General features: G+C 55.2%; 2 protein-coding genes, 1 long non-coding RNA gene and 1 other non-coding gene across 12 annotated transcripts; 1 reads left to right on the forward strand and 3 right to left on the reverse strand.

The window, feature by feature from the left end:
* Positions 1-399: 399 nt before the first annotated feature.
* LOC138847769 (uncharacterized) lies at positions 400-3325 on the reverse strand. The gene is made up of 2 exons (XR_016223245.1): positions 3178-3325; positions 400-798 (listed from the first exon to the last, which is right to left on the reverse strand). It is a non-coding gene; the product is annotated as an uncharacterized LOC138847769 (transcript).
* A 133-nt stretch (positions 3326-3458) lies between these two features.
* On the forward strand, positions 3459-92490 carry ARHGEF18 (Rho/Rac guanine nucleotide exchange factor 18). 8 transcript variants are annotated; one of them, XM_089316258.1, is made up of 29 exons: positions 3459-3697; positions 19133-19254; positions 27123-27382; positions 28005-28155; positions 30787-30901; positions 32683-32806; positions 33077-33121; positions 34039-34116; positions 35626-35728; positions 35870-36011; positions 76984-77107; positions 78073-78185; positions 78320-78460; positions 79115-79365; positions 80047-80172; positions 82198-82315; positions 83204-83452; positions 84861-84937; positions 85463-85641; positions 86234-86325; positions 86645-86830; positions 87385-87522; positions 87775-87899; positions 88401-88505; positions 88601-88648; positions 88750-89220; positions 89698-90016; positions 90596-90721; positions 90811-92490. In XM_089316258.1, the coding sequence occupies exons 2-29, from the start codon at positions 19240-19242 to the stop codon at positions 90969-90971; spliced, it is 4182 nt and encodes a 1393-aa protein (XP_089172384.1). In that variant the 5' UTR covers positions 3459-3697; positions 19133-19239; the 3' UTR covers positions 90972-92490. The 8 variants fall into 8 exon arrangements, with proteins under 8 accessions (XP_089172384.1, XP_089172385.1, XP_089172386.1 ...); XM_089316259.1 differs by having other exon boundaries at positions 88449-88505; XM_089316260.1 differs by having other exon boundaries at positions 32749-32806.
* LOC149121452 (uncharacterized) lies at positions 8744-9885 on the reverse strand. 2 transcript variants are annotated; one of them, XR_016223244.1, is made up of 3 exons: positions 9757-9885; positions 9568-9657; positions 8744-8958 (listed from the first exon to the last, which is right to left on the reverse strand). It is a non-coding gene; the product is annotated as an uncharacterized LOC149121452 (long non-coding RNA). The 2 variants fall into 2 exon arrangements; XR_016223243.1 differs by lacking the exon at positions 9757-9885 and having other exon boundaries at positions 9568-9729.
* A 790-nt stretch (positions 92491-93280) lies between the features above and the next one.
* Positions 93281-102259, reverse strand: PEX11G (peroxisomal biogenesis factor 11 gamma). The gene is made up of 5 exons (XM_002722010.6): positions 102132-102259; positions 100398-100586; positions 98502-98680; positions 94210-94269; positions 93281-93846 (listed from the first exon to the last, which is right to left on the reverse strand). Exons 1-5 carry the CDS (start codon positions 102189-102191, stop codon positions 93612-93614), a joined length of 723 nt encoding a protein of 240 aa, XP_002722056.3. The 5' UTR covers positions 102192-102259; the 3' UTR covers positions 93281-93611.
* Between the last annotated feature and the right edge of the window lie 5846 nt (positions 102260-108105).

A 108105-nucleotide genomic window follows, 5' to 3' on the forward strand; every position in this document is an offset into this window, starting at 1 on the left:
TGTGGCATAGCAGGTTAAGCCACCACTCGCGACACTGGCATTCCATGCTGGAAGCCAGGTTCAAGTCCTGGCTGCTCCACTTCCGATCCAGCTCCCTGCTGATGGACCTGGGAAAGCAGCAGAGGATGGCTCAAGTGCTTGGACCCCTACACCCATGTGGGAGACCCGGATGGAGTTCCTGGCTCCTGGCTTCAGCTTGACTTAGTCCTGGACATTTGGCCATCTGGGGAGTAAACTAGCAGATGGAAGATCTCTCTCTCTCTCTCTTCTCTCTTCTTCTTCTTCTTCTTCTTCTTCTTCTTCTTCTTCTTCTTCTCCTTCTCCTTCTCCTTCTCCTTCTCCTTCTCCTTCTCCTTCTCCTTCTCCTTCTCCTTCTCCTTCTCCTTCTCCTTCTTCTTCTTCTTCTTCTTCTTCTTCTTCTTCTTCATCTTTATTGTAAAAAGGCTCAACATGGCTTTGTTTGCACCTCTGCAAGCAGCCACAGGGCGTGCATCTCCGTGTCCCTTCCGTGCGGCCACGTGGAGGTGTGCGCTCATGCAGGAACTCATGCTGTGGTTGTGTCTCCTCGGGGCCCCTGTCTAAAGCTGTGCCTCAAGCTTCATGTTTCTAGGGGTCATGGTCCCACGGTGTTCCAGCATGTGCATCTGTGTGCAGTGGGACTCAACGGCGAGTGTCCACTGTGTGCAGTGGGAGCAGCGAGTGTCCACTGAGCAGTTCTCAGGTGCCGGTGCCCATGGCACAGACGCTCTCCCTGGGGCGGGTGTTCAGTCATCGAGACACTGCTTAGGATGCCCACAACTTGAGAGAGAGAGAGAGAGAGAGAGAGAGAGAGGGAGAGAGAGAGAGATCTTCCATCTGCTGGTTCACTCCCCAAACGGCCACAATGACTGGAACTGGGCCAGGCTGAAGTCAAGAGCCAGGAGCTCCATCCAGGTCTCCCATGTGGGTGCAGAGACCCAACACCTAGGCCATCTTCCACTGCTTTCCCAGGTGCATTGGCAGGGAACTGGATCGGAAGTGGAGCAGCCAGAACTTGGTGTTCCATATATAGGAAGCCAACATTACAGGCAGCAGCTTAACCCACTACAGGACAACATGACTTTCCATCCAGCTCCCTGCTAATTGCCCCCTGGGAGGCAGCAGGGATGGCCCAAGTCCTTGGGTCCCTGCCACCTACATGGGAGATCTGCATGTAGTTACTGGCTCCTGGTTTTGGCCTGGCCAGGCCCCGGCCATTGTTGGTATTTGAGGAGTGAACCAGCAGATGGGAGATCTCTCTTGTCTGTTTCTCTGCCTTTCATATAAAATGGAAATAAATGGGGGGAAAAATGTTAAATGCTGTTACCTCTGGGTTTTAGTGAAATTGATCAATAAAATAAATACACTTCATGCCAATTTCCTGCTGCCAGTGTGATGTCACTGCACACAGAGGTGGGGCAAGGCGTGTATGCTTCCAGCACTGCCTTGGCGTAAGGAATCTCAGCTCCCAGGAGGAAAACATGAGACAACACCTAGGAAGTAGTGGGCATTTTTATTGTGGTAAAAGAAATGACATAACATTTACTACTGTGACCGTTTTCAAGTTCCTTGGCGGGCTCTCTCTCCCTCATCTCTCAAGTATCTTTTTAAAAAGATTTATTTATTTATTTAGATGGCAGAGTTACAGAGAGGCAGAGGCAGAGAGAGAGAGAGAGAGAGAGAGAGGCCTTCCATCTGCTGGCTCACTCCTCAGAAGGCTGCAACAGCTGGAGCTGCGCTGATCCACAGCCAGGAGCCAGGAGCTTCTTCCGGGTCTCCCACGTGGGTGCAGGGGCCCAAGCACTTGGGCCACCTTGCACTGCTTTCCCAGGCCATAGCAGAGAGCTGGATTGGAAGTAGAGCAGCCGGGGCTCCAACTGGCACCCATATGGGATGCTGGCACTGCAGGTGGTAGCTTTATTGCCTACGTCACAGCACTGGCCCATCAAGTTTTATATATATATAATATATTGTGTATATATATTAATTATATATAATGTATTTATTTTGAAAGAGTTATAGAGAAAGAGGGAGAGAGATCTTCCATCTGCTGGTTCACTTCCCAGATGGCCAAAATGGCCAGCACTAGGCCAGGCTGAAGCCAGGAGCCAGAAGCTTCATCCGGGTCTCCCATATGGGTGGAGCACCCAATGGGTGTCTCTGGACACCCATATCCCTTATCAAGCACTTGAGCCATTTTCTGCTGCTTTCCCAGGCCACCAGCAGGGAGCTGGATTGGAAGAGGAGCAGCTGGGACATGAGCCCAAGCCCCATACGGGATGCTAGCATTGCTGTCAACAGCTTTACCTGCTGCACCACAATGCCAGACCCAGATTAATCATTAAAAAGAAAAAAAGCCATATCAGGGCCGGATATGGTGGTACAGTGAGGTAAGCCACCACTTGCAACACCAGAATCCCACATTGCCATGCTGGTTGGAGTCCTGCTACTCCACTGCTGATCTAGCTTCCTGCTGATGCACCCGGAAGGCAGTGGAGGATGGCCCAAGTGCTTGGGCCCCTGGCACCTGTGTGGAAGACCAGGCTGGAATTCCAGACCCCCAGTTTCAGCCTGGCCCAGCCCCAGCCGCTGAGGCCAATTGGGTCATGAACCAGCGGATGGAAGACCTCTCTCTCTCTGTCTCATCTCTCTAATTAATTAATCATGTTTTTTTTCTTTTTTTTAAGCCACATCTGAGCATTTCCTCCCAACCCACACTCAGTGAGTTGCTCTCAAGCAGCTGAGCCCCTTACGTGGGAAGACAGAAATCAGCGTGAGAGTGAGGCCTGAGGAAGGCAAAGCCCCCTGTGGAAGGAGGTGCAGCAACCTGGGGCGCAGCCAAAGCCTACACGGCCAAGTCCTGCACGTGCCATGGCAACTAAGCAGGTGAGCCCAGCTTCCCCACCAAGGAAGGCACCCAGAGGAATCCGCTACATCATCTGAGAACACCGGGGAATTCCACTTGCTCCACACTCAGCAGAGCCTTTGTCCCAGAGAAGTGGCCGAGGGGACCAGAAGTGGCAGGAAGATCTGGGCCCCATTCCCTTACAAGCCCTGGTCTGGATACAGAGTACGTTCCCAGCTCCCACTCCCTGTGCTGAGCCATCAGCCTGGCCCCACGGGTGAATCCTCTCCACCAAACCTTGCAGCCTTGCTTACCCCAGCCTGAGCATGGACTGCAGTCTCATCTCAGATCCATCTGGAGAGGCGCCGGGCCCCGTTACACTTCGCAGCCTTGCTAACCGCTCCTGTCCGTCTTGCACCAGGTACTGCCCATCTGAGAGGCCATGGGCAGTGTGAACACACACCTGCCCCATGCTCCCTGTGTGCACTCACGGGCCAGCCAGTGCAAACTCACATGCGCGTTCCCTGCACCCATGGCTTCCACAGGAAGCTGTCCTCACCCCCACCCCCGGCTCCCCGCCCCACTGCCTCAGCACACCTGCAGGCCCAGACACCAGGGAGGGGTGGGGGGACAGCTCTTTCCGCCCTCTGTGCGCCTCCCGGGGCCTGCATGGTGGCACAGGCCGGCGGGCGGTTGAGGAAGAGGAAGCTGGGGGAAGAGCTGGGTCACCCTGTGGTTACGCCACGCTCTGGCCGGCCATTGCGCCCCTGAAACCACGGCCGTGCGGCCTGGGGGCTGCAGGATTCCCCAGCACGGAGATCCAGGCTCCATCTGGTGAGTCACCAAACTGGGTGTGAAGGGACACAGAGACTGGGGGACCAGGGGCAGCAGATGGACTGACGGGGCACAGCGACTGTCCACCCTGCCATCAGCCTGCTCTGTGGTCACGAGAGGTCACCCAGGGGCTGGGGTCTGTGAAAAGCCGAGTGACAGAAATCTTCCATCGGCTGGTTTTTTGTTGTTGTTGTTGTTGTTGTTGTTGTTGTTTTGACAAGCAGAGTGGACAGTGAGAGAGAGACAGAGAGAAAGGTCTTCCTTTTGTCGTTGGTTCAGCCTCCAATGGCCGCCGCGGCCGGCGCGCTGCGCCGATGGCAGGAGCCAGGTGCTTCTCTTGGTCTCCCATGGGGTGCAGGGCCCAAGCACTTGGGCCATCCTCCACTGCACTCCCTGGCCACAGCAGAGAGCTGGCCTGGAAGAGGGGCTACCGGGACAGAATCCGGCGCCCCGACCGGGACTAGAACCCGGTGTGCCGGCGCCGCTAGGCGGAGGATTAGCCTAGTGAGCCGCGGCACCGGCGGTTTGCTCTTTAAATGCCTGCAACAGCCAGAGCTGGGTCAGGCTGAGGCAGGAGCCAGGGGCTCAGTGTGGGTGTCCCTTGTGAGTGGAGGGGGGCCCAAGCACTTGAGCCATCACCCGCTGCCCCCCAAGTGTGCTGTAGCAGGGAGCTGGCCTCAGCAGCCAGAGCTGGGACTTGAACCCAAGCCTCTTGATGTGGGACAAAGGCAGCCCGAGCACTCTGTGCCAATGCCACCGCCCACCCTTCCCTTCTTAAAGTGCTGACTTGGGAGGGTCTCCCACTCCCAGCCCTTCCTAAAGGGGATGCTGGGGGGTGGGGGTGGGAGATCCAGCTTGCACACTAAAGCTGCTATGGCTGATGGGAAAAGGCTCCCCCTCATTCTTGGACGAACCCCTCCCCCCACTGCTGCCATGGGAGGACCCAACCCCCTCCCCTGGGGGGGGAACGCCCACACCCAGCTGCTGGCCTAGGGGTGGGGCGAGGAGGGGAGGGGGCTGTGGTTTGTGTGAGGCACACCCGTGTCGGCAGCTTCCTGCCAGCCCAGTGTCATGTGTTCCTTACACGAGCTCCAGAGGCTCCGGGGTCTGAGAGGGCGGCCCCAGAGCCAGGAGGGGGAGAGTTTGGAGCACAGGTGGTCAGAATCAAGCAGGGCAGAGCAGGGGAGTGGGCTGGGGATGGGCTCCGAAGGCAGGGTAGCCAGGGAGGTCGAGGGGTCATCCCTGCCATCACCACCGCCTTGCACTGTGAGTGCCTCTGGGAGGGCTTCCTAGCAGAGGTGAGCTCTGTGACTTCTTCAGTCTCAGCAGCAAACACCTGGGAGTGTGTGGTAGGGTCTCCCCCAGCCCGTGACACTGCAACATGTGTGCCTGGGCTCAGTACCGTGTTAGTGTGATGTTGTTGTGTGGGACAGATGTGGGTATCAGTCCCGGCTCGCTCGCCCCCGCGTGGCTGTGGGCAGAGACTTTGCTTTCCTCAAAGAGTCGTCTGGAGACCTCATACCTGAGCCCTTAGCGCAGGGCTGGGCACAAAAGAGGAGCTGGGAACAGCCCCTCCCGACCCCGTCCCTGTCTGAGGCTTGCTTCTGAAGCACTCCCCTCCCACACACCAGCCTGTGGTTCTGAGTGACCAAAGACGGATGCGTGATAGATCCCGATCTTCCTGGGTTCTGTGTGTTTGAGAGACAGAGACACAGAAGCATAGAGCTCCCATCTGCTGGTTCACTCCCCACATGCCCACTGTGGCCAGAGCAGGGCTCTGATCCAACCCAGGAGCCCAGAACTCAGTCCAGATCTCCCAGGTGGGTGGCAGGGACCCAAGCACTTGCGCCTTCATTGCTGCCTTGCGGGTCTGCATCGGCAGGAAGCAGGAGCCGGAGCCGGAGCTGGAGCAGGGAATTGAACCTGGGCTCCCTGATTTGGGACCCAGGTGTCTTAACTGAATCTTAATGGCTGCACCAAATACACACCCAGCTCCCAGTGTTTGGGGAAGTACTGTAGCCTCGCCTCAGCCACTGTTTTGGCTTTTTGTGGGTTCAGCTACCCGTGACCAGCCGCAGTCTGAAAACATTATATACTATGAAAAAGTGTGTGTGTGTGTGTGTGTGAGAGAGAGAGAGAGAGAAAGACAGAGAGACAGAGAGAGACAGAGACAGAGAGAGAGACAGAGACAGAGGAGGGAGGGAACTTCACATAACTTTTATTACAGTTAACTGTTACAATTGTTTCTTTTAGCTATTGTTGCTAACTCCCTACTGTGCCTAATTTAAAAATTAACCTTTTATAATAGAAAAAGAATAGTGGCCGGCGCCGCGGCTCACTAGGCTAATCCTCCGCCTAGCGGCGCCGGCATACCGGGTTCTAGTCCCGGTCGGGGCGCCAGATTCTGTCCCGGTTGCCCCTCTTCCAGGCCAGCTCTCTGCTGTGGCCAGGGAGTGCAGTGGAGGATGGCCCAAGTACTTGGGCCCTGCACCCCATGGGAGACCAGGAAAAGCACCTGGCTCCTGGCTCCTGCCATTGGATCAGCGCGGTGCGCTGGCCGCAGTGCACCAGCCGCGGCGGCCATTGGAGGGTGAACCAATGGCAAAGGAAGACCTTTCTCTCTGTCTCTCTCTCTCACTGTCCACTCTGCCTGTCAAAAAAAAAAAAAAAAAAAAAGAATAGTATGTACAGGGTGCAGGAACCCAACCCTTAGGCCATCATTGTTGCCTCCCAGGAAGCTGGAATGAGGAGCTGGAGCCAGGGACAGAACCCGGGCACTCTGAGAGGGGACGCAGGCTCCCTCGGGTGTGTGCCTGTGAGGGGAAGACGTGGGGTCATCTGTTTATGCCGTGAGAGCTAGAGTCACGAGCAAGGACCAGAGGGAGTCAATAGGGCCAGTGGAGGGGGCAAGAAGTGGCCAAGGACACTGTGGGGACACAGAGCTGAAAGGCAGGCGGCAGCAGGAAGATGGGTCCTGCCAGGGAGAGACGCTGGGAAGGACCGAGGAGGAGCCCATGGTACCAGGAAGGGGACGCTGGAAGGCCCCCAGGAGTGGACCCCAGAGGGAGATCCAAGGGGAGCAGGCTAGGGGTCACGCATAGAGCCAGGCTAGAGATGGCTCCTGGGGGGCGGAGCAGAGACAAGGTGGGCCAGGAGGTGAGGAGGGGGCATCCTGGGCCCTCTTGCCTGCGAGGCAAAGCAAGGTGGATCTGGGCCACATATGGAGGGGGCCCTGAAGGAACAGAGCCAGGAACTTTTCTTTTCTTTTTTAAAGATTTTATGTATTTATTTATTTAAGAGGCCAAGTCGTAGAGAGAGGAAGAGACAGAAGGTCTTCCATATGCTGGGTCACTCTCCAAATGGCCACAACAGCTGGAGTTGGGCCAGGCTGAAGCCTGGAGCCAGGAACTTCTCCTGGGTCTCCCATATGGGTGGCAGGGTCCCAAGCACTTGGACTATCTTCCACTGCTTTCCCAGGCACATTATCAGGGAGCTGGATGAGAAGAGGAGCAGCCAGTGTCCATATGGGTTGCTGGCGCCGCAGGCAGAGGCTTAGCCTAGTATACCACAGCACCGGCTCCCAGAAATTTTTATTTTCAACTTAATATATTGTGTAGTTTAAAAAAATATTTATTGATTGATTTGAAAGGCAGAGTTACAGAGAGGAAGTGGGGGGGGGGGTCTTTCATTTGCTGGTTCACTCCCCAGATGGCTGCAATGGCCAAAGCTGACCCAATCTGAAGTCAGGAGCCAGGATCTTCTTCCTGGTCTCCTATGCAGGTGCAGGGGCCCAAGCACTTGGGTCACCTTCTACTGCTTTCCCAGGCCATAGCAGAGAGCTGGATTGGAAGTGGAGCAGCCAGGACTTGAACTGGCACCCATAAGGAATGCTGGCACTACAGGCAGTGGCTTTACCCACTATGCCACAGCGCCAGCCCCATTTATGTATTATTTTTGAGATTATATTTTTAAATTTATATCATAGCCAACGTCTTAGTGCTCCACTGAATAATGAGTTCAGCAAATAAAAAGCAGTGAGAACACAGCCCAGCAGGGCAATCATCAGATGAAAAATGTTTAACCTTGTTCATGCACATGTTAACATACTCACAGAGTCATTAAACTGCAGGGTATGCTCCCCCGCCGATGGTGTTTAGCAAGGATTAAAACAGAGCCTGACAAGCACACGTCTGCACCCAGCACTTCCTCTTTTGCTGGTCTGCAGCTGCAGAGTTTTCACACGCAAGAGTGAAGACGCAAGGCCTGGCATCTACCACCAGGGGCAGCACAGCACAGGCCTGTGCGGGCTCTCACACATAGCACACACAGCACATGCACACACACCATACATGCCACACTACATAGGGAGCACATGCACACCACACACATCATACATACCAGACTGCACACAGAGCACACAGCACACACATGCCACATGCATCATACATCACAATACACACCATACATGCCACAATATATACAGAGCACACACATGCCAGTACATCATACACCCCACATACCATACACACATTACACACCATACACACCACGGCACAGCATACACATTTACACATAGCACATACAGTACACTCATACATCCTACATACTACACATACCATACCACACCATACATACATCATATGCATACCATATACACAGCACATCCCATGCCATACCCCACATATAGCACCCACAGGCCCCAGCACACACATGAGCTACACATACCACACTACACTGTGCACACAAATCAAACACACCACACACATGCTATATACTTGGACATACACATCATACATACCCCAGACACAGCATATATACCATACACATAGCACATGGACATCACACACACATGTCATATACATACCACAGCACACAGGTGGACATACACAAAGATGAAGACACAAGCATGTAGACTCACAGAAACCCAGACACAGACATCACAACTCCAAGATTTCAGAAAAAGGTGTTGCTTGTGGATCCAACCCCATGAATAACAATGCGCATTTCATACACACAGTCACAGAGACTGCTTTTTAATTTAAAAAAAAAAAAAACTACTCATTTATTTGAGAGGCAGAGTTACAGACAGACAGAGGGAGAGACAGAGAGATCTTCCATCCACTGGTTCACTCCCCAGATGGCTGCAACAGCCAAAACTGGGCCGATCTGAAGCCAGGAGCTTGTTCTGGGTCTCCCATGTGGGTGCAGGGGCCCAAGGACTCAAGCCATCTTCCACTGCTTTCCCAGGCCATAGCAGAGAGCTGGATCAGAAAAGGAGCAGTTAGGACAGGAACCGGCACTCAGGTGGGATGCTGGCACGGCGGGAGGAGGCTTATTAGTCTACTATACCACAGTGCCGGCCCCACAGAGATTCTCAGATAGCTGGCCTCAGACATGCCAACACTCACAAGTCACACTCAAACACACACTCAGACACCCCAAAACACACTCTTCACCCTGACACAGCCTGCACTGTCAGACACACACATGGATGATGACACCCACACATGGATGATGGTGCACACAGTGATGACACACGCCAACGATCTCGTGCCCATACACACAGGCGCGCGCACACAAACTCCCCTCAACTCCCTGGTTGCTTTATTTTCCCTGGGAACGTCCGATCCAGCCAGGGCAGGGGCAGCCTTAGGACCTGGTTATGGCCTCCCCCGAGCCCAGAACCGCTGAGCCCCTCGCCCTTCAGCCCGAAACCCCAGGAGCCCATGAACTGAAGCCTCTGGCGGACCCTGGAGGCAGCCTCCGCCACTGCTGCTGGCAGCCCCGGGCTGGCAGGGATCCCCAGCCGGCTCCTGCCTCCCCAGCCTCCCCAGCCCGCGCCGCTGCCGCCGCCGCCGCCGCGCACTCACGGTCTCGCGCGCACGCGGGGGTCCCATGGCTGACTCTGCACTCCACCACTCCTGGCCGGCCTTCTCCAAGCTCTGGCTGCGACGGTGGGCCTTTAAGAGAGGTAAGGGGAAGCTGCGACTGGCTGGCCCCCTCCTCCGCGCCCGGCTTCCCTGGCCCGCCCGCCATCCCCTCCCACCCCCCACCCCGACCTCCGCGCGCCCTTCCTGTCCTAGGCGCAGACCGCCTGGACTCCCCAGGAGCCGCTTCGGGCATCCTGTCTCCTTCTCTGGTCAGGCGCGGCTCCTCCCAGGCCCAGCCATGAAGTTGTCTAGTGTGGAGGACTTCCTAGGGGCACCCTGGTGACGCCCCCTGGGGTCTCTCCAGGACCAGGCTCGGGGTGGTGCATACAGGGGTGACATTCAGGGGCCGAATGGGTGGTTCGGTGTTCACCTACCCAGGGTTCCAGTGCCTCAGTTTACTTCTACGGGGGACCACAGAGTCCCTTTATCCCCTAGGGTCTCAGTGCACTGGGCTTACAAAGAGACATCTTTGCAAAGAAGAGAGGGTCAACCCTTGGAGAGAATTAGATGGTGTCTGGGACCCCAGCGGATGGAGCCAGGGACAGCTAGGGGAGAGTGAAAGGAGTTGGCCTCCTGCGTGTCCCTCACACCCCCTGCCCTCCTGTCCGAGCCCCACCTGGTCGGGCCAGCTGCACTGCTCGGCTTCGGCAAATACTGGCACCATCGGTTTTCGAGGTAGCAAGGAGTTTCCCCGAAGGAGGGGGCTGGTGGGAAAGTTCTTTAGCTCATCGTTTCCACAGACTCCTGGCAGACTTGCTGGGGTCAGGAAGCAGGCAGGAGAACCAGGGAACCCAAGGCTGGGGTTGGGAACAGAGAGGGCGGCTGGGAAATGGGGCCGCAATAGAAAAGATGACTGACATGCAGAGTACAGCCACTGCCCGTGGTTGAGCCCTTGCAGAGTTGAGCTCAGAGAGGCTGAGTGACTTGCCCCATGTCACACAGCAGGTGCAGCACCAGAGGAGCCCGGATTTGAAGCCAGTCATGTGTGAGGCCGCCTTTGGGATGTGTTCTGAATGGGGTCCCCGGGGAGGGATTTCCAGTCCATCTGTGGATGGCGATCCTGGGGAGTCCTCCTGAAGGCTCTGCTCTCCTCCTGGCCGCCCAGCCCACCCTGCCTCCCACACAGGTCGATGATGTAATTTATAGGCCAGCAGGTGGGGGAATGAGCTCCGAGAACCTCGGCGACTTTTACACCCTTTTATGGCTGGTGCTCGGGGGATGGAGGAGGAGGAGGCTGCCTGGGACCTGAACTCAGGCCGATGGCGGCTGCTTGGATGGAGGTGGGAGCAGGGAGCACCTCCCCCTGCCACAGCTTAGCTCTCCTGGGAGAGGGTCTCCCTCGCAGCATCTCTCCTGTCTCTAGCTCTGGGCTGAATGGGTATTTTGTGTCCTTCTTAAGCTCTGTCGTTTGCTGTCAGGGCCCCGAGTCAGACTTCCTGAAGCAATGCTGGGGTTCAGCATGGTGGGGGGCGGGGCGGGCAAGTCTCGGGAGAGAAGGACGGAGACCAGTGCTGAGTTTCCCTGAGGTAGGATCCTCTCCCTGCCTCTTGCCCTCATCTGTTCCAGCTACCCATTCTGGCCATGCTCTTTCATTCATTTCCCCATTTATAATAAGTGCACACGGAATGAGTGAGTTCCGGGTCGCACTTCGGTTCCCTTCCTGCTAGACTTCTGTGCCACCATTCTGCCCCCCTACCTTCTACATCTTTACCCATCATCCCCTCAGAATGCAATCTCCTGAATGGGGTGCATCACAGCACCTGGACACGGTCGTGTCATTTACCTGCCGACTATCCACCCATTCATCCAGACAACCGGACACTAACCCATTCATCCATCCACTCACCTATACACATATGCATACATACACTCGTCTACCCACCCATCCATTCATTCACCACCCACCTATTCATCCACGTATCCAAACACCCATCCATCTACTCAGTTATCCATATATACGTACACGCATTCACCCATCCATCCATCCATCTGCCCATCACCTACCTACCCACTCCTCCATCCATCCATTCACTTATACATACATACATCCACTCACCCATCCATCCATCCGTTCATCCATCCATCCACCAATCCATATATCCATACACACATTCATCCACCCAGTCAACCACTCATCTACCCACTCACTGATCCTTCTTTCCTTCCTCCCATCCATCCAACTATCCATCCTTTCATCACCAAACTTAGGAGCACTGACTATACCCAGCCTAAATCAGCACATGACAACCAAAAGGTTGTGAACCCTCGTTTTGAATTCAGAAATATCTGAGTTCAAATCTGTGCTCTTCCTTGTAACATACTGATCTTGGTTAAAAAAAAAAAAAGAAAAATAGCACACCTGTGTAAGCCTCAGCATTCCCTCTATAAGATGAGAACTCATAGGGTTGCTGTGAAGATAAGAAGTCCAGGATGGGTTTAGCGTAGGCTAGGCATATAGGAAGTGGCCACTGTGTATATGATTTTACTACTTAGAACTTGTGTGTATAAAAGTGGATCATAGGCCGGTGCTGCAACTCAATAGGCTAATCCTCCGCCTGCGGCGCCGGCACACCGGGTTCTAGTCCCGGTTGGGGCGCCAGATTCTGTCCCGGTTGCTGCTCTTCCAGTCCAGCTCTCTGCTGTGGCCCAGGAGTGCAGTGGAGGATGGCCCAAGTCCTTGGGCCCTGCACCTGCATGGGAGACCAGGAGAAGCACCTGGCTCCTGGCTTCGGATCAGCGTGGTGCACCAGCTGCAGCACGCCAGCTGTAGCGGCCATTGGAGGGTGAACCAACGGGAAAAGGAAGACCTTTCTCTCTGTCTCTCTCTCTCTCACTGTCCACTCTACCTGTCAAAAAAAAAAGTGGATCATATACTGTCCTTGCCCTCACAGACCTCATACTCTGGAGCAGGGATCAGCAAATCTTTCTGTAAATGAATAGGCAATAAATCCCTTCAGTTTTATAGGCCATGTGGTCTCTGATGCAGCTTCTGCATCTGACACTGTAGTGCAAAAGCAGTCATGGATGATATGCACATGAATGGGTATGGCTGTGTGACTATAAGATTTTATCTACAAAATCAGGCAGTGAGCTGGATTTGGTCCATAGCCTACAGAGCCCTGATTTGAGGAATGGCAAGTCAAGTACTGCATGGGTAGAGTGAGGAGATATCCAAAGTCCTCTGGCTAAAACTATCCACATGGGATCCAACAGAGCCCTTGGTTGCAAGGGTAAGGAGGGAAATGGGACCATTACAGAAATAGGCAGGATAGTGGTGAGTCTGGGACTCATGTGTGAGAGAAGGAGTTGAGAGGGTTGACTGAAAAGGTCTCTGTATCAAGCCAAAGGAACTGCAGTCTATGGTGGGCTGCAGTAGAAGGGGAGTGACCATCAGAGTATTGTGTCCAATTCCAGAACAGAAGATGGACCAGAGAGGAGAGATTGGAGACTGAGGGTCAGTGGCAACTGTAGTCTATAGTCTATAGTACAAGGGTTGAAGCTCAGCCCATGATACAAGGTGAGGATTCATCCTGTGACACTGGGATCGGGGCTCAGACTGACATGAGGATTGAGGCTCAGTGTATGATATAAGATCTGGATTTGTCCTGTGACACCAGGATTGGAGCTCAGTCTATGACACAAATGTTGGGGCTCAGCCTATTACACAAGATCAGGACTCAGCCTGTAACACTGGGATCAGGGCTCAGTCTGTGACACCAAGAATTGAAGTTGTGTAGGGAGAGCTATAATGGGAAAGGGACTGATATTAAGACAGTGGCAGAGTAAAGAAGGGATGGAATAGAGAAATGTCATAGAGGCGAAACCAGCAGGACTTGGTGTCCTGAGGGGAGAGGAAGAGCTGAGGCTAGCTCCAGGTGTCTGGTCTGCTCACTGGGAACACAGGATGGCTGCACCCGTATGGGGATACAGGAGAGGAAGGGAAATTGAGGTCGGGACAGCTTGGTATTGGGGTGTGTGAGCCACTATTGGGTAGTGATGACAAAATCTGGAGCTCAGAGAAGAGAACCTGCCACCAAAATCAGAGCTCAGTGTGTGACCCCAGGATCAGGGCTCAGCCTGGGACCAGGTTGAGGCTTCAGTTTGTGATCGGACTTGGGGTTCAGTTTATGGCACTAGGATAGGGGCTTGGGATATGACACCAACAACCAGGCTCAACCTGTGAGAGCGGAATGAGGCTCAGCTATGGCAGCAAGATCAGGGCTCAGGATATACCACAAGGATCAGAGCTTAGATCATGGCTTCGGGATGAGGTTCAGTCAGTGACACTGGGGTCAGGGCCCAACCTATTATAGTAGGATGAGACTCAGTATATGAAACCAGGAGGAAGCTCAGTTTATGATGCAAAAACTGAGGCTCAATCTGTGAAACAGTGTCAGAGTTGACATCATCATCAGGTCAAGTTCAATCTGCTCCCGGGTCAGAATCTTCCACATAAAAGCTGAACTCATCCCTGCTCTTTTGCCTTTAGCTTTTGGACCCTGGCCCTTCAGGGTTCATAGATACAGGGCGTGGGATTCTGCCTTTGGCCTCTCCAGGCTGTAAGAGTTCTGCCCGCTGAGGCAGACAGACCCTGGAGGCTCACCTCCAGCCTCTACTTGACCGGCAGACGGCAATGGCCCTTTCTTCCTGAGCTCCCATAAGCCTCCAGGACACATCCCCACATCTGGCTTTTCTCCTCCTTCACAGCCTGTGTGTTTATTTCCCACATTTCTCTGAGTCATAGATGCTGCCCTGACTTCAGGGCAGGGGATGGGGAGATGCAAAGCTCCACAAGGGCAGAGTCCTCGCCACAGGCCAGGGAAGGCGGCCAGGAAAACGGCCATGGCAGAAACCATGGCATTGTTTATCCATTCACTGTTGATGCAAGGTTAGCCTCCGAATGCATTTGCCTTGAACTGAGCGGAGCTGAAACCTCAGACCCCTTGTGCACCTGCCCCAACCAGTGCTCTAGCAACTTCTTTGTAACCACTTTATTGAGAAGTAATTCATGCACCATACAATTTACCCATTTTCAAATAAAGATTTGTCTATTTATTTACAAGTTAGAGTTACACAGAGAGAGAGAGAGAGAGAGTGCTCTTTCATCTGCTGGTTCACTCCCTCAAATGACTGCAATGGCCGGAGCTAGACTGAGCTGAAACCAGGAACCTGGAAATCCATCGGGGTCTCCCATGTGTGTTCAGGGTCACAAGCACTTGGGCCATCTTTTGCTGCTTTCCCAGGTGCATTAGCAAGGAGCTGGATTGGAAGCGGAGCAACTGGAACTTGACCAGCACCCATATGGGCCGGCAGAGGCTTAACCTGCTGCTCCACACGCCAGCCCTCAAATTACCGATGTGAAGTATATAATTCAGTGGATTCTGGGTGTATGCGCAGCATTGTACAACCATGATTGCATCCACTTTAGAACATTTTCCTCAAACAGAAGCTTGCATCCTTTATTTCTCAACTCATAATCCTCCAGTCCTCCCCCTAAGCCAGCCTTGGACAACGACAGGGACATTTCGTGTACATGGAGTTCTTGACTGTGTGTTCTTTGGTGACTGGTTGCCTTGACATAATGTAATGTTTTCAAGGGTTATCTCTGCTGAATTATGTGCCAGCACTTCATTCCATTTCGTGGCTGAATAGTATTCCATTATGTAGATAGACCACATTGTGTTTAGCCATCACATCCATGAAAAGACATTTAGATTATTTCTACCTTTTGGCTGTTGGAAAAAAAAATACTTCTTCTTTTTTATAAAGTTTATTTATTTATTTAAAAGGCAGAGTTACAGAGAGAGAGAGAGAGAGATCTTCCATTCTCTTGTTCACTCCCCAAATGGCCAAAATGGTCAAGGCAGAGCCAGGCTGACACCAAGAGCCAGGAGCTCCATCTGGGTCTCCCACATGGATAACAGGGACTCAAGCACTTAGGCCATCTTCTGCTGCTTTCTTAGATGCATTAGCAGGGAGCTGGGTTGGAAGCAGAGCAGCCAGGATTCAAACAAGTGCCCATATGGGATGCTGGCATCACAGGCTGTGGCTTAGTCCACTGCATCACACAGTGGGCCCCAGGGATAATACGGCTATACACAGGCATATACATGTTTCTGGACAGATGGATGTTTTCCATTCTCCAGGGTAACAACCTATGAGTGAAATTCCTGGGTCACATGCTAACCCTAAAATTGATTTTCTGAGGAACTGCCCTTCTATTTATCAATCTCCTTGGGATTTTTTGATACACATGCAGGTGCACATGTAACTCATTTCATTCATGTATTTATAAAATGGTTTAATTTCTGCCGTGGCTCTTGGTATGGCCTGATGCTCTTGGTATGTGCCAAGGACCCCAGAAATTTCGCATTCATAATTGTTTTTAAAGATTTATTTATTTATTACAGAGAGAATTACAGAGAGAGGGAAAGACAGAGACAGAGAGACAGAGAGACAGAGATCTTCCATCTGCTGTTAACTCCCTAGCTGGCTGCAATGGCCAGCGTTGGGCCAGGAACTGCTTCCAAGTCTCCCACATGGGTGGCAGAGGCTCAAACACTTGGGCTATCTTCTGCTGTTTTTTCCCAGGCCATTAGCAGGGAGCTGGACCAGAAGTGGAGCAGCCAGGATATGAACCAATGCCAATATGGGATGCCAGCATCACAGGTGTTGGCTTTACCTGCTGAACCATGACACCAGCCCCAAATTCATAATTTTTTATTCTTTTGCTTAAAGAAGGCTGCTCAAGTTGGAAAAGATCAGACTCCCAAGACTTGATAAGCATTTTTGTTCACACAGCTGAAAGCAGGGTGACAGTGAGGTGGCTGCAGACAGCCCCATCTCTGCCCACCGCTCCCTGTGCCTCCGTATTAGGATGCAGAGTGGCGTCTTCACCTTCTCTTCCCCTCTGCTAGCAGCAGGAGTTAAAGACAGGGCCCCCAGCCACACACTTTGCAGGGGGAACTCTGGGGTATTGTTGACAATCACCCTGGCTTTTATAAAAGGACTTTCCCCCTACAAACTGGGGCATTGAGCCTCAGGGAAGCCGAGCTGTGGAGTGAACAGAGACTAACCTGACACTAAGGTGTCTGCCGTGCCACTCCCAGTCCCCATCTCTGTCCCACCTCGGGAAGTTACTGCTTTCCCAGTGAACATGATGATCAGTCCTCACGTGTGTCCCCCTCAATGGTCTATTCCCTCTCTTCTACCTTCACCCACCCTTCCAGCCTCACCTCCAGGCATTCTCCATCCATCCATGCATCCTTCTGTCCATCTACCCAGCCATCCACTCTTCCTCACATTCATAAGCCCTACCATCCATCCATCCATTTCTCCATCACCCGTCCACTCTCCCATTCACCTGTCCATCCTCCCTTCTACCCATCCATCCAACCTACATACATCTTTCCATCTATCCACCCATCCATCCACTCTACCATATATACAGTCTTCCTTATGTATTCTCTATCCCTCCATCCATCCATCCATGTATCCATCATTCATCCACTCCTCTGTTCCCCCATCCATCCATCCATCCATCCACTCTTCCTTATGTACACTCTACCCTATGTATGCTCTAACCTTCCATCCCTCCATCCATGTATCCATCATTCATCCACTCTTCCATCCCCCATCCTTCCATCCATCCATCCACTCAGCAGTACCTGCGGTATGTTTGGGAAGGTGGTATTAGAGGGGAAATAAGGAGAATCTAGATAACAAGGCAATGGGATGTACACTCAGGAGAGGCACAAGATCTTTGGAAGTTGGGGGTTGGACAGGGGTTTTTTGGGGGAGAAAGGTATAATCTTCATGCAAGTTCATGTGAGGGTATGAATGGGAAAGTTCACAGGCAGCAAGAACAAGATACAGCAGGCAGATCCTTGAGGCATCAGTAACTGGGCCAAGAGATTCAACTTTTTTCCTGTAAGTGGTGAGGAGCCTGCCTAGAAAATTGAATAAGCAGGGGTGGACATGATCCAGCCACAGTGCAGGGAGCTCCAGAAGAGAGAAAGCCACTCTTCCAGCAACAGAGGGCTCAGCCCAAGCCCTAGCGTTAAGCCAGGGCACCCTGTTGACCTAGAGGACAAGGAAAGCACCAAGAATGGCCAAGCACCAGGACCAGTGCTTGACGTACAATCCTTACCAAGCCCCTGAAGAGTGGACATTGTCATACCCGCCTCCCATTTCTCAGAGAGACACTTTTCCTGGATTTGTGCAATTGTTAGTGGCAGGTCCTGGTTGGCCCCAGAGCCCCGAGTTTCTCCTCTCTTTCCGTCCCACCCAGAATTAACTCGGAGTTAATTGGAGGGAGAGAGGAGGGCTTGAGGAGAAGGGGACAACCTGAAGTTCCACCCTCAGAGACTCTTCTTCAAATGTGGGCATCTGATCTGTGAACCCCTTAGCACCACCCCCAAATAAAGGCTTTCTGATAGGCATAACAAATGGATTTCAGCTCATGATCAGCTGGAGACAGCTGCTGGAAATGTATGCGGGGATGATTCTGAATGGCTCAGCAGGAAGGAGTTTCATTGTTGATTGCAAATGTCTGCTACAGGCTCAGGTTGGAAAAGAAGTAGCATGGATGTTGGCTGAAAAGTTGCATGTGGACCGCTGTTACGGCATGTCAGTCTAAGCCACTGCTTGCAGTGCCAGCATCCCATATAAGCACCGATTCAAGAGCTGGCTGCTCAACTTCTGATCCAGCTCCCTACTAATGCACCTGGGAAAGCAGCAAAAAATGGTCCAAGTGCTTGGAACCATGCCACCCATATGGAAGACCCAGATGGAATTCCAGGCTCCTGACTTCATCCTGGCCCAGCCCCAGCCATTGCAGCCACTTGGGGAGTGAACCAGGGATGGAAAATCTCAATCTCTGTTTCTGCCTCCTTCTCTGTCTCTCCCCCCAACTTGTGTGTGTGTGTGTGTGTCCTTCTCTATATATAATTCTGCCTTTCAAATTAGTACATACATCTTTAAAAAAGAAACTTCTTGGAGCTAGCACCCAAGCATCTTGGTACCTGCATCCCATATGAGACTGGTTCACGTCCCAGGTGCTCTGCTTCCTATCACGCTCCCTGCTAATGCACCTGGGAAAGCAGCAGGTGACAGTCCAAGTGCTTGGATCCCTGTACCCATGCAGGAGACCCAGATGGCATTCCTGGATCCTGGCTTCAGCCTGGCCCAGATCCTGCCATTGCAGCCACTTAGGGAGTGAACCAGTGATGGAAGATTCCTCTCTTTCACTCTCTCTCTCTCTCTCTCTCTCTCCCCATACCTCCCTCCCCCCTTCTCCCCTTCTTTCCATAACTCTGCCTTTCAAATAAATAATTTTTTTAAAAAAGAAAGATCATTAAAAGATCTTTGCTAAGACCTCAGTCCCTTCCCCACCACCATCACCCCCATTTACAGATGAGAAAACTGAGACCCAGAGCAAGCAGCAGCAGATGCAGGCATTGGGTGCCAGCTTAGCCCTGACTCCTGGGCTCTGCTTTCTCCACAGGCTCAGAGCCCAAGCCATGCGCCCCATCCTATGACTCAGGAGCCTCGGCCCCGGCCACGAAGAGCAGCAGTGGACCCTGGAAGTCTGGCCCGCACTTCTTCTCCACCATGGAGGACGAGCAGGCAGGTGTCCGGCTGCTGAGATGGGCAGGGGCTGATGACAACAGTGTTTAGCCCAGGCATGTTGCCAAGCCTTTACATACATCATTTTCTCAGTGAGCTCTCGTCAGAGCTGGGCAAGCAGTTACAAACTGGTTTTACAGATGAAGACACTGGCGTTCTTTCTGGAACAGACAGAGGGAGGGAAGGCAGGTGGGTGGGTAACAGGGTGGATGGATGGGTAGAAGAAGTGGAGGGAAGAAGGAGGGAGGGAGGGAGAGAGATGGATAGATGGATGCATGGAAGGAAGATAGGTAGATGGATGGATAGAAGGGAGGGAGGGCGGGCAGGCGGAGGGCAGGGAGGCAGGAAAAGCAAATGCAACTTAGAAAGGCATTCTGCCCTAGTTCAGCTCCCTTGGCAGCTAAGCAAGAAGCCCGACCTCATCTGACTGCACAGCTGCATCCTTGCCCTCTGCCCTGGTTACCCGTTCTCCAAGCGTTTGACTTGGGAAGCCGGGCCCCTGGAAGAAAGGCCCTCAGTGGTGCAGGTCCATGATGGACCTCATGTCAGGCCCTGGGCTGGTTCTGGGGCTCCTCCTGTCCGACTTCAGGTTCCAGGGAAGGGCATGCTGGGGTGGAGAGCAGGACATTGCCTGGCCAGCTCCTCATTCCTCCAGGAAGCCCTCCTGGAGTGAGCTGCAGGCTCGGTTGTCCCCCAGCCTGCTGCCTGGAATCTTCCATCACACTTGATTCTAACAGCTAGGTTATTAGTTACTATAAATCAACTCCATGCAGTCAGGGGATCCCTATTACTCCATCTAGGGCTGTCAGAGACCTGTGAAGAGGCAGGTCCCTGACTCTGGAAATGCAAGATGTCTCCATGCACTGACCAAGGGCATGCCACGGGCAGGACCCCATGCCCACACTGCCCAGTGTGGACCGTGTCACCCACACAGTGGCTCTGCAAGGGAGCAGCAGTACCCCCATTTTAGAGAAGAAAAGACTGAGACTCAGAGTGTAGCCAAGGTCACATTCAACTCGTACAAACCACAGCTCAGATGAAAACCTAGACTGAGGTCTTCCTACCTGACTGTTGTTCAAGACCATCTTCCCTTTATCTTTAGATAGATAGATAGATAGATAGATAGATAGATTTGAAAAGCAGAGTTACAGAGAGAGGGAAGAGAGAGAGAGAGGGAGAGAGGGAGAGAGGGAGAGAGGGAGAGAGGGAGAGAGGGAGAGAGAATGAGATCTTCCATCTGCTGGTTCACTCCCCAAATGGCTGCAACAGCCAGGGCTGGGCCAGGGTGAAGCCAGGAGCCTGGAACTCCAGCCGGGTCTCCCACAAGGATCCAAGCACTTGGGCCATCTTCTTCTGCATTCACAGGTCATTAGCAGGGAGCTGGATTAAAGTGGAGTAGCCAAGACTTGAACCGGTGCCCATGTGGGATGCTGGCACCACAGGCGGGGGCTTTACCCATTCCACACATTGGCTGTCCCTATCCAAAATGCTTGAGACTAGAAAGAATTGTTTTTCTTTTTTTTAGAGTGTGGAATATTTGCACACCCATAATGAGACATCTTGGGGATGGGACCCAAGTCTAAACACAAGACTCAAATGTCTCACGCACGTCCTACACACATAGCTTGAAGGTACTTTTACACACTATTTTCAGTGCACCTGCGTTTTGACCTTGACCCACACCCATGATTCCAAGTGTGGAATTTTCCACTTGAGGGTGTCACACTGGGGCTTGAAAACTTTTCAGAGCATATCAGACTTGGGGTTTTACAGTGGGGGATGCTCAGCCCATATCTGCTTGCTCTTTTGTTTGCTGGTGTTTGCTGTTGTTGTTTACATGACAGCATGGAACCAGAGAAACAATTTGCCCCAAGTTGCTTTGATGTGCTATTTCTTTTAAGAGTGAGCAAGATGAACAACTATTTACATTTTTAAAAGTAAAAGTGTACTCTCGGACTATATAAAAAGCATACATGCCAAGCACCCGTCTGAACAGTGGGGACTCCTGGGATGTTTTGACTCCGGGTTTGACTTTGGAAGGAGGGGGAGCAGCCATCCCTCACGGCTCCCACAGGCCTGGGAGACGGAGCCTGGATTTACTGTATCCTCTGTGGGGTGCCAGGGCTGGTGCATTAGTGTTTCATCGGATGCTTGGAAAGGCCCCTGTTGGGCTGGCTCCCATCTTTTCTAACCCAAGAAATAAATGTTGGGGGAAAGGTGCAAGCTCGCAGGACAAGGTGCCCTGCTCCACCCCCTCATCTTCAGCATCCTTGCTGGTGCCGAGCCTGGGACAGCCTGTGCCCCACATGTCCCCCCTCTTCCTCCCCCGCCCCGGCTCTGGCCTGGCTCTCACCTCTGCCTCGGATGAGGGAGGCCCGGCCCAAGCCAAGAGCCTGCCCTGATGTGTTTATATTTAGCAAAGGATAAAAACCAGAGGCATGAGGAAACAGCAGAAGAGACAGGAGCCAGCAGGAGGCTGTCCAGACACCGGGGATAGGAACGGACCCATCCCCTGGGCTGGGGGAAGGCGAGAACCAAAAGGAGGCTGCCGTGGAAGCCACAAGGAGGCCAGGCCACGCTGAGGCAGCAGGAGCTGGAGTAAGAAGGGGACAGAGAAGTGGGGTGCTTGTGTTGAGAGGGCAGAGGAAGGAAGAGGAGTCAGTGTGGCTGGGAGGGAACCCAGGACAGTGGCCCCAAAGGAGAGGATCAAGAAAGAAGGGGGTGCTAGAAACCAATATGGTGGATGCTAAACAAGTGTGGGGTGGGAAGAGGCAGCCGTGCAAACTCCCACTTCTGGGTGGAGGCCCAGGACAGGAGGGGGAAGGGGCCCCAATGGATATTTGGCTAATTCACAACAGCAGAAAGGTAGAAGCCTCAGGGTATCCATCAACAGACCAGTGGGTAAATGTAACGTAGTGCATCCATGCAATGGAATGGTACTTAGCCTAAAAAGGGAGGGGATTCTGACACCTGCTGCAAGGTGGAGGGCCCTTGGGGACATCAGGGACACAGAAGGACAAACCCTGCAGGATCCCACTCCTAGCAAGGTCCCCATAGCCATCAGAACCACAGAGATAGGATGCAGTGTTGGGGTGGGAGTGCTAGGGGCTGGGGAGGGAGTGTTTCCTGGGGACAGAGCTTCGGTCTGGGCAGAGAAGGCTTTGGAGACGGACAGTGGTGAACTGAGTGCTTAAAAATGGTTCAAGCTGCATATTTTGTGTTCTGTGGCCGTGATGGAAGGAAGAGACAGGGAGAGGCCAGTCCTGTGACGAGATCACATGAGTGAGGGCAGGAGAAAGAGGAAGCCCCAGAGAAGCCCCTGTGCCTGGCAGCCCCTCCTCACCCATCCACATCCCCGTGCATGGCCCCCACCCACTTCTGGCCACACACAACCTGAGCTGGCCCAGGGCCTGGCTTTGCTTTGCAGGTTTTCTCTGCTTCACATTAGAAGCTTCCCTGAAAATCCCCCAAGCGAAAGGTTTTGGGGACTGTAACAAACATCCTCGAGGCTGCAGAACTACATAAAGAGAGGCTTGCATGGCTCTTGGTTCTGGGGGTTCCAGGTGAAGGCATAGTCCTGGGGCAGCACGGGGTGGCACATGGCAGGAATCAGGGAGCACACACATGTGTATGTGTGTGTGCACGTACACTTGTGTATATGCGCACTATGTGTGTATGTGTGTGTCTATATGTGTATCTGTATTGTGCATGTGTATGATTGTGTGTTTATGCACATGTATTCATGTATGTATGTGTACATGTATGTGTGCATATGTGTGTGGTTGCACGTGTGTGGTGTATATGTATCATGTGTATATGTATGCACGTGTGTATTGTGCATGTGTATTGCATGTGAGTATGCTGTATATGTGTGTGCATGTGTATATTGTGTGCTTGCGTGCATGTATGTGTATTGTACATATGTATTACATGTGTGTTTGTGCACGTGTGTGCATATGCATTGTGTGTGCATTATATATATTGTGTGTTGCATGTATGTATGTGTGTGTATGTGGTTTCTGTGTGTGCATGTATATATGTGCATGTCTCTGCATGTGTGAATAAGTATGTGTGTATGCATGCATGCTTGAGTTTATCTGTGTATGAATGCATGTGTGTATGCATATGTATTATGTGTGCACATATGGGTGTGTGTACATGTATGTTTGTGTGCATCTGTGTGTGCATTTTGTGTTTGTGCATGTGAGTGTTCACCTGTCTCATATCTCTTCTTAGAAAACCACCGAATTCAATCACAAAGGCTCTACTTTGACGTTTGTGATGCCCCTATCACCTCCCACCTCTTTTATTTATTTGAAAGGTCTCTCTCTCTCTGTAACTCTGCTTCTCAAGTAAATAAATAAAATATTTCTTTTTAAAAAAGATTTTAATAAATAAAATCTTTCTTTTTAAAAAATATTTTATTTATTTACTTGAGAGGCAGAGTTACAGACAGTGAGAGGGAGAGACAGAGAGAGAGGTCTTCCTTCAGTTGGTTCACTCCCCAGATGGCCGCAAGGCTGGAGCTGCGCTGATCTGAAGCCAGGAGCCTGGAGCTTCCTCTGGGTCTCCCACGCGGGTGCAGGGGCTCAAGCACTTGAGTCATCTTCCACTGCTATCCCAGGCCACAGCAGAGAGCTGGATTGGAGGAGGAGCAGCCAGGACTAGAACCAGTGCCCATTTCGGTTGCCGGCACCACAGGCAGAGGATTAACCTACTGCGCCATGACGCCGGCCCCAAATAAATAAAACTTAAAAAAAAAAAAACACACACACACAAGGCCCCCCTAGGGACAGGTGTTTGGTTAGATGCTGCTGGGACACCTGTGTCCCAGTGGGGAGTGCCTGGGTTTGTGTCCAGTTTCCCACTGCTGCACACCCTGGGAGGCAGCAGGTGATGGCCCAAATAGTTTGGTCCCTCCCACTGACAAAGGATTCCTGGACTGAGTTCCCACTTCCATCGGCCCCATCTGTTGCAGGCATTTGGGGAATGAACCAGTGGATGAGAAATCTCTCTCTCCTACTTTTCAAATAAATAAAATAAATAGCTTCTTGGGGAGAGAGAGAGAGAGAGAGAGAGAGAGAGAGAGATATCTTCCATCTGCTTATTCATTCCCCCAAAAAGTTGCAATGGGCGGGTGGGGCCAGACCGAAGCCAGGAACTTCATCCTGGTCTCCCACAGGGGTGCAGGGGCCCAGGTGCTTGGGTTATCACCTGCTGCTTTCTCAGATGCATTAGCAGGGAGCTGGATCAGAAGTGGAGCAGCTCCCAGTGCTCCAATATGGGATGCTGGTGTCACAGATGGTGGCTTAACCCACAGCACCACAGCACCAGCCCTGGCAGTGCCTCCATGCAAGCTTCCTGCAGAATTCAGGAGACAGGGGACAGGTCCCCTTAGGGTTAGAGTCTGTCCTGGGGCCTCACAAGGAGCAATGGGGGAGGCCCCCCCATCCAGCAAGTCCTGCCTGGGAAGAATCCTAACAAAGCGGGGGGAGGAGCAGCTCCTGTCATGCAGATCCCGTGGGCTCAGGGGAGCCAGGAAGGCAGTCTTGAGGGCACAACAAAGGTGGGTTTTGAAGAGTGCATAGTTCTCCAGCTAGGCTCTGGGTGGGCTGGGTGGGAGAACCGATTTTTCATGGAACAAAGTCTGGAAAGAATAGCAAATAGGGGCCGGTGCTGCGGCTCAACAGGCTAATCCTCCACCTAGTGGCACCGGCACACCGGGTTCTAGTCCCAGTCGGGGCGCCGGATTCTTTCCTGGTTGCCCCTCTTCCAGGCCAGCTCTCTGCTGTAGCCCGGGTGTGCAGTGGAGGATGGCCCAAGTCCTTGGGCCCTGCACCCCAAGGGAGACCAGGAGAAGCACCTGGCTCCTGCCTTCGGATCAGCGTGGTGTGCCAGCCGTGGCGGCCACTGGAGGGTGAACCAACGGCAAAAGGAAGACCTTTGTCTCTCTCTCTCTCTCACTATCCACTCTGCCTGTCAAAAAAAAAAAAAAAAAGAATAGCAAATAGGGTGAGGAGGAGTGGGTGACAGAAGTGACGGGCAGGAGATGCCCAGCAGAAAGAATCAATGAGAGAAGTGAGAACAGTAGAGAAAGCGCCCAGAGCGTGGGACAGAACAGAACTGGGTAGGAGTGTGGCCTCCGCGCACCGAGGCTCCAAACCGGGAAAGTGGGGCGACAGTGCCCTCTGGTGGATGAAGGAGACCGTGGCGTGTTGGTGCTCGGCTTTGCAGCCCGGGTCTGCGCCAGCGCGTCTTAGACCGCAAGCCTTGGCGTGTCTCGGGCTGGGCCTGAGCTGCCAACTGCTGGGTAAGGAAAGGTGTTATTAAAGGTGATTGACAAAGTCAGGTATTCCAGGTTCCACCCTGGCAGGAGGCAGCGGGAACAGGAGGGCAGGATCCAATATAGATTCAGCATCCCTCACCCAAAAGTCCAAGAATGCGTCAAAAACCGAGACGTTCTGATTACCAATAAGATGCCAGTTGAAAGTCCCATACCTGACCTTGTGGGGTGAAATATGAAAACGCAGGTGCACTAGAACCAGGGTCTAAGGTGTGTGTGCCAGGTGCACAAGTGTGCTTCAAACAATTGATGGAAAATGCAATGAATAGAGAAGTTTGTTTTGGTGCAAAAAGATTTGAAATCCAGGCATAGCTTTTGCATAATGCACATTTTCCAGGAACTTTTGTAAGTTCCTGGATGCATGGATTTCATATGCATATGCATGGATTTCATATGCATGGATTTCAAAAATGTTTTGCACCAAAATAAGCTTGTCTTTTAATTCCCTTTTCCATAAGCCTTTTGGGAAAAAAAAATAAAAGGTTATATAGGAGATTACATTGTATGAGTGAATCAAATGATCACATTTGTATACATTATATACACATATCACATTGTATGTATGTATATTATATACATGTATCAAATCATCACATAATTATTATGTGTCAATTGGAAGGCGTTTGGATAACAAGTACCAAAACAGATCTACTAACAAGTTTTCCTGTTCCATAGCAGAGTTGGGTAACTGTAGTTCACAATACTGTGTTGTACTGGGTGAAACACTCAAGGGAATTAGTAGCCTGCAAACATAAAGACAAGACAAGAAAATGGAAATGCTAAGTGCCTGATCTGATCATTATGTGCTGTGCACTATATCCCATAAAAATGTACAAGTATTACACATTAATCAAAAAAGTTTAAACAAGAAATGATGCATGAGATAAAAATATAGTTAAATTTTCATTAAAGGAAAACAAAGAATGTTTCATTCTGCAAAAATAAATAAATAAAATTAAAATAAGCTGATCGGGAGCACATATGTGGCCTAGCAGTAAGACACCCATATCCCATATCAGAGTACCCAGGTTCAAGTCCCCCTGCCGCTCCTGACTCCAGCTTCCTGCTAATGCAGACACTGGGAGGCAGCCAGCGATGGTTCAAGAAATTGGCTTCCTAGCACATGTATGGGAGACCTGGATTGTGGTCCTCATGGTCCTCGTTCCCAGCTCCAGTCCTGGGCCCACCCCCAGCTGTTGCAGGCATTTGGGAAGTGTCTGCTCTCCCCTCCCTCCCTCTGAATAGACACATCTTTGAAATGATTAGCTGCTGAGCCCCCATGGCAGAGGTGATTATGCTAACTGCCTAAGAGGATCAGACAGAGACTCAGCCAGGCAGGTGCTTGGCCAAGGCTAGGAAGACGTGGAAACCCAGGCTTCTGACCCCTTTGGGAATAGAGCACCCAGCCCATATTGGAGGGAAGGGAGCTAGGTAGCACGCGCAGATTGGGGACTGGGTGCCTTGTGGCCAGGAGACCCCAATCCCTGCTGCCCCTCAGTCAATGCCACCTTCTTCTGCCCTATAGGAGGATGGCTTTCCAAATCGGCTGGGTGAGAGTGCAGAGGACCTCAGCCTGGACTTGGAGGCTCTCCAGGGAAGTGTGTATCTCCAGGACCTGGGCCTGGAGGCCCCCTCGCACAGCCAGCCTGGGGGGGCTCAGGGCAACAGCCCCCCCAGCGAAGAAACAGGAGGAGACTCGCCCTTCACCAGCTCAGTGGAGGCCCAGGGCCTGCTCAAGAGGCGCAGCTGGGAGAGGTCGCGGAGCTGTTCTGAGAACTGGCAGAGGTCAGCCCCTCAGCCCTTCCCACCTTCCACGATGCGTCCCCAGGACAGAGCCAGGGCCCAGGCCACGCTGTCTCACTGCTCCTGCATTTTCTAGCTCTCAGATCACTGGGTGGGGGGGTGTCATAGCCAGCTCCAAACATCCTCTTCTAACACGCATGAGCACAGAGTGCAAATGCCCAGATCCACGTGCATGCTGCTAGCGTGTGCGTGCACAAGCCCAGACTGTAGATGGCACTCACAAGAGCCCACATGTACAACACCCCTGTGCACACTGAATGACACGCCATGCCTAACAGCTTGCATGCACAAAGCCACAGGTGCACTTGGGACCAAAACACAGGTGTGTGCTGGGCTCCATACCCCTCACCCTCTGGCAGCTTCACAAATAGCTGGAGGCAGTAACTTTGGCTACCCCAGCCACCCTTGTCCTTCTAAGTCAACCCAAGTGGAAATTCAGCCCATGCAAAAATGGCAGATCGGCTACCCCAATGCAGCTGCCACAGTTTAATCAGGTTCCCCTCTAGACTCTGTTCTGTGGCCTGTCCATCCCTCCACATCCTGGAGGGATTCAGATGGGTGACAAGTCCCAGTGAAACTTCACTTCTCTCCCTCCTCTCCCCAGGCTCAGCTTTGACGCCTCGGCTGTGGACAAAGGGCCCTGTCTCCCTCGGACACTGGCTAGCTTCGCCCTGAACCTGTCTGGAGAGGGGCTGAAGACTTGGACCCAAGGGTGTCTGCCCGGCGGCAGGACCCCAGCAGAACAGTCACGCAAGGTGGGTGTAACCAGCAGCTGCCCCTGAGAACAGCTCACCTCCGGGCCAGAAGCCAGTGCTGGGGGTGGGAGAAGAGCCTCACCCCTACCTGGCAGGACTCACATGTCATGGTGGGGAGGAGGGAGGGTTCCATGATGTGGGAGTTGGGGGGGGGGACCTTTCTTCTGCCAAGATAGTGAGAACATCATTTGCAGGCTGTACAAAAGTGCCAGCTTAAAACCGAGCCTCCTGGCCGGCGCCATGGCTCAACAGGCTAATCCTCCACCCAGCAGCGCCGGCACACCGGGTTCTAGTCCCGGTCGGGGCACCGGATTCTTTCCCGGTTACCCCTCTTCCAGGCCAGCTCTCTGCTGTGGCCCGGGAAGGCAGTGGAGGATGGCCCAAGTGCTTGGGCCCTGCACCCCATGGGAAACCAGGAGAAGCACCTGGCTCCTGCCTTCGGATCAGCGTGGTGCGCCAGCCACAGCGCACCAGCCATGGCGGCCATTGGAGGGTGAACCAACGGGAAAAGGAAGACCTTTCTCTCTGTCTCTCTCTCTCTCTCTCTCTCACTGTCCACTCTGCCTGTCAAAAAAAAAAAAAAAAAAAAAAAAAAAACACCGAGCCTCCTGTACATGCACTGGATTTTAAGTCCCACCTACAGCTGCTGGCCTTGGCAGGGCTGGGTCGGATGACTTTGCGAGCCTTACCCGGCCACAGGATGGACACTCCTCACCCTGGCCGCTGGACCGCATGACCGGCCCCTCGCCGAGCCCTGCGATTCCACCTGCATGGTCAGGCCTTTGCCACTAATAGCACGATGCCACAGACTGGGTGGGTGGCAGAGAGACGAGGCTTACCTGGGCTCACGGTTCTGCACATCCAAGGTCAAGGGGGTCTATATCTGGGGATGGCCTTCTTGTTGGAAGAATCCTGAAGGTGTACATGGCACTGTACATGGCAGCACATGTGTGTGTGCGTGCACCGAGTGTGTGTGTGATCTGTATGTGCACTGAGTGTCGCTATGTATGTGTGTGTCTGCACTGAGTCTGTGCCTTTCTGTGTGTGTCCATGTGTGTATATGTGAGTCTGTGTATCTGTTGTATGTGGATGTGTGTCTGTGTGCCTGTGTGTGAGTAGTGTGTGTCTGTGTGTGTCCATGAGTGTGTGTGTCCATGTGTCTGTGTGTGTATCTGTGTGTTTATGCACTGAGTCTGTGTGTGAGTCTATATGTGTATGTCTCTGTGTGTGCATGTCTGTATGCCTGTGTGTGTGTCTATGCACTGAGTCTGTGTGCCTGTGCCTTTCTGTGTATGTCCATGTGTGTGTCTGTGTGTGTGAATCTGTGTGTCTGTTGTGTGTTTGTCTGTATGTGTGCATGTCTGTGTGCCTGTGTGTGAGTCTGTGTGTGTCTGTGTGTCCATGTGTGCCTGTATGTGTCTGTGTGTTTATGCACTGCGTCTGTGTGTGAGTCTATGTGTGTGTGCCTGTGTGTGTGTCTGTGTGTTTATGCACTGAGTCTGTGTGTGTGTGTCTGTGTGTGTGTGTCTGCCCATCTTCTGGTCCCCCCTCCTCTCACAGAGCCAGCAGGACTCCATCCTGATGACCTTGTCTGACCCTGCTCACCTCCCAGAGGTCCCCCCACACACACTCACCATGGTCACGTGAAGCCTCCACCCTCTCAGTAATAGCACGTGGGGACTGAACTCCAGCACGAAAGCAGGCGTGTGGCACAGCAGTTAAGATGCTTCCCAGGATGCCCAATCTGGTATCCGAGTGCCTGGGTTGAAGTCCCGACTCTGCTTCCAATTCCAGCTTCCTGTGAATGTAGACCCTGGGAAGCAGCTGGTGATGGCTGCCGTACTTGGAACCCTGCAATCCACATGGTTGAGTTTCCAGCTCCTGGCTTTGGTCTGGCCCAGCCTCAGTTATTGCCAGCATTCGGGGAATGAACTAGAAGGTGGAAGATCTCTCTCTTTCTCCATCTCTGCTTTCTCTGCCTTTCGTTCTTTCTTTTTTTTAAGATTTATTTATTTATTTATTTATTTATTTATTTATTTATTTGAAAGGCAGATTTACAGAGAGGCAGAGAGAGAGAGAAAGGACTTCTGTCTGCTGGTTCACTCCCCAAATAGCTGCAACACTAGAGCTGCGCAGATCCAAAGCCAGGAGCCAGGAGGTTCCTCCAGGTCTCCCACATGGGTGCAGGGGCCCAAGGACTTGGGCCATCTTCTGCTGCTTTCCCAGGCCACAGAAGAGAGCTGGATCAGAAATGGAGCAGCTGGGACTTGAACCAGCGTCCATATGAGGCTGCAGGCTGCGGCTCTACCCAATACACCACAGCACCAGCCCCACACCTTTCAAATAAAACAAAAACAAAAATATCTTTTTCAATTAAAAAAAAAAAAAAGCCCTCCAGCGTGAGCTTCAGAGGGGACAAAACCTACTCAAGGGGCCGGTGTTGTAGTGCAGAGGGATAAGCCGGCACCTGTGATGCTGGCCTTCCACATGTGCCCCGTGGCTGGGGGAAGTACGTGCATCCCCAGGTTCTGTGGAAGTGACCCTGGCCACGGCTGGGGAGCCGGGCCTGGCAGGGCTGCTCCTGCAGTCCAGGCCACCTTCTGGGCTCACAGAAATGCTTGTTTCCCACAGGGGTGTGAAAGCCCTGAGAAAAGAGGGCGGTCACGGTCTGTGCCCACATCCTGTGATGAGATCAGCTCCCTGAACATTGCTCCGGGTCTGGGCAGAGATGCTCCGCCTGTGCAAGGTGACCTGGTCGCGGTGGGGGTGGGGTGGGGCGGGGTGGGTCTTAAGAGGAGGCTCCCCCCAGGTGAAGCCTCCACTGGGACCCAGAGAAGGGAAAGGAGCTGATGGAAGACTCGGGGTCCCTTCGGTGGGAATGGGGCCCCTGTAGCATCTGCCCTGACCCCTGGACTGCCTCTCTCTCTCTGTCTCTCTCTCTCTGTCTTTACCTCCCTCTCTGTCTCTGAATCTCTTCTTGCCTTGGGCAGTTTTCGTTACTATAGCAAAATTCCTGAGGCTAACTTGGCAAATAAAAGAGCTTGACTTTGAGCTGGTGGCTGTGGAGGAGCAGGGTGTAGGTGAGGACATTCTTGGGGACACAGTTCCAAGGCCACCCAGGATGCCTTTATCTATGGGATGCATCCCCCACTTGACAAACTGGCCAGAATTCAGGCGCCGTGGCTCACTTGGTTAATCCTCTGCCTGCGGCACCGGCTTCCCATATGGGTGTCGGGTACAAGTCCCAGTTGCTCCTCTTCCAGTCCAGCTCTCTGCTGTGGCCCAGGAGGGCAGTGGAGCTTGGGTCCTTGCACCCGCATGGAAGACCAGGAAGAAGCACCTGGCTCCTGGCTTCAGACTGGCGCAGCGCCGGCCGTAGTGGCCATTTGGGGAGTGAACCAACGGGAAGGAAGACCTTTCTCTCTGTCTCTCTGTCTCTCTCTCACCGTCTGTAACTCTACCAGTCCAAAAAAAAAAAAAAAAAAAAAAAAACCTGGTCAGGATTCAGTTGTGGGGGCTGCACCCCAGAGACCCCAGCCCACCTCCTCATTTCCCAATGGCCCCACCTCTGAACACCATAGTCAATGACGTCTTTGCTTTCTCAGTGCCACGGACCTAAGCCTTTGGGGATGAAGTTCCTGCAGGGGCTCAGGGACTACTCCCAGCACTGGGGAATAGAGAGACACTTGGTGCAGTGGTTAAAATGCTTGGAGGGGCCAGCACTGCCTTGGCAAATAAAGCTGCCTCCATCCCATATGGGCACCGGTTCAAGTCCCAGCTGCTCCACTCGCCATCAGCTCCCTGCTGGTGCACCTGGGAAAGCAGCAGCAGATGGCCCGGGTGTTTGGGCCCCTGCACCCATGTGAGAGACCCAGAAGGAGCTCCTGGCTCCTGGCTTCAGCCTGGCCAAGCCCTAGCTGTTGCAGCCACTTGGGGAGAGAACCAGTGGATGAAAGATTCTCTCTTTCTCTGTAACTGTGCCTTTCAAAAACATAAAAATGAATCATTTTTTAAAGAAAGACACTTGGGACACATACGCTGGTGCCTGGAGTCGAGACCTGGCTGTGCTCCCCATACCAGGTCCCTGCTGATGCACACCCTGGGAGGCAGCAGTGAGGCCTCAACTGCCTGGGTCCCTGTCTTCCTCGTGGGAGACCCGGATGGAGTTCCAGGCTCCTGGCTTTGGCCTGGCTCAGCCCCCAATATTGCAGGAATTTAGGGACTGAACTGGCAGATGGGAGATCTCTGTCTCTCTGCCTTTCAAATAAATACACCAAGAACTCGACTGGCCTCACCAGTGTCAGTCAAACGTCTCTCATCTAAGATCTACCCTTTCCTGATGCACCTCTGGGCTTCTGTGGTCTCCTCTGGGGGCGGGGATAATGCGTGGATCTCCTTAGGGCCACTTGGAGCTTCCTAAGCTGTCATGTGTAAAGTGCTTAGTAGATTCTGAGCACTCACAAGAGGCTGAGGATACCTCCACCCTGGCTCTCTGCTCCCTTCCTGTCTCTTCTCCCTGGATGGCAGCCAGGTGGGCAGGTGCAGGGCTGGTCTCCTCACACCTGTGCACCCTGGGGTGCGGGCTGCTTCCAGGCCTAGAGCCGCCAGTGCTGGAGTGTGTGGAAAAGGACCATGTGGAGCCGGATCGCGTGTAAGTGTCTGCCCTGCATTGGGGAAGGGACTCCCGGGGTGGGGGTGGGGGTGCTGGCTGAGAGAGGGAGGGCGGGGAATAGGAGGCATGGGTAGTGTGAGTGGCTGTGCCCGGCCACCACCCCTGTCAATCTCCCATACTCACCATCCCTCTCCTGGGGGAGGGACCAGAGGCGATCTCAACACAGCAGGCTGGGGCCCATCTTGGGGGATGCCTCTGTGATCCAGAGTGGATCTGGAGCCGCTTTGACCCCTCCCTAACTTCCCACAGGTTGATGGTCCAGCAAGTGCTTCATGAACTTCGCCAGTATCATGGGTAGGTGGGCAGGGGTCAGGTGTAGGGGCAGGTATAGGGGAAGACAGAAATGGAAGACAGGTACAAGAGCTGACAGGTAGGGAGGACAGATGTTGGGGATAGGCCTAAGAGTGGCCAGATGGGCCAGTATTCTGGTGCACTAGGTTAAGCTACCACCTGTGATGCTAGCACCCAATATGGGCAGTGGTTCAAGCCCCGTCTGCTCCACTTCAGAAAGCAGAGGAAGATGGCTTGGGCCCCCGTCACCCATGCGGGAGACCCAGATGGAGTTCCAGGCTCCTGGCTTCAGCCTGGCCCAGCCCTAGCCATTGCAGCCATCTGGGGAGTGAACCAGCAGATGGAAGATCTCTTTGTCTCTTCCTTTCTCTGTAGCTCTGCCTTTCAAGTAAATAAATAAATCTTTTTTAAAAGAAAAAAAGAGTGGACAGAAATGGGGGATAGGTACAAGAGTGGACAGACAGGGGAGACAGGTGAAGAAGAGGAGTATAGGAGACAGGTCGAGGAGAAGTGTGGCAGACAGGCGTGGAGATGTAATGGGACACAGAGACGTAGAGAAGACAGAGCTGTGGGTGGGAACTGGGAACAGCAGAGCTGGAGAGGAACAAGCCACTGCAGCCCCTTGGCACCGCTGCAAACGACATTAGGTGCATTTGCCTAAGATCCTGCAGCTTGATAGATTATCTGCCTGCCTGCTGCACTGGCATTCTCCCGCCAAGACGTGTCACTGCCATCTGCCAGAAACCCACCCCCTGCCGACACCGTGTCTGTGGACAGGTCTACAATGGCATGGCCCAGCGGGCTCTCAGACATGGCACCTGGCATACACCAGCACACTGAAGCTCTGAGGGGTGGGAGAGGAGGAAGCTGGCGAGGGAGACCCTTGACCCACCCGTCTGTTCCCTCTGTTTCTCCTGCAGGGCCCGGCAGAGGGCTCACATGTCTGCCAGCCCTGGGGGAGCCCACTCCAGCCTCACCTGGTTTGAGTTCCTGTCTGAGTGAGTACACAGAGCTGCTGCAGGTGGGGCCAGCGCTGGGTTGGAACAAGCACTTACCAATAGCCTTCTCTATAGGACACCATGTGCTGTGGACAGGAGCTGAGGTCCCCCACCAGGGAAATGGCCAGGACTGCTGGGGAGTCAGGGAAGGGAGGACATCCTGGGAGGGCAGAGGAAGACTTCCTGGAGGAGGTGACAACCCTGAGCTGGGTTCTGAAGGAAGAGCAGGAGTTTGCCATACAAGGGCTCTTCAAAAATTCCTGGAGGAGTAGGCACTTAGCCTGGTGGTTAAGGCACCCGCATCTTACATCAGTGTCTGGGTTCGATTCCTAGCTCTGGCTCCTGCCCCCAGCTTGCCATCAATGCAGATCCTGAGAGGCAGCAGGGATGGCTCAAGTGGTGGGGTTCCTGTCACCCATGTAGGAGACCTGGGCTGAGTCCCTGGTTCCTGGATTCAGCCACCATAGGCATTTGGGGAATGAACCAGTGGATGAGATCTCTGTGTGTGTGTGCATCTGCCTCTGTCTTGCAAATAAATAAAATAATTTTTTAACTTCTAAAAAATAAGTAAATTTTGGTACAAAATAAATTGAAATTGTATCACCAAGCAGCAAAAATTCTTGTGAAATGCATATTACAAAAATCTATGATTTCAAAGTTTTTTGGCACCAAAATAATTTTTTTATTTTCTAAAAAGATTTATCCATTTATTTATTTGAAAGGGATAGTAGCAACAGAAAGAGAGGAAGAGGAGGGAGGGAGGGGGAGAGAGAGAGAGAGAATGAGACCCTTTCATCTGCTGGTGTACTCCCCTCCCCAAATGGCCACAACATCCAGGAGTCAGGAACTCCATCTGGGTCTCCATGTGGGTGCAGGTACTAGAGCCATCATTGCCCTCCCAGGTGCATTAGCAGGGAGCTGGATCAGAAGCAGAGCAGCCAGAACTCGAACTGGTACTCCCATATGGGATGCTGGCTCTGCAGGTGGCAGCTTCACCTGCTGCACCACAACACTGGCCCCTAAACATATCTTTTGATTCTATTTTTCCATGAACATTTTGAAGTACCTGGTAAGTATTAAATAGAGTGTTGCAGGGGAAGGGGTGTTGGCCGTCTGGGGGTGGGGGAAGGACTTGGCTGTGCCGTGAGGATGGAGCATGCATGGGGAGGTGCAGGATACAAGAAGAATGGGCAGGATTGAAAGGTCAGCCAGGTATGGGGCAGGGGAGCCTGGGTGTGAAGGAGAAGGAGGAATCAGAAGTAGCCAGAGTGAGGATGTCCAAGCTAGGTCCATCGAGGGACCTCCAGACCGAGAGACCACCTGTAAAGCGCATCCCTGGGGGCTTCTGGATGTTTGTTGAGTGAAGGAGTGAAGGAGAGGAGGAGGAAGAGAGGGAGTCGGGGGCCATGCAAGGGGTAAGCAGAACTGGGAGTCCTCAGGGAGACAGGCTCAAGGAGCATGTCACAGGGCTGTCTCAGAAGGGCCTGTGTCCCCCTGCCCCCCACCCAGGAGTGAGGATGGCTCCAGCAAGAACGAGAAGAGCGACAAGAGCACCAGGGTGAAGCGTAGGCTGAGCTCCCTCCGCAGCCGAGTCACCAGGCAGAAGGAGAAGGTGAGGGCCAGGGTGGGGCAGGGCGTGGCGGGGAAGCTCTCTCTTTCTCTCCCACCCCCCCCCCCAAGCCAGGATGCACCGGGCATGAAGGGGCAGCCCCTGCAGAGGACATGCTAACACCCACCTCTGTCCCCCGCACAGGGAAAGAGCCCGATGCATTTGAAGGACAAGGCCCCGGACGGCCGGGAGAGGCGGGAGTGCATCAGTGGGCACCAGCTGGTGCAAGGGACCTTCCTGGGCCACTCGAGCTGCCCGCTGTGCGGCAAACCCTTCCTGAGTGCCGGTGAGTCAGCTGGGCGGCCAATGCCCGCCTCTGGATGGCAGGGGTTTTCCTTCTGCTCATGCCACTGGCTCCTCTGCTGTGTTGGTCTTCGTTTCACTTCAGCCTTCCCTGGCAAGGGCAGACCTCAGTGGCTCCGAGGGAATAGGAGCTCTGGGGTTATCTCGCGATTTGGCAAAACTCCTTTTAGCATCATAGCATTGGCCCTGGCAAGAAGTCCTGAGAAGTACTAATCAGGGATCTCGCTCCATATTCCCCAGCCTTGGTTTGTCTGATGTTTTCTCATAGCCTCACGGAGGTTGTGTCGGGGACTTTGGGACCTTGTTCCATCGTGTCAGGAGCACAGGCTAGCTGCCTGATGTCCCTGGCGATGTTGACCTTAATCACCGGGTTAAGGTGACGTCTCTCAGGTCTAGTTTTCCTTTTTCTTTCTTTATTCTCTGGAAGCTAATCCTGACATCCAGCCCACCCTCAGGGTGGCAGGAATTAAACTCTGGTGTTGGAGACATCATTTGATTTTTAGGACAAATCTTGGAAATGGGGGAAGATTTGAGTTTGTGTCAAAGAAACAATGTGCAGCTCTTAGCAAGGTGCCTGGTAGGAATGAAGAATGGTATCTTGTATCCTCCTCTTCCTCCTCCTCCTCTTCCTCATCATGTGATGTTCTGGTTGTCTAAAGGCTTTTGGCCAGGTGGAGGCAGTGCCCGCATTTAAATCACAGAACATAGCCTTGTGCTCTGACCCACCCCCCCCAGCTGTGTCAGAAGGCGCACAGCACCAGAGCACCTGTGTGTCACTCCCAGCAGGCTGAGAATGGGCGCCAACTCAGTATCACTCTCCCAGAGACCTGCCTGCCACCCTGGGTATTCAAAGCTGGACATTACTATCTGTCAGGTAGAGGGAATGACCTTGTGCTAGGTTAACTGGAATGGACAATGAGTCATATACTGCAGGTAATCAGGGGAGGTGTGTCCCTAGGGCAAAGCTGTGGTGCCTTCCCAGGGGCCAGCCTAGTGACCAAACACCATTGCTGATGGTCCTGCTCCTGATGTTGACCTTCATGGTCTGAGCCCACCCATCCTTCCATCCTCTCTCCCATGGCTCAGCCACCCGAGACGACTCCAGCCCCCACCCCTGAACCCTTGTGCCTGTCCACGCACACATACCACCTGTGCTTGGCTCATTCAGCACTGCTCCTGGAAGCCCCCACTGCCACCTGACTCTTACCCTTTCATACAAAGCACAGGTGCACCACCCACAGAACACCTGAGTGTCCCGTAGGCCAGTCGCTCTCAGCCGAGGGCCTGGAGAGCAACTGGATCAAACATCATCAGGACTAGAGGGAGCTTCTGGCATCTAATGGTAGAGGCCAGAGATCTAGTTCAATGATCCTCTAATGCACTGGGTTCCCCCACCCCAGCCCCAGTCCCGCCAAACGCCACCGCAGAGAATTATCCAGCCCCAATTGTTGAGAGTGCCAAGTCTGGGAAACCCTGTGTCCCCTTAGCTCTTAGAGGGACCCAGACCCTCACTCAGGACTCTAAGTGCAGAATGGGTGGATGAGCCTAAAAAAGCTGAGGGACTGTCTTCCTTCCTGGCAGCCTCCTTAATGGGGAGAAGTGAGCTAATTTGAAGATTTCTAGAACTAATGCAGCTTAGAAGTGAGGCTAGGGATGCCCTCCCACTTAAAATCAATAGTTTCTGATTGCCTTCGGCAGGAAATCCAGAAGCCATAGCAATTCAGAGAAGGGATGCTGTGTTTTCTGATTTATTTATTTGAGACAATGAGAGAGTACTCCTATCTACTGGTTCACTCCCCCCAAATGTCCACAATGTCCAGGATTGGGCTGGCGCTCAAACCAGGAGCTGAGAACTCCATCAGGGACTCCCATATGGGTGGCAGGGACCCAAGGACTTGAGCCACCACTGCTGCCTCCCAGGGTGTGCATTGGCGGGAGGCTGGAGTCAGGAGTGGAGCTGGGTGTTGAACGCAGGCACTCTGATTAGGAAGAGGTGTCTTAGCCACCAGGCTACACACTCACCCCACAGTGAAGAAGCATTTACCCACCATGAAGCCACTGACAGTAGCTGTGTCAGGGCTTCTGGCTTCTACTGGGATAGGGCATCTGCTGGGCAAGGGGCTTCAAAAAAGTTCATGGAAAATGTGTTATAAAAAACTAGGCATGGGCCGGCGCCGCAGCTGAATAGGCTAATCCTCCGCCTGTGGCGCCAGCACACTGGGTTCTAGTCCCGGTCAGGGCGCCGGATTCTGTCCCGGTTGCCCCTCTTCCAGGCCAGCTCTCTGCTGTGGCCCCGGAGTGCAGTGGAGGATGGCCCAAGTCCTTGGGCCCTGCACCTGCATGGGAGACCAGGAGAAGCACCTGGCTCCTGGCTTTGGATCAACGCGGTGCGCTGGCCACAGCACGCCAGCCGCAGCGGCCATTGGAGGGTGAACCAATGGTAAAGGAAGACCTTTCTCTCTGTCTCTCTCTCTCTCTCTCTCACTGTCCACTCTGAAAAAAAAAAAAAAAAAAAAAAAAAACCTAGCCATGGATTTTAGAAGTTTTACATCAAGATACAACTTATCTTTTAATTCCATTTCCATGTGCTTGTGTTTGCAGAACCCCCAGTTCCTTAAGCAGGTGTCTTCTCTTGACCATGACTATCAGACTTAAAGTGTGGGCTGGGTAGTTGGGGACTCTGTGCCCCAGCTTCAGGACCGAGGGCTCTCAAAAACCAAGTGTGTTTTGAAGCGACTTGAGTTTGGGGAGCTCTTCCTGGCCTGGTTGGCCAACCTGGACCTTTGGTGACAGCTCCATTCCTGGCTACCACCCCACTCTCCCACCTGCAGGGGACTGTGACTGGATAAACAACCCCAGGGCTGGGATGCCTGCTGGCTTCTGAAAGGGTGCTGGCTCTGGAGAAGGTACCTGGCCTGTCTGGAGGTATTTAACAGCAAGAGGGAGAGAGTGGCATGTGTTTCAGACTCTGAACACCTGCTGGAGGTATCTGACAGCATTTATACTGAGAGTATCAGATGGTCTTCAGAATGTCTCTGGGTGACTGAAAACCTGTTTGAGAGTTATCTGGTAGCACTTGCCTGGGTGTCTGGAATGGGTTGGGGTTATTGGTGGCATCTTCCTGGGTAAATGGTGTGTATTGGGGTATCTGGTGGCACCGGCCTGGGCATCTGGCATGTGTTGGGGTTATTGGTGGCACCTGCCTGGGTGTCTGGCATGTGTTGGGAGTATTTGCTGGTACTCGTGTTGGGGCCCCTAAGACCACCTGTCAGGTGTGGGATTTATTTTTCCCCAGATCAGCTTTTTGTTGAAACGCTGCCACTTCTTCCTCACAACAACCCCTCTCCTCTGATTTTCTGCCGCCGGGGGTGCCCTGGTAGGTACCCCCACCCTTCCACGTCCGCAGGCACCCGCTGATTCCCCCAAGAATCCCACTATCACTCCCCGCCCATCTACCCCTGGGACTCGCTCCCCAGCCGTGCTAATCTTCCAAGCCCCCTTAGACCCCACAAAGTGCACCCCCAACCCACTGATCCCCCTCTAGGGTCTCTCCAACCCCTCTATCCCCGTAGGACCTCCGAGCCCTGCTGATAAACAAAATGCAACCCAACCCCGCAGACCCACCCCTCAGGGGCCGCCGCCCTCCTCCTCCCCACAAGGACCCTCCTCCCGCCTCGGTCACCCCGCCCCGCACCCGCACTTCGCGGCTCAGCCCGTCAGAGAAGCTCCGCCTCGAAGCCACGCCCCCTGGGGGGACCCAACCCCCTGGGACCGCCTCCGGGGCGGGGCCGCGCACGCGCCCTTCCCCACGCGGGGGCCGCTTGCTTCCGGCTCGGCGCTGTGGGCGTCTGTGGATCCGGGAGGCCGGGCGGAGGCGGCGGCCAGCAGCGGCTGAGGAGTGAACGGAGAGCGGCCTGCGGGGGACTGGGCTGAGGTGAGGGCGGCGGGGCAGTCCCGGAGGGAGCTAAGCCAGGGAAGGAGGTCTGGGTTCCTCCCTGAGGTCGCCGAGGGGGGCGGGACTGCCGGGGCCTCCCGGCGGGCCCTGGACGATTCCCTCCGGCAGGTGCACCCGGCTGCGGCCCAGGCTGCCCGAATCGTGCCTGGGGGCTCCGGGTGGCGCGTGCAGGGTGCGGAGGTGCCGGCGACGCCCGCAGGCCCTGTCCGGGCCAGGGCCGGCCCTGGCCTGGGGCGTCGCACCCTCCCTTCCCCCAGGCCCCGGCCTCACCGCTCCTTCAGGGGTGCGGGGAGACCCTCATCGCGAGCCCTCACACCCCGGAGCGGTGTCCTCCCTACCAGGGGTCGCGTGGGTGCAGAAGCCCTGCGCGGCTGGGGTGCCTTGGGTCTGTCCGGCTCTTTCCAGCTGCTTTGCGGTCTCGGGACCTAGCAGGTGCAGCGCAGCCTTCCAGGGCCCTGCCCAGGTCCTTGCTGCGTGCTGGGTCGTAGCTTGCCTTCTGCTCACCTTTTACCTGTTGCTGCTGTGTCGGAAAAGTGGCTGGCGGAAAAGCTGAAAAGTTTCTTCGAGTTTTACTGCGGAAGCAAAGAGAAAAAGGCAACTTTTTTCTGGCCTTGTGTTCGGGAGAAGAAACTGCAGCCAGTAGCTTTGAAAGGTCCTTTCTGTTTCGCCGAGGTGTGGCCAGCCCGGTGGCTAAGGGCGATTTGGGGATGATTTTTGCAGGTGTCTTCTGGTGAATAATTAATCCCTCAGCTAACAGGAGAAGTGTGGAGAGCTCAGGTGTGATTGTCAAATCAGATCTGGGTTCTGGTCCTAGTTCCAGTCCATACCTGGTTGGCCGTAGCTCTCCTCATCTTTGAAATGGAAACAAAGATTGTTGGGGGGGGGGGGGCGGGGAGGTGCAGGGGTCTGAGAGGTAGTATGTACAGGCACAGGAGGAATGGTCAATACGTGTTATATAACCTGAGCGTATGTACACGTGTGCTCCTGGGCCTTGTGTTTTTAAGTCGCCATTCAAAGAAATAAGGAGCCCAGGAAATCTGAGCATCTCGGTTGTTGTTTGGACTGGGCTGTTTGCTGTTTCTGTGGGTCCACAAGCCATTGGTGTTGGGGGGGGGGGGCGGGGGCGGGGATGAAGATGTTCATTCCAGAGCAAATAAGAGCAAACAGCTGGAAGGCATAAAACATCTCATTATTTTTTTTTTTCTTAACTAGAGCTGGTATTTTCACCCAGCTCTGAGTGTATGCTCTTAACCAACACATAGTATTTTTTTTTAATTTATTTATTTGAAAGGCAGTTACTGAGAGGCAGAGGCAGAGAGAGAGAGAGAGAGAGAGAGAGGTCTTCCATCCACTGGTTCACTCCCCAGATGGCCGCAACGGCTGGAGCTGTGCTGATCTGAAGCCAGGAGCCAGAAGCTTCCTCTGGGTCTCCCACATGGGTGCAGGGGTCCAAGCACTTGGGCCATCCTCCACTGCTTTCCCAGGCCAGAGCAGAGAGCTGGATCAGAAGTGGAGCAGCAGGGATCCCTATGGGATGCCAGCACTGCAGCTGGTGGCCTTACCCGCTGACACCATAGCCCCGGCCCCACATTTCATTCTTGTGTATGTAATTTGTTCTGATTTTGTAGAGCATATTTCATTTTCTAAAGCGCATATGTTTGAGAACTAGAAAAAGCAATTCTTGTCTTTCTCTTTTTTCCCCCCTTAAATTGACCTGACAATGCCCCCACTTTGAAAGTTGAAGTGGCGCATACCTTGTTGTTGGCATAGCTGGGGTGTAATTTTCATTCTTGTCACACAGCAGCAATTAAGGAGGCAGCCGTTGCCCTTCGGTGTCACCAGCCCCGGGGACGAGGGCTGCGTTCCTGCTGCACCTCCCTGGGTGTTTACCCACTGCATGTTTAGCATAGTTCCAATCCGTGTCAAGGTCTCCTTCATTCTCACATCCTGGGCCACCTTTCCACTTCTCCTGACCCGTTCTGTGACTTTCGAAACATTGTCACCTCCAGCCAGCTTCAGTAACTTGAAGCCCAAAGGCCTTTATAAAGTCCCATCCATCCTGGCTCTTTTGTTATTTGTTGGGTAAACTTCACTCCCCCCACTCCAACCACCCCCCTCCAAAATGATCGAGAGCTTCTGTGTTTTGAAAACCCTCTCTTCAGGTGCAAAACACTCTGGAGCTGCCTGTAGGAATTTTCTGGAGGAGGAATGTGGCTGCAGGTGGGGGAGGGGGAAAATAGTTACCATAAAGTCCTCCCTGAGGTCCCAGGAAATCCGTCCCTGCAACTGGGCTCACTTTTTGTCCTCTGGATTAAGCTGTGTGTAAACTGATTCAGTCTCATGCTGTGCCTACTTCTGTCTGTAGATAGATTCATGGTTTCCATTGATATAAAATTGTAAATTGTAGCCGATTGTATTCAAAGTAGCAAGTACATGGACTTGTGATCCTTAAAAAAAAAAGGCATTCTAAAGGTTTCGTTGTGCAAGAGTATACCTTGAACACACTGTGGAAAGTTACATTTTAAACTCCTGTCACTTTTTTTTTTTTAATGCAACAGCTTTATTGAGATATAACTCAAATACCCTGAAATATACCCTTTTAGTGTATTTCAGAGTTAGGCAACTAGTGCACCAGTATCTAATTCCACCGTGTCATCCCTTTTTTGTTTTAAAGATTTAATTAATTAATTAATTAAAAGGCAGAGTGATGGAGAGTGGGAGAGGGAGAGAGAAAGAGAAAAAAAAAAAAAAGATCTTCCATCTGCAGGTTCACTCTCCAATTGGCTCCTACCACTGGGTCCACCATGTGGGTGGCAGGGACCCAAGATCATCATCTGCTATCTTCCCAGGCACATGAGAAGGGAGCTGGATAGGAAGTGGAGCAGCCAGGACTTGAACTGGTGCTCCAAGATAGAATGCCGGCTTAAACTTTCTCCCCACCACACACACACACACACACACACACCCGGCAATGCTGGCCCTGTCATTCCTATGGGTGGGTTTGGGAGCAAGGACAAATGTCAAAGGAGGGAGGCGGGTCCAAGCAAGGAGCCCGTGTGTCGCAGGTGGGATGGAGGGAAGGGGACCCGGGCAAATTACCCTCCAGCAGGAATCCAGCATAACCCTGCATACAGGGCATCTGGGTCTGCACTGTGAGGGGGGACTCTAATTTGCTGAAGTTCATTGATGAGTGCAGCTGAATTTAGGAAGAGTAGTAGACGGTGAGTCCCCCACAGCAGGAGTCTGTTGGTAAAATGGTGCCATCTTATCTGTGGCACCATCTATGCCCCGTACACTGTCTTAGGCTCTGGCCCCCATTGCCACCTTGCACAGGAAGCTTTGGTCCTAAGCCCAATGGCCCAACCACAGGTGTTAGCTCCACCCTCACCCGAATGGGATTTGCTGCTTCTGCTTCCCTGCCCCCCGCAAAGGTATAACAGGACCTGCTTCTCACACATGTGCTCTCTCTCTCTCCATCTCTGTCTTCGCCCCTTCCCTCTGGCCCGTTGGATTTCCCCCGTCAATAAACCCTTTCCCTTAACTCCGGTGTTTCTGATGGCCTTACAGAGTCAGCCTGCTCAGCAGTCCCGTGACTGGAGGCAAGATAAAGCAAGGAGTGTGAGTGTCCTTGGGTGTCCAGGGCAGCGAAGGAGCCAGCTGTGCTGCTGAAGCGGTTAGGGGATGGGGACTGAGTGATGGTGTGGGTCCCTGTGACCCTCTGTGATGTTCACCTGGGCTCTCCTGATGAGGATTTTAAGAGAGATGGAAGGGACCGGTGATAGGGCGCAGCAGGTAAAGCCACCGCCTGTGGTGACATTGGCATCCCATATGGGCACCAGTTTGGGTCCCAGCTGCTCCACTTCTGATCCAGCTCCCTGCTAATGCACCTGGGAAAGCAGCAGAAGGTGGCCCAAGGACTACACGCATATGGGAGACCCGAATGAAGCTCCTGGCTCCTGGCTTCAGCCTGGCCCAGCCCTGGCCATTGCAGCCATTTGAGGGATGAACCAGTGGATGGAAGATCTCTCTCCTTCCCTCCTTCTCTCCTTCCTTCCCTCTCTCCCCCTCTCTCTGTAACTCTGCCTTTCAAGTAAATGAATAAATCTTAAAAAGAAAACAATGATGGGAAGATGGGAACCTGGGACCCTTGTGTGCTGTTGGTAAGGAGAGCGAGTGGTCGTGGCTGCTTTGGGAAATGTCTGGCAGTTGCTCAGAAGCGTAAACTTAGCGTTAACACCAGACCCAGCTCTTCCACTCTGAGATATCTGCCTAAGAAAAATGAAAACACAGGACTACTCAGAAACTTGTACAGGTGCTCCCTGGCATAGGGTAGAGTTATGTTCTAATAAGCCCTTCCAGAGTTGAGAATACTATAAAGTCAGTAATGCATTACTCTGGCTGGCCTAATGCCCACAGCGGTGGTTTCTGCCGAGTGCATTTTGCCAGTGCACTGTGGTAAAGTCAGACCGTTGTGAGTCGTGACCATCTCTACACAAGTGTTCACAGCAGCAAGGTTTGCAGTTGCCACAAAGTGGAGATGGCACAGTGGGCCAAGCCACTGCCTGCAATGCCAGCATCTCACATTGGCACACCAGTTCGAGTTCCGGCTATTCCGCTTCCAATCCAGCATCCTGCTAATGCCACTGGGAAGGCAGCAGAAGGTGGCCCAAGTACTTGGGTCCCTGGTACCCATGTGGGACATCAGGATGGAGTTCCAGGCTCCTGGCTTCTGCCTAGCCTAGCTCAGCCCTGACTGTTACAGCATTTAGGGAGTGAACCAGTGGATGATCTCTTTCTGTATCTCTCTCTCTTTGCCCATCTTTCTTTCTCTATCACTCTGCCTTTCAAATAAATATTTTCTATCAGCTGATGAATAGGTTTTAAAAGTGCAGTGCACTCATAGAATAGACTATTATTCAGCCATAAAAAGGAATGGAATTCTGATGCATGGATGAAACATGAAAGAATTGTGCTTAGTGAAAGAAGCCAACCTCAAAAAGCCATGTGTTACGCTGTTCTGTTTGTGTGCAAGGTCCAGAATCAGCAAATCCACAGAATAAGAAAGAGAGCCATGGTTGCTAGGGCAATGCAGGGTGACAACCGAGGGGTGTGGGTTTTCTTTTCGGGATGACGAAAACATGGTGCTTTTGGTTGCACAACTCTGCATGTTCTGAGCGGGGAGAAACGTAGGATAAGAAAGCAAAGCACAGTGGAAGTGGCTATGGGCATGGAACAGGAACTCAAGGCACGGTTGGGGCTGAGTGGGCAGGAGGCTGAAAAGCAAAGCAAAGAGAAGGGTAGAGGAAGCACCAGGCTGTGCTTGTCACCGTGAGGTGTGGGGCTGGATTACTGACACTGACATGTTGTCGTTTTCCTCTGTGCCAAACAATGCGCCAAGCGCCAAGGACAAAGATCACCAATTTAGATGCTGCCATCTGGGGGAAGTGAGAGTGCCTCCTTGCCCTCTGTGTGATGAGCACTGAGGCAGGGGTGTGGGTGACAGCCTCGTGGGCACAGTCCAGGTGAGGTGACACCTGATGGGTGGGGGGAGCCTTAGCCAGTGCTGGCAGTGGGGGGAACAGCGTGTGCCAAGGCACGGAGTCAGGAAGCACCACAGTGTTCCTGTGGTGGCACCAGAAGCAGAAACTTTTTTAGGCTGGGCTGTTACCACAGAGTTCTTTGTGGTGATTTCCATCCATCAGGAGTGGCCTGGGTCTAGATAGAGACCGCATGGAGATGGAGAACAGGAATCAGATCTACCTCAGGGTACAGGTGGCTGGACCTAGGTGATGGTGTGGGAGAGGGGTCTCCTCCAGGGGCCTCAGGGCACATGGGAGGAGATCCTGCCGTGGGCCGCCCCATGGGCTTTATCATGCACTGGGGAGGTGAGAAGCTGCGTCCCCCCAACACACTCCACCCCAAGATCTATCTGGTTTTTGTTGTTGTTGTGTTGTTGTTTGTTTTTTTGATTTATGTATTTATTTGAAGGACAGAGTTAGAGGAAAATATGAAGGGGCTTTTCCATCCACTGGTTCAGACCCCAGATAGCCACAATGGCCACAGATGCACCAGGCTGAAGTCCGGAGCCTGGGACTCGATCTGGGTCTTCCACATGAGTGGCAGGGGCCCAAGCACTTTGGTCATCTGCTGCTGCTTTCTCAGGAATATTAGCAGGGAGCTGGATCAGAAGTGAAGTGAAGCAGCCAGGACTTGAACTGGTGCTTATATGGGATGCCAACATCACAGGCAGCAGCTTAACACACTGCGCCCCAACAGTGACCCCACCAAGGTTTTCCTTTCCTTTTCCTTTTCCTCTCTTCTCTTTCTCTTCTCTTTCTCTCTTTCTTTCTTATTTATTTATTTCAGAGGGAGGGAGGGAGAGACAGAGACTGGTCTTCCATCCTCTGGTTCACTCACCAAAAGGTCACCACAGTCAGGTGCTGGGCCAGGCTGGAGCCAGGAGCTTCTTCCGGGTTTCCCAGGTGGGTACAGGGGCCCTAGCACCTGGATCGTCCTCTGCTGCTTTTCCAGGTGCAGTAGCAAGGGAGCTGGATGGGAAGTGGAGCAGCCGTGACTTGAACTGGCACCCATATGGGATGCCGGCATCGCAGGTGGCAGCTTTACCCACAAGGTCTTCCAATTTGGCTCCAGTCAGGGACCCCAAAGTTGTGCTTCGAGGTGGAGAGGGTAGGGCAGAAGGCAAGTGATGATATTGATGCCCTGGTCTGCTGGAGGGCGACAGGCAGCATAGGATGGAGTGGGGCTGGATGACACGCAGTCCATCTGACACAAAAACCAAAGTGAAGCCAGCAGCGCTATGGGGGCTGCACTTGTGCAGCCAGAGGCAGTAGCCTCCAGTGGTGTCCATGTCCTTGTAGGTCTTCTGGCTGCTCTGTTCACTCTGTGCAGGCTTCAGCGAGTTCTGCAGGGGGAGTGGGGGGATATGTGGGTCCCTTCTCTGTTCCGAAATGTGCAGCAGGCCTCGTCAACTACGTTGCTCCTGCAGAAACCTGGTGACCATCCTGGTAGGCAGGATAACAAACTCCTCCCCAAGACGTCCACACCCTGCCCTGAGAGCCGTGAACACCTCACATCACATGTAGACAGCAACTGGGCACGTGTGACTAAGCCAAGGTCTCGAGATGGAGAGGGTGCTGGATATTCCAGGGGCCATTTTCGTCACGGGGTCTTTGTAAGAGGAGCAGGAGGGTCAGAGTCAGGGAGAGACTGGGAGAGGCTGTGGTGCTCACTCTGCAGGGGGAGGGAGGGGCCAGGCGCCTCTAGAAGCTGGCAAAGGCAGGACCAGATTCTCCCTTGGAGCCCCCACCAGGGAGCAGCCCTGCCCACAGCTGGGTTTCAGACCTCTGACCTCCACCACTGTAGGATAAAGAAACAGGTGTTGTTTTCAGCCAGGGCTTGTGGCTGTTTCTCCAGCAGCCATGGGAAGCTAACAAGCTTGATTTTCTTTGATCCATGAACATTCAAATTTCCCAGCTGACTTGGGAGCCCCCCTGCAGCCCCTCTCACCTTCCCCTCCAGCCTTTCCTTCTTCCTGGAGGGCTCTTCAGACCCAGGGGGTTTCCTGTACCACCACCCCGGCAAGCACGCTCCCTGCCCCCTCTCTGACCCAATCCTTGGCCCCTTCTCCTCCCCTGTGACCTGGGTCCCAGGAGCAGGAGAGTGGGGCTCGCAGGAACTCAGGTGGGCTTATATGGTGTGGGAGATGCTCCCAAAACTGTCTTATCCTCGGTCTCATCATCTATAAGATGGAAACTGTCGCTCCCCCTCTTCATGGAGGAACGACACAGGACCCTGCGCTGTTCTTTCGTCTGCTCGGCCCTCCCCAGGTTTGCTGCTGGTTCTTCCTGGGTTGGCTGCCGTCCCTTCCACCTCCGTGGAAGGGCGGTTCCCCCTGGCCACTTTCCCCACTTCCGCAGGGGAGCGGCACACCGCCGGCCGGCTCTCTCGGGGGCTGCACAGGTGTTCCCCTTAGATGTTCCCTGGTGCATGCCGTCTCTCTCCTCCTTTATAGTCCTCCCCCGCCAATCCCAACTCGGCTGCCCACACGCCGAGCACGCTGCTCTCCTCCAATCAGGAGCAAGTCCTACAGTTTATTGGCTGAACTGGAGGCAGCTGTGTAGAAGCTGTTTTCTTCTTTCCCAGCGCCATATTGTGGGAGAGCAGATGCATAGAACAAGTCTCAATTCCAGTAACTTAGTCTAGTCCGAGTTGCTCCCCACAGAAACACTCCAGGCCAGCGCCGTGGCACAGTAGGTTAACCCGCCAGCAGCGGTGCCAGCATCCCATATGGACGCCGGTTCTAGTCCCAGCTGCTCCTCTTCCAGTCCAGCTCTCTGCTGTGGCCTGGGAAAGCAGTAGAAGATGGCCCAAGTCCTTGAGCCCCTGCACCCACATAGGAGACCTGGAAGAAGCCCCTGGCTCCTGGCTTCAGATTGGCACCCATCTGGCTGTTGTGGCCATCTGGAGAGTGAACCAATGGATGGAAGACCTTTCTGTCTCTCCTTCTTACTGTCTATAACTCTACCTCTCAAATAAATAAATACAAATCTTTAAAAAAAAAAAGTTGGAAACACTCAGCACTCTGCTCTCCATGGAGTTGTTACTCATGGCGCTATGCACAGTGTTAGGGTGTTTGTCCCTTCATTCGTTCATTCCGTGGATTACAGCCAGCACCTGCTGTATGAGACAGGACGACAGTGGACACAGCTCAGCCTTTTCTTTTTTTTTTTTTTTTTTTTTTTTTTTTTTGACAGGCAGAGTGGACAGTGAGAGAGAGAGACAGAGAGAGAAAGGTCTTCCTTTTGCCGCTGGTTCACCCTCCAATGGCCGCCGCTGCAGCCGGCGCACCGCGCTGATCCTGGCAGGAGCCAGGAGCCAGGTGCTTTTTCCTGGTCTCCCATGGGGTGCAGGGCCCAAGCACCTGGGCCATCCTCCACTGCACTCCCTGGCCATAGCAGAGAGCTGGCCTGGAAGAGGGGCAACCGGGACAGAATCCGGCGCCCCAACCGGGACTAGAACCCGGTGTGCCGGCGCCGCAAGGTGGAGGATTAGCCTATTGAGCCACGGCGCCGGCTAGCTCAGCCTTTTCTTAAAGCTTGCTTTTAAAAATGTCTTTGTGAAAAACGAAATGCGTGACATTGTAACAGTGGGTTGACCTGTATGGGCACCTGTTGCAGTCCTGTCAGCTCTGCTTCCGATCCAGCTCCCTGCTAATGGCATGGGTAAGGCAGCCAAAGATGGCCCAAGTCCTTGGGCCCCTGCCACCTACACGGGAGACCCGGAAGAAGGTCCTGGCTTCTGGACTGAGTCCTTGAGTCCTGGCCGTTGTGGCCATTTGGGGAATGAACCAGTGCATGAAAGCATGCTGTCTCTCTCTGGCTGCCCTTCATAGTCTTTTAAAAATTGGGTTATCGCCAGCGCCGCGGCTCACTAGGCTAATCCTCTGCCTAGCAGTGCCGGCACACCGGGTTCTAGTCCCGGTCGGGGCAGCGGATTCTGTCCCGGTTGCCCCTCTTCCAGGCCAGCTCTCTGCTGTGGCCCGGGAAGGCAGTGGAGGATGGCCCAAGTGCTTGGGCCCTGCACCCCATGGGAGACCAGGAGAAGCACCTGGCTCCTGCCTTCGGATCAGCGCAGTGCGCCGGCTGCAGCGCACCAGCCATGGCAGCCATTGGAGGGTGAACCAACGGCAAAGGAAGACCTTTCTCTCTGTCTCTCTCTCTCTCACTGTCCACTCTGACTGTAAAAAAAAAAAAAAAAAAAAAAAAAAAAAAAAAAATTGGGTTATCATAATTCCAGTGTATAAAATTTCCCCTTATACAGCTCAGTAGTCATACATTTACAGTGTGGTGTGACTCTCACCACTGACCCCAGGGTGTTTTCATCACCCAGAGAGGAATTGCCTCCCTCCATCCTCCCTGAAAGTCACAGCTCTGCTCTCTCTGCGCTCGTTCGCTCGCTCTCTCCCTCTCTCTCTTGGCCTTCCTTGTCTGTGGAACCCAACAACACATGGGGCGTTACTTGGCTTAACAGCTTCAGGGTCCATCCACGTTGTCAGCTAAACTTAGCTATCTCAGTCCTGGGATAGTGTGGACATTGCAGTAGCAGTGCCGGGACAGCTGCCCGAGGGAGTGTCCTTTTCTGCTTGGTTGGCCTGACCTCTGATTGTTGTTGGTTTCCCCTGCCTGTCTCTGTGGAGACGGTGAGTTAGCTCCTGGCTTGAAGGACTTCTCAGCCTGGGTCCGCCACTGTCAGTACTGACCAAACTGGACAACTGAAGAACGGTTACAGTGAAATCCAAGAGTTACATTCATTTTATTTATTTGAGAGGCACAAAGCTGGTGACAGAGCAAGCGTGTGTGTGAGTTCCTGTCTGCTGGTTTACTCCCCAGTCAAACCCAGGAGCCAGGAGCTCCATCCAGGTCTCCCACGTGTGTGGCAGAGACCCAAGTACTTGACCATCATCTGCTGCCTCTCAGGGTGCACCTTACCAGGGAACTGGACTCAGAAGCGGAGCTGGGACTTGAACCCAGAAACATGACACATCCCAAGTGGGGTCTTAACACTGCACCAGGCACCTGCCCCCAATACCCTCATCCTTTATTTCTGTGTTCCACGAACTTTTGGAAGTCACCTCGTGTCAACAGGCATCTGATGTCACAGCCCCCGTGTGTTCAAGTGCTGCCTTCATCCAGTGCAAGCGTTTTGTGCCAACCTGCTACCCCAGCACCTGGCCTACGCTCTGACATTGGGAGAATTGGCGTTGTTAAAATGTATTCAAGCTCACAGGCTGCAGTTCTTAAAGGAATGCTAATGATGTCTTTGCAAGGTCTTAGAATTTCCCTGAGGTAGGGGCTGGTCACTCACTTTCATTAATGGGTAGAGCCTGCATTCTTGGGATGATGGCAACTTGAGATGCTCAGAAACCTGCCTCTTCGCTATCTGTGTGCTGTGGGCATGGCTATTTCAGGACTTGAATTTGGTACTTCTGCTTGTCAGGGACAGCAGTGGTAGTCCCCAGCCTGGTAGCCTCTCTTCGGTTGTTGGGAACGATCCCCTCCCTCCCAGGGCAAACCAGTTAGATGCGGTAGACCAGCATCAGCAAATCTGTTCTGTAGAGAACCAGATGATGACTATTTTAGGCTCTTCAGACCACATAGCCCCTGCTGAAGCCACACCATGAGCCAGTGCGGCCACAACTCATAGCAGCCACAGAGTGCTCAGTAAACCTGTGGTTATGGTTGTGGCTGTGTTTCAATAAAACTTTATTTGCAGAAACAGATGGCTGGCCCTTGGCCTATAGCAGATTTTTTTTCTTTTTTTTTTTTAAGATTTATTTGTTTATTTGAAAGTCAGAGTTACACAGAGAGAGGAGAGGCAGAGAGAGAGAGGGAGAGAGAGAGAGAGAGAGAGAGAGAGAGAGAGAGGTCTTCCATCTGATGCTTCACTCCCCAGTTGGCCACAATGGCCTGAGCTGCAATGATCCGTAGTCAGGACCAGGAGCTTCCTCTGGGTCTTCCCACAGGGATGCAGGGGCCCAAGGACTTGGGCCATCTTCCACCGCTTTCCCAGGCCATAGCAGAGAGCTAGATCGGAAGTGGAGCAGCCGGGACTCGAACCGGTGCCCATATGGATGCCAGCACTGCAGGTGGTAGCCATACCCGCTATGCCACAGCACCGCCCATCTTTTTCTCATTTTTTTTAAGATTTGTTTATTTATTTGAAAGAGTGAGAGTGAGAGAGAGAGAAAAGCAGAGGTCTTCCATCTGCTGATTCACTCCCCAAATAGCTGCAACAGCCAGGACTGGGCCAGGCCAAAGCCAGGAGCCAGGAGCTTCCTTTGGGTCTCCCATGTGACTGCAGGGGCCCAAGGACTTGGGCCATCTTCTGCTGCTTTCCCAGGTGCATTAGCAGGGAGCTGGATCAGAAATGGAGCAGCCGGGTCTTGAACGGGCACCCATAGGCAGTGGCTTAACTGGCTATGCCAAGCTCCAGCCCCAGACTCCTAGTTTTTAAAATTCTGTGTCTAAGACCAGAGCTGTCTGACTTTGGCAAGGAGCACAGCTTAGGAGGCAGGAAGCCCTCACCTGGCTCATGGCCTCTGCGGATGCCTCTCCCCGAGGGGTACCTGTTCATGCTGTGGAGCGGGCACAGTGATCTCTTGTTTGCAGATCAACCTGGACCTCAGGCTCCCCCAGGTTTTAGAACAGTGAGACCTCCAGTTGTTCCAGTCCTTCCTCCAGGCCCACGCTGGGCCTGACGTCAGCGTGGAAGCCCCATGGAGAGCCCTTTCCCTGGCTCCTCTACCCTGACCCCATTCCAGTTGTCTTTTTCTAGAAGCATAGTGCCCTTGAATCCTTGCCCAACCCATTGAAGGCAAACAGGTTTAGTCTGGCCTTCTGCGGCTCTGCCCTGCTCCTGGCCCCCCCATTCCCGCCTGCCCCGGACAGAACGGAGCCTGCCGGCCTCCTGACCACCGCCTTTCCTCTCTGTTTCCACCTGAAAGTTGTCTTTACACAATCATCACCACCACCCTCAAGTCAGTGGGGTTCTCTGGGCCATTTCTGATGTGTGGCAGCTCCACCTGAACGAACCTTTTTGAAATCAGTTGTTTTCATTAAAATGTCTTTCAGCCACGTCATTTCAATCTCTGCACAGTCCATGGAACTGACATAATTGTTTAAAAGAGGAAAGCTGCAGCCGCCCATCCTGGGAATGCCCCAGGGGTGGTGGGGATGGGTGGAACGGTTCTGCTGGGACCCCTGACGGTTCAGCATCTGAACGCACCAGAAAAATATGAGGATCCTTCAAGAAGTTCGTGGGGGGGGGGGGGGGTGGTGGAATGAAATGTTTAATTTGGTGTGGAAAAAAATTTTTTTTTTAAGATTTGTTTATTTATTTGAAAGGCAGAGACAGAGAGAGAGGTCTTCCATCCACTGGTTCACTCCCCAAATGGCCAGAGCTGGGCTGAGCCGAAGCCAGGAGCAAGGTGCTTCTTCCGTGTCTCCCTTGTAGGTACAGGGGCCCAAGGACTTGGGCCATCTTCTACTGCTTTCCCAGGCCACAGCATGGAGCTGGATTGGAAGTGGAGCAACCAGGACTCAAACTGGTGGCTATATAGGATGCCGGCACTGCAGGGGGTGGCTTTACCTGCTATGCCACAGTGCTAACCCCTGGTGTGAAAAATTTTGAAACCCATGCATAGTTTTATTTTTGTTTCTTTTCATAATGTACATTTTCCATGAGCTTTTTGAAGCCTCATATACATAAGTTTCTATTTTTATTTATTTATTTATTTATTTTTTGCGGCACTAAAGCAGACATCTTTTGTTCCATTTCTCCATGAGCTTATCCTGCAGCCCCCTGGCACTTGCATCTGGAATACCCATAAATCTCTTGGCAGGTCCCTGTGTCCTGAGTGCTTCCCAAAGCCAGTGTGAGCTCAGGGCAGAAGGGAGCAGGTGTCTGGGACAAGCCCAGGCAGTGCAAGGCACCTGCATCTCATTCTTGGTGTTCCTGCACATTCTTATCTTATGTTTTCTCAGAAATGTTACAAATGAAGTCACACAGCATGGCTCTCCCTGGGCCCACCATCCCCTTCTCCAGCCTCAAGGCTGTAGTTCCAGCCCCCTTCAGCCTCTGTCATTTCTCCTGATGTGTCATCTCCTTACTGCTGGTTCTTTTTTTTTTTTTTTTTCTTTTTTAGATTTATTTACAGAGAGGCAAAGGCACAGAAAGGGAGGTCTCCCATCCACTGGTTCACTCCTCAGATGGCTGCAATGGCCAGAGTTGTGCCGATCTAAAGCCAGGAGCCAGGAGCTGCTTCTGGGTCTTCCATGCAGGTGCAGGGGCCCAGGCACTTGGGCCATCTTCTGTTGCTTTCCCAGGCCACAGCAGAGAGCTGGATTGGAAGTGGAGCAGCCAGGACTTGAACCGGTGCCCACATGGGATGCTGGCATTGCAGGCAGCGGTCTCGCCCACTATGCTGGCCCTACTACTGGTTCTTTTTTTTTTTTTTTAAGATTTATTTTATTTATTTGAAAGAGTTACAGAGAGAGGTAGAGACACAGAGAGAGAGGTCTTCTATCCACTGGTTCACTCCCCAGATGGCCACAAGGGCTGGAGCTGCGCCGATCCAAAGCCAGGAGCCAGGAGCTTAATCCCCTGCACCCCCGCGCCAGCCCCCCCCCCCTTACCTGCGCTGGGATTGCCTGGGAGTTGTGATGAGGAGAGGCAGGGACTTCTGGGCACTTGCATACCCAGACGAGAGTGTGTTGGAATCAATCGCTTGAGGAAGTTGCTGGGGTCCTATCACACGGGATGATTCTCGGTGGAAAAGCACGGAAAGAAACTCCAAGGAGTCCTCCTCTGTTTGCCTCTGTTCTGGGGACTTGAGATCCACGGGAGGAAACCTGAATCCAAGAGAGACCAGGAGCAGCAGGTCTGAGGTTCAGGTCTCCCGCAGGGTTAAGTCGCCTCTCCTTGTTTTAACCGTTTCTTTCTTTTAAGATTTATTTTTATCTATTTGAAAGACAGAGTTACAGAGAGGTAGAGACTGAGAGAGAGGTCTTCCATCCACTGGTTCACTCCCCAGATGGCCACAACGGCCAGAGCTGCGCCGATCCAAAGCCAGGAGCTTCTTCCAGGTCTCCCACGTGGGTGCAGGGGCCCCAGGACTTGGCCCATCTTCCACTGCTTTCCCAAGCCATAGCAGAGAGCTGGATCGGAAGAGGAGCAGCTGGGACTAGAACCGGTGCCCATATGGGATGCCGGTGCTTCAGGCCAGGGATTTAACCCACTGCGCTGCAGTGCCGGCCCCTTCAACCATTTGAACATACAGCTGAGCAGCATGAAGCAGGTTCCCATGGCTGTGCAGCCACCACTGCCGAGTGTCTCCGGAACTTTCTCCGCTTCCCAAACTGAAACTGCCCTCGTGAAACACTCGCTCGCTCCCCACCCCCATTCTGCTTCTGTCTCTGGGGCTCTGCCAACTCCAGGGACCTCCTGTGAGTAGAGGCACAGGTACTTGTGTTTTTGTGTGGGACTTGCGTCGCTCGCAGCCCACGCCTGTTGAAGCAGGTGTCGGAACCTCCTTCCTTTTTAAGGCTGAGTCACAGTCCGCTGGAAGGGTGGACCACGCTGTGTTGACCCGCTCGTCTGCTGATGGGCTGTTTCCACCTCGCGGCTGCCCTGAGTCACGCCGCCGTGGTCCTGGGTGCGCTCCTGTCTGTGAGTCCCGGCCTCCTTTCTTACAGGTGCACACCCAGAGGTAGAAGGCTGGGTCGAGGGCTTGCCAGGTCCTGTTCATGGCCACTGCCCCATGTTTCCTTCCCACCAGCATGCACGGAGCCTCTGGTTCCACCACACCCTAACCAGCGCTCCTGAGAATGGCACCATCCTGGCGGCTGTGACACGTTTTGTCATTTGCACTTGGTCATGTGTTTCCCTGATGACCTTGATGTTGAGCTCCTTCTCATGTCCCTGTTGGCCGCATGCATGTCCTCTCAGGAGACATGCCTGTTCAGAGCCTTTGCCCATTTTTTCATCCGAGTCGTCGTGTTTTATTGTTGAGTCGTAAGCGTTCTCTACACTGGTAGCATCTGACACTATAGGGTCTTGCAAGAACCTAAAAGTGAATCACGGGTGCCCGTGACCTTTGACATCTAGCCATGTCCACCAGGTGGCTGGGATCTGAGAGGTGCAGTCCCAGGCTTGGGAAGGAAGCAAGGAATTGTCAAGGTTCAGTCTTTAAGCCCAGCCGTGGTCACCCTGAAAAGTGAGTGAGGGTCACAGGCAGGAGCCCAGGACTCAGCAGCCTCCAGTGAGGCCCCGCCCCACTTTCCCAGGGACAGGAGGAGATGTGCAGAGAGACCGTGCAATGCCCCCAGTCCAGCTTCCGGCTGATGCACACCCTGGGAGGCAGCAGTGAAGGCTCTAGTGCTTGGGTCCCTGCCACCCACGTGGGAGGCCTGGATGGAGCTCCTGGCTCCTGGTTTTGGACTTTGGGCATCTGGAGAATGAACCAGCAGATGGGAGATCTGTGTGTGTGTCTGTCTGTCTCAGATAAGATTAGACGGATAGACAGTTCTGAGCTAATGACCCCTCAGCCAGGCCCCTAACCAGGTAGATGGAAGTTCCCAGAGCTACTCATCAGTGGGCTGCCCTCAGGTGCCGCCCTGGGCACCTGTTTAACGTGTCATTTGTGAAGGTAAAGACGCAAGAAGATTTCCTATCACAGCTGCAGGTGACAGACTTGAGCAGAGGGGCGGAGGGACCCAGAGTCTGACCCAGAGTGACCCAGAAGGATCCAGAGTCACCAGCCGCCAGCACTGTGCCTCAGGGACAGGATCAGGCACTTGGGTCTGAGTCAGGGTTTCCCAGCCCAGACACTCGGCCTCTGGGGCCAGGTCATTGGTGGTGGGGGAGAGGGTGCTGAGCAGTGTCTCCAGACGCGGCCAGAGTCGCCCTTCCCCCACCACCACCACCCCGGTTGAGAGCCACTGCTCTTAAAGAAGCAACCACATAGATACAGGACCAGATGGCAGCCTATGGGAAAACGACACAGGGGTTTCATTGATAAAAAAGCTCATGTGTGCGCGAGCCTTTGACTGTGTGGCCAGGGCCCTGAGGAAGTGAATTCTGGGTCCTGTCCCATTTTATACCTGACCCCCAGCCCTGTAGCTCCTCCCTGGTCCTGCAGCTCACTCCCACCCTCTGATGCCTGAATTCCCTGGCTTAGGTCTCCCTCCTGGGTCCTGCATTTCCTGAGTCTGCCTCCCCACCCCTGCCCAACTCACCTCTGCCCTCCCCCATCCCTCCGCTTCTCCCCAGCATCGCTGCCCTGGTCCCCCAGTGTCCTCCTCTGTTGTCCCCCTGCATCCGGTCTGTTCCTCGCACTGCAGCCTTTGCAGAAGCAAACTCTGTCTGCCACTCAGTCTCCTTTCTGTGGCTCCAAGTTGAGGGAGAAGATAATGAGCTCCAAGGGCCCCTGAGGCCCACGACGGAACCTCCCCAGCCAGGTACTCCGTTCACCCTGTACTTTCGGTTTCTCCTCTGAGGGCCCCCAGACCCGAAAGCCCCTGGGTTTCCCTGGCCTCCCTGCCCTTCAGCAAACACTTAGCATGCACCCACCATGCACCCACTGTGCTCCAGGCCCCTCACCGGCAGCGATGCCCCCAGAACACCCCTGTGAGTAAACATAAGCACAGTGCAGCCCCAGTGCTGGTGGGCTCCGGGTAGAACTTCTGTAGCCCCCACATCCACGCTTGTGCTGCATTCATGGTCATTAACGCACGTGCAGAGGGATGGACCACGGGCAGGGCGTGCACCCTGGGACGCACACGGATGCTCTGCCCTCACGTTCAGCTCTCGTTCTGGAAGCAGGAGCCCTCCCCAGGTGTGTTGGCTGCCACCACCCTGTCTTTTTTCTTTGACTTTTGTGCTTTTTGTTGGTGATCTGATGTTGGCTGCAACCCCCAGGTGTAGCGCTGAAGTGCCCACTGATGCAAGAAGGCTGCGATGAGCTCAGGGGAAGATAGGAAAGTTTGTGGGAAAATGGAGTGAAAGGATAGGTTTATTTTAGCTTAAAACAATTTTTTTAATCCAGTGTTTCCCATAATACAAATTTTCTATGAACTTCTTGAAGATCCCTCATCTGTATAGAATTCAAAATTTTTGCACCAAAGTGTATCTTTTAATTCCCTCTTGTCACGGTTTTATTGATCTGAAAGGCTAAGAAACAGAGATAGACATCTTCCACCCTTTGGTTCACTCCCCAGATGCCTGCACCAGCCAGACCTGGGCCAGTGCCCAGATGCGGGCCAGGAACTCAATCCGGGTCCCCAACAGGGGTGGCAGGAGCCCATGTACTTGAACCACTGCTGCCGCCTCCCAGGATGTATGTCAGCAGGGAGCTGGAATCAGAAGCAGAGGAACCAGGACTCTAACCAGGCATTCTGAGAAGGGATGCAAGTGTCCAAAGCAGCGTCCCAACCATTGCACCCAACGCCCACCCCATCCGTGAAGTTTTCAAAGCCCCCTGTATACAGCAGTGGTCCCGTCATGTTTTAGCTCCTTGTGACATCGTGGCTTAGTTTGTGTGAGCTCAGCCTGTGACGTCCCCACAGGGATAAAGTCACCTAGCCACATCTTCCCCAGAATGCACCCCGTGCTTTTGGGACTCCTGGCTGTGTCACCTGCCTGGGTTCTTGACGGTGTCTGCTGGGTACTCTTTTTTATTTTATGGCATTTAGAAATGGGAAAACTGAGGCCAGTGCTGTGGCACAGTGGGTTAAAGACCTGGCCTGCAGTGCTGGCATCTTATATGAGCCGTGGCTCAAGTCCTGGTTGCTCCACGTCCAATCCAGCTCCTTGCTAATGAGCCTGGGAAAGCAGCAGAGGAGGGCCCAAGTGCTTGGGTCCCTGCACCGATATGTGAAGAAGCTCTTGGCTTCAGATTGGCTCAGCTCCGGCCACTGCAGCCATTTAGGGAGTGAACCAGCAGGTGGAAGACCTTTCTCTCTCTCTGTCTCTACCTCTTTTCTGTAACTCTTTCAAATTAAAAAAAAAAAATCCTTTTTAAAAGAAATGGGAAAGCTACTCAGTCTTTACCAAGACAGCTGCTACATTGAGTCCCAGAGGCCATGGTTGACCAATCCCCACTGTGGGCACAGGGAGCCCCCGCAGGGCCTGAACAGGGGAGGACATACCCACCTTGGTTGTTCACAGCCTCGCTCCAGTGGCTGTAGAGGGAGTGAGCTGTCACATCCACACCTGGTGCTGGTGTTTGCCCTGTACCAGGCGCTGTTCTAGAATGTTCCCTGTCATAGCTGCCTTCTGAAGAGCGTGCTGCTGTTACCACTCCCCCGTTCTACAGATGAGGAAGTGGAGCAGTGGTTGGGTCACTCGCTTGCAATCTTGGCGGTGGGCTCTCTGGCTCCAGTGCCCATTGCCAACACACTGCCCTGAGCTGCCCTCTGCCAGGACACGGATGGAGTCCTTGGTGTGGACTCAAGGTGGGCAGAGGGAGGGGAGGATGCAAGGATGGCACTGGCATCGTCCGCTTGTAATTCCACCTGTGCAGATTTGAGTCTGCCTTCCCTGAGACACCTCAGATTCTGGATTGTGGCATAGTTGCATATTTGTCATGAATATTTCAGGGCTGGGATGCATGCAGAGCTAAACACAGAATTTATCTGTCAGGCTCACAGCCTGAGGTCATTTAGTGCACCTGTGTTCTGACTGTAGCCCATTGTGTGAGGTCACGTGTGGAGTTCTCTGCCTGTAGGCGCCCAGGGTGTTTTGGATGTTGTAGCATTTGGGATCTGGGGGTTAGGGACGCTTACCCCGTACCCATTGCCTAGAGGCTCTGCCTGACCAAATGTCTCCTAGGACACCTGGCACTTGCCTGGTGAGCACCAGAGAGCAGAAGAACCTGTCTGTTATTTCTGTCCCCCACGGTTGTCCTCTGCGCCCCAGGTGCCCCTAGAGCTCCTTCCCCAAAGCCTGGGTACCCCCACCCCACCATGAAGGGACCTCTGGTTCCATTACCTCAGGAGCATACCTGTTCACACCCTCTCTCGTCCACTTCAGGGCCATCCCCTCCCTAGCCTTGGTTCCAAATCCACCACCCTGCAGAACCTCTCACTACTCAAGACTCACTGTGCCTTCAGCACCCTTGCCCTGGCCCCACACTCCAGACTTGCCAGCCCGAGGACCCCTGTGCAGCACAGACCCTCCCCCTATTAGGTGCTTCTCTACCGTGACATCTACAGCAGGAGGCTGCCTGTGGGAGAAACACCAAGCCCAGCTCTTTGAGCCCTCAGAGATCCCAAGTCGATCGACAGAGGTCAAGCACCGGGCGCAGTGATCAAGATGCCATCTGGGACACCCACATCTCACATCGGAGTGCCTGGGTTCAAGTCCCAGCTCCACTCCGATTCCAGCTTCTTGCTAATGCACAGCCCCGGAGGCAGTGGTAATGGTTCAAGTAGGTGGGTCCCTGCCACCCATGTGGGAGAGCAGGCTCCTGGCTTCAGCCTGGCCCCGCCTCGGCCATTGCTGGCATTTGAGGAGTGTGCCAGTGAATGGAAAGCAAGCCAGCTAGCTATCCATCTTGTCTTCCAAATACATAAAATGATTTTTTAAAAAACAGAAAGTCCACGGGGCCAGTGCTGTGGTATAGCAGGTAAAGCTGCTGCCAGTAGTGCCAGCATCCCATATGGGTGCCAGTTCATGTCCCGGTTGCTCCACTTCCAGTCTGGCTCCTAGCTTCAGATCTACCCAGTTCTGGGCATCTGGGGAATGAACCAGCAGATGGAAGATCTCTGTCTCTGTCTCTCTGTCTCCCTCTTTCCCTCTTACTCTTTCAAAATTTAAATAAATCTTAAAAAAATAAAAAGGACAGCAGTTACTTTTAAAAGTTACATGCTTGAAATACTTCCTTCAACTTTGAGTGGATAAACGCAGTTGAACTTGTTGGTCTTCTGATGTGGACCAGCAGCCTTTCCTTCGAGAGGGGGGTTTCCTGTCCTTATCATCCGTTGCTCAAGTCTACGCCCTATATGTAGACTGTAGCCTGTAGGTACTCTCAATGCTCCCTGGCCTCCACATAAGGCAAGATGAGCATTTAGAGAAACCTGGACGAGTCTGGGTGCTGGACTCACCTAGATTCTAGATCTTTGCAGTCATTTGCCCGGTTTTCCTTTTCTGTTAGTTCACCTTCTCCTAATTGGGTAGCATTTTGGTTTTTTTTTGTTTGTTTTCTTTTCTTTTGTATTCGAGAGGCAGAGACAGACAGACAGACAGCACCCGTTTGCTGGTTCACCCCTGAAATGCCCACAACAGCCAGGGCTGGGCTGGGCTAGGACCAAAGCTGAGACTGGGAGCCCAATCCAGGTCTCCCACAGGAATGGCAGGAACCCAATTGAGCCATCACTGCCGCCTCCCAGAGTGTGCAGTAGCAGGAAGCTGGAGTGTGGAGCCGGGTGTGGGACCTAGACATCTTAATCACTAGGCTAAATGCACACCCCAGTTTTGCTTGTTTCCCAGAGCATCTGACTCCATTCCATACAAACACCTAATTCTTTTACATCCAGGGATCCACAGATTCACATAGTAGTTTGTCATTAAAGTACAAGCCTTAGTCACACGAGTCCCTGGCATGTAGCGCTCTGGGAACAAATGGCCCTCGTGGAGCTGAGGTTTGCGGGCTCCTGCCTGTTGCTGGAGAGGAGATGTGGATTCCCCAGGGGTGGATCTGTGGGGTGGAAGGTTTTGGGTGCAGACAGCGCCTGGGTCTACTTGGTGCTGCCGTCTGCGGGGTTCTGTCCTCATGCCCTCCTTATCTTCCACCGTCCAGCGGGTCTGCGCTGGCTTGCTCCCCAGCAGCTGTGCCCAGCAACCCTTCTGAGTCCAGCTTCTCTTCAGCTACCGTCAGGACCTCTGCACCTTCACCTCTGTTCTGTGCGTCCCTCCTGTCCCCTCCTTCCTGCGAGTCTCACCTCAACGAGTCACCCCGAGCCAGACGTCTCCCTTGCTCCCTGTCTCCTCCGTCCGCCCCCGTGTCTAACAGGACGCCAAGCCCTGCCAGTTCCGCCTCTGAACTCCTGCCCTGGCCTCCACCCTCTGCCTTCCTCAGGGCCTTTGTCGCCTGGCACGCAGATCGCCCGACTGGTTTCCTGCTCCTGTCACCAGTTCTCTCTGAAATGCAGGTCTGGTCACGCCTGTTCCACGGCTCCCCAGCAGGAAGGAGAAATGCCATAGGGTGGCACATGAAACAGCACATAAGACCATCCCAGCCCACTCTGACCCTCATCTCTGGCCACGCTCCTCCTGTGTCCCCTGCCTGCCCACCCACCCTGAGCCCCCTGTGCTGTAAGAACCCCCCCATTTCATTGTCCCTTATGTCCCTTCTGCCCTTGCCTACTACCCCCACTTTTCTTTTTCCTCCTAACAACCTCCTACTCATCCTTCAAAACCCAATGCTGATGACCCGTCACTTCTCCCCATCACCAGTCAAGACCCTCGCACTCCTGCAAACCCCGTGACGGTTTGCTAACACATACCACCCCTCGGTCTCACACACACAACACCAGCATCCCAGTGACAGGGTCAGAGTTCAGCTTTTCTCCACAGATTTCTCAATGACTTTTTATTGCAGGGCAGGAATGGAAGGGAGGCCCGGACCATCCGTAAGCAGTGACTGCCCAGACAGTGTGTGGATTGTGCACTGGGAGGAGCTAGGTCTCAGCTTCTGGAAGGTGCTGTCAGGTCTTCCTTGGTGAGAGGCTCAGCTCTCAGGATCAGGCTTGCAGGAGCTCACAGGTGACCCCCGCTCTGTCCCATGCTGTTCAGGTTCAGTTCCTCATTAAACCCTCCCAGGCGCCCGTGAAGTAGATGCTATTTATTGCTGTTGCACAGATGACTAAACAGTCCCAGGGGACCACATAATTGGCGAAGATCGCAGACGGCACCCGACACAGTTCAGAGTCAAACCCCAGGGAGCGCTGGGCACAGCAGTTAAGACACTGCGCAGGACGTCCGTATCCCACGTCAGAGTGCCTGTGTTTGAGTGAGACCCAGCTATCCCACTGGCTAATGCCCACTCTGGGCGGAGCAGTGATGGCTCAGGTCCTGGGTCCCTGCTGCCCATGGAGACCTGGATGGAGCTCCTGGCTCCTGGCTTCAGCCTGGCCCAGCCCTGGCTGTTGCAGGCATTTGGGGAATAAAGCAGTAGATAGAAGATCTCTCTCTCTCTCTCTCTCTCTCTCTCTCTCTCTCACTCTCTCAGTCTCTCTCTCAGTCTCTCTCTCGGTCTCTCTCTCGGTCTCTCCACCTTTCAAATAAAAATAGATGGGCTATTTTAGAAAACAGACCCAACTCCAAAGCCTGTATCTGAAGGAGAGAACCGTCATTTACCAAAGTAACCATAAATCTCCAACCCCACACCTGGGAGAAGAAACTGGGGCAATGGTTCTTACACTGGCTGAGTAACCCTTGTCCAAAGTGCCTGGGACCAGAAGCATTTGGGATTTTGGATTTTTCTTAGATCTTGGAACAATCATATATACATGATAAGATATCTTTCATGTACACCTTATGCGCATAGCCTGAAGGTAATTTTTGCACAGTCCTGTTCACGCACCGCACCTGTGTTCTGACTGCACCCATCACATGGAGCCAGGGGTGGAATTTTCCACTTGAGGAGTCATGTGGGTGCTTCAGGGGTTTTGGGTTTAGGAGCATTTTGGATCTTGTTTTTTCGAATTAGGAATCCTCAGCTTAAATAACTGAATAGAGATGGAATATGTTCAGGCTGACACACTGTTGGTTTGGGGTGGCATCAAAAATTGCCACCATCGACTTTGAGCTTTTTAAGTTTCATTTTGGAATCATTGTCTATTTAAAGAAGAGTTTTATTTATTTGAAAAATAAGAGAGACAGGCAAATAGAGCTCCAATTCTCTGGTTCGCTCCCCACAAATGCCTGCAATATTTGGAGCTGGACCAGGCTGAAGCCAGGAGCCAGGAACTCCATCTGGGTCTCCCACATGGGTAACAGGGACCCAAGAACTTGAGCCATCACCTGCTGCTTCTGAGGGTGCACCTTAAGAAGATGCCAGGATTGGAAGCAGAGTTGAGACTCTAAACCCAGAAACTCCAATGTGGGATGCAGACTCCCAAGCGTCTTAACCACTGTACCAAACGCCTGCCCAATTGGAGAGTTTTCTCAGGCTGGTGTGGGGTGGGCAGTGTTGCTCCATGGGTACCTGCATCCCATAACAGGGTGCCTGAATCACAACCCAGCTTCTGCCTAATACATCTGAGAGGTGATGGCCCAAGTGCATGGGTTCCTGCTACCCACGTAGGAGACCCAGGTGGAGTCTCAGGCTCCTGACTCTGACCTGGCCCAATCCTAGTTATTTTGGGCATTTGGGGGAGTGAACCAGTAGATAGAAGATCTCTCCCCTACCCCTGCTCCCACCTGCTCTGTCACTCTACCTCTCAAATAAATAAATCTTTGGCTAAATAAGTAAAAGATGGTACAGAGTTTCCTCCCTACTGTTAACTTTGGGAAATGTGATGATAGCAGTCTCGTGACCCTTGCAGGACATTTGGAAGATGAAAGAGTGAAGGGCAACCCCCATCACCCCTTGCAGCTTCACTTCAATGCCACCTGTCACATCACCCCCCAGGATTGCCTCTCGGTAGCCAGATTTTCCTGTGAGGTTGTGCCCCTTAGGCCTTTGGAAGGGTACTTGGGTGGTGCACATCTAAAGTCATTCATAACCTTTGCCTCCATACCCGTGTCTCCCAGAGGCTTGTGCACGACACTGGAATGCATCGCATGCCTAGCAGTAGGGTGATCAAAGCAGTGCTTACGGAAGCCGGAAGGGAGCCGGTGTTTGGTGCAGCAGCTAAGAAACTACTTGGGACACTGACATCCCACGTCAGAGTGCCTGGTTTGAGTCCTGGCCACTCCACTTCCAAGCCGGCTTCCTGGTCGTACACGTTCTGGGAGGCAGCAGGTGATGGCCCAGGTACTTGGGGCTCTGCTACTGGCTACCTAGGTGTGAGACCCGGGTTGAGTTCGAGTCCCAGCTACTCCACAGTTCTGATCCAGCTCCCTGCTAATGCACCTGGGAGGCAGCAGACGATGGCCTAAGTACTTGGGTCCCTGTCACCCGCACGGGAAGCAGACTGAGTTCTGGACTCCTGGCTTCAGCCTGGCGCAGCCTCGGCTGTTAGGGTCATTCGGGAAGTGATGGAAGATATTCTCTCTCTCTCTCTCTCTCTCTCTCTCTCTCTCTCTCTCTCTCAAATACTGTTTTTTTAATTTCATTGTGAAGTTAGTATATACAAGGATACTTCAAAATCTTCATGGAAAATGAAATTAAAAGATGTTTATTTTGGTTTTAAAAGTTTTGAAAGCCTTGCACAGTTTTTTGGGGTGTTTTTTTTTTTCATAACGCCAACCTTTCACAAACTTTTCGGAGCCCCTGAGTGAGCCCTGTGACTGGAGCCCTGAGCCCACATGCCCGCATCAGTAAAGACATCTGCAAGCCGCAGGTGTTTCAGTTGGTGTTCGCTTACTTCTGACTTTCTCTCCTGGAGACGCTGAGTCCGAGTCCTCTCGGGCTGTCCCCGAGGACGACTTGCGCTCAGCCAGCAGTGGTAGAGGTGACTCTACTTGAGCTTTTATCAGCACCCCCTGAGGGCCACTCTTATCGGCCGGCATCTCTGTGCGTGACCAGCTCTCACCCGTTCATCCCAGGAACAGGGCGGCCGGCTGATCTCATACTGGAGAATGTTCCACTTTGCTCTTTTTTCCCCTTTCCTCCCAAGATGACTCACCAATGGCAGTTTGCCTTAGTTACTTCTTATCTTTATTAAACAAGAATAAAGCTTTTAGCATTAGAAATTAAAGAAATACTCTGTTGATATTGTCTAATGAATTCAGAATGGGATATTTAGGCAGAAGTCTCCCCGCACACCACCACCATGAAAAAAAAAACCACCTTTGGAGTTCAGGTTTATCAGCAGGTATTTAACCCATGTCTAGTGATTTAAGCAGCAAAGCTCAGCTCACTGCCTGCCTCTTCCATTTCCATCCCTTCATGCTTTTCTCTTCTTTTCTTTTCTTTTTTTTTTTTTTTTTTTATGTAACTTGGCTAAGACCATGTTTCTGTTTCTTTTAAAAAAAATTATTTATTCAAAAGGCAGAGTTAGAGAGGGAGCGACAGAGATGTAGTTCTTCCATCCACTGGTTCATTCCCCAAAAGGCTGCAAAGGCTGGAGCTGGGCTGATCCAAAGCCAGGAGCCAGGAGCTTCTTCTGGGTTTCCCATGAGGGTGACAGGGACCCAAGTACTTGGGTCATCTTCTACTGCTTTTCCCAGGAGCACTAACAGGGAGCTGGATGGGTAGTGGAACAGCCAGGCCTCAAACCAGTGCCCATATGGGTGGTCAGCGCTGCAGGTGGTGGCTTTACCCTCTCTGTGCCTCAGTACCACTCCCCACCCCCACCCCCATTTGTGGTTATCTGCACATAGTATCACCAGTTGTTGCTGCCCTAGCCGAGTGAACCTCTAAACAGAACAGAATGTTTCCTGCATATTTCCATTAAGCCAGGAAACCATCCAGGCCTCCCATGTGGGTAGCAGGGTCTCAAGTACTGGAGCCATCACTGCCGCCTCCCAGGGTGTGCATCAGCAGAGATCTGGAGTCGGGAGTTAAGTACTGGGGTGTGGGGTGCAGACGTCCCAAGCAGCATCGTGCCTGCCTCACGGCAGAAGTTTCTGGTGTCTGTGAAGATGACTTCAGTTTCCCTGAAGTGGCTTCCATTGAGGAAATTGCCTGCATTTTCACGTGTGTGTGAAACTGACTTGGTAGTGAATGGCGGCCGAGCAGCGGCAGTGCTGGAAGCGTCTTCCCCAGTTCCTGGTTGGCTTTCCTAAGAGGGTCACCCCAGCACTCGGGAACCTCCTGTCCGCTGTCTGTCTCGCTGGGCGCCCACCTGCTTCCTGACCACAGAGCCCGGTGGCCACACAGCTTCCGCATTGTGCGATTAGTCAACCTTTTATCACCAAGCCTGGATTACCTGAGAAGGGCTCCCTGGGAAGCAAGAAGGTCGATTTCAGTTCAGAATCAGGCAGCCCCATTGGTCTGGTGTCTGAAGAGGGAGGTTGACGGACACAACAAAAAAGCCAGGAGCTTCTCCTGGTCTCGCACATGAGTGCAGGGGCCCAAGCACTAGGGGCCTCCTCTGCTGCCCTCCCAGGCACATTGGCAGGGAGTTGGATTGGAAATGGAGTAACTGGGACTTGAATGGGTTCCCATATGGGATGGCAGAGCTGCAGGTGGTGTCCTTACCTGTTATGCCACAGTGCCAGCCCCACTGCTCCACTTCTGATCCAGCTTCCTGCTTAATGCACCTGGGAAGGCAGTGGAAGATGACTCAAGTGCCTGGGTCCCTGCCACTCACACAGGAAACCAAGATGGAGTTCCTGGCCCCTGGCTTCAGTCTGGCCTGGCTCTGGCTGTTGTGGCCATTTGGGGAGCGAACCAGCAGATGGAAGGCCTCTCCCTCTCCTTCTCCCTCTCCCTCTCCCTTTCTCTTTCTCTCTCTCTCTCTTTTTCTTTCTCTTTCTTTTTCTCTTTCTCTTTCTCTTTCTCTTTCTCTTTCTCTTTCTCTTTCTCTTTCTCTCCCTCCCCTCCCACCTTCCCTCCTTTTCTGGTAACTCTGCCTTTCAAGCAAGTGAATAAATCTTAAAGAAGACAACCCTGAAGATCAAGTGTTCTTAAAATTTTTATTTATTTGAAAAGCAGAGTAAGAGATCTTCTATCTTCTGGCTCACTCCCCAAATGGCAAAACAGCTGAGGGTGGGTCAGCCTGAAGCCAGGAGCCAGGGGCCCAAGCACTTGGACCATCTTCCACTGCTTTCCCAGGCCATTAGCAGGGAGCTAGATCAGAAGAGGAGCAGCCAGGACGTGAACTGGTGCCCATATGGGATTCCGGTGCCACAGACGGAGGCTTGACCTACTGCACCACAGTGCTAGCCCCTTTTATTTTCTTTTAAATAAAATAAAACCACCACGATTTGATCCTGTAGGCTGTACCCTAGCAACCTAATCACTTCCCGGGGCCCCTGCTTCAGACAGCGTGATCAGCTTAGGTTCCATCCTTGATCCATCAGCTTCAGCCTCTGGGGACCAGGCCTGTAACACAGGATCCACTTCATTAGAAAGTGCCATCCCACAGAGGTAAAAGCCGTCACAGCAGCCATCATCCTTAAAGTGGAGGCTGCTTCCCAACGGGGCTGTCCCTGAGCCCACCCCAGCCCATCCTCACTGCACCCCATCCCCTTGCAGCAGCTCAGGTAGCCTGCATGCTTGCACAGCAGGAGGCCGACTGATCTCACAGATCTGAGGTGGTGTGGGTGCCCAGAAATGCGAGATGCCTGACCTCAGCCCTGGGGAAGTCAAGGCACCCCACAACCAGGCCATGAGGGCTGTTGTCAGCACAAGCTGGGTATGCAGGCCTTGGCTATGACCAGGGAGCAAGGTGTGAGGAGAGGGTGGCCAGGGGATTCCTGGAATCTGTCCTCCCTCTGAAGCCGGCTGGGTACTTGGGCATCTCAGGCTGCATCTCCCAGTGCTGTCAGCATGATTGGAGTACACGGTGCAGATGGTGGTCAGAGGTGAGGAGGCCGGCAAGGAGCTAGGACCCCAGGTGGGGAGGCCGGAGTATGAGCATGGTAGCCCTCCAGGAGCTTAGTGACCAGGGGCAGCCCCATGGCCCATTAAGGCAGGCCCAGGGACTGACTGGATATGGAGGTGCAAGGGACATCCAGACTGGGGCTTGAGTGTGGACACAGAGGGAAGGAAGTTTCAAAGGGCCCACTGGAGGGAACAGGGGGCAGAGAATCTGGTGCTTGTGAGTGGTGCCATTGCTTAGGACCCGAGCCTGGAGTCCATGATCCTCCAGCAGGGGGCAGACCTGTGTCCCCAGCTGGGTAGAAATCTGCTGAATGAGCCAACCCCGAAGGGTCAGAACCAGGACCCTCCACCTGCGTGAGGAGCTGCAGGTGCCACCAGGTAGTTCAGCAGCAGCCATGCTGCGCTGTCTAGAAGCTGCAGACCAGGGAGGGACTGGGGATGAGCTGTGCAGTGGGGCAGGGAACTCTGGGGCTGTGGAGACGCTCTCCAGCATCACCCCTGGCCTTGGCCTCTCTAGAAGCGTCTACCTGTGTGTCAAGGTGAGCTGTCACAGCAAGACTGAAGTCTGAGGAAGTCCTCCCTACCTCTGTTCTCTGGGGCCCTGTGAGGGCAGCCCGGGTCGGCTGAGACACGGGGCGTGATTCTATCCTGGGTTGCTGCGAGTGCTCCCCTTCTTTCCAGACCACCCCAGACTCAGGTTACCCCCCCGCCCTGCTCCCCGCCACGGTGAGCATGACACACACAGATAAGGGGGTGCTGCAGGACGCTGGCACGGGGACTGCACCTCAGCCCAGACCTGTGACCACCCCCGCTGTCGCAAGATGATTCTGGCCCCCGAGGGTCCCCTGGAGCGGTCCCTTTCCAGCCACATCCTTACCCCCACCACCCCCCTACCCACCACGAGCCCTAGAAGCACTCGTCTGACTCAGTTGCATCATTTCAGGGGTGTTATGAAAGTGGGGTCAGATGCTGGCCTGGACTTGGGGACCTTTCACTCTATTGCACCCTTGAGACCAACCAACACTGCCTGTTTGCAGTCCTCTGTGGGTGCCGTTGGATACCAAAACCCACAAGTCCTCCATGTAAAGTGGCAGTGTCTGCACAGACCCTGTGTACTTCGTTCCACATACTTTTTTTTTTTTTTAATGTTTATTTGAAAGGCAGAGAGAGAGGTCTCATCTACTAGTTCACTCTGCAAATGCCAGCTACAATAGCCCAGGCTGGACCAGGCCAAAGCCAGGGACTGGAAACTCAATCCAGGTCCCCTTCTGTGGGTGGCAGAGACCCAAATACTTGAGCCATCGCCTGCTGCCTCGTAGGGTGCACATTAGCAGGAGGCTGGAGTCAGGAACCGGAGCTGGACCTTGAACCCAGACACTCCGATGTGCCTGGCATGGGGTTAAGCGATGTCTTCACTGCTGCGCCAAGTGCCCGCCCCTCCTGTGGAGTTTAAATCATCCCTGGGTGACTTACAATACCTCCTACAACGTAAATGCCGTGTAAGCAGCTGTGGTGCTGTGTTGTATAGGGAGCAGAGAACATACTCATTACCAACGCAATTATTCCTCCTGTTGTTTTCCATGTGCGGTTGGTAGACAGAACGCCAACCGTCTAGGTTAATGAAGACTGACTCATAATTATCTTCTGCACTACAACAGGTCTTTTTAAACCTTTTCTCTTGAGGTGGGGAGGAGTGGGTTAAAAGTTTTTTTTTTTTTAAACCCTTTCTTACATTTTTATTCTTGCTTAAACACCGTCTTGCTTGTGTAACATCAAAACGAGGCAGGGCAGAAAAATCAATGCCGCCTCCTCTCATCGATTGGTTCTCGTCCCAGGGGGCTGCAAAGCCAGGAAGTGTGAGCTGCAAACTCCACCTCGCGTCCCGTTGCCCTCGGAGCGTCTCGCGAACCTTTGCCGCTAGCCAGCACTTGCCAGAACTCTCCAGAGACGGGCAGCGCCCTCAGCCCCCAGGGAGAGGACTTGGTCGAAACAGAGACCCAGTGGGCAGCTGAGGCCAGAAAGCCTCTCAATCTGAGAAAAGGGGCAGTCGTTTCCAAGGCTGACCTCCCAAACGCCCAAGCCCTCCTGTGGTCCATTTCCCCTTCCTCGTGACCTCCTTTTTTTTTTTTTTTTTTTTTTTTTTAAGATTTATTTATTTATTTTAAAAGAGTTTCAGAGGGAGAGACAGATCTTCCATCTGCTGGTTCACTCCTCAAATGACCACAACAGCTGGAGCTGGGCCAATGCAAAGCCAAGAGTCAGGAGCTTCTTCCAGGTCTCCCATGTGGGTGCAGGGGTCCAAGCACTTAGGCCATCTTCCACTGCTTTCCCAGGCCATAGCAGAGAGCTGGGTTGGAAGTGGAGCAGGCGGGTCTCAAGAGTGGAGCAACCGGAACTTGAAACGGCGCCTATATGGATGCCTGCACTGCAGGCAGAGGCTTTACCCACTATACCACAGCGCCGGACGCCCCCCCCCCATAATCTTTGACTAAAAACCACAAGAACATCTGTCCCAGGGCCCCGATGCCTTGAAAGTCCCTTTGCCAGTGAGAGGCACCCAAAATCTACAACCCAGAACCCTGCTCATAAGTTGGTGTGTCCAGAAGCCGGTGTGGTTCAGGTTATATAAAGAGGCAGACAGTTAATATAAGGGTACTTCACAAAGTTCATGGAAAAGAGAATTCGAAGATAAATTTATTTGGGTGAAAAAATAAAGGTTGAAATTGTATGTGCATGGGGCTGGCACTGCAGTATAGCGGGTAAAGCCACTATCTTCGGTGCTGGCATCCCATATGGGCACTGGTTCAAGTCCCAGATGCTCCACTTCCAATCCAGCTCCCTGCTAATGCACCTGGGAAAACAGCAGAGGATGGTCCAAGTGCTTAGGCCCCTGCCACCCACATAGGAGACCAGGAAGAAGCTCCTGGCTCCTTCCTGGCTTTGAATCAGCCCAGCTCCTGCCATTGTGGCCATTTGGGGAGTGAACCAGAGGATGGAAAAATCCTTCTCTCTCTCTCTCTCTCTCTCTCTCTCTCTCTCCCTCCCTCTCTTTATGAAACTCTGCCTTTCAAATAAAATAAAATAAATCTTAAAAAAAATTGTATATGCAAGAGGTCTTCAAAATGTCTTTGAAAATGTGCTATAAAAAATCAGACCAAAATTGATTTTTTACAAATATTTTTGTTTCTTTATCTGAGAGGCAGGCAGAAAAGGAAAAAGTTCCCATCTACTGGTTTACTCCCCAGATGCCCGTAATGGCTAGGACCCAGCCAGGCTGGAGCCAGGAACCAAAAACTCCATCCAGGTCTCCCATGTGGATGGCAGGGGCCCAAATACTTGAGCCATCAGTGCTGCCTCCCAGGGTCAGCATTAGCAGGGAGCGGGGGAGCAGTGACGTGGTATGCTGGAATCTAACCACCAGACCAAACACCTGCCCTTAAATTTACCTTTGATGTCCGTGTTTCACTTTTTGAAGCACCCTCCTACGTCCCGCTCAGCTTCCTTGGAAATCCCTTCCTGCAGATTGGGAACCCGTCAGCCTGGTTAATGTCATTTCTTTGTGGGTCCTCATGAACCCTACAAGAGCAGATCAAAGGAAGACACCTGTGGCTTAGAGGACTGATGAGAATGTGGGGGTCCGCAGGCAGGAACACTGTGCAGGGGCCAGCGCCCGTGTGGGCCGGAGCTTCCCCAAGCAGGTGTGACCCCAGAGCCTGCCCTTGACCTCAGGAAGCCAGCACCAGGCTGATCGCGGTCACAGAAGCCCTCAGGAGAACAGGCTGCCGTTTGTCGCCTGGTGTATTTCTCTCCCTCCCTGCTCAGGCCAAAGAATTTTTTCCATTTTCACTGTTCACTTCTTATTTTCGGCCCTGCCACTTCTCCTGGTCTGCACACACAAGCAGCTCCGCGGTGCGCGGTGCGCAGTGGCCACAGCCGGCCAGGTCGATGGTGCCTCTCAGCGGGGGGCAGACGGTGCTAATTAGGCTGCAGAACGGCTCCTGTAGCTGAGCTTGTGAGCACAGCACCACACCAGTTGAGTGGCCCACCATGGCTGTCGGCTTTAGGGACACACAGTAGCAGGAGCCAGAGGCATGTTCCTCTGCGCTCGGGGCCAAGGGCAGCAGGACTGACCCATCCCATATGTTGAACGACAGGTCCCATCCCGTTCTCCACCTGCCGGGTCAGCCCTTCTCTTCCCTGGAAGTGTGTGTGTGTGTGTGTGTGTGTGTGCATGTGTAACAGCTTTATTGAGATACACACAAGCCACACAATTCACCCACTTAAGGGTATGATTCTGCACCTCCTCGCATATTCAGAGTCACTGCTGTCCATTTCAAGACCCCAAAAAGAAACCCCCATAACCATTAGCCGCTACCTTACCAGCACCGCCCTCCCCAGGCCCCTGGCAAGCATCCGTCTGTCTCTTGTCTGCAGACTTGTCAGCTCTGGATGTTGCCTGCAGATGGAGGAGGCACTCAGCGCGTGGTGTTCCATGTCTGACTTCTTTTATAGAGCCTGGTGTTTTCAGGGTTCTTCCATCTTGTGGTGTGTGTCTGCACTTCATTCTTTCACGGCTGAATGATATCCCGTTGTGTGTGTGGACAGGATCACACCAGGTGATGAGTGTGTGGTTGTCTCTGCCCTGGGCTACTGTGGACCCTGCCTGTGAAGACTGTGAAGACTCACACATATTGGTGTGGGTGAGCATTGTCACTTCTTCTGGGCAGGTGCACAGGATTAGAAGTGTCGGGTCCTATGCTACCTGGGTCCAGCTGTTTGAGGAACCAGCAGACCGTTTTCCAAAGCACCAAACCATCTTCCATCCTCTCCTGCAGCCTTCTAGTTTGTTTTTTTTTTTCCTTTAGAAAACAGATTATTTATTTGAAAGATAGAATAACAAGGAGGGACAGACAGAGAGAGAGATCTTCCATCTGCTGGTTCACTCCCAAAATGGTCACAACACCCAGGGCTGGGCCATACTGAAGCCAGGAGCCAGGAACTCCATCCTGGTCCAACACTTGCATCATCCACTCCCTTACCAGCACATCGGCAGGAAGTTGGGTTGGAAACACAGTGGCTGGACTCAAACCAGTGCTCCAGTATGGGACGTCAGCCTGGCAAGTGGCGTCTTAACCTGCTGCGTCACAGTGGCCACCCCAGCCTCCCAGTTTCCGTGGTGTGGTGCGCTTCCTCTCTCTAGACACAAGAAAGCCACAGCAGGAAGAGACCGGAGGCTTTGCATACCTGGCAGGCAGTGGTTTAAGGGCACCTGAGATTTGTTGTAGCCAGCAGGGGTAAGGCACGCAGATGTGAAAATGACCGACATGAAGGCACAAGTGAAAACGCTCAGTGCCTAGAAGCAGGAGGCAGGGCACGGCCACGCGGGGACCCACCGGGGCTGGTCAGGAGGCAGAGCAGGGAGGAGGAGGTGGGACAGAGCTTTTATTGTGGTTTCTGCAGGAAGGACCACGAGGCAGGCTGAGGACTGGCCCATGGAAGATTTCCGCAGGCCCTGGGGCTCAGGGCCATCCCCAGATGCAGTCTGGTGGCTGCAGGGCATATGTGGAATCGTGTACCGGAGCAGGTGGCTCACATCCGCCAGCAAGCTTTCCTGTGGTCCCTCTGCCAGAAAACCTCTGCTGCTGCTCTAATAGAAACCAGGACTGGGTGACTGTTACAAAGGAGGGAGGCTGGGAGGTCCCAGAACATGGCACCAACATCTCCCAAGGGCCCTCCTGCCGCTGGGTTGTCCCTTGACAGAAGGTGGAGGGGTAAAGAGGGCTGGAGTGTGCCAGCTGGATGGAGGCAGCAGGTGGTGAGGGTGTGGATCAACTGTTCTGTGTATGACAGGTGTCTATGAGTTCTTGACATTCTCTAAGAACCAGTGACCCTGGGGAGGGCTGTGTCTCAAGCCTCCCACCCCCCACCCCGCCCCGCCGCTCGAGACCCCAGCTGTCAAAGCATCAAAAATGCCAAACAAAAAGATGTGCTTAGCACGTGGTCTCTGGGCTGAGCCACTGACGAGGGAGTTATTCCCATGGCTGCGTCCCTTACAGAGAGCCTTAGTCAGCGACTGTCCACCCTAAGACGTGAAAACCTCATCATTGCTGTATCATCAGAGGAAGGTTCAAGTCTCTTCCTGCTGGGGAGAAATGAAGGCACTGCATGGGACCTGTGGCTCCCATATCAAAGTGCCCGAGCCCCACCACCACTTCCCATCGGGCTTCCTGCTGATGCACATCCTGGGAGTGATTTGAGTCCCTGCCACCTTCATGGAGACCTGAGTGGGGTTCTGGCTCCTGGCTTCCTTCTGCCCCATCCCTAGCTGCAGTGTGCATTTGGGAAGCAAACCAGTGGATGGAAGATAAATATCTCTCTCTTTCTCTGCTTTTCAAATACATACATACATATATAGTATATGTACATGTATGTGTGCATGTATAAATTTGTAAGAGTTTAGAAACCTATATATAGTTTAAATATATATATATATAACTACAGGTTTAGCTTTTCCAATAGTTTATTGGTTTATTAAGACCAGGATGGAGTTATGGGCTCTTGGTTTATTAAGGTTCTTTGGAATGAGCAATTCTTAGGTGGGGTTTACGGTCATCTTTCTTCTGTGCACCATTTGATTAACGTGGAATCCATCTGACTTGGGGCAGGCCTCGGGCTCTCGGGAGCCATCTGTCATCCACACCAGGATGCTCAGCGAAGGCTGCCTCTCAGGATATGCCCCATGTTAGTACTCTTAGGTCACAACTTCCTGGGCATTAGCAGAAGCAGGAAGTGCTTGTCCTGGGCCGTGGAGCCCTTGGTCTGTGATTTTTGTCTTTGCACCTGGGTCAATGACAGTCCCATAAATGCCACCCTCACCATGAACAGCTGCGGAGAATGCGTGTAATCCGGTGTCACATGGCTGATGGTTAATATCTCTTATAATTAACAAGCTTTCATCATTCCTCTGCCAGAAAATCTCTAATATGCACTGTCCTATCTGTATAATAGAATACAGAGACTGAGCAACTTACAAAGAAAAGAGATTTATTTGGTTCATGGTTCTGGATGCTGGGAGGCCTCTGGGGCCCACCTGATGCTGTGTCTTCCCATGACAGAAGACAGAAAGGCAAAGAGGGCCAGACACACTGGTTAGCAGATCCACTCTTGGGTTAACTAACCCACACTGGTGATAATGACCTGAATCTATTTGTGAGGACAGAGCCCTAGGGACCCAATCACTTGTTTTGAGGGAGGCCCCACCTCCAGCACTGTACCAGTTGGGAATTCAGTTTCCAACCCATGGACTTGGGGGCCACACCCACCTACTGCAAATTTGCAGTCTCCCTGAGTCTCCACCTGAACTAGAACCTGCTCAGAAGGGTGGGTGTGGTGGTGTAGCGATTTAAGCCAATGCTTGTGATGCCAGCATCCTGTGTGGGAGCACTGGTTCAAGTTCCAGCTGCTCTGCTTCCCATCCAGCTCCCTGCTAATGCCCCTGGGAGGCAACACATGATGGTCTAAGTACTTGGGCCCTACCATCCATGTGTGAGACCAGGATGGAGTTACGGGCTCTTGGCTTCAGGCTGGCCCAGCCCTGGCTGTTGCAGCCATTTGGAGAGTGAACCAACAGATGGAAATTCCCTCCGTCTTTCAGATAAATAGATTTGAAGAAAGACGGAAAGGGAAGGGATGAAGTGAAATCTGGTGGCCTCTTGACCTGGCTGTGCAAAGTTCAGGAGACTTGGGGGTAGAGCACAATCCAGGCCTCCCAAGTGGGCGGCAGGGGCTTGGTTACTGCTGCCTCCCAGGGTGTGCATTCATTAGCAGGAAGCTGGAGTCAGGCACTGCAGCATGCAGATGGGATACAAGTGTCCCAAGCAGTGGCTTCACCTCGTCCCCGAATGCCTGTCTCAGACTCTTTTCAAAGCTATTACTTGTTCTTGCCTGGGGCAGCCCATCCCAGTGAGGCTGGACATAGGTGGTGGGCTGGTGGTCTCGGAGGGGAAGGGCCATCAGTGGGCAGGCGTGTCCCACATCTGAGCCTCTCCCCTGGCTTACAACCACTGTGTACAACAGGGGCAGGGCCCCTCATGCCCCTTGGTGGTAAAAGTCTACTCAAGTGCCCCCCCTCGCGCTGCTATCCCGTTGCAGATTCATTACCGCGGGCAGGAGCCACACCGAGCTCAGAGCCGCGCAGCTCGCAGTCTGTGGTTATTCTCAGCCAAGGCAAACGGCTCCCTGCTCCTCACCCCCTGCCAAGCCCGAGCGCAGTGTAGAGAGCTGTCAGGTTTTTTCTTTTTTAATTTATTTATTGTTTTACCAAAGGAGAAAACACCATGTCTCCACGCCAAACGGTCACGATGGGGGACCAATTTCCTGCCCTGCAGCCCCGCTGCCTCAGCCAATACTGCGAGGGGAGATGCAGCTTTCTTTTCTAGAAGGATCCCACCGAGGCATAAAAGCCGCGCAGCCGGGCCTGGCGCGGTGCCGGGTCTCGGAGCCCCGAGCGCAGCGCGAACATGGGGAACGCACATTCCAAGAGCAGCGGCGGCGACAGGCGCAGGGCACTCCCCGGCCGCCCCGAGCTGTCTTTCTACGGCTCTTTCCCCAGGAAGTGGAATGAGAACGTGTTCTTGGATAACGAGCTGTTGACCTCCAAGATCCTGTCGGTGCTGCGGCCCCAGGCGGAGCGGGGCTTCCGCGCCGGCGACCTGCGCTGCCCTGCCCACTTCCTGAGCACCAACTCGGTCTTTGCCTCTGTTGCAGCCTCGCTGAAGGAGCACCCTCCGGGCAACCTCCTGTCCGAGGGCAGGAATGTCGGCATGACGGTCGCGCAGAGAGGGGGTCCCCAGCCAACACCGGGCCCAGCTGGAACGGGGCCTCGAGTCGGGTAAGCCAGGGCCCCTCCCTGTCCTCAGGTGGGGTGGGCGGCATCCAGCAGCCCTTCTGGAAGGAGACCCCTAACTAGGGTTACTTTGATTCAGCAGAGCCAACGCCTCCACCCCACCATGTGCGATTCCCAGTAACACCTGCTCCCAAGCCCCCTGCTTTTTCTTTATTCAAAAGCGATGTGTCCCGGGATACGTGCACGCGTGCAGGGACCACCCGGGACAGGGCTCCTGGCTGTGCTCAGCCTGTGCTGCGCGCCTTGCCTGGCTGCACGGGACTTTACGGTGATTCCCGCAAAGGCTCAGGAAGAAAGAGACGCTGAAACCCAAGGTGTTTGCCGTGATCTTTACTGAGCTGGCGCGGGTCACCCTCTCCTGTGAGAAGGGGCCCTACCTGCCCCCACTCCCCTGTGTCCACCTGGCTCCCGGCAGGAGGAATCCCAGGGGCTGCAGCGGGCTCCTGTGATCCTGACTCGCATGGGGGTAGGGGCTTGTGGAAGACGTCCTGAGGTCAGAGCTGAGACAGTGCAGGGGAGGAGAGGCTGAAGAGCAGCCGGGGGCAGTGGGCCATGGGTTCCCCAGCACTGGACAGTGGTGCTTGGGGGCCAGTGTTGAGAGGGTTCTGAACACGCCCAACACCAAGAAATGATCAGGGTTTGAGGTGACGGACCGGCCGATGACCCTGCTCTGATCATGATCCCTTGAACATGCAAATGTCACCCTGCACCTCAGAAATACATGCAGTTACTATGTATCCTTTGACAGTAAATGAATACACACAGAAAAATCTGACCAAGCTGAGGCTCCCAGTGAAATCCGGAAAGTTCTAGAATCGTGTCTAATCTGACAGTCATGTTCCGATTGGTCTTTGTAATATGTGTATGTGTGTGAGTGCGTGTATATGGGGATGCGTGTGTTTAATTCCCCTTTTTCAAACAAGTGGGATTTTTTTGTCACTTCCCCCTAGACCAGGCACAGGAGAGATGGATGAGGCCGACTCTGTGTTTTTAAAACTGAAGCAGGCAGCCGACGACTCTGTCTCACTCACGTCCTCCAACGCCGAGTCTGTTTTTGTAGAAGGTATGGTCCCCATTCACAATGGCAAGTGCCAGGGGCCCGCGCTCACGTGTCCGTGGGAGGGACTGTGGTGGGGTGGCCCAGAGAGCCCTCCAGGCTCCAAGCTCCTGCCAGCAGCAGCCCGGCCCTTCCTGCAGACCCCTACACCGCCTCGCTGAGGAGTGAGATCGAATCCGACACCCACGAGTTTGAGGCTGAGTCCTGGAGCCTTGCCGTGGACTCGGCATACGCCAGGAAGCAAAAGAGAGAGGTGGTGAAAAGACAGGACGTCCTGTACGGTAAGACGGCCGGAGCCCTGCACCCTCCCCTCAGTTCCACCTGGAGTCTGGTTCTAGGCCACGACCCCCAGGGACCACGACCCTGCCTGCCCCAGAGAAGGCCTTGGGTGCACACGGACGCAGCCGGCTGTGTGCCCGCGTCTGACTCAGCCTTACCTTGCTGCTGGCTGTCTCGGTCCACTGTGACTTGTCAGCCGCCCACGAGTGGTGCCAGCAGATTCGTACCTGCTGGGGCCCAACTCCTGGTTCCCAGGGGGCTGCATCTCACTGGGGTCTGGGCTCCCATCCGGGGCTCCACCCTCAGGACCCCGTCATTTCTGACATCTCCCACTTGGGAGTTGGGAATCCTGGGAGGAAGGGGACAAAAGCACGCGGTCCGGTGCCGTCTGGATCTGGCTGAGACACACGCATGTGGCAGACCACAGCAGTGCCATCCACAGCAGACCAGGATCATCTGCACAGACCTCGGGCACGGACCCCTTCAGATGCCAAGGTCCTAGCTCATGTCCCAGGCCCTCTCTCTTTGCTGCTCCTTTAGCTGGGGCCGGAGGAGGTCTGGGCAACCAGACACTGGGGAGGGGCAGTTCTAGAAGCCAGCCCGGCACACGCAGCCCGGCAGGCAGACAGCACCCACAAGTGCCCGCGTCTCTGCAGAGCTGATGCAGACGGAGGCGCACCATGTGCGCACGCTCAAGATCATGTTGAAGGTGTACTCCAGGGCCCTGCAGGAGGAGCTGCAGTTCAGCGGCAAGGCCGTCAGCCGCCTCTTCCCGTGCGCCGACGACCTGCTGCACCTGCACAGCCACTTCCTTGCCCGCCTCAAGGAGCGCCGCCAGGAGGCGCTGGAGGAGGGCAGCGAAAGGAATTACATCATCCAGAAAATCGGGGACCTCCTGGTGCAGCAGGTGGGCACGGCCGCGATGGGGGCACAGGGGGCTGCTCCGTGTCTGCCCTTCCCTCCCCCCATGAAGTAACAGCGGCCTCCATGTACCAAGCACCTGCCACCCCAGAGGTTACAGGCCTGGGCCCCTTGCAGCTATGCCCACAAAACAGAGACCTAAATAGTATACACACCTGAACCAACACCAGTCAGATGGTGGTGTTGTTGGGTGGGTCGGTGCTGTTGTGTCTGTGACCTGGAGAAGCGTGCTCGTGGCCCAGAGCTGTCCACTGCAGGGGTGTTGACCCCAAGCGGTCAAGATTGACAGAGGGTCATACCCCTCATCCAACCTCCGACTGCTTGCTCTAAACCTCCCAGCCTGTTAGTTGGAAGTGACAAGAATACTGCTTGTAGCTCTTTGGTGTTTCTGACACTGAGGGGACTATATTTCCTTCTTCTTGGATCTCAGGGAGGTTTCCACCATCTGTGACGTAGCACAGTCCCTAAGCAGAAAGCCTGCTCAGTCTCCCCCCATCCCACCTTGGGGTCCGACCCCCTGTCCTAAAACACAGCCCCGACACAGGGGGTGTCAGGAAGCAAAGCTGGCAGCAGACCCAGCAGTGCCAGCTGTGGGGTGGGCAGGGCCAGAGGAGACCATGCGTGCTTCGTCTCGCCTTGGTAACGGCCGCGTCCTGTGTCGTGTTAGTTTTCAGGTGAGAACGGGGAGAAAATGAGAGAGAAGTACGGTGTGTTCTGCAGCGGCCACAACGAGGCGGTGAGCCACTATAAGCTGCTGCTGCAGCAGAACAAGAAGTTCCAGAACTTGATCAAGGTGAGGCGCGAGCCAGCCGCCCTTGTAGCGCAGTGCTTGCCCTGCTGTAGGCTCCACCCGCGGGACCCCAGCGTCTTGGCACTTGGGGGGTTGCAGCGATTTTTCACAGTTTGGTTTTTCACCATAAACCCATTCAGAACATGCGTCACAGCCTTTTGTCACTAACCAAGTCCCTGAGGCCAGGCCAGCTCTGTAAGGGAAAGAGGTTCATTGCTGGCTCACGGTTCTGGAGGCGCGAGGTTGAGGAGCCGCCCTGGCCGTGTCCGAGGAAACAAACAGGGCATCACATGGCAAGGGCTTAGGAGCACACGTGTCCGTGTCCGTCCGCTCTCTCCTCCTCCTGATAGAGCCACCAGCGTTGGGTCACAGGGCCCTGCCCAAATGATCCATCAGATCTCAGCACTTCCCAGAGGCCCCACCTCTGGACAGCACTGGCAGGCCGAGTTCCCACCCTCTTCGCACCGTTAGCGTAAGACTCGGGAGGAGACGGAGCTCCTGCAGGGGGTGGGCGTTTGGCTGGCAGGTGAGACACTGGTGATCATACCCGCATCCCAGAGCACACTGCCGGGCTCCCATCCCCGGCTCCTCGCCCCAGCTCCCTGCCAGTGCACACCCTGGGGAGGCAGCCATGGTGGCTCGAGTGCTTGGGTCCCTGCCACCTATGTGGGAGGCCTGGGTGGAGCTCCTGGCCACCACTTGATGCCCTCTCCTCCCCGCCCCCCAGTCAGCCCTGGTCATCATGGGCATTTGGGGAGTGAACCAGCATGTTGGGGCTCTCCGTCTCCCTGTGTCTGTGCCTCCTGAATAAAAGCTATCTCCTGGGAGCCCGGGGGATAAGTCATCCTTGTGCCACCAGCAGAGCGCATCAGTGAACCTGCTGTAGGATCCCCAGGGGGGAAAGCAAAACAGACACGTCTAGGGCCCTGCTCCCTGCTGCACCAGGCGGCCCCTCACGTGGCATCCCCTGACCATCACTCCATGGACCGTGTGAGTGACAGGAGAATCATCGCCAGGGCCGCCCGCCCTGCCTCGGGAGCTCTGGCCATGGTCGGGAGCACTGCTGTAAACCTTGGTCCCCTTCATCCTCTGACTGTCCCCCGGGGCCTGCGGAGTGATCCTTGTTGGGGGGTGGGGGGAGGACTCAAAGCTTGGAATCAAAACCATTGCACATCCACAATCACCAGGTCGACCCAGGCCCACCACCCACGTCCTTTGCATAGGTCAAGGCCGGGTTCCTGTCAGCAGTCACCCCTCTGGTTCTGGATCAGTCCTGCCATCTCTGCCCCAGGGGTACCTGTGCTCTGAAGTGACATCGGGCTGTGCTGAGCTGACGTTAACAAGCATGTGTGTCTAACTCAGTGCCATTGCCGTCACTCGGCAGTGGAGCCATGTGAAGCCAGAGAGGCCGTGGGGGCTGCAGCTCACCCAGTGAGCCGTGGCGTGCGTTGCAGTGGGCCTCCCAGTGGCGGGAGCGAGAAGTACCAGGGGGCGGGGGTGTGCGGGGGGGTTCTGACGGACGGCTCGGCCCAGCCACGGACTCCCACAGCCCCACAGCAGCTCTCTGCCATCAATCGCTGACATTCCCAGGAGTCATCCAAGCCCATGGAATGTGAGTCGTGCTGGGGGGCACTGCTCCTGCCCCCCCAGGAAGTGACTGCAGAGGCCACGCCCAGTGTGCTCAGCCAGAGGTGCACACGGGGGGGTCCCAGAGAGGCCCTCTGGAAGGCACACGCCCAGGCTGATTCTACAGGGTTCCAGGACAGCTGTGGGTTAGGGGCAGGGTCACGGCAGCTTTCAAGGGGGCCCCGGTCAGCACACAAGCTGAGGCTGCGTTGGCACTGGTGACCTTTCTGTGTACAGCAGGCGATCCCTGCTTTCGGGGATCCAGTGTGCATCCGCTCCAAAACCCAGAGAGAAAAGCCGCTGGTGAGGTGACAGAGGAAGCTGCCCTGAGCCGTGGTTACCGGTTGTTGGGCTGCTGATGGGATGCTAAGCTCTGCTGCGCTTCTGTGCTCCCCTTCCCAGAAAATCGGCAACTTCTCCATCGTGCGGCGGCTGGGTGTGCAGGAGTGCATCCTGCTGGTGACCCAGCGCATCACCAAGTACCCGGTGCTGGTGGAGCGCATCCTTCAGAACACGGAAGGTAGGAGGTGCCCGCCCCTTCCGGTGCAGCGTGGGATTTCCGACACCAGAAAGTTTGGGCAGCGAGCACCACAAAGACAGGGTCTCTCATGTGTTCTGCTGCCCCCTACTGCCAGCACAGGCTGGGCTGGAGCAGTCCCGTGGGACGCCTGCTTCCCGTGTCAGAGTCCTGAGTTCAAGGCCTGGCTCTGCTTCCTGTTTCAGCCACTTGCTAACATGCAGAAGCACCTGGGAGGCAGCAGGTGGTAGATCAAGGACTTGGGTCTCTACCACCCATGTGGGAGATCTGAATGCGGTTCTCAGTTTCTGGCTTCAGCCTGGCCCAGCTCTAGCTGTTGTGGGCATTTGGGGAGTGGACCAACAGAAGGGAGATATCTCTCTTTCTCTCTGCATTTCAAATAAATAAATAAACATTGGAGAAAAAAAATAAACTCACTCCTGGATAAAGACAGGCCCAGAGATGACCTCTGTGTCACTTTACCAGACTTGAGACAGGGTCATGCCTGGAGCCACAGAGGTCACAGGGCAAAGGGCACACTGCCCAGTGAGTAGTTCTCCAGGGCCAGGGCAATGCTCTCCACACCTGCTGCGTTTCCTGTGGACCCTGAGCAACCTGACCTGGAGCAGGGGGAGCTGGCTCTTGGTCACAACAGCTGGGGGTGGGTGGGTCCTGAAGAGCTGAGGACTGGGGGAGTTTCCCAGGGAGTGGCAGGGGATGGCAAGGGTCCCTCACATCTCAGGGATTAAGTGGGAGGTGGTTCTTGAGTGAAAGCCTCAGGGAACACCCCTCAGAGACACAACCCCCCCGCCAGGTGTGCACAGTGTGTCCATTCCTGTGAGCCCCTGTGCAGGGACAGAGATGGACACTGTGTGTGTGTCTGTCTGTCAGCCGGCACTGAGGACCACGAAGACCTGACCCAGGCCCTGAACCTCATCAGAGACATCATCTCACAAGTGGACGCCACCGTGAGTGAGTGTGAGAAGGGCCAGCGCCTCAAGGAGATTGCGGGCAGGATGGATCTCAAGTCCTCCAGCAAACTCAAGAATGGGCTGGCCTTCCGCAAGGAGGATATGCTGCGGCGGCAGCTCCAGCTAGAGGGCATGCTGTGCTGGAAGACGGCGTCCGGGCGCCTGAAAGGTAAGGCAGCCTCGGTGGGGCACCGTTTTGGAGCAGTGGGCACCATCTTGGAGTGTCAGGCACCATGTTGGAGTAGTAGAGCTATCTTGGAATATTGGGTACCATGTTGGAGTGGTGGGTACCATCTTGGAGTGTTGGGCGCCATCTTGGAGTAGTGGCACCATGTTGGAGTAGTGGGTGCCATCTTGGAGTGCTGGAGCCATCTTGGAGTATCATGTTGGAGAAGAGGTGGCACCATCTTGGAGTATTGGGTACCATGTTGGAGTGGTGGTGCCATCTTGGAATAGTGGAGCCATGTTGGAGTGGTGGCGCGATCTTGGAGTAGTGGCAGCATCTTAGAGTGTTAGGTACAATGTTGGAATGGTGAGTGACGTCTTGGAGTGGTGGGCTCCAGCTGACACCCTGGCCCCTGCAGCCTGGCTCCTTTGTGGTCAGAGGGAGGTTGTGCGCTACGTCGGGATGAGTCTGGACAGCCAGGAGTGCAGCAGAAGTGAGGCAGCTGCATCAGTGCCCTCTTCCTCTGGCCTCTGAATCGGTGCAACCCAGGGGCGCCCTGAGCCCTCCCACACAGAGACCCAGGGCTTCACACAAACTCAGCTGTGATCCCCCTGCAGTCACAGGTCAGTCCCCACAGACCCACCTGCTGAAGGACCCCCTGGGGACACAGAGGACTGCCAGTGTCTCCAGCCCAGGGGGTGCTCTGAGCCCCCCAAGACATCCCAGCCCAGCCCTTGGCACCAGATCTTAAAGGTTGTTCAGGAGGCTACTTGGGGTGGCCGGATGGCAGCACCTGTCCCTTTGTCATGGGAGTGGGTTTGTGCGCCCCCTGGGGGAATCCAGTGCCTTCTGCGTGCCAGGCCCTGAACTGGGTGGTGGAAACAGAGGACCCTGCAAGACCCAGATCCCCTGGGACTTTCATCTGTGGGGCAGGAAACAGGTGAAAAGCCTGGAAGCGGGAGGCTGCGGGGCAGAGGATCAGCTGGAGGAAGGGAATCTGCTGCAGAGGGCATCAGAGGCAGCGCCCCTCCTGCGACCTGAGGGCCCTGCGTGGGAAAGCCTGCCATGCGAGACGCTCCCACGGGGACAGGCAGCGAGCTGCAGGAAGGGCCTGAGCCCAGGCCGGCCTGGCCACAGCAGGAGGCAGGACAGAGCACTGGCGGGGAGGGTTCATGTTGGGACATCACAGCAAGAACAGCTCCAAGGCCCGGGCTTCGCTCAGAGCTCTGGAGCTGCAGGCGCTCTGGGGACGTTGGAGGGCGGCTGGTCGTTCACCGCTCACCAGCACTAAATGTGCAAACCCAGGAGGGGCCGGGTGAGGGTGAGGTCAGAGGGCACGCGCAGGGCAGGCAGGAGCGGGAGCCGGCGGCCACGCTGACTGTGACGCGTCCCCTCGTGTGCATCCCCGCAGACGTGCTCGCCGTGCTGCTGACTGACGTGCTGCTGCTGCTCCAAGAGAAGGACCAGAAATACGTCTTTGCTTCTGTGGTAGGTAGGGGCCGGGAGGGGGAGTCGGGGGCTGTGTTAGCCAAAGCGGGGCAACAGGCGTGGCTGGAACGGCACCCCCTGCGTTCTCCTGGGCCTCCCGGAACCTCCCAGATTCCAGCCTGGCAAGAGGGGAGCATTCTGGGAATAGGTGGCGGGCACTTGGCACAGGGCTTCAGACACTGCATCTCAGATCTGAGTGTCTGCTCCAAGTCCCAGCTCCTCTGCTTCCAGTGTGGCTTCCTGTTAGTGCACGCCCTGGGAGGCAGCAGGGAAGGCTCAAGTACCGGGGTCCCTGCCACCCACGTGGGAGACTCAGATTGAGTGCCACGTTCCTGGAGCTGGCTCAACCCAGCCTTAATTGTTGCAGGTATTTGAGGAGCGAACCCATGGATGGGAGCTCTGTCTCTCTGCCCTTCAAATAAATCAAATGAACAACTAAATAGAGAATTAGAGAAACGGGGTGCACAGCTCCCAGCCCTACTGCCCTCGCCTGAGGCTCACGCTGTCCCCACTGTCCCCGTCCAGGACTCGAAGCCCCCGGTCATCTCCTTACAAAAGCTCATCGTGAGAGAAGTAGCCAATGAGGAGAAGGCCATGTTTCTGATCAGCGCCTCCCTGCAAGGGCCTGAGATGTATGAGATCTACACCGGCTCCAAAGAGGACAGGAACGCCTGGATGGCCCACATCCGCAGGGCCGTCGAGAGGTGAGGGCCGGGGGCCCGAGCCTCTTCTGCCCACTGTTCTGCCCTTGGCTGTGACCTTCAGTCCCCCTCCCCCCGGGAGGCCGCTTCGCATCTCCTCTCCCTCATCTCACCTTGGAGCCTCGTCCATCTGCTTCTCTGAAACGGACAGGAGACCCCTTCCAGCTCCTTCTGACACTGCACGACCTGGGGGGTGCTGGAAAGCCCAGATGTCCCTGGCCAGGGCATGAGAAGCCAGAGAGACCCAAGCAGGAGCCTGCATTTGGGGGCCAGTCCCACTGGAGCAGGTGGTGGTGTTGTGTCCCTTCTCCCCAGCCCTGTCACCTGCATGGCTCGTGCTCTGCCCGACAGAGCACTGGGCAGCACTGCTGGCCTCTCCCGGTGGCTTGCAGCCACCCCCACCTGGCAGGTCCTCACTGCAGCCACTTCAGACCGCCCTCCGCTTGCATACTGACACCTGGCGGCCATGCCCCGTGGTGCTCTCCCTCCCACCCTTGCACCCTTTACAGGCTGAGGTGGCTGGCTCTGCAGAACCAGCATCCGCGCAGAGGCCAGCCCAGGAGGCAGTGCCACCACCTGTCCCCTGTCCCCACAGCTGTCCTGACGAGGAGGAGGGGCCCTTCAGTGAGGCTGAGGAGGACAGGAAGGCGCTGGAGGCCCGCGCTGGGAGACTCAGGGACTTCCAAGGTGAGGGTCCGGGACCTAGGCCTGCCCCCTGTGTGGCCGCAGCCCCACAGAGCCCTCCTGAGTCAGCCAGCCCTGGGCCCCTACAGCCCTGTCGGAGCTGGCCGCCAGCTGAGCTGTGTCCAGATGCTCTGTGGCAGGTTCGGGGCAGGGCTGCGGCATGAGGCTGTGATCTTGGGGGGGGGGGGGGGGCAGAGCCCCGAGCCCTGAGCCCCCTGTTCAGCTGCACCCCAGCGGTCCTCATGCAGGCAGGAGTTCAACACCTCGCTCAGGTTCAGCGGGGGTTGCCCGCTGGGCCCCTGACCCCGCCGTGCCTCTGCAGAGCGCCTGAGCCTGCAGGACCAGCTAATCTCCCGGAGCCTGGCGGAGAAGCAGCACATCTACCTAGAGATGGCCGAGCTGGCCGGCCTGGAAGACACCACTGCCCACTGCAGGGCCCTCTGTCGTGGCGGGGACCCCTCCGAGACCCTGCAGGGGGAGCAGATCCTGAGGTCCGCCATGACTGAGAGTAAGTAGGTGCCCCCCTCCTCAGAGGACCCCCAGGCTGGGCACACAGCCCAGGTGGCCATGACGTCACTCCCAGGACATATGTCTGTCTGAGGACGGGGCATGGCAGCAGGAATGACCCCCCGCCTCCCCAGATGTCTGCTAAAGCCAGGAGGTCCTCAGACATGGTCAGAGCCCTGCATTGCAGACCTAGAGCACTTTCTCTCCTGCTCAGCCACTCTCTCGTGCCCTCACCGGGCCGGGGGTCTGAACCGGCCAGGATGGGTTCCTCTGTTTGGGACGGGTGTCTCCAGTGACACCCCCAGAAAAACGCAGTCAGAGGGCTGGCTGAGAGGGCTCCCGTGAGCTGGTGCTGGGCCCAGCACCTGCGACTCGCAGGAGGTGGCTGTTGTCACCCTGCACTCTGCCTGCAGCCATCGGTCCAGGCAGAGCCCCTGGCTGCGCTGAGTTGGCCCTTGGGACAGGCAGCCCGGCCTCTGCCTGTGCTGTGGACAGGGAGCCAAACAGATGCAGCCCCTCTGCAGGGTAACCCGTTTCTCCCGGCTCCTTCCACAGTCGAGGGCATCCAGAGCCTGATCTGCGGGCGGCTGGGCGGCGCGATCAGCCAGACGGAGGACGGAGGCAGCTCTGCGGGCCTGCCCCGCAGGGCCGAGACCTTCGGGGGCTACGACAGCACGAGCAGCCCCAGCAAGAGTAGGTGCCTCCGCCCCACCAGGATGTTCCTTAGGGGCAGCTCTGAGCGTCCTCTGAGGTGTGGTTTCTCGGAGCCTTCTGGAACCCCGCCGGTGCTGTCAGTCATGGTCTGGTAGCAGCGCCCTCTGCTGGTCTCTGTGCTGCAGACGGCAGCCTGGCCTGGTTTTCCTTGCTGGGCGGGGGGGAATGAGGGTGGGGTTCCAGACCCTGCGGGAACTGAAGCACTCTCACTCCCTGGCTTGGGCTTCTCAGATGGCAGCTTTAAGAAGAAAGATAACGACCCCAGGCCACGAGACTGGCGAGGCCCCATGAGCATCCCAGACCCAAAGCTGTGCGATGGCGAGGCCCCGGGGGGCTCCGAGGATGCCCCGCAGGCGGTAGGTGGCTCCCTCTGGTGTCCAAGCCACGGGAGTTCTTGTTAATGACAGGGCCCGGCCTCATTTCTCCATCTCTGGTGAACACTGTACGGTGACTGAGAGTATACCCACCCAAATTAGCCTGCAGGCCGCTGGCCTCCCCCCAGCCCCAGGAGGGAGGCGGGGAAAGCCGAGCTCAGAGCGCTGGCCATGACGTCACCCGCAGGTGGATACCCCATACAGGGACTGCACAGGCTATGCTCGATGTGGGGAGCGCCCACCCAGTGCCCGAGGCCCACGGCTGCTCCCTCTCCCTCCATCTCAGAAGCTGCCTCTGGCTGGCTCTGCTGCTTGGGCTTGGCCTCTGTGCCCAGTGCAGACACCCAAGCCTCACTTCTGAGCCAGGCCCAGGACGGCTGGCCGGCCACCCCGCATCCATCTGGCAGATTCTCAGACTGACCCGTCAGATGACCCGCAGGGCCTGTCCCTTCTGTCTTACTGAAAGTGCCTGGGGCCTCCCAGGATCGGTCCTCTGACGCGCTTTGGGGTCTGACTCGGACGTGTTCTCAGGTGGAGGCGCCGGGCACAGAGGCTGGCCCCAGACTGCCCATCACCCTGGAGGCAGAGGTATGCGGGGCTTGGCATCCTTAGGGGGCGGGGCCTGGCATGCACTCCCCATGCGCCTTCAGGGAACCCAGCATCCATCTCTGCCCTCCCCACAGCTTGTCGAGCGCGTCCAGACGCTGTCCCAGCTGCTCCTCAGCCTCCAGGTACCCAATGGGCGTCCGGGAGGGAGCAGCCACACCTGTCCTTCCCCGGCGAGCCGGGCCAGGGTGTGGGCATGGTTCTCACCGGCCCGCCCTCTCCCCAGGCGGTCATCGCGCAGCAGGACAGCTACGTAGAGATGCAGCGGGTAGCCATCCAGGAGCGCGAGCAGCAGTTCCGGCTGCAGTCGACGCGCGGGAACATGCTGCTGGAGCAGGAGCGGCAACGCAACTTCGAGAAGCAGCGGGAGGAGCGGGCGGGCGTGGAGAAGCTGCAGAATCAGCTGCGGCAGGAGCAGCAGCGCTGGGAGCGCGAGCGCGAGCGCCAGCGGCAGGAACTGGAGCGGGCGGGCGCGCGGCTGCAGGAGCGCGAGGACGAGGCGCGGCAGCTGCGCGAGCGGCTGGACCAGGAGCGCGCCGAGCTGGAGCTGCAGCGCCAGGCCTACCAGCACGACCTGGAGCGCCTGCGCGAGGCCCAGCGCGCGGTGGAGCGGGAGCGCGAGCGCCTGGAGCTGCTGCGCAGACTCAAGAAGCAGAACACGGTTCCCGGGGCGCTGCCGCCCGAGGCGCTGGCGGAGGTGAGCGGGAGCCCAGGGGTGGAGGTGCCCGCCCAGGGGCCACGCGCGCGTTTGTGGGAGTGCATGTGTGCCGTGACTGGTAAGTGGGAGTGCACGCGGGAGCGCACGTGCAAGGCCTAGCAGTGGAAACAGCCCACGCCTGCGTGCCAGGGTTCACGTCACAGCTACTGCTCCTGATTCCAGACGCCTGCGGATGCCCCCCTCCCAAGGAGGCATCAGTGATGGCGCCAGTAGTTGGGCCAAAGCATGCCATTGCTCAGAGCCCTCAGTGAACGCCAGGGACGTGTCTTAAACAGCGGGGTGCACACGGGGCGCGTGTGTTTGCGGCCTGGTCCTGCCTGCCAGGAGCTGGGGTGCAGGTGGACAAGGTCTGGCCGTCTCAGACCAGCCTGAGGTCTCCCTATGCTGGTCAGAGACCAGCTGGCGGGCCCCCAGCAGGAATGACAGTTATGGGACGTGTGCTCTGTCACTCTATAGGCCCAGCCTCCCAGCTTCAACGGGGAAGGGCTGGAGGCGCCGGGGGCCCTGGCCAAAGCCACGGGGCCCCGGGTCAGCATGCTGGTGCCAGGCGCCGGGCCTGAGTATGTGGAGCGGCCTGAGGTGGCTCGCAGGGACAGCGCCCCAGCCGAGAGCCGGCCGGCCAAGAGCGACGTGCCCATCCAGCTGCTCAGCGCCACCAACCAGATCCAGAGGCAGACGGCCGTGCAGCAGCAGATCCCCACCAAGCTGGCCGCCTCCACCAAGGGCAGCAAGGACAAGAGCAAGAGCAGGGGCTCCCAGCGCTGGGAGAGCGCAGGTGAGCCCAGCCCTGCAGCTGCCGCTGGCCCTGGGGCGGTGGCTGCTCTCCCAGGTGCCCCTGGACTGGGAGGTCTGGCTGTGGGCGGTGCCCAGGGATGGCAGGAAGGCAGGGCTGCAGCGGAGGGCCTGAGGAGCGAAGCTGGAAATACAGAGCCCCTCTGTGCTTAGTTCTCAAATGGCTGGGGGGTGGGGGGCTGGCGGAGCCCCAGAAGGGTCTCAGCCAGAAATCAGAGCACCCTGGTCACTTGGGACCATGCAGCTGGGGACTCTTCCCGTGTCCCCATTCCACAGGGGGACACTGAGGCCAGAGCAGCCACGGCCGCTGCCCTCAGACCCCTGTGCAGCGAGCTCAGATGCCCAGCAGGGGTACTGGGTGACAGCCCGAGGTGCCTGTGGCCGCGGGGACACAAGGGTCATGGGGAGGGGATGTATCCTGAGCTGCCACACCCCGGTTTCAGATGTTGAGTGACCCCAGGGGCCCTTCCTGGGTCCCTGCAGGGAGTGTGGGGTAGAGAAGGCCGGCAGCCGCTCCGCCCCAGCTCCCTGGAACAAGGCCCACCCACCCTTCTTCTTGCAGCCTCCTTCGACCTGAAGCAGCAGCTGCTTCTCAACAAGTTCATGGGCAAGGAGGAGAACACCGCACGGAGCCGCCGCTCACTCAGCCCCATCCTGCTCAGCAGCCAGGGCTCCGCGTCCCCCACAGGTGAGCCCAGCCTCTACCCCACCCAGGGCTGGCGTGACCACCTGCAGCACCCAGTGGCTGCTGACGTCCCTGGCCCCTGTCCCCTCCAGACTCCAGCTTCCCGGCCCCGAGCCCGACCCTGGCCGACGTGACCCCCGAGGGCTTCTCGCCAAAGGCAGGGGGCCCATCCTTCCCAGTCCCCTCGCCACTGCCGGCCACGCCACTCAGCGCCAAGGAGGAAGCCAGCAAGGAAGACGTCATTTTCTTCTGAAGAGTGTGGCGTGAGGCGTACGCCCCTCTCCCTGCCCTGCCATTCCCCTGTGCCCTCGGGGGACCTCCGAGGGGTGGCCTGCCCACCCAGCTGCCCCTCCCCTCCCAAGTTCGCCCTGGACGACCGCCTGGCTGAGTGGGCTGTTGGTGCTCCGATCGCATGTCCTGGCAACTTTCTCCACCTAGGTTTCTTTTTTTATAAAAAGGAAAGTTTTTAATCGAAAGTTGGACCTGAGCTAAGCCAAGAAGCTGCTTTCGGCCACAGCACCCCCCTTCAGGTGGGGGAGAGGTGGAGCCAGGCTATGTGTCCACGCAGCGAGGGACAGTGCATGTTCCACAAGGCACCCGAGGGCAGGCCAGACCTCAGCCTAGAGAGCTGCTGGCCGCAGCATGGCTTCACGGCCACCAGGAGCCGCTGGAGCCAATCACCAGGGCACCACATGGGGCTGGTGGCATTGGCCAGACACCCACACAGGTTCACGGAGAACCTCGACACGGATGGGACACCTCCTGCCCGGGGACAAGAACCGGGGGCACGTCTGGAGCTGTGGTGGGCAGACCTCATGCTTCACCCAGAGCCACCACCCTGGGGAAGAGGGTCCTGCACCCCCATGGACTGAGCAGGTCTTCCCGGGGCTGCTGGGAGAAAGCCCCTAGTGGCAGGGTGGTGGGGAGGAAGCACCTTGAGACGATGGCCTGACTCCCCTGAAGGAGCTGGGTAGTGGTCCCGGACTGGTCGGATCCAGAGCCAGCTCTGCCCAGGGCAGAGCAGGGGGCAACAGGCATCGGCAAGAGGGTCCTGGACTGGCCATACTGTGGCCCCTGGCAGGGCCAGGCTGCTGAACCCAGCAGCTGGGGACCGCAGGCCTTCTCCCAGCATCTCCTGCCTCCTGTGATGCCCTACAGGGATGTTCCCACCAGCTGGGGCCAGGTGAGCACAGGGGCAAAGTGCTCACCTGAACATCTGACCCAGTGGCCATGACACCTGATGGGTGCTGCAGGCCCCGGAGGGATGGCCAGGTGCGGGTGCTGGCCTTGGTGGCAGCACGGTGACAGGTGCTGAGCGCAGCAGTTCTCAATGTCCTGAGGCCAGCAAGTGGCGTCCCCATCCCGGGTCCTTTCCCATTGCCAGCACGCTCCATCCGGTGCCCTGGGCATCCCCACCGGCCCGCAGACCCTGTCCGTGCCATGTTTGTAACAGTGTTTTGTATTTTTGTACTGAGAAGTATTGGAGCACTTTAGAAAAGCTGACTTAGGAGTTCCCACCCCCTCCCCCAGGCTCGGCTCCGCCATGCGTGGTCCAGCAGCACCGCGCACCCCTCTTCTGTCGCCAGCACCCCTCAGTCACTCCTGGGGGTGCCCCGTGTCGGTGACATCAACAGCCGAGCCAGTGTGCGCGTCCCCGTGAGCTGTGGCCCTGACCGTAGTCGGCCTGATCCTTCCGTCTCCTCCCCGTGGGCTGTCTGGGAACCACCTTAGAGCTTCAGACCCGATTCTAGCAATAAAGGTGTCTCAGTGGAGCTCCGGCTGCCGCGCGCTTTCTCGGGTTGTGTCTGCAGAGGCTCCCATGCCCCACCTCTCTGACACCCGTGCTCCTGGGTGTGGCCCAACATGTTAGAGGAGCCCCGGGGCTGCTGACCCCGGCGCCCATATGAGATGCTGGCACTGCAGGCTGGGGCTTTACCCACTATGCCACAGCACTGCCCCACCCTGAGATAGTCTGACCAGGTGTTCCGTGGCTTCTCCCCCTGCCTTACAGTAGTTGGCTGGCTGAGTCTCCAGATGGGTAGTTGGGTGCCCCTTATCTTCCCAGGGGCAGCTGGGGCAGGTGTGCACGGCCCTCTCTAATGAAGGGAAGGCGGAGACTTAGGGAGCCCGACCTGCCCATCCTGGGCAGGGTCTCCTGCACCACAAGTATTCACAGCTCCCCCATGTCTGTAAACAGAATACGCGCGGGCCCATGTGAGGCTCCTGCAGCATGAATGGCACAGCCACAACTCAGCGCCTGGGTCTGAGACACAGGTGGCGCCAGGCATGCGTAAGATTCTCTCCATGCCCAGGAGGAGGCGTGGCCAGGGCATGGCCTGGTGGGATGATGGAGTGTGGGAGTGGGGAACGCCCCGGTGGCTGAAGGCTGCTCAGGATCAATGGGCAGCACTTGTTGGGAGACAGGACCCACCAGGAAAAGTGTTCCAGAAGGCAGACTGGGCAAGTAGGGTTTCTTGCAGAGGCTGGGTCCCCATGTAGTGGGCCAGTGGGATGCTGGCGAGCGGCCTGCAGCCACCAGTATAATAATCTCTCACACCAGGGCCCAGCACCAGCACCGAGATATTTAATTGCTTTCCATTTCGGCGTCTGCTCTCCTTCCCATTACTGGATGTGAGAGGGCAGCCAGCAGCCCAGGGTGGCCTTGACCAGCACTGCCAGGGCCCAGGAGTCCAGGGGCCCATCCCTGGGGTCTTGAGAGAGGGCTCCCCCTCTGGGACCTGGGGAGCCCCTTGCCAGCCCCTCTTCCCGCCCCAGCCACGGGCTTGCTCCTCAGGCTGCTTATCCAGAGACACAGTCCCCGGCCTGGCGTTGCCTGCGTCGGGGGAAGGGCTCCTCCACCAGTCCCAGCTCGTCCACACGCTCCTCATCCGCGTCAGGGGCTGGCAGCATCTGCCTGGCCACCAGCCCGGGCTGCCTGGTAGACGCTGAGCAGGGAGGAGATGGTGCCCATGAGGCCCACCAGCCACGGGGGGAAGCGGCCGGCCCACAGGACGCCCGGTGGCAGCCAGTGCACGGCGTTGGCCAGGTCCGCCAGGTTGCTGAGGGCTGTGAGCGCCTCGGACCGCATCTGTGCCTCCATGGCCCGCCGCTTGCTGCGGGGCAGCCGGCTGCAGGGGCAGAGGGCGTGGATGAGACTCGGGCAGGGGAGGGCTGGCAGGGTTCGAGGGGGATCCAGTCTCTGTCACGCCCCCCAGGGGGAGCCCACAGTGTGAACCAGGAATGAAAGTCTCCCATCCACACCTCAGTACTCCCCCACGCCCCACGACCCAGCCCCACAGGAGGAAGCAGGAGAATGGCCTTGTCCTTGGGAAACCGGCGGGAGTGTGGCCGGGCAGGCTCAGGCCTGGCGTCCCAGAGCGTGCCTCGGTTTCCCCATCTGTGAAAAGCACTGCCTCGTGCCCTGAGACTGCAAGGGTCTGCATGGGGGTGGGCTCTGAGCGCTGCCCCGTGGGGTGGACACCAAGACATACCTGGTGAAGGCCGTGGGGCTCTGCAGCCTCCGTCTCAGCCTCTGCACCGTCCACAGGGCCCTGGGACATCAGAGATGAGAGGAACTCTGCTGGGGCAGCGGGAGACCCAGGGTAGCTGCCCAGTGCCTCCCCGCCCCGGGAGGGGGCTGTCCCTGCCACCTGCGGCCACAGGCTCCTGTGGCATCTGGTTCCCTCCTCACGGCTCCATGCCCTCCTGGAGGGAGCTCTGCTAGCACAGCCCCGGGGCAGGAGGACCTGGTGCCTCTGCCAACCGCTGGCCGAGGGCCTCACAGCCTGGTGGGGTGGCTGTGGACACCAGGACATGGAGCTGGCCTCTGGCTGTTTACACAGCCTGAGAAGCTGGAACCCTCTCTGCGCCTGGGCCCCCAGGGCTCTCACTGTGTGGTGGACAGGCCAGTCAGAGTGCCTGGCAGCACTTATGCCTGGAGGTGAGGGACAGAGTCCCAGCTGTGGGCCCTGCTGTGCCTCCTGGGGACTTGGGCCAGGTGTGGCACCCACCCAGGCTGCTCCAACAGGCGCCTGCACCCTGGAGCCCAGGCCATGGCAATGTGGCTGTGAGTGTGCAGGTTCCTGCAGCCACTGTGTACTCAGGCATGTCCCACAGGGTGGAGGATGGGCCGTAGCTGAGGCACTTGGGAGCTAGGGTACAATGTCCATTCACAGACCCCTGTCCCCTGGGTGCCTGGCCCGGGCATCTGCATGTTCCCTGGGGCCCCGAGGAGGATCCAGATCCAGGGGAAAGATGGAAGCCTGGCCACTCTGCAGATGAGCAGAACCACAGGCAGGCCCCAGGGACCTGAGGGCAGTGACAACTCTGGACGGCCCTGTCTTAGGGGACGCCTGTCACTGAACTTGGGTTACATGGGTCCAAGCGGGGCTGAATGGTGACACTGGGGGGTCACCAAGGAGAACCACTGCATGCCCCTGCTGGGAGATGCCCAGCAGGAGAGCCTGGGGGGGCTCTGTACTTGGGGCCAACTTTGCTGCAAAGCTAAAACTGCTCTCAAAAATAATGCTTGTTAAAAAGGGGTGGGGCAAGGCCGGCGCCGCGGCTCACTAGGCTAATCCTCCGCCTAGCGGCGCCGGCATACCGGGTTCTAGTCCCGGTCGGGGCGCCGGATTCTGTCCCGGTTGTCCCTCTTCCAGGCCAGCCCTCTGCTGTGGCCAGGGAGTGCAGTGGAGGATGGCCCAGGTGCTTGGGCCCTGCACCCCATGGGAGACCAGGAAAAGCACCTGGCTCCTGGCTCCTGCCATCGGATCAGCGCGGTGCGCCGGCCGCAACGCGCCGGCCGCGGCAGCCATTGGAGGGTGAACCAACGGCAAAGGAAGACCTTTCTCTCTGTCTCTCTCTCTCTCTCTCTCACTGTCCACTCTGCCTGTCAAAAAAAAAAAGGGGGGGGGGGCAGTGCTCTGGCATAGCGGGTAAAGCCGCCGCCTGCAATGCCAGCATCCCATGGACACTGGTTCGTGTCCTGGCTGCTCCATTTATGAGCCAGCTCTCTGCTATGGCCTGGGAAGGCTGTGGAGGATGGCTCAAGTGCTTGGGTCCCTACACCGTGTGGGAGATCCAGAGGAGGTTCCTGGCTCCTGTCTGAATCAGCGCAGCTTCAGCCGTCGTGGCCAGTTGGGGAGTGAACCAGCGGATGGAAGACCTTTCTCTGTGTGTAATTCTGATTTCCAGGTAAATAAATAAATCTTTAAAAAAGAAAGAAAGAAAGAAAAATGGAACCCAGGCTGTCCCTGAAACAGGAACAAGGAGTCTTTTGGGGGAGCTCAAGGTCAGGAGGACCCTAAAGAAGGCTCACAGCGAGAGGCTGTGAGCCGTGGCCTCCCTGTGAGCTGCAGCCCCAGTGGTGACAGAGAAGCAGGACGACCCCTGGGGACCGCTGGGATCAGGAGATGAGGACACCGGGAACCGGGTAGAGGGTGGTGCAGTGCAAGACCGCGGGCGAGGAGAGGACAGCGCAGGGCAAGGCTGGAACATGCGGCCAGACACCCAGGGGACCTCACCCAGCAGTAAGATGAGGAAGTGTCGCCACCCACACCAAAGTGGGCGGAGCTGGAGAACATCATGTTAAGTGGAACAAGCCAAGCCCCACTGCCTGCTCTTGGTCATCGATCTGACTTAAAACAGTGATCAGCGGAGGCCGGGAGGGGAGCAGGAGGCAGGACAGCAGGTGCCCAGGCACAGGAGAGGGCTCAGCCCTGCTGTCCTGCAGCGCAGGAGGTGGCAGAGCCCACAGGAAACCAGTCCATATTTTATGAAGAACAGAGAGGAGCTCGAAGGCTGCAGATGGGAAGAAATGATAAGCAGACGGCCTGCGTGTGCTGGGGACGCGCTGTGCAGTAACTGCATTTATCAGACGGGGGGGGGGGGGGGGAGCAGCCAAAAGGAGAGGAAGAAGAACCCACCAGAGCCCAAACACTGGGGTCTGAGTCTTTTACTTAGGGTGTGTGCATGTCCAGACAGTCCACACCATGCATGGCATGAGGGAACCTGCGTGGGGTAGCCAGGTGGGGGTGGGGTCTGCATGTCCCATACCATCCACACTGTGTGTGGCATTGGGGCAGCCAGGGTGGGGTGGGGTCTGCACGCTCCATACCGTCCACACTGTGCATGACACTGGGGCAGCCGGGGTGGGGTCTGCATGGCACAAAGGCACCTGTGCGGGGCAGTTGGGGGTCTGGGAGACAGGAATTACTGAAAGGCAGTGCCTCACCTGGGACAAGGGACAGCACACTCAGCTGTGTCCCCCAGGGGAGGGGTTCCATGCCAGGGATCTGAGAGAATTCTGAGGCCTTTCTCTGCCTTGGGTTTTCTTTTTTTCCTAAGGATTCGTTTATTTATTGGAAAGGCAGGACTATAGAGAGAGGAAGAGACATGGCCATCTTCCATCTGCTGGTTCACTTTCTGATTGGCTGTAACAGCCAAGGCTGGCCAGGTTAAGGCCAGGAGACCAGAGTTTCGTCTGGGTGATAGGCCCACGCACCAGGACCATCTTCTGCCTTCCCAGGTGCGTTAACAGGAAGCAGGACTGGAAGTAGAGCAGCTGGGACTTGAACCAGTGCCCTGATGTGGGATGTGGTTTTCACATGTGAAGGCGTAATCAACCTACTGCACCCCAAATGCCATTGGGTCTCCTGGGGTGGGGATTCTGAACAAACCAGCTGAGCAAATTTGCCAAGAGGAAACTGGGAGAAAACCGTCCCTGCCAAGTTCTGGAAACCAGGTGGCTTGGGGAAGCATGCAGCGAGTCAGGAAGGTGCTGTTTTCTTCGGGGATGTGTGGAATGACGCCCTCACGGGCTACTTCCCTGCAGGCCCTGGAGTTAGTTCTCCCTGGACCTGGCCGGCAGGATCTCGCCCCCAGCCCTGATGACATCCACGCGCCAATCCCCAGGCCCTGGGAGGGTGGCACCTTACGCGACAAAGCGGCCTCTGCAGGGGCAGGTGTCGCTACCATTTGGATACTCCCTCCCCCTCCTGGAGGGTCTGGAATTAAGTCCTGGGTCTGCTTCCAATCCAGCTTCCTGCTGATGCTCCTCCTGGGAGGCAGCGGTGGCAGCTCAAGTATTTGGGTCCCTGCCGCCCATGCCAGAGACCCAGACTGAGCTCCAGGCTCCTGGCTTCAGGCTGGTGCAGCCCTGGGTATTACAGGCATTTGAGGAGTGAACCAGTGGATGGACGATTTCTCTCTCTCTCTCTCTCTCTCTCTCTCTCTCTCTCTCTTTTTTCTTTCTCTTTCTCTTTCTCTCCCCCCCCCCTTCAAATAAATAAATAAATAAGAAGCTTTGCCAATGTGATTAAGTCTGAGACTGAGATTGTCCTGGCTTGTCAGGGTGGCTCAAGGTCACCACGAGGGCCCTTACAAGAGGGAGGCAGGCACGTCAGTCAGAGAAAGAGCTGTGATGACGGAAGCAGAAATCAGTGATGCACGCAAGATGACAGAGGCAGGGGCCGGAGCCGAGGGTCGCAGCGCCTCTGGAAGCTGGGACCGAGATTGTCCCCTGGACCCTGGACCCTCCACCAAGGAGCAGCCTGCCTGCACCTGGCCAGACTTCCAACCTGTACATCCTGAAGACCATAACCCGTGTGGCTTGAGGACGCTGAGACTGTGGCCATGGTGACACCCGTGATGGGACACAGCAGGCTCACAGCTAAAGGAGGAAGACGGGGAATCCAGGGCCCATGTGCCCCACCCCAGCTTAACCCAGGCAACCCACCGGTGCCCCTGCAGCCCTGTTCAGGAGAACAGGACGTCAGGTGCTTACCTGGCGACGCCCAGGAGGAGGGAGAGGCCCCAGAGGGTGGTGCTCAGAGTCCACCAGCGGGCAGAGTCCACACGGAGGACCTTGGCGTCAGCCGCCCAGGCAAGGTGCTCGCAGGGGTAGTAGAGTTGGTCGGCCATGTTGCCCAGGACAGACACCCAGCGGACAAAGACGTCCTCCTCCTGCGGGATGGGGAGAGGGCGTGGGCCTGAGGCCGGACCCACCCTGCCCATCTGGGATGCTGCCAACAAGATTCCTCCCAGCCACCTGTCCCCTGGCCAGCAGCTACAGGAGGAGCAAGGCGCCGGGGGGAGGGGGGCTGGGGGGTCCCCCACCAGCCAAGTTCCGTCTCCACAGAGTGGTCCTCCGTGCCCACTGGGTGCAACAGCAGGTGCACAGTGGTATCCCCCAGAGCTTCAAAAATACCATGCCCTGTTGCAGCCCCAAGACTCTGCCTCCCATGCTCAGGGCTGGGCCTCGGCACTAGGATTTATTTTGGGACCCAGGTCATCATCCCTGTGTTACAAGCAGTCTGGGGATGCCTGGAGGAAGCCACCTGCCCCATGCAGGCAGGCACGGGTGGCCTCAGCCCACAGAAGTGCAGAGTCCACATGGGCTCCTGGCCTGCACAGTGCCACACCCTCTGTCCCTGAGTTCTGAATGATATCCTGTGTTCAGCTAGACCGGGCTGGTGTGGCCACAGGAGTGTCATCCCCTGGAAGACAGGATGGCCCCAGGTGGGGACACAGAACTGGCTGCAGCGTGGTTCTCACAGCAACATCTTAGACATAACCGTCCACCGGGGACTGGGTGAATAACTCACCATCTGCCTTTGCGACCGACTACTGTGTGCTGTAAAGAAGGGGCAGGCGCCTGGCCTGGCGGTTAAGCTCATGGTCAGGACACCCGAATCCCGTGTCAGAGCGCCTAGCTTCCAGTGCTGGCTCTGCTCCTGGTCCAGCTTCCTGCTGGTGCACACGTGGCAGACAGCATGTGGCTGTCACACATGGCTCAAGTCACCAGGGCCCTGGCACCCACCTAAGAGACCCACACTGAGCTCCTGGCTCTGGGCCTCAGCTTCCGGCCAGCCCAGCTCCAGTCGCTGTGGACGTCTGGGAAGTGAACCAGGGGTAGAAGCTCCCCTGTTTGTGTCCCTGTCTTGCTCTGTCTCTCAATGCCTGTTGAGTAAGTTTTGCTTTTTGTTTTTGTTTTTGTTTGAATTTTTAAGAAGAGAAGGAGCTCTTTATGGACCGATAAGGAATGATGCCCAAGTTGTTCCATGACATGAGAAAAGCAAGCCGCGGCAGCGTACATGGAAGAATGCCGACTTAGGGAACTGGGTGCGTTGCCTGTCCAGGCACCAGGGAGCTCAGGAAGCAGACACAGATGCTGCCCTGGTGGCTGCCTCTGCGAGGAAAATTGGGGGCGCAGAAGATCAGGAAGGGAGCAGACACATACTGTATCCTCTGGAACACACTAGCTACTTTTTAAAAATTCAAAGCCAATCAGAACATCTGCTCACCTCAAAAAAGGAAACGATACAACGTAAAGTGTCCTGGGGCAGGCATTTGGCACAGGGGAAGATGCCGCTGGAGGCAGCCACATCCCACATCAGAGTCCTGGCTTCCCTTCTGACCCCAGCTCCCTGCTAGTGTGCACCCTGGGTGGCCGCAGGTGATGGCTCCAGGACGTGGGCCCCTCCCACTCACATGGGAGACCTGCAGCGAGCTGCCAGTTCCCAGGCTGCAGCCCGGCCCAGCCCTGGCTAGTGTAGGCGTTTGGGGAGCGAAGCAGTGGGTGGAAGCTCTCTTTCAAACACATACATTGTATATATACACTGCAACAGATGGGCTCCCTGAGGCCCGCACCCCTCTCCCGGCAGCCCCCGGGGACCGTTACCTCTGGCCCCAGGCCGTACTGCTTAGTGTAGACGAACATGGCCAGGTCGTCAAAGAGCCGCAGGACAGTCCTGCAGTGGCTGAGCTGGGCCGACACCGCCAGCAGGCGCGTCCCCACCTCCGACTGGGTGGGACAGCGTTCCACCAGGATGCCGCCAACCAGCTGGCAGCAGTACCCCAGCGTCCGGATCTGTGGGGAACCAGAAGCAGTGAGCACAGTGGAGCTGAGCTGCGTCACCTTCGACCCAGCCGTGGGCCATGCTGGCCTGCATCTGTGCCCGATTCTGAACCCAGGGGCCACGTTGTGAATAGCAGGTGAAGCTGCCCCTTGCAGTGCATCCCAGAGTGCAGCACTGGGTTCGAGTTTTGGCTGCTCTGCTTCTGATCCAGCTCCCTGCTAATATGCCTGGGGAAGCAGCCAGTGATGGCCCAAGAGCTTGTGTCCCTGCCACTCCTGTAGGAGACCCAGATGGAGATCCTGGCTCTTGGCTCTGCCTGCCCCAGACCCAGCAGTATTAATTACATCTTAAAAGATTCTAGGGGCTGGCGATGTGGTGTACCGGATAAAGCCACCGCCTGCGGCGCTGGCATCCCATATGGGCGCCGGTTCTAGTCTCAGCTGCTCCTCTTCCAATCCAGCTCTCTGCTGTGGCCTGGGAAAGCAATAGAAGATGGCCCAACTCCTTGGGCTCCTGCACCTGTGTGGGAGACCTAAAAGAAGCTCCTGGCTCTTGGCTTCAGATCGGCACAGCTCTGGCCATTGCAGCCAATTGGGGAGTGAACCAGCGAATGGAAGACCTCTCTCTCTCTCTGCCTCTCCTCCTCTCTGCGTAACTCTGCCTTTCAAATAATTACATCTTTAAAAAAAAGATTCTAAATTCGTAACCTTCCAATAGAAGCTGAAAGATGGAAAAGATTCTCGTGGGACAAACGGGCCCGAAAGGCAACCTAGGGAAGTCCAGCAGGACTGCTGCCCCATGTGACAGAGGCACAGTCTCTGGGGACAGATGTGACAGGGACAAGGAATACAAATCGGGTTCCCAGAGTCTCCTTTCCCAGCAGGCAGGGGCTGGGGGCTGAAATGCCTATTTGCATCCACCTCGTGGGACCTAAGCCCTCAGCTGGACTGCGGGCTGGGAGCAAAGGTTGCCTTGCGTGGCATTAGTGACCAGGAGGCCGCCCGGTAGGTGACGTGCAGCATTGTGCTAAGCTCCGATTCCCGTCTTGAACGACTGCCTGCCTGTGCTTTTCAGAAATCGCTGGGTCTTGCTGTCTTATTTGTATTTGTGCTTACAGCTCCCTTCCTGTGGCAGAACACTACCATCCAGCCTGGGGGGAGACTGGTTAAAACCTCCAGCACCACAGAGAGACGGGAGGAAGGCACACGCCACAGACGCCGGTTCGATCCCCTGCTAATGCGCCTGGGAAGGCAGCTGAGGACGGCACCGGCCCCGGGTGCCGGGGTCCTTGTCACTCACACGGGAACCCGGATGGAGCTCCCGGCTCCCCGCCCCCGGCCCAGCCCCGGCTGTCGCAGCCATTTGGGGCACCAGGCGGCAGATGGGAGCTCTCCGTCTCCCCCTCTTGCCCTTCAAATAAGTTAAACAGCAAAGAGGAAAACTTTTTGAAAACTCTGGGATGTGGCTGGCTTGGAACCGTTCAAGGTCGAACAGCCCCCTCCCTGGCCTCAGGGTCCCCATCGCTGGGCTCTGGTCGCACTCCGCCCCGGCCTCACCAGGCGGTCCCGGCCCCTGTACGACTCCAGCGCCGCCGCCACCTTGCTCAGCGCCGCCATGGCAACTCCGCCGTGACGTCACCGCGCCGGCGGGCGGGGCCGCGCCGCTTCTGGGGCGGGCGCTGACGGCGCGCGGGCTCTGCGCAGGCGCGGCGTGGCCCTTGGGGTCCGTTCTGGGGTTTCGCGGGTAGCGAGCGGGAGGCGGCTGCGTGGGCGCTCCCCGGGACCGGGCGCCTCCCACGGCGGCTCGACCTGTCCCCACAAGGGCATGGTCCGTATTACCAGCTCCTGGCTCTGCACCAGTGCGAGGGCTCAGGCCGGGGGTCGCCCTTCCCTCTCCTTGCCCTCTGTGTTGTCCCCTCCCAACCCACCCCCGTCTGCACCGGGCTGTATCAGGTCCCAACAGCGTCTTTAGACCTGAAGTAAGCGTGCAGATCGTTCTGGAAGAACAGATAACTGGACCAAGGGTGACTGGGGAGGAGTTTCACCTTTAAGCCATTTTGTGGCTCTTTTAAGATTGTGCAAGATTTTTCTCTTCCCCAAAATTCAAAGATTTTTCAAAATTGAGCACTCCTTCCCTTTTCAGTTTTTTAATTTTTTAAAAAAATTTTATTTGTTTTATTTGAAAGAGGAAGAGATCTTCCATTTGCTGGTTCACTCCCCAAATGACCACAGGGGCAGAAGCTGGGCTGATCTGAAGCCAGGAGCTTCAACTGGATCTGCCACGTGGGTGCAGGAGCCCAGGTACTTGGACCATCTTCTGATCCTACCCTGCTGCATTAGTAGAGAGCTGGATTGGAAGCAAAGCGGTTGGAACTCCAATCAGTGCCCCAGAATGAGGTGCCAGTGTTGCAACCAGTGGCTTAACCTGCTGTGCCACCAGGTCAGCCCTGTTTTTTTTATTAAGGTAAAAGTCACATGGCATGAAATTCACTTTTTTTTTTTTTTTTTGAAGATGTATTTGAAAAGCAGAGTTAGAGAGAGGTGGAGGGAGGAGACAGACAGGTTTTCCCACATGGGTGCAGGGTTCCAAGCACTTGAGCCATCTTCCACTGCTTTCCCAGGTGCATTAGCAGGGAGCTGGATCAAAGTGGAGCAGTCAGGACTTGAAGCAGTGCCCATATGGGATGCTGGCACTGCAGGCAGTAGCTTAACCTGCTATGCCACAATGCAAACCCCAAAATTCACCGTTTTTAAATGGTTCAGAGTGGGCATTTGACCTAGGGACCTGGGTCCCTAGGTTTGAGTCCACTGGTTCACTCACCAAATGCCTGCAACAGCTGGGACTGGGCCAGGTGGAAGCCCAGACCCAGGCACTCCATCTGAGTCTCCCACTTGGGTGCAGGGACCCAAGCACTTGGGCCATCATCCACTGCCTCCCAGACACATTAGCAGGGAGCTGGATTAGAAGTGCAGAGAAGGAGCCCCCGCTGTGGCGTAGTGGGCTAAGCCTCTGCCTGTGGCTATCCTATATGGCCGCCAATTCTAGTCCCGGCTGCTCTTCTTCTGATCCAGCTCTCTGCTGTGGCCTGAGAAAGCAGTAGAAGACAGTCCAAGTGCTTGGATCCCTGCACCGGTGTGGGAGACCCAGAAGAAGCTCCTGGCTCCTAGTTTTGGATTGGCCCAGTTCAGGTCATTGTAGCCATTTAGGGAGTGAACCAGCAGATGGAAGACTCTCTCTCTCTCTCTCTCTCTCTCTCTTGGTCAAAATTATTTATTTGAAAGGCAGAGAGAGTGAGAGAGAGAGCTTTCATCCACTGATTCACTCCCCACAATGGGCTGTGTTGGACCAGGCTAAAGCCAGGAGCCTGGAACTCCATCTGTTTCCTACATGGGTGGCGGGGATCCAAGAACTTGAGGCATCTTCCACTGCTTTCCCAGGTGCGTTAGCAGGGAGCTGGATCAGCAGCAGAACAGCTAGGACTTGAACCAGCGCTCCCAAATGGGATGCCAACATTGCAGCAGCTTGACCCCCCTCTGCCACAACCCAGTATTTCCTATAAAGGCAGCCACACAGGATGTGACTGTTCGTGTTTGGTTTCTCACACGTCCCAGGTTCATCCAGGTTGCAGCATGGGTCAGCATCTCGCTCCTGTGTAGCTGAGTCCCAGTTCCTTGTGTGGAAGGACCCCGCTTTGCTTAACCATTCAGGAGCTGACTGATGCTTGGGCCCTGTCTGCCTTGTGCTGGTGTGGACGATGCACTGTGGACTTGGTGTTCAGGTCCCCATGTCAGTTCCTGCTTTCAATTCTTGTGAGTATAATATGCCTGGGTGGGGGATTGTGAGTCATCCTTAGTTTAGCTTTTTGAGGAACTGCCCCCCCACATCCTTGCAACATTGTTTCTATTGCTGTAGGGTAGTAGTGGGTGTGGAGTGGTATCAGACCATGCAGGATGATTTCCCTCTTGACATGATGTTGACTTCTGTCCTTGGGCGAAGTATTTCCTCTGGATTTCACTTGCCTTACTCTGCCCGGCACTTACCCTCCAGCCACATCCTCCTGTTCCCTGGAGTTACAGCACATTCCTACTGCAGGACATTTGCAGCCAGTCCTGCTGTCTGAAATGCTCTTCCTCCATATTCCAGCATGGCTGAAACCATCACCACTTCCTTTTTGTGTTGTTGTTGTTAAGATTTATTTATTTATTTAAAAGGCAGAGTTAGAGAAAGATATCAAGAGAGATTAAGAGATCGATCTTCTACCTGCTGGTTCACTCTCCATATGGCCTCAGTAGCTTTCAGAACTGGGCCAGGCTGAAGCCAGGAGACTTGAACTTCACCCAGGTCTCCCACGTGAGTGGCAGGGGTCTAAGCACTTGGGCCATCTTCTGCTGCTTTCCCAGCCACATCAGAAGGGAAGTGGAGCAGCAAGGACCCAAACCAATACTCCAATGTGTGATGCCGACATTGCAGGTGGTAGCTTAACCTGCTGTACCACCACACTGCCCCCCCCCAAATCCCTTGAATCCATCAGCTTTTTCCCAGTTCACAACCCCTCCTTGGACAGCCCCAATTCTTGCTTCTCTGGACCCCAAGACCCTGAGAGACTCTAACTCCCAGGCTCAACAAATAGCTGTCCCTGCTAAGATGTGGGTCCTAGGGTCTGAGTGTACTCCCTCTCCCCAGTTGAAGCCCACAAAAACACCCAGGCCAAGGTCAGACAAGACAGGCAAGACCTCTGAGCCCCCTCCTCTGAAGCCTGGGGTGTCCCCAGTGCAACTCCAGGCAGCAGAGACAACCCCCCCGCCCCGCCCAGGATTTGCCATCTACAGATGGCTGAAACGGACCTTTGATCCATTGACCTCTGGGTTATGGGCCCAGCACACTTAAGCTGTGCCACTCTGCTCCACTGAGACGGACCTTTGAGAAAACACCAGGAGCTGGCCCAGCCCTCGCAGCTGACCTTGGTGTTGCTAGGAGCTGGCTTGGCCAGCTCAGCTGGGCCCCAGCTGGACATAAACACTTGCACTGAAGGCCAGCATCCGGCAAGGCCACCCTGTGACCCTGGCGGAGCAAGACAAAACAAGCCAACCCCGTCATCGTGTCTGCACACGGGTGAGACACGAGCCCCAAAAGCAGCCAGCCCGCCTCCCAGCCCCTGGCTCCTACGAGCAACTGGGAATGTTTCACCAGTCCCAGCTCTAGTCTTGCTTCATTCCTTCATGCACATCATGAAGAACAGACACAGTAGCCTCTCTCCTTTGCTTCCTGATAGTGTCCAGGATCTGCAGGAGGAGCAGGCTGGCTGGACCAAAGCCCTTGCTGGGCTGAGGGCCGGAGGCAGGTGCTCTGCCCTGAGCTCAGTGGACAAAATGATTATTTTCTTGAATTTAATGAGACAGAAGCCAGGCACTTAATGATGTGGGGCCAAGTGTACCAGGCCGGCTTAAGCAGATTTTTAATTCTCTCATGTGTTGTTGCATTTTTATTGAATCATGTCTTAAAGAGCAAAGGCAGGGGCCGGCGCTGTGGCATAGCAGGTAAAGCTGCTGCCTGCAGCGCTGGCATCCCATATGGGCGCCAGTTCGAGTCCCAGCTGCTCCACTTCCAGTCCAGCTCCCTGCTATGATCTGAAAAAGCAGAGGAAAACGGCCCAAGTCCTTGGGCCCTGCAACTGTGTGGGAGACCCAGAAGAAGCTCCTGGCTCCTGGCTTTGGATCAGCTCAGTTCCAGCTGTTGCGGCCAATTGAGGAGTGAACCAGCAGATGTAAGACCTCTCTCTGGGGCTGGCGCTGTGGTGCTGTGGGTAAAGCCACCACCTGCAGTGCTAGAATCCCATATGGGCTCCAGTACAAGTCCTGGCTGCTCCACTTCTGGTCCAGCTCTCTGCTGTGGCCTGGGAAAACAGTGGAAGATGGCACAAGTCCTTGGGCCCCTGCACCCGTGTGGGAGATCTAGAAGGCGGCTCCTGGCTCCTGTCTTCAGATCAGCTCAGCTCCAACCGTTGTGGCCAATTGGGGAGTGAACCAGCAGATGGAAGACTTCTCTCTCTCTCTCTCTCTCTCTCTCTCTCTCTCTCTCTCTCCCTCTCTCTCTGTCTGTCTAATTCTGCCTTTCAGGTAAATAAGTAAATCTTGAAACAAAAGCAAAGGAGGTACCAGTGGAGGCTCACTCTCTCACTTTTATTTATTTTTTTGAAAGATGAAACGAGAGAGAGAGAGAGATACCTCCCACCCCCTGGTTCACTGCACAGCTGGAGCTGCACCAGGCCAAAGCCAGGAGCCAGGAACTCCACTCAGGTCTCCTACATGTGTGGCAGGGGCACCAAGCACTTGAGCCATCACTGCTGCTCCCAGGGTGCACAGGATCCAGGACTTGAACCAGGCAGTCTGATGGAAACACTCTGTGTTGCTCTCCCTTTCAAATTAATAGATGAGGCTTTTAAAGAGGGCCACCGCCACCACCTGGCCCCACACTGTGGCACAGCAGATTAAGCCGGCACCCGTGATGCCTGCCGGCATCCCATATCAAAGCACCAGTTCGATTCCTGGCTGCTCCACTTCTGATCCAGCTCCCTGCTAATGCACCTGGGAAGGCAGCAGAAGATGGCCCCAGCACCACCCAGCCACCCGGATGGGAGTTCTAGGTGAAGTTCCTGGCCCCTGGTCTCAGCTCTCCCCTGCTCCCCTCCTCTCTCTAACTCTGCCTTTCAAATAAACCTTTTAAAAAAGGAAACTTTCTAACCGATACATGCATCCAATGCAGACCAAAGCCCTATTTCCCTAAACCCTCCCCAAAGACCCCTCGCAGGACCTCAGCCACATTCCTGCTGACACCCAGCCCAGGAGCCAGGGTGGGAGGGGCTCTCAGCTGCTGCAGTGGCTCCTCAGCTTGAACCCGCTGAAGTACAGGTGCATCGTCGGTGGTCTTGGCCTGGTGGGGGAGGAGTGACCCTCTGGGCAGGCCAGCACCGTGGCTCACTAGGCTAATCCTCCGCCTGTGGCGCCGGCACTCCAGGTTCTAGTCCTGGCTGCTCCTCTTCCAGTCCAGCTCTCTGCTATGGCCCGGGAAGGCAATGGAGGATGGCCCAAGTGCTTGGGCCCTGCACCCACATGGGAGACCAGGAGAAGCACCTGGCTCCTGGTTTCGGATTGGTGCAGCGCGCCGGCCATAGTAGCCATTTGGGGGGTGAACCAATGGAAGACCTTTCTCTCTGTCTCTCTCTCTCACTGTCTAACTCTGCCTGTCAAAAAAAAAAAAGTCCCTGGGCAGTCTATGAGCCCTGGAGTGCCTGGAGTGACTCAGGAGGTGCGGCGACTCAGGAGGAGTGGCTCGTCCTGTGCAGGCAGCCTCAGGAGGCAGAGGAGGCAGAAAACTTTGAAGCACCATCACCGCGGACATTTGCAGCCTGTTTTCTCAAGCGGTTCACTCGATTAGTCCCATTTTCCAGGTGACAAAACTGAGGCTCTGAGACAACAGGTGAACTGCCTGGGTCCCTCCAGCTCCCAGGAGGCAGAGTCCCTCAGCTTGCCC

Source organism: Oryctolagus cuniculus, chromosome 16 (assembly GCF_051225735.1).
Source record: "Oryctolagus cuniculus isolate XC-2025 breed Fujian yellow rabbit chromosome 16, ASM5122573v1, whole genome shotgun sequence".
In the NCBI taxonomy this organism is placed as follows: domain Eukaryota; kingdom Metazoa; phylum Chordata; class Mammalia; order Lagomorpha; family Leporidae; genus Oryctolagus; species Oryctolagus cuniculus.

Bases quoted from the DNA above. Each gene is read 5' to 3' on its own strand.
- ARHGEF18 (XM_089316258.1), top strand. The intron at 78,461-79,114 runs GTAAGACGGCCG...GCGTCTCTGCAG, and splicing joins AAGACAGGACGTCCTGTACG to AGCTGATGCAGACGGAGGCG. The intron at 85,642-86,233 runs GTGAGGGCCGGG...CTGTCCCCACAG, and splicing joins ATCCGCAGGGCCGTCGAGAG to CTGTCCTGACGAGGAGGAGG.
- PEX11G (XM_002722010.6), bottom strand. From the start codon at position 102,191: ATGGCGGCGCTGAGCAAGGTGGCGGCGGCGCTGGAGTCGTACAGGGGC. The intron at 100,587-102,131 runs GTGAGGCCGGGG...GGTTCCCCACAG, and splicing joins ACAGGGGCCGGGACCGCCTG to ATCCGGACGCTGGGGTACTG. The intron at 94,270-98,501 runs GTAAGCACCTGA...CTGATGTCCCAG, and splicing joins CTCCTCCTGGGCGTCGCCAG to GGCCCTGTGGACGGTGCAGA.